This window comes from Helicoverpa zea, chromosome 16 (genome assembly GCF_022581195.2).
Source record: "Helicoverpa zea isolate HzStark_Cry1AcR chromosome 16, ilHelZeax1.1, whole genome shotgun sequence".
Lineage (NCBI taxonomy): Eukaryota > Metazoa > Arthropoda > Insecta > Lepidoptera > Noctuidae > Helicoverpa > Helicoverpa zea.
In genome coordinates, this window is record NC_061467.1 from 6,797,845 (window position 1) to 6,942,023 (window position 144,179).

At 36.7% G+C, this 144,179-nt stretch overlaps 6 protein-coding genes across 6 annotated transcripts in view; 5 read left to right on the top strand and 1 right to left on the bottom strand.

The window, feature by feature from the left end:
• Positions 1 to 41,912: 41,912 nt before the first annotated feature.
• Positions 41,913 to 95,225, bottom strand: LOC124637802 (protein singed wings 2). The gene is made up of 9 exons (XM_047174468.1): positions 94,645 to 95,225; positions 90,005 to 90,206; positions 81,377 to 81,536; positions 72,032 to 72,194; positions 66,802 to 66,959; positions 63,581 to 63,754; positions 57,739 to 57,897; positions 56,713 to 56,913; positions 41,913 to 42,160 (listed from the first exon to the last, which is right to left on the bottom strand). Exons 1-9 carry the CDS (start codon positions 94,649 to 94,651, stop codon positions 41,978 to 41,980), a joined length of 1,407 nt encoding a protein of 468 aa, XP_047030424.1. The 5' UTR covers positions 94,652 to 95,225; the 3' UTR covers positions 41,913 to 41,977.
• A 2,264-nt stretch (positions 95,226 to 97,489) lies between these two features.
• On the top strand, positions 97,490 to 104,772 carry LOC124637499 (putative uncharacterized protein DDB_G0282133). Its single transcript, XM_047174010.1, has 6 exons — positions 97,490 to 97,546; positions 97,726 to 97,777; positions 101,645 to 101,725; positions 102,156 to 103,681; positions 103,773 to 103,931; positions 104,644 to 104,772. Exons 1-6 carry the CDS (start codon positions 97,490 to 97,492, stop codon positions 104,701 to 104,703), a joined length of 1,935 nt encoding a protein of 644 aa, XP_047029966.1. The 3' UTR covers positions 104,704 to 104,772.
• Positions 104,773 to 106,633: 1,861 nt separating this feature from the next.
• On the top strand, positions 106,634 to 109,223 carry LOC124637570. The gene is made up of 2 exons (XM_047174134.1): positions 106,634 to 106,714; positions 107,727 to 109,223. The coding sequence occupies exon 2, from the start codon at positions 107,734 to 107,736 to the stop codon at positions 109,093 to 109,095; it is 1,362 nt and encodes a 453-aa protein (XP_047030090.1). The 5' UTR covers positions 106,634 to 106,714; positions 107,727 to 107,733; the 3' UTR covers positions 109,096 to 109,223.
• Positions 109,224 to 109,690: 467 nt separating this feature from the next.
• LOC124637868 (SREBP regulating gene protein) lies at positions 109,691 to 116,830 on the top strand. The gene is made up of 5 exons (XM_047174588.1): positions 109,691 to 110,097; positions 110,500 to 110,647; positions 112,208 to 112,359; positions 113,032 to 113,296; positions 115,965 to 116,830. The coding sequence occupies exons 1-4, from the start codon at positions 109,921 to 109,923 to the stop codon at positions 113,230 to 113,232; spliced, it is 678 nt and encodes a 225-aa protein (XP_047030544.1). The 5' UTR covers positions 109,691 to 109,920; the 3' UTR covers positions 113,233 to 113,296; positions 115,965 to 116,830.
• Positions 116,831 to 121,988: 5,158 nt separating this feature from the next.
• Positions 121,989 to 142,367, top strand: LOC124637866 (glutathione hydrolase 1 proenzyme-like). Its single transcript, XM_047174587.1, has 9 exons — positions 121,989 to 122,111; positions 129,326 to 129,496; positions 129,801 to 130,208; positions 130,712 to 130,912; positions 131,128 to 131,383; positions 133,139 to 133,329; positions 134,837 to 135,077; positions 135,501 to 135,614; positions 141,709 to 142,367. Exons 1-9 carry the CDS (start codon positions 122,107 to 122,109, stop codon positions 141,862 to 141,864), a joined length of 1,743 nt encoding a protein of 580 aa, XP_047030543.1. The 5' UTR covers positions 121,989 to 122,106; the 3' UTR covers positions 141,865 to 142,367.
• Positions 142,368 to 142,808: 441 nt separating this feature from the next.
• Positions 142,809 to 144,179, top strand: part of LOC124637710 (replication protein A 70 kDa DNA-binding subunit) — a 4,708-nt gene continuing 3,337 nt past the window's right edge. Inside the window, exons 1-2 of the mRNA XM_047174332.1 lie at positions 142,809 to 143,030; positions 143,786 to 144,033. Of these exons, the coding sequence (XP_047030288.1) occupies positions 142,998 to 143,030; positions 143,786 to 144,033 (281 nt within the window). The 5' untranslated portion in view covers positions 142,809 to 142,997. The remainder of the gene's footprint in view (positions 143,031 to 143,785; positions 144,034 to 144,179) is intronic.

The window sequence follows — 144,179 nt, forward strand, 5'->3', positions numbered from 1 at the left end:
CTCTTATGTACTCCTCTTATATACTCCTCTTATGTGCTCCTCCTATATACTCTCCTATGTACACTCTTATGTAATCTCTTATGTACTCTCTTATGTACTCTCTTATGTACTCTCTTATGTACTCTCTTATGTACTCTCTTATGTACTCTCTTACGTACTCTCTTATGTACTCTCTTATGTACTCTCTTATGTACTCTCCTTTGTACTCCTCTTATCTACTCTGATGTACTCTCTTATGTACTCCTCTTATCTACTCCTCTTTTGTACTCTCTTATGTGCTCCTCTTATATACTCTCCTATGTACACTCTTATGTAATCTCTTATGTACTCTTTTATGTACTCTCTTATGTACTCTCTTATGTGCTCCTCCTATATACTCTCTTATGTACTCTCTTATGTGCTCTCTTATGTGCTCCTCTTATATACTCTCTTATGTACTCTCTTATGTACTCTCTTATGTACTCTCTTATGTACTCTCTTATGTACTCTCTTATGTACTCTCCTATGTACTCTCTTATGTACTCCTCTTATATACTCCTCATATCTACTCCTCTTATATACTCCTCTTATGTATTCCACTTATGTACTCCTCTTATCTACTCCCCTTTTGCACTCTCTTATGTGCTCCTCTTATATACTCTCCTATGTACACTCTTATGTAATCTCTTATGTACTCTTTTATGTACTCTCTTATGTACTTTCTTATGTACTCTCTTATGTACTCTCTTATGTGCTCCTCCTATATACTCTCTTATGTACTCTCTTATGTGCTCCTCCTATATACTCTCTTATATGTATACTCTCTTATGTACTCTCTTATGTGCTCCTCTTATATACTCTCCTATGTACTCTCTTATGTACTCTCCTATGTACTCTCTTATGTACTCCTCTTATATACTCCTCTTATGTGCTCCTCTTATATACTCTCTTATGTTCTCTACTCTTATGTACTATCTTATGTACTCCTCTTATATACTCCTCATATGTATTCTCTTATGTACTCCTCTTATGTACTCCTCTTATGTACTCTCTTATGTACTCTCTTATGTACTCCTCTTATGTACTCCTCTTATGTACTCTCTTATGTACTCCTCTTATATACTCCTCTTATATACTCCTCTTATGTACTCTCTTATGTACTCTCTTATGTACTCTCTTATGTACTCTCTTATGTACTCTCTTATGTACTCTCTTATGTACTCTCTTATGTACTCTCTTATGTACTCTCTTATGTACTCTCTTATGTACTCTCTTATGTACTCTCTTATGTACTCTCCTTTGTGCTCCTCTTATGTACTCTCTTATGTACTTCTCTTATGTATTCCACTTATGTACTCCTCTTATCTACTCTGATGTACTCTCTTATGTACTCGTCTTATCTACTCCTCTTTTGTACTCTCTTATGTGCTCCGCTTATATACTCTCCTATGTACACTCTTATGTAATCTCTTCATCATCCTCCGAGCCTTTTTCCCAAACTATGTTGGGGTCGGCTTCCAGTCTAACCGGATGTAGCTGAGTACTAGTGCTTTACAAGGAGCGACTGCCCTGCCTGACTTCCTCAACCCAGTTACCCGGGCAATTATCTTATGTAATCTCTTATGTACTCTTTTATGTACTCTCTTATGTACTCTCTTATGTACTCTCTTATGTGCTCCTCCTATATACTCTCTTATGTACTCTCTTATGTGCTCCTCCTATATACTCTCTTATGTACTCTCTTATGTACTCTCTTATGTGCTCCTCTTCTATACTCTCTTATGTACTCTCTTATGTACTCTCTTATGTACTCTCTTATGTACTCTCTTATGTACTCCTCTTATATACTCCTCATATCTACTCCTCTTATATACTCCTCATATGTATTCTCTTATGTACTCCTCTTATGTACTCCTCTTATGTTCTCTCTTACGTGCTCTTTTATATACTCCTCTTATGTGCTCTCTTATGTAGTCTCTTATGAACTCTCATATGTACTCCTCTTATGTGCTCTCTTATGTGCTCCTCTTATATACTCTCTTATGTACTCTCTTATGTACTCTCTTATGTACTCTCTTATGTACTCTCTTATGTACTCTCTTATGTACTCTCTTATGTACTCTCTTATGTACTCTCCTATGTACTCTCTTATGTACTCCTCTTATATACTCCTCATATCTACTCCTCTTATATACTCCTCTTATGTATTCCACTTATGTACTCCTCTTATCTACTCCCCTTTTGCACTCTCTTATGTGCTCCTCTTATATACTCTCCTATGTACACTCTTATGTAATCTCTTATGTACTCTTTTATGTACTCTCTTATGTACTTTCTTATGTACTCTCTTATGTACTCTCTTATGTGCTCCTCCTATATACTCTCTTATGTACTCTCTTATGTGCTCTCTTATGTGCTCCTCTTATATACTCTCTTATGTACTCTCTTATGTACTCTCTTATGTGCTCCTCCTATATACTCTCTTATGTACTCTCTTATGTGCTCTCTTATGTGCTCCTCTTATATACTCTCTTATGTACTCTCTTATGTACTCTCTTATGTACTCTCTTATGTACTCTCTTATGTACTCTCTTATGTACTCTCCTATGTACTCTCTTATGTACTCCTCTTATATACTCCTCATATCTACTCCTCTTATATACTCCTCTTATGTATTCCACTTATGTACTCCTCTTATCTACTCCCCTTTTGCACTCTCTTATGTGCTCCTCTTATATACTCTCCTATGTACACTCTTATGTAATCTCTTATGTACTCTTTTATGTACTCTCTTATGTACTTTCTTATGTACTCTCTTATGTACTCTCTTATGTGCTCCTCCTATATACTCTCTTATGTACTCTCTTATGTGCTCCTCCTATATACTCTCTTATATACTCTCTTATGTACTCTCTTATGTGCTCCTCTTATATACTCTCCTATGTACTCTCTTATGTACTCTCCTATGTACTCTCTTATGTACTCCTCTTATATACTCCTCTTATGTGCTCCTCTTATATACTCTCTTATGTTCTCTACTCTTATGTACTATCTTATGTACTCCTCTTATATACTCCTCATATGTATTCTCTTATGTACTCCTCTTATGTACTCCTCTTATGTACTCTCTTATGTACTCTCTTATGTACTCCTCTTATGTACTCCTCTTATGTACTCTCTTATGTACTCCTCCTATATACTCCTCTTATATACTCCTCTTATGTACTCTCTTATGTACTCTCTTATGTACTCTCTTATGTACTCTCTTATGTACTCTCTTATGTACTCTCTTATGTACTCTCTTATGTACTCTCTTATGTACTCTCTTATGTACTCTCCTTTGTGCTCCTCTTATGTACTCTCTTATGTACTTCTCTTATGTATTCCACTTATGTACTCCTCTTATCTACTCTGATGTACTCTCTTATGTACTCGTCTTATCTACTCCTCTTTTGTACTCTCTTATGTGCTCCGCTTATATACTCTCCTATGTACACTCTTATGTAATCTCTTCATCATCCTCCGAGCCTTTTTCCCAAACTATGTTGGGGTCGGCTTCCAGTCTAACCGGATGTAGCTGAGTACTAGTGCTTTACAAGGAGCGACTGCCCTGCCTGACTTCCTCAACCCAGTTACCCGGGCAATTATCTTATGTAATCTCTTATGTACTCTTTTATGTACTCTCTTATGTACTCTTTTATGTACTCTCTTATGTGCTCCTCCTATATACTCTCTTATGTACTCTCTTATGTGCTCCTCCTATATACTCTCTTATGTACTCTCTTATGTACTCTCTTATGTGCTCCTCTTCTATACTCTCTTATGTACTCTCTTATGTACTCTCTTATGTACTCTCTTATGTACTCTCTTATGTACTCCTCTTATATACTCCTCATATCTACTCCTCTTATATACTCCTCATATGTATTCTCTTATGTACTCCTCTTATGTACTCCTCTTATGTTCTCTCTTACGTGCTCTTTTATATACTCCTCTTATGTGCTCTCTTATGTAGTCTCTTATGAACTCTCATATGTACTCCTCTTATGTGCTCTCTTATGTGCTCCTCTTATATACTCTCTTATGTACTCTCTTATGTACTCTCTTATGTACTCTCTTATGTACTCTCTTATGTACTCTCTTATGTACTCTCCTATGTACTCTCTTATGTACTCCTCTTATATACTCCTCATATCTACTCCTCTTATATACTCCTCTTATGTATTCCACTTATGTACTCCTCTTATCTACTCCCCTTTTGCACTCTCTTATGTGCTCCTCTTATATACTCTCCTATGTACACTCTTATGTAATCTCTTATGTACTCTTTTATGTACTCTCTTATGTACTTTCTTATGTACTCTCTTATGTACTCTCTTATGTGCTCCTCCTATATACTCTCTTATGTACTCTCTTATGTGCTCCTCCTATATACTCTCTTATATACTCTCTTATGTACTCTCTTATGTGCTCCTCTTATATACTCTCCTATGTACTCTCTTATGTACTCTCCTATGTACTCTCTTATGTACTCCTCTTATATACTCCTCTTATGTGCTCCTCTTATATACTCTCTTATGTTCTCTACTCTTATGTACTATCTTATGTACTCCTCTTATATACTCCTCATATGTATTCTCTTATGTACTCCTCTTATGTACTCCTCTTATGTACTCTCTTATGTACTCTCTTATGTACTCCTCTTATGTACTCCTCTTATGTACTCTCTTATGTACTCCTCTTATATACTCCTCTTATATACTCCTCTTATGTACTCTCTTATGTACTCTCTTATGTACTCTCTTATGTACTCTCTTATGTACTCTCTTATGTACTCTCTTATGTACTCTCTTATGTACTCTCTTATGTACTCTCTTATGTACTCTCTTATGTACTCTCTTATGTACTCTCCTTTGTGCTCCTCTTATGTACTCTCTTATGTACTTCTCTTATGTATTCCACTTATGTACTCCTCTTATCTACTCTGATGTACTCTCTTATGTACTCGTCTTATCTACTCCTCTTTTGTACTCTCTTATGTGCTCCGCTTATATACTCTCCTATGTACACTCTTATGTAATCTCTTCATCATCCTCCGAGCCTTTTTCCCAAACTATGTTGGGGTCGGCTTCCAGTCTAACCGGATGTAGCTGAGTACTAGTGCTTTACAAGGAGCGACTGCCCTGCCTGACCTCCTCAACCCAGTTACCCGGGCAATTATCTTATGTAATCTCTTATGTACTCTTTTATGTACTCTCTTATGTACTCTCTTATGTACTCTCTTATGTGCTCCTCCTATATACTCTCTTATGTACTCTCTTATGTGCTCCTCCTATATACTCTCTTATGTACTCTCTTATGTACTCTCTTATGTGCTCCTCTTCTATACTCTCTTAGGGTGCGTCCACATCTGGCGAATGCGCCGCGAATGCGCAGCACGCGAGCCGATCGCGAGCTGTCCGCGAGCTGCGCGCGTGCATTTTTGTTCGTGCGCCGCTTCTGCGCCGCCCGCGCGCAGCTCGCGCGCGACCTAAGCGCCGCACGCGAGCGGCGCGCTGGCGGCGCGCGACGTCTGACATCTTCGATAGTACTGAGCCAATATACGGAACTGTAAGGGCGAGAACTGATTGCGCGCAGATCGCGCGCCGCTCGCGCGCCGCTCGCGCGCTCTATACGAGCCTTGCGTGAGTTGCGCTAAAGAGGCGCACCGAACTATTGCAGTGACTGCACGCGCGCAGCTCGCGGACAGCTCGCGATCGGCTCGCGTGCTGCGCATTCGCGGCGCATTCGCCAGATGTGGACGCACCCTTATGTACTCTCTTATGTACTCTCTTATGTACTCTCTTATGTACTCTCTTATGTACTCCTCTTATATACTCCTCATATCTACTCCTCTTATATACTCCTCATATGTATTCTCTTATGTACTCCTCTTATGTACTCCTCTTATGTTCTCTCTTACGTGCTCTTTTATATACTCCTCTTATGTGCTCTCTTATGTAGTCTCTTATGAACTCTCATATGTACTCCTCTTATGTACTCCTCTTATATACTCTCTTATGTTCTCTACTCTTATGTACTCTCTTATATACTCTCTTATGTACTCTCTTATGTGCTCTCTTATGAACTCACTTATGTTCTCCTCTTATGTACTCTCTTATGTACTCTCGTATGTACTTTTTTATGTACTCTCTTATGTACTGTGAGTGAAAAATGAGTTTCTGTATGTAGTGTGTCGTAAGTTAGGAATAAAAAGCTTAAATACCAGATGCGGAACTCTAAGGAAAAAAATAAAAAAATATACAAGAAGTTCAACATTTTCTGTAAATAGACTCAGTGGGAAGTTTTTATTTTAATCTCTTTGCGTCTCGATGCGTACAGATGCGTACGATGTTTTACTTAAACAGAAAAATACAAGTAACTGGACAACTTTTTCAGAATGAAGATAAAATGATAATCGTCACTGGAGAGGCAAAAAAGGGCCAAAATAACTAAAATTAGTGTTTAAGTTAGTTTTTTTTTTTTTGAGGGTCCTTGTCACAAATTAGAAAAGTGTTAAACTGACTGTGTTTCGGATGGCACGTTAAACTGTAGGTCCCGGCTGTCATTGAACATCCTTGGCAGTCGTTACGGGTAGTCAGAAGCCAGTAAGTCTGACACCAGTCTAACCAAGGGGTATCGGGTTGCCCAGGTAACTGGGTTGAGGAGGTCAGATAGGCAGTCGCTTCTTGTAAAGCAATGGTACTCAGCTGAATCCGGTTAGACTGGAAGCCGACCCCAACAAAGTTTGGGAAAAAGGCTCGGAGGATGATGAGGATGAGAGGCAAAAAAGGGCCAAAATAACTAAAATTAGTTTTTAAGTTAGTTTTTTTTTTTTTTGAGGGTCCTTGTCACAAATTAGAAAAGTGAACATGTTTGCTAGTCAATTGCGATATGGGCTCCAGTCAATCCTCTTAAAATTATGTTCAAGATCTGTCTAAGTGTGTATCGACCCAATGCCAGTCTAATTACTCAAACTACATAGACCATACACCACAAGCAATACGCGTCTAGAGAGCTCCATAATAATATTTTCTTGGCAGAACAACGACATAACTATTTATTTAGAAACATACCCTTCTCAAAAATGTCAAACAAATCCACAATAAGAACGATTCTGTATCGAAATAGTTCGGTAAACAACCCATTTGGAGCACTTAAGAGTTATCGTATAACGCAGTCGTGTAGCTCGTACATGGAATATCTATTACGGGGCACGTAAGCCCTGCCCGTTGGGGGAGCTGATAGGGGCAGCCTGTCCGAACTGGTTTAGCTCTTAAGTACGTCTTACTGACGCTCTTAGCTGTAGATAACTGCCCCACAGTAATGTGGAACTGCATGGATCTTTCTAGAACGCTGGACTGGACTGCTTGCGAAATGAATGGCTTGTTAGGATTTTGGAAGATGTATGCTTTTGCACGGACTGTTTGTTTCGTTGAGTTACGGTCTTATTGTAATTTGTGTGACTTCCTGCCGCAAAATACTGGTTCCCGTTTGAACGTCCATATTCGGACTGAAAACATTTTTGTGGTGTTGTATAACGAACATACTATTTAAACGCAAAGAAGAATAGCATCGAAACTTTAATATGATTGAGTGGACTTTATTGTAGATTCATACCTAAGTAGGTTCAACTGTGTACTCCAATTACTGCAGTTAGATGCAACAGTGACATCATACACCAGAGTGCCTAGTGCGAGTTGAACAAAATTTTGCGAATGACTTCACTGTCGAGTTTAGCGAGTCAACTTCAAACGAACCGAATGCAATATTTAAGCGAGTGCGAGTTGCCATCTCGCAAATTACTCGCATCACGTTTCCTCACGGCGAATAGCGATGATCATTTTTGTTAGGTTGGTGTTCCGTTCGCTTGGTGGGATAAACCTACCAAATTTAGAAAGACGTCATTTTAGCATGTAATCGTATGGGACGACTGTCTTTCAAAATTTTTGGGGTTATTGTTTGGATGTTTTGTTTATGTTTGACGCGACGCCCGAAAAAAGTTTTTAGTTGTTTTAAATTAATTAATTTAAAATGAAGACAAGTTCTTGTCTAGCACCTAGAGTGCTAGGGAAGCTTATATATTTCTATGAGTCAGAACCTCAGTTACTTGTTCTAAATACACACTGCACATTTTTTGGGATACGTGCTTTGCTTCTCTAATTGGCCTTTGATAGGATCCAGTGGCAAAAAAGAATAAAGCGGTAAGCACCTGCAAATAGAAGAAGGAGAAAGTTTCTTCAATCATATACATACCTAGTTTTGTTTTGGAAATTGATATTGTAACTTACATGAATTGATAAATAGGTACCTTATGTTCCAAGGAAACACGTAGAGTGGATTTTAGATTTGTGCTTTGTCTCAGTTAACTGCACAAGAACTTAAAAATCTTCTTGGACAATCTATATCTATGTCTAAATTGCGTCTCCGTGAGGTGAACTAACGAATTAAAAAATGCGCAAGCCCTTGCCCCAATTCTGGCGCTTTTGTTGCGTTCATCTTGGGCCTTTGCGGCCGCAAACATCCTCCGAGCAAAGAAAAAGCGTCCTGCCATATTTTTGGTATTATTTTCACTAAATAAAAACTTAATTGTTGATATACGAATATCTCCTCACTTCACTGTCACCACAAAAATCTTCGTGAGAACTTTTTGGTTAAATTCGATCGCGTTTGTATTTATTTACTATTCGATCTGTCAAAATCTGAATCTCGCACTCGCATCACGGCAGAAATAAACCAATCCCGTGCCTGTCACGTTCACTTGAGAGTCCGAGCGATTCGATTTCGAAAATTTGTAAACTGGCACTCGCTACTTTAGGTTCCAATTTTTGACACTAGGCGGAGCTGTTTTTGTTCCATACAAATCTTAGTATACGCGCTCTCATGTGAGTCCGTAAATAAATTCACGAAAACTCGCACTAAGCACTCTGTAATCACACGAGCTCACTTTGATGAGATATCACGTGATACAGACGCAGTTAACCCGATACTTCTTCAGCCGACCGACAACGTGATATTATTTCAATTGAGTTGACCCCACTCAAACGTTGCAAGAGAATATATTGTAATGCACATACATAGATATTGATCTACGATTGAATTATTTCCTATTTAGAACCTATAAAGAAGCGCGGGCACTATAAAAAGTTGGTGAACTACTCAAAGTCTTTTACAATAAAAAAAAACTTAAAACCAATGACGTCGTGTTTTATAAACTAAATCAAAAACACTATTGCATGTATGTATATCTTATCAAAGAAAATCATGGGTATCTGTCCTCAGCCTGAACAATATTTTAAAGTATATATATTTTTCCGACTTTTGGCCATATAACAGAACATCCATACAAAAAATCATGACAGCAAAAGCCTATACAACTCAAAAGAATGTTACACACTAAAAATTTTACATCAGAATGCTTGTAAGGTATATATCTTCTAAGAACTTAATCATTCTCAAACCAGCTTCGTACTACAAGAACACAGACATTCATTTACCAGCACTCTGTAACATAATCGTCTTGTTACCGAGACTGCGACTGGAGACGCATTATCGTATGCAAGTCATATGCTGTATTAGCGAGCTGAGTGTGTGTAAAACATAAGTGGCCACTCTGTGGTAACTGCTAGCTGAGTTAGCTCAATGGTTTGCGATGTGTGGGTTAAATTCTTAGATTTAATCATGAGAATAAAGGGTAGCTAACGACTTTTCTTGCCGCGTGAACACAGTCGTGATGAATAAACGATAGCATGTACACTTGTAGGTACATCAAATTCAAAGTCAAAGTTGAATAATTTTATTTCATTTAGGCCTTCATAAGCACTCATGACCGTCAAAAATATAAATAAGTCTGATTCTAGTTACCCATTGCAAAAGTAGCTTCCTGTGGACAAGAACGGGAATGAAATTCCGTGGTTACTCTTCACCGCTATGAAAATTATATTTAATTACATAACAATTTATAAAACTCTGCGTGTAAGAAAACGTAGGTTGGATGCAATTTCAGAGTCAACATTACTGCCATGTTCATACCTTTACAGAAGAATAAGTCAGTGCAAACCCAGCAAAGCCAAATTACTTCAAAAATATCAGCTGCCTAAAATAATTAAAATCCTATTGAACATACAGTTGAAATACAAATATGTTGTCCAATCCATCCAACATCAATTAATACGAAACTAAAGTTTATGCAGCACGTGATGTTACTCCGATTAATGAAAACTGACGGGACAATAATTACTTTTATGTGAGAGCTATTGGACTGATCGATTGGTGCCTCAGACGGCTGTATGGATATTAGGCTTTATTTATTAGCATATGTAAAGAACCGCGCCTAATTGCCAATCAGACTTATTTGACCGACGGGATTTCTGTAAAGATTTTATAAATACAGGATACCAGTAAAGTCTTTTTTTTGGCCTTAAAGTAGGTACGTGGAAAGACTGTGCAAAAGTTTTGGTGACACATTATGCTGGTTTAAACGTCCCTTTCGGTCTATATAGAATATTTTGTTTTGCTTGACAACTTATGTTGAAAGAACCAGACATTGTTTGCCCACTGCCCACCAACCGCACCTTCCACACGACTGTAACAATGACACACAATAGGCTCTTATCACACAGACATGACATCCTTTAACAGATCTCTCACCAATATTTGTTGAAATATCGAAACCATTCGATACAAAGTTTATTTCACCGTCCGTAGGAAACTGATGTCGAGATAAACATGACTTTGCGTTATACATGGATACCTATTATGTCGCCCCGATACCGACATTTCGTTCCCCGTTCGACGGAGTCGATTTCGAAAAATGCTTCATCAATTTATCTGTTCCCGTTCAGTGCCTGTGATCGATGACAACGGGCTGATATTTGTCAATCGCACGACATATAAAATACGCTTAAAACTCTTCACTGTCTACATCGGGGATGATCATTGAATGTCTCGTTTCTCATTACTTGTTATGGCTTGTGTATTTCATTCCTCCACATGTTAGATGATTCAATTCTATTGGCTGAGTAACAGCCGTATGGACCTAACTATCATGAGGGTAAGAAACGCTCTGCGCAGTCGGTTCGTGGATGAGTGGCTACTTAGTATGTCATGATGCATGTAAGTATGTCATAAATATCTTTATAAATAAATACGCAAATATTTTAACACTAGCTGTTGCCCGCAACTTCGTCTGCGTGGGCAATATAGAATAGTCAAAATACTACTTATCCCGTAGGTGCATTCTTTCACGTGACAGTATAATTAGGATTAGCACTTAGCAGTCGCATAGATTCATTGATCAAGGTTGTGTTGTGGATGTGACCATTTATCTAAAAAAAGAAGTAAAGTTTGTGACGTTGTGAATATCTCTGGATCTAGTCAGCCAATTTGGAAAATTATTACGTATGGTGCGTAAGTAATTTTCACAGGAAACAGCTATAATCTATGTCTATATGCTTTGAGTCTGACAAAGCTGTCATTTGTACATTTTCTGCAGCTGCTGCGACTAATCAGAAGCCAGAAAGTCTGTCAGTCTTACCATGGATATCGTCTTGTGTAGTTGACTGGATTGAAGATAGGTAGATAGGTAGTCGCTCCAAGCAAAATATTGGTACTCAAACAGATTCGGTGACTGGAAGCCAACACCAACATAGTTGGGGAATAGCTGGATGGATGATAAAATGAGTCATCATCATCAGCAGGCGCATAGGGTAGGATAGTTTCACTTACTCACTATGGTAAGGCTGACCCCACAGTAGGCGTGCGTGATCCTCGGGCGTGTGAGTAGCGCGAGCGCGCTGCGTGAACGTCGCGTTTTGCTGCCCTGCGGCATGTGTGAAGAGTGCAAGCGACGCGCTCGCGGCGAGCACGCGGCGCTCGAGTTGCGTTCTTACCCCTTCGCCCGCTAAACGCCTTAGCAGTTAAACGTCAAGGAGAGCGGCGCGTGCGCGCCGCGAGCGCGCTGCAAATGGCGCAGGGCAGCAAAACGCGACGCTCACGCAACGCGCTCGCGACGCACGCGCGGCGCCCGCGCTACTCACACGCCCGAGGATCGCGCACGCCTAATGTGGTGGCCTAAGCCGGGACTCCACCGAAATGTTTGCATTAGTTCACGAATAGGCAAAATGTACGTATCTGTGCGAGTCCACTTCATGTGTTCGTACTTGAAACCTGCAGTTTTGCCAAGATTTTCAAAATGTACGCTCGCAATTTGCCATTTCTTGGTAGAGCCAGCAAATCAAAAGAAACATAAGTGTTGTATACTGTGCGTCACTACCGCACACCGGGAAAATTTCGCTCTTGCGGAGGACGTTTATATACCATATTTTGTGTCACACGTAAACAGGACGACAGTAAGTATCCACCGAAACACTTTCAAAGATCTGATGAATAAATAAATCAGACTTGGTCACCTGGGGCCAATCAGAGCTCTATGAAGCGATCATACGCTTTGGCTCCTACTGTTATTGTGGTTTCTGAAAATTTAATCACCTCATTCAACAATGAATGTAATTCTGATGGTACTATTAAGAACACTTGCTTAGCGCAGAAGCTGACGTTAGCAGGTCAAGTCTTTTGACTTCTCGAATAGGATACCATTGGTTTTTGTGCAATGCACACCTGCAATACATTCTAGATTAAGATAGGATATAGGTGGATAGGATTTGCAACAGAGAACAATTCTGTCTTTGTGATTAAATGACATCAAACGTAGTTTTATATAAAAGGTGTTTTTTTAGACTTGGCTCGGGTCTTACTGAGACTGTTCGTAATCGTGAACAGTGTATTTGCGATTAGAAGTTGAAAGTAAACATGTCTTTGGTATGCGGCGCGTAATTTGTACGTTTTCAGACGCATAAAGTATTTTACGTGTGTATGGTATTAAATCGAAAAAGCTCCCATTTCTTATCTGCACTTTGTATCTGGGCTTGTTTTTAAAGCTACAGAATCCTACATTACCTACCTCACGCTTAGCAGCGCTTGCGAGAGATAGATCCTCATTTCTTCTAGGATTAAGTTTACATATTTTGCATCAGAAAAAATAATTCAGGTCTACTTAATACAACCCCAGCGGGGCCCAGCAGGGCCAAGGCCTGCCGGGGCTGCGGGTTGTTCGAAAGAGATACCGCGGCCCTGGCACACAAAAGGCCTATGACGGAACACGACGGTTTTTAGTCAGTAAGGGTCGGTTCATATCTGACGGAAAATGCGTCGAGCGTATCGTAAATGTATGATTGACGTACTAATGCATCATCGGTTAGGTGTGAATGATTGAATGTTTTATCGTATATTTGTCTGTTTTGGCGTTACGCGACCGAAAATACGCGACGTATGTACCCTAAGAGTCTGACACTCCCTCACCGCTGCTAACCCACAGCGGGAGGGGTCATTTGATGATTTTTGACGTCGGAAAAAAAAAGGTCTACTTAATACTACTCACTCAAAGTAATTTGTTTTAAGGCCACCACATTAGTGGAAGATAAGCTAAACTATGTTTATGAAAAAATCCTGATATGAACTCCATCTGTAACTTTAAATGATAATTAATTGTTCCACTAAAGTCATCATTTTTGACATAATGTTCAAAAAATAATTTAGATGGCACCGTTTTAAATTTGGCTGAGAACTATTATTTTCCTTTCATCAAGGTAATAATTATAGTTGGATTTTGATGTGGCACGGCAAACTGACAAACACTATTGAAATGTCTATCGAAAAATTACAATTCATGTTAAAATATGGTGAATTACGGAAAATACACAACTCCATCTGTTGAAATAATAATCCTCTATAAAGAATGTATGGTTAATATTGTCATTTACCACCTCGCTCCTTTGACAAATTGATGGTGTATTTTATTTACCACAGATGGAGCTACTTTAACCCTGGCTAAACAAAATTTTCATATTTTTTTTTTCTTCCGAAGTTACTTATAAAGGTGTGATTTTCTGTGTAAAGATTAATATAATAGGCCGATCAACTAATATAAGTACAACATTCAAATGTACAGTTTTGACAAATAGATTGCGTGTCGCAATATTTTATATCTTGAATTCACAAAAATCGATTTCGATGAAACAAAAACTAAGTAATACCCCAAGTTACGTAGAATTTTTGTACATAAGCATTGTCTGCATTTAATTCGTAGATTTTACGTGAATCGCGAACAAACAAACAGATAAACAGACAAACAGACAAACAGACAAAAATGACAAAAATGATGGAAATGGGTTCTGTTAGTTATCCTTTAACATGCTGGCTATTTTTTTTTGTCAATTTCTTCAATGTACAAAAATTACTTTTCTACAGATTTATTATATGTATAGATAATAAGTACTGCACAAAATATCAAAACTAAGCTTTGTAAATATAGTGTCATTTATTAGGGGCGTGTTATAATTAAACTAATCTATTGGACGCGTGTGTACCAGGATCTACCAGTTTAGTCTGACCCCCGAGTCCCCGATCTTTTCGTAAGAAAGAACGTTCTTTGGTGGTTCAGTTGAGACGTGCCGGGTCTAGTTATACTGGACATGTGTTGTTGCTTGTCTGATCTCGTAGAAGCGCCTTCTTGTGCTGGCAGCCTCCTTTAATTAATGTCTCTGAAACTACACGGGTACCACGTATCCAATAGTTGGTATAAGATGTGGGAAATTCTAAGTTTGGTAGTTTGATCACATCTTTCAAATATTGCCTGTTTTACTGATAAGAAAATTATGTTGGAGTACCTAGATTTATCTATTTGATGTTTTATCTATTCAACACTTCGTGACTTGAATAAATTAGAAGGTATTTGTGAAGAATTCGGTAGGTCTGTAAGTGTGCCCTACGATACTTGCTAACTTCCTGGCAGCTGCAAAGGGGTTTTACTACAGCTTCTTCTGTAGTCCTCTGATATAGGTACATAACTAGTTAAAAGGCTGAGGTGATCAGCCAACCTTCAAGTCACACAAATTCCATTCTTCAAAGTCCACAACCAGACAAAGAGTACCGCATCCTACTAAAACTGATCACTAATAACGAAGCTATTTCGTCCCTTTTCCCAATAAAACGGATAGATCGCGTACTCCATTAATCTGCCAATGCCAAGGACAAATGTGATTGATGTGTGACTCGACATTACCTATGTCCTAGCAACGCTATCAATCAAAATGGAACCAGAAATATTGACCAACATCGCAGTTATGATATTATTTGCGACTATTATAGATCGGGTCGGTTTCATACGAATTGATGGTGCTAAATTGATTAACACGGTTAGGGAAAATATGATCTATTATAGAGTTTTTGCGGACGTCTATAATTATCTTTTAAAATTATACTAAACTCTTAAAGTTTGTAAATCTAGAATTACATATACCTGTGCATGTACTATGCCTATTATTTACCAAAATATTATTTCTTTCGGGAAACGCTATTGTTCTTGCTTTTAATAAATACTACAGCGAAGCATGCAGAACAAGGTTTATTTACAGGCGCAGTACTTTTAAAAGATCTTATTTAGATTTTAATATCGTCACGTAACCCAATCTTCACAACTCATCGTACATCTGATGGGCCATAAAACAAATAAGAGCGAAGGCACGCCACTGAAAACTTGTTCATATCTTGAAAGTTAACTGAAGCTCCAAAGTGCATTATAAGTTCCACCTGCAAGGGGAGGGCTTAATAGGACATGTCTGAAAGCTTTTGAATCTTTCCTGAGTTAACGAAATATTATGCAGAATAATGAATTAAATTAGCAACGTTAAGTATTTGCTATTGTACTTTAAGTTTTGCTGAGTTTCATTAAGTGAAGGGTTTTTGCAGCGTTTTGGTTTGTCAAGGTGATCGTTAATTTAGAAGAGTTGTTAAGTGATGACTTTGATACAAAAATAAGAGTGGCTCTTGTATATGAGATGGGATATGGAGGAACACGGCCCCTACTGTACCTACTGAAATGTAGACTTCTAAAGAGAACTTCTTAAGAGGTAGACAAGAGGGAGACAAACTTTAAGTTGCTTTAAAAAAGTAACTGTAGGTATAAAATTTTAATTTAGTACCTACTTACTCCTCTTATCTACTCTTATGTACTCTCTTATGTACTCCTCTTATCTACTCCTCTTATGTGCTCCTCCTATATACTCTCCTATGTACACTCTTATGTAATCTCTTATGTACTCTCTTATGTACTCTCTTATGTACTCTCTTACGTACTCTCTTATGTACTCTCTTATGTACTCTCTTATGTACTCTCCTTTGTGCTCCTCTTATGTACTCTCTTATGTACTCCTCTTATGTACTCTCTTATGTATTCCACTTATGTACTCCTCTTATCTACTCTGATGTACTCTCTTATGTACTCCTCTTATCTGCTCCTCTTTTGTACTCTCTTATGTGCTCCTCTTATATACTCTCCTATGTACACTCTTATGTAATCTCTTATATACTCTTTTATGTACTCTCTTATGTACTCTCTTATGTATTCCACTTATGTACTCCTCTTATCTACTCTGATGTACTCTCTTATGTACTCCTCTTATCTACTCCTCTTTTGTACTCTCTTATGTGCTCCTCTTATATACTCTCCTATGTACACTCTTATGTAATCTCTTATGTACTCTCTTATGTACTCTCTTATGTACTCTCTTATGTACTCTCTTATGTGCTCCTCCTATATACTCTCTTATGTACTCTCTTATGTGCTCCTCCTATATACTCTCTTATATACTCTCTTATGTACTCTCTTATGTGCTCCTCTTATATACTCTCTTATGTACTCTCTTATGTACTCTCCTATGTACTCTCTTATGTACTCCTCTTATATACTCCTCTTATGTGCTCCTCCTATATACTCTCCTATGTACACTCTTATGTAATCTCTTATGTACTCTCTTATGTACTCTCTTATGTACTCTCTTATGTACTCTCTTATGTACTCTCTTATGTACTCTCTTACGTACTCTCTTATGTACTCTCTTATGTACTCTCTTATGTACTCTCCTTTGTACTCCTCTTATCTACTCTGATGTACTCTCTTATGTACTCCTCTTATCTACTCCTCTTTTGTACTCTCTTATGTGCTCCTCTTATATACTCTCCTATGTACACTCTTATGTAATCTCTTATGTACTCTTTTATGTACTCTCTTATGTACTCTCTTATGTGCTCCTCCTATATACTCTCTTATGTACTCTCTTATGTGCTCTCTTATGTGCTCCTCTTATATACTCTCTTATGTACTCTCTTATGTATTCCACTTATGTACTCCTCTTATCTACTCTGATGTACTCTCTTATGTACTCCTCTTATCTACTCCTCTTTTGTACTCTCTTATGTGCTCCTCTTATATACTCTCCTATGTACACTCTTATGTAATCTCTTATGTACTCTCTTATGTACTCTCTTATGTACTCTCTTATGTGCTCCTCCTATATACTCTCTTATGTACTCTCTTATGTGCTCCTCCTATATACTCTCTTATATACTCTCTTATGTACTCTCTTATGTGCTCCTCTTATATACTCTCTTATGTACTCTCTTATGTACTCTCCTATGTACTCTCTTATGTACTCCTCTTATATACTCCTCTTATGTGCTCCTCCTATATACTCTCCTATGTACACTCTTATGTAATCTCTTATGTACTCTCTTATGTACTCTCTTATGTACTCTCTTATGTACTCTCTTATGTACTCTCTTATGTACTCTCTTACGTACTCTCTTATGTACTCTCTTATGTACTCTCTTATGTACTCTCCTTTGTACTCCTCTTATCTACTCTGATGTACTCTCTTATGTACTCCTCTTATCTACTCCTCTTTTGTACTCTCTTATGTGCTCCTCTTATATACTCTCCTATGTACACTCTTATGTAATCTCTTATGTACTCTTTTATGTACTCTCTTATGTACTCTCTTATGTGCTCCTCCTATATACTCTCTTATGTACTCTCTTATGTGCTCTCTTATGTGCTCCTCTTATATACTCTCTTATGTACTCTCTTATGTACTCTCTTATGTACTCTCTTATGTACTCTCTTATGTACTCTCTTATGTACTCTCCTATGTACTCTCTTATGTACTCCTCTTATATACTCCTCATATCTACTCCTCTTATATACTCCTCTTATGTATTCCACTTATGTACTCCTCTTATCTACTCCCCTTTTGCACTCTCTTATGTGCTCCTCTTATATACTCTCCTATGTACACTCTTATGTAATCTCTTATGTACTCTTTTATGTACTCTCTTATGTACTTTCTTATGTACTCTCTTATGTACTCCCTTATGTGCTCCTCCTATATACTCTCTTATGTACTCTCTTATGTGCTCCTCCTATATACTCTCTTATATACTCTCTTATGTACTCTCTTATGTGCTCCTCTTATATACTCTCCTATGTACTCTCTTATGTACTCTCCTATGTACTCTCTTATGTACTCCTCTTATATACTCCTCTTATGTGCTCCTCTTATATACTCTCTTATGTTCTCTACTCTTATGTACTATCTTATGTAATCCTCTTATATACTCCTCATATGTATTCTCTTATGTACTCCTCTTATGTACTCCTCTTATGTACTCTCTTATATACTCTCTTATGTACTCTCTTATGTGCCCTCTTATGAACTCATTTATGTTCTCCTCTTATGTACTCTCTTATGTACTCTCTTATGTACTCTCTTATGTACTCTCTTATGTACTCTCTTATGTACTCTCTTATGTACTCTCTTATGTACTCTCCTTTGTGCTCCTCTTATGTACTCTCTTATGTACTTCTCTTATGTATTCCACTTATGTACTCCTCTTATCTACTCTGATGTACTCTCTTATGTACTCGTCTTATCTACTCCTCTTTTGTACTCTCTTATGTGCTCCGCTTATATACTCTCCTATGTACACTCTTATGTAATCTCTTATGTACTCTCTTATGTACTCTCTTATGTACTCTCTTATGTACTCTCTTATGTGCTCCTCCTATATACTCTCTTATGTACTCTCTTATGTGCTCCTCCTATATACTCTCTTATATACTCTCTTATGTACTCTCTTATGTGCTCCTCTTATATACTCTCTTATGTACTCTCTTATGTACTCTCTTATGTACTCTCTTATGTACTCTCTTATGTACTCTCTTATGTACTCTCTTATGTACTCTCTTATGTACTCTCCTTTGTGCTCCTCTTATGTACTCTCTTATGTACTTCTCTTATGTATTCCACTTATGTACTCCTCTTATCTACTCTGATGTACTCTCTTATGTACTCTCTTATGTACTCGTCTTATCTACTCCTCTTTTGTACTCTCTTATGTGCTCCGCTTATATACTCTCCTATGTACACTCTTATGTAATCTCTTCATCATCCTCCGAGCCTTTTTCCCAAACTATGTTGGGGTCGGCTTCCAATCTAACCGGATGTAGCTGAGTACTAGTGCTTTACAAGGAGCGACTGCCCTGCCTGACCTCCTCAACCCAGTTACCCGGGCAATTATCTTATGTAATCTCTTATGTACTCTTTTATGTACTCTCTTATGTACTCTCTTATGTGCTCCTCCTATATACTCTCTTATGTACTCTCTTATGTGCTCCTCTTCTATACTCTCTTATGTACTCTCTTATGTACTCTCTTATGTACTCTCTTATGTACTCTCTTATGTACTCCTCTTATATACTCCTCTTATATACTCCTCATATGTATTCTCTTATGTACTCCTCTTATGTACTCCTCTTATGTTCTCTCTTACGTGCTCTTTTATATACTCCTCTTATGTGCTCTCTTATGTACTCTCTTATGAACTCTCATATGTACTCCTCTTATGTACTCCTCTTATATACTCTCTTATGTTCTCTACTCTTATGTACTCTCTTATATACTCTCTTATGTACTCTCTTATGTGCTCTCTTATGAACTCACTTATGTTCTCCTCTTATGTACTCTCTTATGTACTCTCGTATGTACTTTCTTATGTACTCTCTTATGTACTCCTGTTATGTGCTCTCTTATGTACTCTCTTATGTATTCCTCTTTTGTACTCTCTTATGTACTCCTCTTATATACTCCTCTTATATACTCCTCTTATGTACTCCCTTATGTACTCTCTTATGTACTCTCTTATGTACTCTCTTATGTACTCTCTTATGTACTCCTGTTATGTGCTCTCTTATACTTACTTATACGTAAAATAAGGCAACAAAGGTCAATCAACATCACCGCAAAATCCACGAGATTTAATTCCCTCCCTCTTTGTGAAGAACAATTAAAATAAATAGCCGAGCAGGTAACTAAACAGGCCCTCATATTTAAATGTCGTTCATAATGACATTTTCTCTCCTCCCCCTTGTTAAGAATTATGAAGGAGAAGTACATTTTTTACCTCATAACGTTCGCTGCCAATTAATATTTTAAAACAGCGTCATTAGAAATGGGAGTCCATATTTAGCGACGGCCAAATGGGATGAAAAATAATTATGAACAAAGTTCATACTTTTCCTAAATTCTTCACAGCCTGTTTTGACGAGCTCATTATGCATTATGACAATAAAGTAAACCTATCCCTTGCTATCAAACTATTTATCTTATTTTGTACTACTATTATGGGTACGTTAAAGATGTACCTACTTATACATGATCTTTATGAGTATCTTTATAAAGAGAAGGTACTTATCACCATGCGTGTCCAAAGTTGGTTGGTGATTTCAGGCTTTTAACAACGATGTTTTTTTTTTCACCCTTAGTCATTGATGTTTAAGACGCACTTAGAAAGTTGCAGGTGCCGACACAATACATATAGATAAATACATAATATACAAACACCCATTTATAATTTTCAAAAACTTTCTTATAAACAGTATCGCACTTTCAAGAGCTCACAAATTCGAAACACTCCTTAATGTAGCTTGTTCGTTATACCTATGTAGTGTAATGTGTAATATGTATATTGGTGTAATGTACATACAAGTACTCATGTTCTACGCTACATGTACGGATAATAACCATAATTAGTGCTGATTACTCAAAATGAGCTAACAGCTACGTAGTTGTACCGTAATACCGCTGTAACTTAGTTAAGGATCTTCGAAGGATAGGTAAGCAATGTTTGCGCAATAGGTATAAATCTTAGGTACTTAAAAATAAAGTTTTGAATAAACCTAAAACATCATCATGCAGTTACGAATATTTAAGTACTTGAACTGTTTAACAAAGCCCGTTGCTGCTGTATGTAGTATTTGTCAAACACCACTTCAGGACGTTTCCTTGGACATTTCAATCATAAATCTGTACCATTTATTTTGAAAAATATATTCACAGCACACATTCAACATTTTCCAATGAAATTATTTCAAAATCTATTAACAACTGAATTACCGCCACAAAATTTCCAGCAAAAACGTAGTCGAATAGACTGGATGTCAGTACCAAATGCCAACGGTCTATTTCCATTAGCCGGCAGACAGTCGGCACAATGGTAAGCAAGCTGTTAGGGTATAATGAAGGCATTGTACGTACGCCGTCCGCGAACGGATGACGTCATTATGTGCAACCTCTTGCCGACTCAGCTCGGCTGCCACCAACGTGATATATCGCGACCAAACTCGATTTATTAGTGTTTTGTACAATCGTACACACAGACTTATTATTCGATTGGTCAAAGCAGAAGCAGAAAATGGAACAAGAATACCGAAAGTACAATTGAAAAGAGGGCCTTCTCTTTTGTCTCGTTTGTCCATATCTTTTTTAAGCCAGTCAAAGCTTTATTAATAGTTTTCGGTAAATTATTTTACTGGAGCTTCGAAACTGCGAATTCTGTTAAAGTCGTTCCTTTGTTATCACCGCGAACACCGGAAAGTAAATTGACCGGCTCTTCATCCAATATTCATTCTCAATTGATTCATACTTTAAACAGCAATTAGGATAATGAAAAGAAAAAGAAAAATGAACTAGTTAAATTGTGAATAATTTCATAATACTTACATGGTTCCAGCATGGTTCAGGCTAAGTGGCAAAGTTTTTATTAATAAAGGCACCTTTGTAAGCTCTTTTGACACCTACTGTATCCGATTTTTATGCATAATATTCTATATAATTGCAATTTTAAATATCATATTCTATGATATATTACTTAAGAAAACTATGAAAGGAAACATCCAATTGCTTGTGTTATTTAATATTGGCCTGAAATTCTACCGGCAGTTAAGGGATCAAAACAGTTTTCAATTTCAAAACTAAGAAGATTGATCAGGGAAAACTACAATTTAACTTTGATAGAGTGTACTTGTGACTGATCTTTTGATGACCGCGATCTTCAAAAACCGATTCTTCTACTGGTGAGGTCAACATGCTTAGCAAGCTGCCTCAAGTACAACTTGATGCTGTTGTTCTTGAGGCAGCTTCCTCATTATGCTTCCAAATAGTTCCTGCATCTTGTCCAGTTGTTCTTTGAAATGCACGACCATAGATTCCACATCACCAATAAACTTCTCAGTAATAACATTCTCGCGTCTGTTTGCTTTCTTCACCTCCTTGGCTATATTCACAATTTTCTTCTGTTTATGGTCCTTTACTATATCGAACTCAGCACAAATAACTGAAATATCTTGCCTTAGAGCTTCGTTTGCTAATTCCATTTGTCTTTTCCTGTAGAGTTGTCTTTCTTCCCTTATCTTCTTCTCCAGCCGCAGTTGATCTAGGATGCTACTTTTCCTGTTGTCAAATACAACTTTTAGTATTTTACCATCGGATCCAATATTGTCGGAAAACATTGTGAAGAAAGTTGGGAGATTCACAAACGATTGTTCATTATTATATTTAGCTTCGAAGATTATTAGTGGTGATGTCGAAGCTAATTAATGAACAATCGCGTGAATTTGTGATAATAATATAAAATCTATGAAATAGTTTTGTATTCTTTCATGTGATCACCATGTGATAGAATAAACGGTAAATAAACGTCAACAAACGTCATTTTTTCTTTTCTCTGACGAGCTGCGTTCAAATAATAAAATAAAAAGTTCTACATAAGGAAATAATGTAATTCATTTTTTAATTCATTTATTACTCACTATATACTTACCTGTTTTACACGGTTTCATTATGCGCCGCGACGCGATGCGATTATTTGAGAAACTATATATTTTGTATGAGATACACTACTTTAGGCTTTTAAGCTCTTGCTTCTTATATCGAGTTCTATAAAGTATTAGGCGATTATCACACTGCCCCGCATGATGCAGCGTAGTGCGTGGATGCGTTTTTTTCCGTTGTATGGAAATATCTCCGTTTGTATGGAAAACACGCATAGTCCAACACACTGAAAATGCATCCACGCGCGTTCATGCGGATCACGCACATACATGCGGAGAAACACGCACCCCCGCGCGTAGGTGCGGGGCGAGACGCAAGGTATGGCACACTGAATCCCGCATTGCCGCGCGTGATTTTGAATGGGCGTGACATGTATATTTGAAAATGGAAGCCGCCGTGCGTGAATCTACTAAACGCACCTACGCGCGTGAGTGCGTGAAAAACCCGCACGATGATGCAGATCTGCACTCCCGCAGGAACGCGCGTAGGTGCGTCGACACGCAAGATGCAGCGTGATGCGGGGCAGTGTGAAGATCACCTTATTTTGAAGTTCAATAAAATATTGTGGGCATTTACCGAACTAAAATGATCAGTGCCTAAATAAACGACATCTTCACTGAAACCCATGAAGTAAATATGAACGTTGAACAGAGCTAAGGTACCCGAATACGCTCCAGTGGCAAACCGTCACTATACTGTAGAGATGTTCGCAACATAGCAACTCAGGAAAATTTCGAGAGATGGCGCTGTACTCAAATTGAATTTGAAATAAATGAACCACAAAATTGAACACAAATCATTACTTTAATGTGAATGTAGGTTTATTGGAATTCATGGAAAATGAATGAAACTAATACAGCTTGTTTTTGAGCTCAAGTTGTACGAGTGAGAATTTTACAGGATAATTAAATTTCAGTAGTAGGTAGTAATTTTCTCTCGGTGAAACATTGAAACAGTGAGACGAAAATTACGGGACAGACTTGGTAAGTGCGAAAAAGATCACATAAGTAAACTCATATTATCACACTGATATGAGTTTTCTTATGTGATTTTTTCTTCCTCACGGGGAAATAGCTTCACCAATTCCGATAAAATTTGGTGCGCAGGAAGTTAATATCCTGGATTGCTGTACAGGATACATATTTTCCGTATTTTTTTTGTTACCTAACCCTAATGTTACTTTAGAAAAAAATATAATATAATACACAACAACAAAATAAAGCTAACAATATTTACCATAAATGTCACCGGTGCCATTTGCAGACAGCAATCCAGCCCCTAACTCCCACAACAATAAAATGAATGTCAATTCCACAATAGAAAACCTTATTAATATAAAAAATGCAAAAGTTTTTACTCACACTGAACTGGATTTACCAATTGAAAAGAAATGTGCATGGAAAGTTATGAAACTCTGGAGAGAACCTTTTATCCGGGTTCGGGATGAAGTTCCCTTAGGACTCGGAAAAAATACCTTATGTTGGCTTTAGTGTGGGACGCGACCTGCATCGACACTTTTGCGCCATCCCACCTTCCTAGAACTGCGTGTTGTGCTGGCTTCGTAGCAGAGAACCTCAAACGACGCAAATATAATAGCCTTATCAGGCATTCTATGCTTGACCTGTTTGGGGTAGACTCTCGGGCCTTGAGGGTTACTAAGACATACCAAGTACATGTCCAAGCCACTGACACTTTCCGTGACATAAAGGCTGGCTTTTATTTCGCAAAAGGACTAGGCATTGCCATCGAACGTGGCAATGCTGTCAGCCTCTTGGATACATTGGCGATTGACAGCGATGAGGACCAATTTTTTGATGCTCTTTTAAGTTTTAAGCTTGCATGATGTAGTGTACATGTGTACCTATATAAATGTTAATACTTTTTCTTTAAGTAGTGGACATATGAATATTACTCAAATCATTCTACCTCTAATTAAGAAACTATACCTAATTTCGAATTTTGCATGCCTACCTATATTGGGAGAAAATTAACATCGTTAAAATATATGTAGATCAGATTAGAAGACCAAGAACGGGCTTTTAGGTTAAGTTTTCACTCAGTTGAGAAAATTATTTTAATAAAATCAAGCCTTTTGGATTAGGCATCTATATTTATGTAAAAGGTATTCAGCAAATACCGCGCAACGTTATTCAAAGCTTTTCAAATTATTTGCCTATCATGATTCCAATATAATTAAATAGTTTTATTGTGCCTCATTATAATGATTCTCATAATTTTGATTGTAAATACAACAAATTGATATTAAATATCGATTTACGGTTTTAATTACACTCCCACTAATGAAGGTTACTTATGGTATACCGCTAACGAACTTTTAATTAATTTATCATTATGAATCTATTAGAATATTTTGTTAGTTATTAGTTTACCAGTTATACAGAATTCAATAAAGCACTCGTTGTATCGAAACAAATGGATTAGGAATTATTTACATTACTGAGTGTGATGTGCAATCTTTACTCATATTGTAATTGTATCCTTACTAATATCTATTATAATTGTATAAGTAATGTCTCCACCAAAACTACTGAACCTATTTAGCCTAGCCGCGGGAAACAGTAAATAATGCATTATTTCTACTTTGTAGCCATAGTTTGTAGTGTCAGCAGGTCCAAGCATTCTGCTTATTACTTCACCTCTAATGTTTCACCTGATTCAACATTTTTAAACGTTGCGAAACGTGTGGAATTCATAAACAAAGTTAATATGTAGGCACGTACTTTTCAAACCTTCTCACGAAACTACAGGTTGTTGTTTAAAATTTGCTGACTCTGCATGTGTCACCATTTTTATCAGGGCTTATACCTCTAAATATTTTGTCGATTGTTTCTGTGGACTATTTTTGCTCAATATTAAGATCTAGACGTTACATACTTGTTACAACCTTTTTACCATCCCACTGCTAGGCACAGGCCTCCTCTCACACGGAGAAGGATTGAGCATTAATCACCACGCTTGCTCAATAACGACATACACAACCATTTATATATAAAAGATTGAGTTTAAACCGGGTTTTTCTCTTTTAGAGCAAGAATTAATACCTTAAAAGCAAGTCTCGATATAATTACCAACATTTTGCATTCTATTCACACCCATCTGCAACATGCATTTAAATTGTATGGCCTGAAAAATATTTGTTACACCCTTTTTTTACACTCACTATAATAATCATTTAGCTCTGTGTTCCACTTCGTGTGAAACAGAAAGGAGTGACAAACTTTTACATTTGAAGTATTTCTGTGGCTAACCACTGATTAAATTAAACGTAACCGGATCCTGATAAAGTAAAGGTCTGTGAAGGTCCAAAATAAATAAAGGACATTACTACGTACATGTATTTTCCGTTATTTTATAAATCCATATTAAGGATAGAAAGCTAAATATATTCCGTGGAGACCCTGAAGATGAATAGGCTATTATTTCAGGATTCTCGTATTGACCCAATAAGTTTGACGCCCTTTATTTTATAATAATGATCCTAATAATAATATGCTTAACACAAAAAAAAAAACTTTACTGAAATGATACAAAAATTTAGAGAAAATTATACATGAAGAAAAACGGCCTTTTCAGCTGTCCATTTTGGTCCAACGCTATTAACATATCAATAAAAATTAAATCTTTCTGCTCACTTTCATTTTTATTTAGACGATTTTCACAGTTCCCAACAATCCCAAATTACTTCAGCCCACCATTCGATCAGCCATGATTATAAAAGGCTTGAGTGTATTAGTACTATTACTGGCTTAATACGCAACTTTTCTTAACTTTTTGTCTGCTGATATTAACAATGATACTCTTGTTACCACCCTGTACTTAAAAAAATACTGACACAAACATTGTTACATGAGAACTCATATCCTATTCCTTATTCCATGAAAGGCTTTGTAATCATTTAAATTGCATAAACTTGATACCGAATAACTATAGCTAAGCATTAAGAAATGCAAATTCATAGTAAGCATAAACATGATATCTGTCGGCAGCAATATCCTTTAAGCGTCATCAGCAGAAACCGCTTAGAAGTTTTACTCAGCAGAAGTAACTGACCTACTTAGAAATAAATGTTGCAATACAATAAATATGCTTTGTGCATATATTTTATTGTAGACTAGCTTCCGCTCGCGGTTTCACCCGCGTCCCGAGGTAACTACTTTCCGTACCAGGATGGTGACAAAAACTATCCTAAAAGCTTCTCCCGGGTCTAAGCTACCTCCCCTCAAATTTTTTGTTCAATCGGTCCAGCCGTTTACGCGTGATGGCGTGATCTAGAGAATAAGGATTCATTTTTTTCTGAAAAGATATTTTTTTTTTGCTTTTCACTCAAAAATTTAATGAAAATCACGTGCAAGTACCTAATTCCGTGAAAGGACGAACATGAATTGTTTTCAAAGCGTAATCATTCCTTCCACGTTTTAGAATCGAGTTTTATTTACAGAAAAACTTGAGCACGAAATGTAACAAAAAATTAAACAGGATAGCTTCTTATAACCACTTCCTGGATTATTGTAAGCACGATTGATAGCAGTCAGCTTTCTCCGAACAACTGCTTACTATGATTTTTTGTGTTCAATTTTCAAAGTAATCAAATGTTGTCGGTGAACATGGGCATTAGACAGATTGCAAAAATTAGAATAAGAGGAAAATAGTAGGTACTGTTTATAATCGCAATTTCGAAAAAACTTATACAACATTTAATTTCAAAAACATAATAATATTGTCACAATCCGCGAGGCATAACGTGCTGTACAGTAACTACCTTTTCTTTGAGCAAAACGTAGCTAAGTAAATTGTTTTCAGAATAATTCGCGGAAACCTCTAGATAGTCTATTGTCCTATCCCGTCGTCTGAGTTCAAAGAATTTAATATTCATTAACCGTATTATTTTAGCAGTAACACTGCATTTTCTGGAGTCTTGTTCTCATCTGAGGGCACGTCAGTGCCCCAGCCAAGACTCGAGCAAAGCGGGCACGGCCGTACCATCTTTTCTCGAAGCGTTTCGCGGCTATTTTAGCCCCCTGTATCTTCCATGTGAACAAAGCTAGGAGTTTAGGTTTCCGATGACCAAGAGTAAGTATTAGAACAAGCTCAGTCTCAAAATTACAAGACATTTGAATAAATATTTTACGAGTTATGAGCGATCAAAGTTACGCCATTTTGTCACTGACTCACTCACTGACCGATCATCAAAAGTCTAAGGTACTTCTAGCAAACTTAGAACCTTCAAATTTGGCACCAAGATAGGTTATTAGCTACATATAAAGGGAAAATTATAAAAACCTTAAAACTTAATAAAAAAATAGGAAACAAAATTATATTTGCGGTTTTTCAAGAACATTGTGTATGAATTTTGACTGCATTGATAACTTTGTTATTTATTTATGTACAAAATGTTACTATTTGTTTTATTGTTACGTAGTGGTATATTGTTATTATGTATTAAGTATACAACATATGAATAAAAAAGCTAGGTTTAAATGAAATGAATAATGATAAAATCTTTCATATTAATGCAGTGCGATAAACACTGCATGCTCGCTCGATAGATGGCGTTGTCCTGGTCTAAATCGCGCTATGGTTTCGTTACATAGCTTAGTATAAGTAGTACTTTAAAAAAAATCAAATAATTAAAGTCCGGTTAAGCAGAACACGGCCTCCTAGGCTGAACTGCGAGATGCCGTACCAAAAAAAAAAAAATCAAATAATTTCATGTGATAGCGTCATCTACCTCTCAACCTACGTAGGTGGTCCCGGTCATATTAAACTAAAATAAAAACGTGGGGCCCCTGTGAAATCCTACCTATGACAAAGCATATCTTTATACTTTGGTAGATCATGAGCTCGGCGTTCGCCGGTGAAGCTGCTACGGCTGATTATTGATTGTCAAAATCTCCAGTTACGATTATAGTAAGTCGATGCAATCCACACCTATTATACCTCTAGAAGAAAGTACTACAGCAATAGTTAATGGGCCCCACGTTTTTATTTTAGTTTAATATGACCGGGACCACCTACGTAGGTTGACAGGTAAGTAACTATTTTTTTATTTTCTAGTTTTCAGTGCACATAAGATAAAACCGTTTAACTTAAAAGTTTTTTTACCGATTTTTTATTTTCTAGTTTTTAGTATTTAATGAAAATGCGTACCGAATATTCCTCATTCTATCTAATTCATTTAGTGTATCATTATTACACGGTCTCTTACCTGACAATTTATTACAATCTAATTCCTCAATACATAGCCCTTCCAGATACTTTTTTTTTTAACAACCCCAAAAATCATCACATGACCTCTCCTGCTGTGGGTCAGCAGCGGTGAGGGAGTGTCAGACTCTTGACTAGAAACCGTTTTGTTCCGTCGTAGGCCTTTTATGTACCAGGGCCGCGGTAACTCTTTCGAACAATCTCGCAGCCCAGGCAGGCCTTGGCCCTGTTGGGCCCCGCTGGAGTTACTGACAGTTTTCTACTTGTGAAGCCCTTTTATTTGATACCCGTATTGGTGGGATTGATAAAAAATTGTTATCAGCCATTTGGTAGCGGCGGCCATCTTAGATTTCAATTTTGCATAGTAAATTGTATTCTACTTGTTGAGACCTTTCATTTGATACCCATGTTGATGGGATTGATAAAACCTACGTTATCCGCCATTTTATAGCGGCCGCCATCTTGGATTTAATTTTTTATAGTATATTGTATTCTGTTTGTTGAGCCCTTTCATTTGATACCCATATTGATGGGATTGATAAAACCTACGTTATCCGCCATCTTAGATTTCAATTTTGCATAGTAAATTGTATTCTACTTGTTGAGACCTTTCATTTGATACCCATGTTGATGGGATTTATAAAACTTAAGTTATCCGCCATTTTGTAGAGGCCGCCATCTTGGATTTTAATTTTATATAGTACATTGTATTCTACTGGTTGAGAACTTTCATTTGATACCCATATTGATGGGATTGATAAAACCTACGTTATCCGCCATTTTGTAGCGGCCGCCATCTTGGATTTCATTTTTTATAGTAAATTGTATTCTACTTGTTGAGTCCTTTCATTTGATACCCATGTTGATGGGATTTATAAAACCTAAGTTATCCGCCATTTTGTAGAGGCCGCCATCTTGGATTTTAATTTTATATAGTACATTGTATTCTACTGGTTGAGAACTTTCATTTGATACCCATATTGATGGGATTGATAAAACCTACGTTATCCGCCATTTTGTAGCGGCCGCCATCTTGGATTTCAATTTTTTATAGTATATTGTATTCTGCTTGTTGAGCCCTTTCATTTGATACCCATATTGATGGGATTGATAAAATCTACGTTATCCGCCATTTTGTGCCGGCGGCCATATTGGATTTACAATGTTATTGATATTACTATATTGTATTGTCATCGGAATTAAAGGTGTATACAAAATTTCAGATTAATCGGTTGACAGGAAGAGGGTGAAATTTGAATTACTAAATTTGACCCAAGAATGAATAAATAAAACAAACGGGGTAAGCTAAATAAAACCGTTTAAAAATATTGTTTACGTGCTACTTTAGGTGTACATATTTAGTTTGTTATATATTTAGTTAGTTGCATGTAAGTTAATTTAATTTGTTATATACTTAGAGAAGAAAGAGACCTACAAAAAATAAATTAGATCCCACCAAAAACATTAAATGTAAAAAAAAGCCAATCCTCTACGCAATTCCTCCACCGTAAAAAGTTTTGAGATCGCATAGAAGCCAAGTCCTGTTCTACTTTATTTGTAATAATAAATCAATATTTTGTGACTATATCAATAGTTTTGTTCACATTACAATAATACTGTCTTGGCCATGAGCACAAGTTAAAAGTCGCTCCTTGTAATAATGTGTAAATACCATTGAATTGATAAATTCTATATGGACATGATTTTACGATTGGACTGATTATGGACTGATTGGAATTTAAGATCACCATGGACTAAACATGCGCCATAGTACATGTGCAGTTCATTGATGTTGGATGATACTGACTGTCGTTCATTTAGTAACAATTGAATAAACTAAAAGTATTTAATTCTGTGATATTAAACTCCATGTTTGACTTTCACCTCTCCAAGATATGCTGTATTATATTTGTAGTTTATTGTGCTCATGGCCAAGTCAATATTATTAATAATAATATAATAATAATTTATTTAATCAGATAACATAGATCCATAATGGTTATTGTAAAGTGAACGAAACTATTAATATAGTAACAAAATATTGATTTATTATTACAAATAAAGTAGAACAGGACTTGGCTTCTATGCGATCTCAAAACTTTTTACGGTGGAGGAATTGCGTAGAGGATTGGCTTTTTTTACATTTAATGTTTTTGGTGGGATTATACTTATTTAGATCTAGTACAGCTTTTCAAGATTTCGAACTTACGATACGCAGATGACACCACCTTATTTGCTAGTAGTGCGGAGCTCATGCAGGCATTACTTCATAAAATGGAGCAAGTAAGTCTAATGTTTGGCTTGAAAATCAACCGATCTAAGACCAAGATTATGATCGTAGACCGTATGAATGACAATTCGCCAGAAGTTACTCGGATTGCGAATTGCGATGTGGTCCAAACATACATATATCTTGGGGCTTTAATCTCAAACAATGGTGGTTGTATTGATGAAGTGAAGCGTCGTGTGGCTCTAACCAGAAACGCGGCCGAGAAGTTGAAGAAGGTGTGGAGGAATCGGAACATAACCAAAGCCACCAAAATCAGGCTCATGAGAACGCTCGTATTCCCCATCTTCCTTTACGCGGCAGAGACGTGGACAGTGCGTGAGTTGGAAAAGGGGAAGATAGATGCTCTGGAGATGTGGTGCTGGAGGAAGATGCTCGGCATATCGTGGACAGAGTTCCGCACCAATGTGTCCATACTTCAGGAGCTCGGCGTCACAAGGCGCCTATCGACCATAGTACAGACGCGCATACTACAATACTTTGGCCATGTCTCTAGACGCGATAACAACTCTATAGAGCGGCTAGTTGTACAGGGAAAAGTGGAGGGCACCAGATCGCGCGGCCGATCACCTATGCGCTGGACCGATCAGGTGAAATCCGCAGTGGGTAGCTGCGTGTCAGACTGCACCAGAGAGTCTGCTAACAGAGAGAGATGGCGGGAGATCGTGAAAAAAGCTGTGTCCGCCTCTAATGTGGACGGCTCAACGTGACCACGACCGCTCTGCCAAGAGCGAATCGACAGAGAAGAGAAGAAGAAGACAGCTTTTCATCTTAGAATACCCGCTCACTGGAAACTAAACAGTAGCCCGACAGTTTGCCCGATGGTTGAAAAAAAATAAAGAAAATCGTGAATCCAATCGAAATTTTTAGTTGTTCTAATACCGGCCAAATACCTGATCGTTCTTATGTGCGTAGGTACTAGGTACCATTAATTTCCACACTTATTTACGACCCCAAGCAAACTATCGGCCGTCTAAAAGTTTGCAGTCTGGTACCTACTCTTATTCCTTGTTCATAAGCAGTGCCACAAAATAAAACAGTTCCTCAGCTTATAAAGAAAGACAATTTTAATTTCAAGTTAGATAGAGCACAATCAAGGCGAGGTTTAATAAAGTCTATATTATGTTCTTGACATTATTGACCTCTATTCTGCGATAGAAAAGCAGTAGATGCAGGTAAAAGGCACCTCTCATTATACATACATACTCATCTATACATTTTGTTTGTTTGTTTGTACCCTGTGAAACTACTGATTCGATTTGAAAAAATATTTTTCTGTTGTGTAAATCCAGTATCCCCGAGTACCTAACATAAACCATATTTTTCTGCGAACGGGTAATATAATAATATAGTTCCCACGGGGTGCGAGAAAAAGATAAGAGGTGAAATAATGTATATATGATATAATGAAATAATGATGATATAAGTTATTATGTCACAAATATAATTCTATTTAAATAAGCCGAAGTACTTGCCATGCAAGGCTTCATTTATCGTAAAAGTCATTTCAATAACTATTTTGAAAGATAAGCCATGCAACAACTGTTTGTTGTATGTTATCTATCACTGTTGTAAGCTCAAGAGCAAGTGGGTTTTTAACCGACTTCTGTTATTCAATAAAGGGTTTCGATTTTTTTCTCCAAGTCTCTTTAAGAGATAAAATTGCAACACTGGTTTCCTGAAACATCCTGACACCTAAGTATTATTCAAGTGCATACTTATTTATATTCGCAATTGAAATAAATTAATCTAAAAGAAATTGCCAGAACCTAATAAAATTCACATCTCTGTAAGCTACAATAATATCTCTATAATAAAATTGCTATTAATATCGAGTCAACATTAAAAGTGTTTATCAACAGTTTTTCCTACAGTTTCGAACAATATTAGTAGCGTATTTATAATATCTAAATTATTTTCATTAATAATTATTTTCTGGGAAGTCAAATCTCAGAAATCTGTTTCATATTAACTTTAATTACACTGCCTCGTTGGTCTAGCTGTCGCAAGTGCGGCTGCTGAGCACGAGGTCTCGGGTTCGATTCCCGAGTCGGGCCGAAACCGCTTTGTGTGTTTTAGAAGACTTTCACAAAGCAGCCCGGAGCGTGGAAGCTGGTGATTGATACACCCGTGCATCGGAGAGCACGTAAATGTCGGTCCTGCGCCTGATCTCTCTCCGGTCGTGTCGGATTACCGTCCCATCGGGCTATGAGAGTTAAGGAATAGTGAGTGCACCTGTGTCTGCGCAAATGCTCGTGCACTATAATATGTCCTGCGTAGTTGGCTAATCTCCTTACATGAGAACAGCCGCCGTAGCCGATAATCGGCTAGGAGGACATCATCATCAATTACACTTATCATAAAGGAGGTTTGTATGTATGGTTGTACTTATGGATATTTGTTACTCTTGCACGCATTAACTACTGAATGTATTTTGTTGAAACATTGTCTCTCTCACTCACTTTGCACATTGTAGTTCATGACCAATCGTGAAGTGAACTTACCAACAAAAAATAGAAGAGTTCAACAATTATATAAAAGAGGGACATTCCCTGATGAACAATGCTCACCGTAGGTCCTAGCTATCAATGTTTTTTTTTATATCAATAATGCATGTAATATATAGGTACATAGATGCACTCCGCGTAGTGTGCATCGAATCGTAACATACAAACCGTAAAATACGTCATTATAAACTCAATGAGTATCTTATTTCTATACTATATAATATACAGGGTCGAAAAATAGTTTTCCGCTGCTAGATTCATTAAAATATTCCATTTCAGGTGCAGTTTCCTACCAAATTGGCCAAAACCTAACCTTGAGCCCCGCTTGCACAAATGACCCAGTTTTAAGCGGCGCAGCTGTAGTAATATATCATTATTATATGCTGCTGTTTTATACTTGTAAATATACATACATACACCAAATATCATCTGCCTAGCCTTTTTCCAACTATGCTGGGGTCGGCTTCCAGGATAACTGCAGCTGAGTACCAATGTTTTACAAGGAACGACTGCCCATCTGACCTCCTGAACCCAGTTTCTTGGACAATCCAATGTATATAATGTAGTATATAATTTACACCGAATGATGCACCACTAAATTACGACTACTTACTTAAATTCTTCTTTCGCAATAAGAAGTGAAGTGTCATTTTCATTCTCATAAATGTGTTTATAATAAAGTTTAAGCTGGGTGAGTTGAAAAATAGAGTATAAATAACCTTCAGTCCATTGTTACTGTGTTACAAGTGTGTTGAGAGCTTACCATGGCAACTTTTTTAATGGATGGACACGATCGACCTCCGATGACCCCACGATTTTACCCCTTTTTCCTCCAGTTAATCGAATGGCAAATTTAAACAGGAACAGCACATAAACCGCCGTCTCGACCCTCAAATATTGTTCAATTTGCAGTGCATACATTTCATAATACCTTGAGACCCGAAGCTTTAGAATGGCCACACTGCCGACTTTTTAGTCGGACGATAGCTTGATCGGGCGCTTGATAGACGGGACATGTTTGGGAGACGCACATCAACAATCAGGCATATGACAGATATTAGACAGAATCAAAACTTTCATTGAATTATTGACTGAAAATGAATGATTTAGATACCTACTGTTTGCGTAGTCGACACAGTGCGGGTAGGCTTAATATTAAATCTGAATGTAAAAAGCTTTTAATATTTGTCAAGGAGGCTAGGCAAAAAAGAGCTTTGATTATTTTAGTATTCTAGACATAATTGCTCTTTAAATAGTTAATTCTGAATAGTCAAAGGCTACCCACGCAAGTATTCGCCTTTTGACTTACTTCTAACCTTATAATAAAGATTCAAAACGATCTAAACTGAGAACTTACAAGTAACTAGGTATTCACAAACAAGAAAATTCAAATTGCTCCATATTATAATGCTATAGGTCAAAGGTAACGACAGTGGAACATCTGGCTTCAAATAAACTACCTACATTTATATCAGGATAGGATAATCTCTCTTAAGACAAATTAAATAATGTTATTACTTGTGTGATGGGCAGTACACCTACGTGCATAATGCCTTATTCCAGTTGATCCATACTTCGAATGATCTCTTGTATATCGTTTTGTAATACAGAGGATCCCTATTAAATACAAAAATATATATCATGCAGTTTCAAGAATGTCCAGAGCTTAAAAACTCATCTCCGGTAATCGACCACTATTGACTTGTATCTTTCCATCGAACCGTAGAAAAGTAGTTCTAAATATACCTATTCAACAAAGAATTTTCAATCACATATTTCGCTATTGTTCGTGTCCAAACGGAAATGAACAGTAATATCAGCGATCGCTAGCCATGACCGCAAAACTGGGTGAAAATGCAACAGTAAGGACAATTTGGATGAAGTTTCATATCGCAAAATGTTCCCTCGTCACAGTGTGATTAAATTACGCGTTCAACTGTTTTTGAACTGTTCATCAATATTATTTGAATAAATACCGTTTCATGAGCGTGTTTTTGTTTGTGTAATAACGTTTTTGTTTAATCGTCATGATGTATTGTGTTGTTATATCATTATTTGTTTATTAATCAACCTTTTTTGTATCTGCTGTTCATGTATTTTTTTAGTTAACTATCCTCGTTTTATGTGGAATCACACAGTTTTCATTTTAAACTATAACTTATTATTAAATAAATCGTAGACGTTACTTATGTACATATTTATTTCCAAACGATACCTCATTGTGATTGTGTTAGCCAATACTTAGCCAATAAGCCCGCTATTGTTTTTATGAGTTATATTTGGTAGACGAACTAATGAATAGAATTCTGTTGCTATTATTACAAAAGAGGTCTGCTATACTCTTGTCATAATAGCCTAGCTGCTACGCAAATTAAGCTACCTATTACGTACCGATCAACTATTATAGCGAACTTTACCACAGACTTGGGGGCAGTTAAAGTTCGGTACAGTTCGTTGATGGATCACCACAAAATTAAGTTTTGAACTTGAAGGGTTGGTTTTTGCTAAAGTCCAAGGAAGTACTTGTTTGTAGCAAAAAAAACCGGCATGACACTGACTCTTTTATAAGTATTTAACATAATAAACAATGCAAAACATTGCTAAGCACTACTGCAATTAAAAAAGCAAAAACTTTCGCAGGAGCAAAAGCCTCGAAGAAACATTTGAATAATCTTACAGAAATTACGTGGGTTACTCACCAATGACAATGCTACGTCACGGCCTCCACAGGTCCTTTATTTTAGATCCACGTATACTTCAAAGCTGTTTCTGACAATACATTGCGCATCACGTAACTATTAGTACGCCACCCTCGTCACTGGGTAATCCTAGCCCAAGTACGTAAGCTTTCCTTTGTCATTTGAGAGGAAGTTAGTATCAAGAAGACTTTCAATGGACGATTGGCGTACGTAACATTCACCTACGTAATATCAAAATGTAGGTACACGACTGTATTACTAAACAAGGTGGATATTATATAAATACTAACTTCATTTATTTTTGGATTGACCTGACAGAATGAAAGGTATGCGGGGAAAAGGCATCGCATAATATCGCGTTAGTACTATGGTATTTTTGCTCTGTATTTCGGTCTAGGCGTAGGTTGGACGAAATAAATATTTCGCAGTAAAGATCTTCCTATATACCTATGATATCGAATTTAATGGAAATGAAGATTCCTATTTATTTGAAGCTGGCTGTTTTCCGCGGTTTTGCCTGCGTCCCGTAGAAATTACGTCCTGTACTTACTCAGATAAAATATAGCCTTTGCTACCAGGGGATAGTACGTGATGTTGTCCATAACTGAATCTCCGGGATTGAATTTTTTCAACTATTCCAACTATTGATTCAAAATTTGAAAATTACAAAGCCTTACTTAATTACTAGTAACAGTTAAGCTAAATCAAACTCTAAACTCCTTGAACAATTACACCGATAAATCAAAATGAGGTTCGACACAACAAAGGTTTTGTTACCACAAAGTTCCTATGACATAACTTTGTCAAGTCTGTTCAGTTAGTGAGTCTGTAGACTTTGCCAACTAATATCAGCCTAATTGTCTATAACTAGTCGAACTCACGCTTGGCTTGTGACATACATTTGAATAGTTATAACTATGAAAGCTGTTATTAGAACATTGTTCATTAGTACATATTGTTTTAGGTTGAACGTTCAAGGATTTCGCGCAGCAATTCAGTTAAAAACCTTAAGGAAAATATATGGGAAGTTAAAGGATGCAGTTCGTGTTTTAATTACTTAAGTATGACATTCTTTTCTTTTGGTTGTTGTTAATCAGTCTAGAATTGAAATACGATGGTTTCACCTAATGACTGGAAGAGAGTGCATTGTGGTATTAATTCCATAATATACCCAACCAAACTATCTCGTCAAAGACACCGTTATTTACCTGCCTCTTTGGAAAACGAAGAATTCCCACTGACAATAATTCATATACTTAGAACTTCTTGGTAGAGAAACATCGAAGCCCACGCAACTTTAACGGTTCAAAGAGCAATTATATTATAATGGCAATATTTTAACAGATAATAGAGCAAAGAGAGAAGACTTAAAATAATAAATGAACGTCAAAATTGGTAATTATCAAGACAGATGAAAATTGAATTGATAAGCTTTATTATGGCGATTCGTTTATCAAATTAGACTTAGCGTATCGATGTTTTCTTAACCAAAATAGATTAATAAAGTACCTAATCTTTGAGAAGCCAGTACACAACATAATAGTTACCTGTTTATTCTTCATTCAATTCCTTGAGTTAACATGAATAGTATGCTAAGTACTGTTTTAATTGTTACTAAGCTAGAACCTTTTTGGATACTAACCCATTTGTTACGGTTTCAACTACTGCGCATACCGGGATAAAATATACTCTAATTTACATTTGTAGTGTGTAGCTTTCCAACAGTGAAAGAATTTTAAAAATCGGTCAGTAGTTTTAGGGCCTTTAGATTACAAACAAACCAAAAAATCGGCCAAGTGCGAGTCGGAATCGCGCACGAAGGGTTCCGTACCATTATTTGTAAAATGAGCAAAAAAATCACGTTTATTGTATGGGAGCCTCCCAAAATATTTATTCTATTCTAGATTTCAGTATTTGTTGTTATAGCGGCAACAGGAATACATCATCTGTGAAAATTTCAACTCTCTAACTATCATGGTTCATGAGATATAACCTGATGACAGACGGACGGACGGACGGACGGACGGACAGAGGAGCGAAAACAATAGGGTCCCGTTTTACCCTCTGGGTACGGAACCCTAAAATGATTCCTCTGTATTATATACTAGCTTCTGCCCGCGACTTCGTACGCGGATCCTGTCCCTTATGCCAGCGACTACGGGGTCAGCAAAATCAAAGATCTGAATCGTCTGATATTGAATTTTAAGGGCCCGTTGACTTGAAAACAACGGAATACGCATAGCCATTAGAAATGTTCCATATATTTAATTTTTGTACTTTAACGGCAAAATCACAGCAGACTAAACAAAACGCTGAGAACTGAACCGCAATAGACGTGACCATAGGGATAAAAGTAGTGATTCTAATTAGTCCGCATTTAAGTGGAGTGTGGCAAAAATATTACACGTATTATTACGTAAAAAAACATTAAATGTTACTGAGATGACAAAGTCGTGATGACTTAGTGAAAGTCGTGGTGGTTTAGTGGGTAGAGAACCAATCTCTCAAGTATGAGCGTGCGTCTTTGATTCCAGGTCTGGCAAGTACCTGCCAATGCAACTTTTCTAAGTTCGTATGTACTTTCTATGTATATTTTGGATATCAATGACCGTTATTTGGAGGGGATGTTAAACTGTAGGTTCCGGCTGTCATTGAACATTCTTGGCAGTCGTTATGGGTAGTCAGAAGCCAGTAAGTCTGACCAGTTTTACCGAGGGGTGTTGGGTTGAGCGGTTAACCGGGTTGTGGAGGTCAAATAGGCAGTCGCTCTTTGTAAAACACTGGTACTCAGTTGCATCGTGACTGGAAGTCGACCCTAACATAATTGGGACAAAGGCTCTTGAGATAATAACGACAATAATAATGAGATATAAGCACCGCAGGACATCTAAGGCTGATGACGGGGAGTAGCGACCCCGCGGGGCATATATACTGAGTTCTCCAGGGAGAGTATACTGTCCCCCATCTCCGGCCGATCGGAGTGAACCATGACGGGGGTAGGTCTCACGCCTCTGGCTTGGCTTGACCATCCAGAGTGAGCAGGGTTAGTAGCCCTGCTCGGAGGATAGGTGCCTCGTGGTAAGTGACCCACAGGGAGCGCGTAATCTGCGTTTAAAATCCGCCGAGGTATCCTCACACTTCAGCCGCTCATGTCCCTGTTGCCCTCTTGTTGCTATTCAGTGACTGATTCCCGGGGGCCCAGTAAGTGAGCTGGCGAGTCTCCACCTGCCATTTTTACATGTATCTAATACATTGTCATCGGCAGGTGCCATAGTTCCCGTAGTTTCCCCATTCCTAGTCCATTAGCATCCCATCACAATAGCCCAAGGAGTATTCATCCTCAGTTAGCAATGGTATAGCACAGATTGTCTTTTTTTTTAACGACGTCCACCGGGGATTGTCCTTGGGTTCATTTCTATAGTGTATAAAGGGATAATTGTCGGTTTTGTGTCACCATTTCATTAAAGTTGTCTCAAAAGGGCTTCAGCGCGGCCTCACGTTTGCCTCCCAAAAATTCGGAACTCTGTAGTCCCGAGGTCTGGAAGAGACATACAAAATAATAATGAGATATATATAACGCAACAAATTCGGAGAGTGGGGGCTCGTGACGCCACGTCTAGGTATGTAAAATTTGTACTAAGCAGTGACTTAACACAAAATTCAAGCGTGTTATATCTTCGTTATTATTTGTTTGTGAGAAGGAGAAAAGAAAAAAATACGTGTCCATTATTTTAGGGTTATCTAAAAGACGGACTAATTACTTTTTTTGATTCACCATACCTATTTCATAACATTCATTTCTATACATTTCAAGTGTAGTATTGCTCTTGAAGTTCCGCATCAGGTGTTCCAGATCTTCGATGTTTATACGTCAAAATAGAGAGTGCTTATCAGATTGAACCACTTTTGCTAAAACGTCATATCTTTATAAGCTATAGTCTAGCTGGGCTCCTGGGGTTCCACATCAGGTGTTTTACATCTACAATTTTTATAAGTCAACAGAGAGTGCTTATCAGATTGAACAACTTTTGCTAAAACGTCATACCTCTATATGCTGTAATCTAGCTGGGCCCCTGGAGTTCCACATCAGGTGTTTTAGATCTTCAATTTGTATAAGTCAATAGAAAGTGCTTATCAAATTGAACAACTTTTGCTAAAACGGCATATCTGTATATGGTACAGAGAAGCTGGGCTCTTGGGGTTTCACATCAGGTGTTCCAGATCTTCAAATTTATTATCTCAGCTGAAAATGCTCATCACATGAAACAATTTTTGCCATGGCACCATTTTTGTACCTCTTATAGTTTTGTTGGTCTGTTGGTGTTCTGCATCAGGTCTTCAAGTTTCGAAGATAAATAATAGCCTATATGTTGACCAGGCTTAATACTGATACAACAAAGAAAAAATCATTGAAATCCGTTCAGTAGTTCGGAAGATTAGCGTGTACAAACAAACAGACATACAGACAGATTTTTTTTTTTTGGATTTATGCTCCATTACTGTTTCTAAACCCCACCCAATTATTATTTTTTTAATATATTCAATGTACAGACACAGTTTTTTTACAGATTTATTATATGTATAGATCAGTATATATCAGGAAGCTTTAATGAAATGAGTAGACGAGAATATTAATTATGCCCAACAAGTAATCATGTAATTTTGCATAACATTTTACATCCTATAAATGAAAATTTGGGTTGAATGTTTTATTGTTCTGTTATCCAACATAATATTTTTGGTAGCGTGTATTTAAACAGTTCATTAAAATATTCCCGGAACATGCAGACCATTTCGCAATTTTTGGGCTCATTAGCAACATATATTATTTATTTATGTATAAATTAAAAATATGTCGGTATAGCTGTAAGTGTGTATGTAAAAAAGGCTGTAACAGATAGCTGTATATTATGTATGTGTGTACCTATACACCACACTACTTATGTATAAAGTTCAGGGTCAATGATTTGGGATTAAGTAAATAAGACGGTAATACGCAAACACAGCAGGTATAAGTATATTTGCAATGGTTCAGTGCAATGTGCAATGATTCAGTGATGATGTTAATGAATGAAATAGATCTCATGAAAGGATGTGAAAAGAAATACATATCCCATGTTCAACATCCTTTTATTTAAAATTCTAGATTTGTGATTATTTACTCTATTTATACTAAGTTCATGGTAATATTGAAGACAGCCACGGCAGCTCGCCAGTATTCTTGAAATTCTGCCAGTCGTATAGAAATCTTCCAACAACTATTAGTATTAACGCTAATAAAACTAAATTGACTATATTTATCGGACTTATAGGCATTACATCATCTTCTCCACAGATGTTTCCCAGTGGTATTGTGCTTATCTGAAATGGAGAAAAAAGTCATTTTATTATGATAAACAGAAAGGAAAGGACAAAGTTAGATAAATGTAATTTTTGGCTAACGCTGCGGTTAGTGTTGTTACTGTTACAGCCTTTTTATCGTCTCACTGCTGGGCTCAGGCCTCCTTTCACACAGAGAAGGATTGAGCATTAATCACCACGCTTGCTCAATGCATGGCGGTTAGTAGCGACTTCAAAAATTACCTCAGGAAACAGGTAGTGTATTGTACGCTCATTTTATTATGTTAATCGACTCGCCAACGCACCACCACACAGGTCGACAGTCTGACAACGACTGACTCCCCACCGCTCGATCCGGTATTTATAACCGAGTGACGTATGCGCACGAGGCGTCATAATAATGACATAACCTATACAATGATGCACATGTACCTGCATACACTACATCTCTCCCTTGTTGTTTTGATTTTAACCTTGTTTCAAAAAGTCCCACAATCAAACTCATTTCTTAAAGATCTATCAAACACCTGCAGCACAACAAAACCACGCTATCAGATCAGTCCACCGATCACACTGCCATCAAACTGATTTACTTTGTTCCGTTTCCATTTCATTTCCCTTTCCATTTAAGGAGACGACAGATATCGGTGATACTGCAGGACACTACATCCCTTCCCTTGTGAAATAAACATAAATAAAAATCCGTCCCTTTGCAGACGGTAACATACCAGCATCTGCTTCAGGCTCAACAAGACAAATTCGTAGCAGTGATATCAGGCCGGCAAGTTTAACTTCAGGTTTTGTAGCCGCTGTTCCGGCCCTGTATTATATCTACACTAGAGATGATCCGTCCATTTGGCAGACATCCCGCCAATCAGTCCATGTGAAATCAAGCAAGTCTCAAATATTGCTGTACCTTCAGATAATGAGCACTCATCTTGCTTGGTTCGACTTCACTTAAAACTGATACAGAATGCATTGTTCCAAGGTAAAAGATCGGCATTAGGGTACCTCATCAATGCTTTTCACTCATTCAAAACCGTACGAGCCGTACGAGGAAAGTAATCACATAAGATCGTCCCAATTGAATGGTGACCTAGATGGACTGTTTCCAATTTGATGATGACCATATACTTTGTCACCCATTTAATGGTGACCACATACTTTGTCTCCAATTTAATGGTGACTCCATACTTTGTCACCCATTTAATGGTGACCACATACTTTGTCTCCAATTTAATGGTGACTCCATACTTTGTCACCCATTTAATGGTGACCACATACTTTGTCTCCAATAGGCATGATGACAGTAATCAAAAATCATTAAAATAATATATTTATTAAATTAAACTTGAAGCTTGGAATATAAAACGCGCATTGTTTTCTTTATTAATAATGTGATTAATATGTATTTTGATAAAATAAAATTACGAAATAAGGCAATCCGCCATGATATCTTGAACACCAATCAGAGCTCGTGACGTCATCTCTGAAAACAACTCGCGCGAAAGCGCGCGAACGTCACATTTCGTTATTGTGAACTTCCACTGCGATCTTTGTTTTTTAATTAATTGTTTATAACACGAGTTATGGAGCCCGGATTTATCAAGGCAAACAGCGCTAATTTGCCTAGAATTGATATCATAATGCTGGGAAAGTTTTTGGCATCAAATAAAGATTTTTGTTCAGCTGAATTTAGAAATGTTAAAACTTCCATGTAAGTATACTAGTTTAATTAAAAAACAATGAGAGATGAAACCTAACCTCGAAATAGTTATTTACATTATAAACTATGCTAGAATCTAGAGAACTATGTAATAACTTACATCAAGGTGATCTTCACAAAAATAAAGTTGTACCCTGGGCAATATTGCTTTTGAATCTCGCCTTGCAAGTTTAAGCCACTTGTTTCGTATTTTTTTATTGTGAGGAACGTACACAAATAACTTATCCGGAGTTGTTTTGGATGTGTTCTTACACTGGGGGACCCCACAACACCTATGCCCTTTCGAATTCATATTTAATAACACAAAAAACTTAATTATTGCACGAGCGTTGTTTACTTGCGTCTTGTAATTTCAGTCGTGACGTCACAAGTGACGACATGACACTGACAAGCGTTTTCGCGCCGGATTCAAAGTGGACAGAGAAAAATGCAATTATTTGATAAAAAAACTTCGCATTTTCTTAAAATTAATAATTTTTCATATAAAATAGACGTATACCTACATCATACAAAGGAATTTAAAAATTTGTCATCATGCCTATTTAATGGCGACCACATATTTTGTCACCAATTTAATGGTTTAAATTGTAGTTCTATGTACGAGTTAAGTACTTTGTGTGCCTTGTAAGCAAGAGAATGCTAACTCAACTAATTTTGGTAATATGTAGTTTTTAATTTGAGAGTGGAATATCAAAGCCTATCATTATCTCAGCAATGTAACAAACAATCTGGTCTTCAACCCTATTGATCAGCGCTGGTACTTTGCACGTTTCTGCTAGTACACTCGCTGAAATTCTGATATAGGCTTTAAATACCCTACATCAATGTATGTCCAATATCTAGTCAAGAAACTGTAAGCTTCTTAGCATTCAACACCCAACATATGAATACCTTACTGCATATAATAGTGCGATAGGGATACTTATATTTCGGTTAGGCATCCAAGAACACTATTATCACCGGACATTGCGTTCTGTAATGTTTGTTTGCTTTTCCTAATGTGGTTTTCAAAAATTTAAGTAGTCAAAGAATTATTATGCTTTGATGGTAAGCTTTTTAGTGTCATGGTTACATATTGATTATAACGAAGGTGTAAAGTAACATTACGAATCAGATTTTAACTAATTAGAACCATATTATGCAACGAACGCACTTTAACAGGTGTCACTAACTTTGCACTATATATTTTGAAGCTGTGACATTCTGCATCACCATAAAATAGAAGAGTCCCTGACCCTCAACTCATGCTCTTCTTCCTTTCAACAAGGTGACAGCAGCTCATAAACAGTTTTCTAGTCGATGCAATTTTCCTTTTGCAAAACAACCGCTAACCTTTCTAAAACATCTGTCTACACATAGATAAATGTGGGATTCTAATTCTATATCTCAATTTCATGAGCAGCTATGCTGCTCTCATGTCACACTTGACCTCATCAATTTGATGATCAGCTTTGTGCTGCTTCCATTTTTAATATTTTACGCTTTTCCAATTTCATGACCACGTATAGGTAACGTAATATTTTTTTTTTTTTTTTATGTAAGTATAGTTGGCTGCATAAGTATGTTTATTGTTTCGTTCAAAAGCGCTTACCCTTTATTGCAGCTGACTTTATCTACGTTGTTTTAGTTAGACAACCAGAATATAAAAATATTATTATCTTTTATAGGGACAGCACCCCAGTAAATTTTTAAACGATTTGGTGACTAAGGGCAATTTTACTTCCTATACTTTAAGGAACACTTACTCAGATTATATTTTGCAGTAGGACTTAGGAACTTAATAATATTTTAGTTATTATTAACCAAATGTCGACGCAACTGTGTAGTTTAATTAGCACAAAAGAGTAATAAATGTCGATAAATGTAAATAGTGATAAAGTTCTTTACCTCTCGTGCGATTCCAATTGTCTTACGGTAACCTATATAAGATTGGTGTTCTAAGATCAATTATTAAATTCTTGACCGTTATTTGAAGCTTACTAGTTTGAGATAGGCACCTACGTGTTTTCCGCTTTTATCTCTATCCTTTTCTACCCCATATCTTGCATCTCTCTCGCACACCGACCAGTTTCACTCCCCACCAGGCAGGAGGCGACGAGTGTTCTCGGCGGCCACAGTTCGTCATTGGCGTCTTGTTTTCCGCCCGAGAAGGTTGGTCTAACCAACCGCTGTAGTATTTCGTTGAAAAATAAACTCAGTGCTCTCGCAGAACACAGGTGAGTTTATAATATTTTATACAATTTGTTAACGGTTTTACCGTTCGATATTCGATTTTGCGAAATCAAGTGTTAATATTTTGTACATCTACCCCTTTTTTGTCACGAGTTTCTTCCGTGTACTTTTTTTTTTTCAGTAATTTGTTTTCAGAATGAGTGACTTATAAAGCAAATACGGATGCGGTAAATAATAAAGCTACCACAGCCCGTGCACGTGACTATGGAAAAGAAAGCAAGCCCGAAGTTCCTAAGGCACCTGTGGCCCTAGTTCAATCCTGCAAGGCGTTCAACTTTTTGACAAAAAAGAATGGTGTGAGGTGCGGTCCAACCAGCATCTCCTTAGTTTGGACTGGTCACTACCGCACTTGAAGAGGGCTGGTGGTGTCAAGAAAGCTTTTCGGCCTTGAAAGACTTGGTACGCTCCCCTCGGACTGCCAGTAAGTCTGTTAGCCACCCCCCATGGGGGTCGGCTCATTATCACGGCGTGTGATGGTTTTCGGCCTTGAAAGACTTGGTACGCTCCCCTCGGACTGCCAGTAAGTCTGTTAGCCACCCCCCATGGGGGTCGGCTCATTATCACGGCGTGTGATGGTTTTCGGCCTTGAAAGACTTGGTACGCTCCCCTCGGACTGCCAGTAAGTCTGTTAGCCACCCCCCGTAGGGGTCGGCTCATTATCACGGCGTGTGATGGTTTTCGGCCTTGAAAGACTTGGTACGCTCCGCCTAGGACTGCCAGTAAGTATACTAGCCACCCCCCGCAGGGGTCGGTTCATTATCACGGACCCGCGCAGGGTACCAATCTTGCATTTTGCGAGTCGCAGCATCATTACAAAGCAGGGACCAGTAAGTATACTAGCCACCCCCCGCAGGGGTCGGTTCATTATCACGGACCCGCGCAGGGTACCAATCTTGCATGTTGCGAGTAGCAGCATCATTACAAAGCAGGGACCAGTAAGTATACTAGCCATCCCCCGCAGGGGTCGGCTCATTATCACGGACCCTCGCAGGGTACCAATCATGCATGTTGCGGGTCGTACCATCATTGCAATCTACCCTCGCAGGGTGGCTTTTTGGATCGACTTTCGAAGAGTCGCCATTATAACCTTCCCTCGAAGGGAAATGGTAATCACACTCACGCTGAATGGCGTGTGACGCAAAACTCTAAAAGCTCCCTTGGGATATCACGAGTAAATTACAATAGGAACCATGTCCAACAGAGGAAACAGAAAGCGTCCAGGACCGCAGGCGGACTTTGATGCGTCCAACAAGGCACGTAAGTTATGACTTTCCAGGCGGGTTACCTAACATTATATCAAGACCAATGGAAAGAAATGGGAGCTCCGCCTTTCTTGTTAAAAATAATAACTGGGTATCGCATACCATTGGCCAAAAGCCACCTTTGATAGATAATGCCAGATTTGACCAGAGAGTCCAAAGAGATGGATGTCGTCATATCCCAAATGATAAAACAAAAAGTTCTATTGATAGCTGCAAATTCTGCCAGCTTTCTTTCCAATATGTTTCTTGTGCCCAAAAGGCGACGGAAAGAACCGTCCAATACTCAATCTCAAGGTTCTCAACAACTTCATAATTACGGAACCCTTCAGTTTAATAAATGTTTTTCGGGTGCTAGAGTTTCTTCAGAAAGACGAATGGCTGTGCAAGTGGATCTCGCCCAGGCTTACTTCTACCTTCCGGTAGCCGAAGGTCACAGATATGTTCTTCGACTAGTATACAGAAGAAGACTGCTTCAGATTACGTGCCTACCATTTGGCTTAAGCACGACACCCAAGACCTTCGCCACAGTGACCAATTTGGGTGGCTCAAACTTTGAAAACTCAAGGGTTACTCATAATTGTGTATCTCGATTTTCTGGTGGCTCACCAAGATATATTTGCCTACTTTGGGATCATTTGCACCATGTTTTGGATGGCAAGTGAATAAATCGCAAGCATTATCAACAAGATAATGACAAAACGCACTACGTGACAAACAGCACGACAAACTTAGAAGACCTGCATAGCTTGATAGGACTTTTAAACTTCGCAAGTTTTCGTTGTTCCATACGGCAGACTGCATTACCGGGCTCTCCTCACTTTCCTCAATGCAGTGTTGAACAGCAATCTATACCTACCCTATTCATGGAACCGTGAGCCAAACGGTGAACAAACCATAAAAAGGGTTCTTATAAGTCACGATTGAAGTAATGATCATATTTTATAAAAATAACTACGAAAGTAATATACTGACAACATTAGAAATGATATTTTAGAACGATGTCTGTGGAACTTATGCAATCTTTTCAAACTTAATTGAAATCAAATATGTATAATAAATGCCGTAAATTATTTTCTTAATTTTAATGAAATATGTAGTAAATCGTTTACATGTAAAATGAACCTAGAAGTCTTGACTGTCATACATAGAACCCTACTTAATTGAAGACCACAGATACTAAGAACATTTTACATAAAAATGTGACGTTTTTGTCATCGGTCGGGTTATACCCACCATTTTGAAAAAGTATCATTCTTTGGTTACATTGTGGGCTCACGGCTCGGTGAATGGAGTATAGCAATGTTGAACCTACCAGCAGATACCTTAGCAGATCTAAAGTGGTGGCTGGTCAGCTGCCACCAAACCTTGGATATTCATTCGCCACTTCCCTGTCACCTTATAACCACGGACGCCTCCGATGTAGGATGGGGGCACAACTGAACGGAACTCCTGTAATGGGTTCATGGAACGAGAGAGAAAAAGTCTTTCACTGCGATCTGAAAGAGATGCTTGCAGTATTAACTGGAAAATCACGGCAAGTTGCTAAAGAGATCAACAGCCATTTTTCAATGCAGAAATGGGACTGTGGTGTCATATCTAAGAAATCAAGGTGGCACCCGATCAAGGAGCCTACCGAACTTGACGTACAGAGTATTCAGTTATCTTGAGCTGTATCAAATCTATCACGTCGTGAATCATATACCAGCCCTATTCAACAGTCAGGCAGACCATCTCTTCCGACACAAACCTCCACCGGAGTGGCATCTTGTATCAGCAGTGGACCTATTTGCCTCGAAGCGAGCCCAGGGACACATAGTTGTGTACTACGTGCCCCTAGATCTGAAGGACCCGAAAGCGGGGTTCCACGATGCATTTTTCTCAAGTTTTGACTTACCCGCTAGCATGGGTATTACCGCCACCTTACCTTATACCGTAGGTCCTCAGTCATCTCAATTCAGGAACGGGAGTTAATCTCATAGTAGTTCCTTCGGTGGCACCAGGTATTTTGGCGAGCAGATTTGAAGTCCCGATCATTAGCAGTACCCTACACACTGATGAACCTCGAGCAGAAACCGATAGACACAGCAACGGGGATACCCCCTGCCAAGGTCAAGGAAATGGGGGGGGGGGAGGGACAAGGAGTCTCTCCGACTGAAGTCTTCTTCAATCCACACGCAACACTTATCAATCAGCTTGGAGTCGATGGTTAAATTGGGGCGAAAAGTATGAAATTGGATCCTATGAATCCTTGAATCCCTATTTGGACCTATACTTACCCAATTTTTAGCGGACTTACACATAGTAAATAAACTAGCATACAATACTATTTTATTACACAAGTCAGTTATAGCTACACTATGCAATGCAGAAACCACTCTAGAGCTAGGTTCACACGTTCTAATCGGACACATTTTAAAATCAATAGCGCTGAGCAAACCTGTTCCCCGGGAAGCCGTCCATCTGGAATATTGACCAATTGGTAACCTACTTAAGTGCAGTAAACGTAGACGAGAATAATCCATTTGCAACTTCCAGGCACACTGCTGCTCTTTCTTTTGCTAGCTTGTTTCGGAAAGGCGAGTCCATGATCTTTCCTTGCTTGCGATAGACCCAGAACATTTCAAAAACAACAAAGATAATTTAATCTTATGGCCAGTCTTTGGCTCTAAGACCGACAGTTCTAGTCATAGGCAGTCGGGTTGTTGTTTGATGGATAATCAGGAAAATATAAATCTAAGTCCAGTGTATTGGGTCAGAAAGACTAAAGCCTTGTTAGAAGATAGACGGACATCGGCTAATTCCTTAAATTTATTTATATCCGTTAGAGGCCAACCAAAGGCAGGCACCCGAACGATGATACGGGTGGATTAAGACATTGTTAAAAGGGGCAGGAATAACTACAACCCCAGGAAGCTTCCACTCGGCGGTAGCGTCAAAATCTGTGTTGACAATATACCTTTGGACGATATATTAGCAAAGGGTAATTGGCGATCAGGCAATACATTTGCCCATTTTTACAGAAGGGAAAGATACCCACTAAATAGAAGTAGCAAGTTATCTCGATTATTTAATTAATCCAGCTGATTAATGTCTATATTTTTGTTACTATTGTTATTAAGAAGTATCGCAATGTTTTTGTTAAGTACTATTAGAAAATGAAATCAATTTTTGCTTTTGTTCTTGCATCTCTCTTTTAATTTTTATTACTCATCCTTCGAGCCCCTTTCCCAACCATGTTGGGGTCGGCTTCCAGTCTAACAAGATGTAGCTGAGTACCAGTACCAGTTAACTTTGATTACATTAGTATTCCAGGACGCAATACACATACTTACATGTGATTACTCGTGTACCTAAGTACCTATTTACATACACAATTTCATTGTGCTTTTGCTCACATTGGCGTCCACTTCCACCAGGCGATAACAAACACGTCTCAAACTAGTAAGCTTCAAATAACGGTCAAGAATTTAATAGCAGCGTTTTACCTGAAATAAAACGCATATTAAATACTTACCTTATTTGAAGCTTACATTTTAATTTCTGCCTGGTGTTTTCGACTCAATGACGAACTGTGGCCGCCGAGAACACTCGTCGCCTCCTGCCTGGTGGGGAGTGAAACTGGTCGGTGTGCGAGAGAGATGCAAGATATGGGGTAGAAAAGGATAGAGATAAAAGCGGAAAACACGTAGGTGCCTATCTCAAACTAGTAAGCTTCAAATAAGGTAAGTATTTAATATGCGTTTTATTTCAGGTAAAACGCTGCTATTATTAACCCTAACGCTATGGACACAGGACATTATTTTGTTAATAGATATCCATCCCACCACCCATATGGATCTTATCTTATGGGATGGGTTGAGGAAATTACACAACTTTATATTACAAGTAGGTGTGCACTTCAAGAATATATTAATGTGATGATTTATTAACTTGAGATCAATAAATGGATTCTATTTCATATATGTTCATATATGGTTATGTTATTCGCCCCTATGGAAGCATATTCTTCCACAACTCTCAATGTACTTATACTGCTTATTGGTACTGCAATACTGTAAAACATAATTTGCAAATAACAATATTATAATGAGGGCCACTTTGTTAAACTATTTGTAAACACCAATGTAAATCAATAAAAAAGAGGCTAAGATACCAATTAAAATTCATTCAAGCCTGAATCTTGAAGGTTTTAAAAGCACACGCAATCATCAACTTTTGAGAACTTGATTGCAACAATCATCCATGAGCTAATCATCATTAGACAGTTCCCAGAGTAAGTATCTACATTGGAACTCCTTCCAGGTATCATCCTTAAAAGATTTTTTGTCACAGATGAGACGGCCCAGTTGGGTAAATGATGATGATGTCCTCCTAGCCGATTATCGGCTACGGGCGGCGGCTGTACTCACGTAAGGGGATTAGCCAACTGCACAGGACATATTATAGTGCACAAGCATTTGCGCAGACACAGGTGCACTCACTGTTCCTTCACTCTCATAACCCGATGGGACGGCAATCCGACACGACCGGAAAGAGATCAGGCGCAGGACCGACATTTACGTGCTTTCCGATGCACGGGTGTATCAATCACCAACTTCCAGGCCCGACCCGGGAATCGAACCCGAGACCTCGTGCTCAGCAGCCGCGCTTGCGACAGCTAGACCAACGAGGCAGTTGGGTAGATAAAGTAGCATTGTCAAATAAATCACAGATTGCTCCAATGCTTAGTTCCATATTCTTTTGATCTAAGAGTTTTATATCAACCTAAAGTACTGAAATTACAATTGTGAGCTAGCATGTTTACCAAAGATTCTATCTATTGAATACCAAAATTTTGATCCATATTTTCCAGCTAGTATTGCTGCTTGTATGCTGTTCTACTGTTCTGTATCTTCTGGAATATCTCTGTTGTATAACAACCTCTTTAATACAGCAAAATAAAGTAAAAGTATTGAAATTATACCTGGGGTGACTGAGCAACTGTTATAATTAACACTATTATGGGTAGGCAACCCACTAGAGGTGTTGATGGACTTGGATGTTGTGCATAGGTGAATACATACCAGTATAGCTGGGCGAGTTCTTCAACATACATGGCCAACCTACTACGGTCCCTCAATGTGCTGTTTGTTTAACTAGATACCTAGCACATGTTTGTCATTTGTAGAACCGTTGAGTATATAACCCACCAGTTTGTTCTTGTAATATCCTCTATATTGCAAGCACTTGAATTAAGTTAGTTAAGTACCAGAACAATATAGCAGGTATAAGTTGTTGACTAGACTCTGAGAAGTTAAGTTTGGAAGCTTTTTATGATCCAAATCACCGGGCACAGAAAATATAAAAATTATCAAGATTTACTATTTAGTTGTTGCAGTAGTTGACAACTATCGCCAGATAATTTATGCGTGTACAGTCAATTGAATGACCAGTAGATATAGACTACTGCCAACTGTCAAGCTGTCAATTTAATGACCAGTAGATATAGACTACTGCCAACTGCCAAGCTGTCAATTTAATGACCAGTAGATATACACTACTGCCAACCATCAAGCTGTCAATTCAATGACCAGTAAATATAGACTACTGCCAACAATCAGGCTGTCAATTTAATGACCAGTAGATATACACTACTGCCAACCATCAAGCTGTCAATTCAATGACCAGTAGATATAGACTACTGCCAACAATCAGGTTGTCAATTTAATGACCAGTAGATACACACTACTGCCAACCATCAAGCTGTCAATTCAATGACCAGTAGATATAGACTACTGCCAACAATCAGGCTGTCAATTTTATGACCAGTAGATACACACTACTGCCAACCATCAAGTTGTCAATTCAATGACCAGTAGATATAGACTACTGCCAACAATCAGGTTGTCAATTTAATGACCAGTAGATACACACTACTGCCAACCATCAAGCTGTCAATTCAATGACCAGTAGATATAGACTACTGCCAACAATCAGGCTGTCAATTTAATGACCAGTAGATACACACTACTGCCAACTGCCAAGCTGTCAATCTAATGACCAGTAGATATACACTACTGCTAACCGTCAAGCTGTCAATTTAATGACCAGCAGATTTTTGGAATAGAATAGGTCTTTATTTGCTTAGAATGCAGGCACTTACAAAATAGGATTGTAAACAACATAATAAGATCCGTGTACATTCCGCCTTGTTGGCATGCAAGCACAACAATTATTAAACACAATTGATTATAAGGCAAATAGGTTATTGTATTATATCCTCTAGGAAATCCCACCACTGCTAAAGTCGTCTTGACGACAATTCAACAACCAGCAACTTTATATTGCTTCCAATAAATGCCTATTATTGAATAAATTTTGATGCAGGTTTAAGAATGAGTAAACTGATCACCAAGTAATGATTTCGTATTATAAATTACTCATTTGATAAATATTAACACCTGCAATAAATATTGCTACTTCCATTAGAATTGTAACAAGGTAAACTTAAACAAAGAATTACGTAAAAAGGTTAAAATTTGTTTGCAATTCGGGTGATACATACATGAACATAAAAGTTATGTATACTTTGTCATTCTACTCTCTTCCCTTCCTTCTTTCCTTTTGCTCTTTTTAATATGATTGAATATTAACATCGGTCAGAGGTTACTTGTTGTCAAAGCTTATTTAGCATACATTAATTTGGTATAGGCATGAATAGGACAAATTATTAAGTATAATCTTGTATATCAAATATTTTTCTGGATCACAGAACTAATAGGTAGTTCAAAATTATAAAAATTAGATAATAGGTAACTGTTGGTCCAAACACTCACGGTTTTATCCTCGTCGCCAATGTATTGTACGCTCATTTTATTATGTTAATCGACTCGCCAACGCACCACCACACAGGTCGACAGTCTGACAACGACTGACTCCCCACCGCTCGATCCGGTATTTATAACCGAGTGACGTATGCGCACGAGGCGTCATAATAATGACATAACCTATACAATGATGCACATGTACCTGCATACACTACAGGTAGTAATTAATTTAACCTACTTGGAACTTTATAGTTAAATACAAACATAGAGCACTCTTGAAACAAATCGACCGATATAATAAAATTAAATTAAATCACTTACTTCGGTACCTTTGAATCTACAAATGGGATCAAAAGATACCCTAAATACGAGTTCTTTACTACGCTTTCAATTATTAGAATAAACCATCTCCTTACTACAAAAACTTTAAACCCTGTTTTACACTTGTCTAATAAAATTTTGGCTGCAAAATTAACCATATGTCAACGTCATAATTTGACATTTTTTTAGACAAGGCATAAACTGACGTATAAAAGTTTTTGTGGTAAGACGGCAAAGGTTTAAGATCCCCAAGGATCTTTTACATACAACATTTTATTAAAATCACGTTAACAAAATAAGTGCTATCAATTTTCGACGCTATTTGAGTTCTATTAATTGTCCGTGGTTTATTTAACTAATATTATAAAACCATACTTATTATTTCATAATAATAATATACAAAACATTATTTATCCTGTATTTCAGGTAAAGTAGGCCTGTCCATCTTAATTTCAATACCAGACCTCTTAATTGGTTCCATAAAGTGACATAACCTTTGTTATCAATTTAGAAAATATTTATTATTTGAAAACAATGTTTACGCCTCAGATTATAATTACTTTAATTAAAAGAGCGAGACGAAGATATCGCTTGAAGACAAACGACTTAAATATTCATCCCTTTCTTTCAGACTAGGTTTTAACTTGAAAGACAGAGAGAGAAAAAAGAGACTAAATGCTTGTTGGCTGTGGTCTGGGAGTTATAATCTTATGTATTTATCTATAACATAAATTAATGCTACTTTTAGTCGTAATTTTATAACTCAGGAACAGGTTCACCTATCCAAACCAAAGGTTTAAGCTAGTAGATGGTTTATGTGAAGTTTGCAGTCGATCAGTCAAACGGTTTTTCGAAACATTTATTAATTTTTTTGTAACAAACTTACAATCTTTATCGTCACCTACGTTAAAAACTGAAGTTAATATCCGTTTATGAAAGTCGGAATAATTTAAAGTAAACATTAAATTCAATTAAAAACCTTTTATAATGTACATTTACGTTATTTTATTTAACTGTTGCTACATAAAATATTCAAAGGGAAACTATTTAGCCTCAAGAAAGTAGGAAGACGAAATACAATTGCAATACAATACAAAGTTCTGCGAATTAAATTGTCACTTAAACTATAAACTATACAAGCAAAATGCAGAGATGTGAGCTAGACTAACGAGGGGACATTAAAAATATGAAAATAATGAAGTAAAACATTTTTAAACGAGAAAATTGCACGCCTTTTTGTTCGTTTCGAAACTCATTATTTACATTAATGTTCTAAATCTAAATGAAACTGTATCCTATCTGTGATGCGGAACTTTTGTGAAGAAACGGCTGAACAATGTTGAAATAAAGATAGATCATAAACGAAGAAATGTGTTAACGCTCGGATGCAAACATTATAATCTACCTAATTCTCTTACCAGTATCTAATGTCTATTGATTATTGTTCCTGCTACACGTTCATATCAAAGTACGTTTCATTTTTTTTTTTTTTTTTGGTGTCTTTAAATCAATATATTTTATTCAAATTAATCGTCCAAAATTGTTGACTCAACGTTCACTGTTTTGTATTATTCCTGAGTTTAATTCCTTCCGTAATAAGTTTATCTTTATTTTCTACTGCAACTGACAGGTATACGAACACAGTACCTGGCAACTAGTGGATCCACGCCTACACGCAACAAGCTTTGTTAAGATGAAATGCCCGCTGTGCGGAAATGTAGTGAGACGCGAAACCACTGCAATATTGCACAGTCATTTATACATACTGTTTGTTGAATGGACAATATACATATGTATATAATCATGGAGAACAAAATGACTAGCGGATAACATAACGCAGAGTCTCCTACGAATGTAGCGGCGCCAAAATGCGGGTATGAAGAACGTTACTAGCTTTACCCTCATACACTTTCTTTGGAACCCGAAAACTCGTTAGTTCCTATGACTGATCGTTTTGATACGTAATATTGGCCTACAAGAACGCGCCTGGCTTACCTGCCTTATGGCATCTGCGCCCATTTTTCCTTCCTCCATGTATATAATGCTTGCAGCTTTTCTTACGAACAGGGTTTCGAATAAAGAACTGATTTGATTTATCAATTCCATATGACAGCATCCTAAATGTCAAAGTATGTGACCCCTAATCGATTTAGATAAAACAATTTCCCGTGAAATATCAACATATCTTTCTTGAAAGGTGAAATGAGAGTAGGTAAATCAACTTACCTGTACGAGTGATGTCTTTTTATCGCTTGATTTGGAGCATCTTATGTCGGGTAGGTCCCGGATAACTCTCTTATATTTGAGCAGTAGGCTTTGGAAGCGGGGTATGTAATGACAGTCACACCGCCAGGGGTTGTCACCCAGGTACACATGCATTATATTGTTATTATACTGAAACGCTTTGTCAAAAGCGTATACTGGAATCTGAGGAAAAAAAAGTAAGATTAGACACGACACAATATTATAGCAATTAATTTTATGTTAAATTTTTAAATGATCACTTCTTTAACCTTCGAATAGGAAATCATCAAAGTACTTCTCCCGCTGTGAGTGTCAGACTTTACTGACTAAAACCCGCTGTATATGTACTACATAAAGATAGAACATGACCACGATAACTCTTTCAAACCATTCCGCAGCCTTATATTATGTTTAATTTTAGAAACCAAACGCTCCTATATTTACTGTTTTGATTAAGACCTCGGAATTTAATTCGAAGCACTGACAAGACACATTTAGAAAATTTAAAATAAATATCTCTTGAATCACAGCTTTGCGATTTAATAGGACAACCGAGTCGTGAAGATATTGCGTCTAATGCGATTCCTATGCAATTTCTTCAGGAAGGAAATGTCGCAAGCACGATCTAAGTACGAACATATTATTTGCTATTCAATATAATTTCAAACTGACTTCCAAGAAACTGACACGTGATTTTTAACAAAGCAAACGTGACTACCTGCCATATTGTCAACGCACATCATTTGTTGCGTTAACAGGCTCAAATGCTGAGGTCATTGTATTCCAAATATATAATTTAAAATTATAGCTTATTCAGCTCAGCCGCATCAGCACAAGAAACCACTAGCCAAGCGAATACAAACGTTCATGTACCAAAAGCAATGTGTAAACAAGTTCAGTGTTAATTGATAAGCACTGACTACCGTTACAAGCAAACCTACAGATAAATAGAATATGGGAAAGGCTGTTAATCAACAAATACCTACTCCAAAACCAGCAGGCACCAACCTGTTTCAACAAATTCCCGCGAAGGCTCAACACCCTAAAAGTGGAGAACCACTCCGTGCCTTCTAACTCCTTGACAGCCGATATGCTATTGTTATCCAAGTACAAGTCCGCCAGTTTTCTATACTGCGGGTTATGCACTATGGCTCGAATTGTACTCAACTGAAAAAAAACATACTTTTATATCACAAAATTCGTAAAGAATATGGAAGAAATACAAAATATTTACACTTAAGTTAATAATAGTGCTGACCTAGATTTGTTATTGATGTATTAAGTAAATGTATAATAAAGCGTAATTTTATTTTAGTGATCTCTTTTATTTTGAAGACCATATTAAACCAAATCACTGTTAGTTCACCCTTGACCTTACAAGAGCAAGTACATAGGTACCTTATAACTCAATATTGTAACTTAGAATATTACCAAATAATTCGAACTGTGATTTTAGTTACATATACCCACAAAACAATTATCTAGGAACTCGTGGAAATAGATTTACAAATTCGATAATACTTGACTTCCACATCTGGGTCAATTAAACCTAAATTAAGTTGGGTCGGCTCGGCTTGAAGCCGCAAATTTGATCTGCCAGAGACATCTAGATAAATCTCAAGATGAAAATTACAATCAATTAACTAACATTGTTATGAAATAAAGGTCTGTTTCTAAATCATTAATTTAAAACTACCATTTTATCAGGACACAATATACAGGATATCGAGGTAGAAAAGAGGTAGAATATCACAAAGCCATTCAGCGGAGACCAAACTTAAAATACTTGAATTCTGTCTAAAACTAATTGACATGAAAACAACAATAGCAAGTCCCAATATAGTTTTTACTACGCAATAATGTGTATGAACTGCTAGGTTCTTCAAATAGCCTCAAAAATCTACGGAATACAATAATATTCTTTTGACTTCGTTATAGGAAATTCGTGTGCAATGAAATAAAAGTTTTTACTCTATATGGCTGGATATTGTAGCTGGTTTCGTAATAGTCTTCTATATGGGAAAAATACTAGCTAAAACATATAGGTTAGACTAGGCCAGAACTCTTATGACATAATAATATGTAATGCAATATCCATTATTGTGAAAGGCAAGCCCCAGACAACTAAGAATGTCTGGTATTCATAAATACGCAGACCTAGGACCACTGCCTGAAGGCTATTCAAATATTGGTTCGGTTGGGAATCATAATTATGAACAAAAGGGGTTTATTAATATAATTTGAGCATCGAACTTAATAACTAATATTATATCCATATTCTCGTTACATAGCAAGGGAGTTAAGTTATTAACACTGCACATTATATTAGGGGAACAGAAGGGATTTTGGGAGTAACTGTGTCAAATTAACATGTAGTAGAATGGTGGCATCCTACTCAGTACCTCCAACTACCTATATATAAGCTTATTATAAAGGCCGACTTTAGAGGTAGCCCATTAGACAAGCAAAAAACTCTTAATTTCTAAGTATGTGAAGTCGCTAACAGTCAACTTAAGAGCTTTGTGACGCTTTTTTTTATTTATTTCTCAATGTTTTACCATAATTTACATACTTGTTCGGTTCTCAACCCACTTACACTTGACGCAGGTTCGAGCTAAGAACAATAATATGTCAGGTAATCGAGCAAAAGTCACGTTCACGCAATCTGAGGCCTATTTTTATGGAAGTGCGTGCCTAATGATCACAAAGAAATGGTATACTCGCTTTTTCTTTGTTGTCGTACACCTGACCAGATATATGTATAGGTAGGCACAAGTTCCTGCTAGTCTAGCCTAATAGCCTAAACTGTTGGCCGACTGTTGACCTGATGATTTTTAAATCGTGAATTCAATCAAAGTTTTTAGTCGAAAAAGTACCTGCTCGTTGTTACGTGTTTACTTCTATTTTTCATACTGATTTATGAGCCTACAAAACTATCGATCGACTAAAAGTTTATAGTGTGTGCGTACCTTTAAATTAACAGTTCTTGCTAGAAAACATCAACGATATTCAATCGTTTTCATTGAAAGATTTTAAATTACGTAGTCAACTGCTCATAGATTTTTAACTGCATACAATGCTTACCTACTAATATTATAAATGCGTAAGTTTGTATGTCTGTCCGACATTGACGCTTAAACTACTGAGTTGTTTTAAATGAACAATGGTACCTACACAGATAGTCTAGAGCTTGAGAAAGGACACAAGGTAACTTTTTGTCCAGATGCTGGAAGTCGGCCCGAGTTGGGGGTGGAATCGCTGGAAACAGATAGTATTCAACTAAATTAAATCACAACTAGTGTTTAAAGAACTCTCAACATTCCGTTTTAATCAACATTACTAACAATTTACTTTGTTTTCTGTTGATTTAACTTTAGGTGATCTTCACACTGCCCCGCATCACGCTGCATCTTGCGTGTCGACGCACCTACGCGCGTTCCTGCGGGAGTGCAGATCTGCATCATCGTGCGGGTTTTTTGCGCACTCACGCGCGTAGGTGCGTTTTGTAAATTCACGCACAGCGGCTCTCATCGAGTTCCATTTTCAAATATACACGTCACGCCCATTCAAAATCACGCGCGGCACTGCGGGATTCAGTGTGCCATACCTTGCGTCTCGCCCCGCACCTACGCGCGGGGCTGCGTGTTTCTCCGCGTGTATGCGCGTGATCCGCATGAACGCGCGTGGATGCATTTTCAGTGTGTTGGACTATGCGTGTTTTCCATACAAACGGAGATATTTACAAGCAACAGAAAAAAACGCATCCACGCACTACGCTGCATCATGCGGGGCAGTGTGATAATCGCCTTACAGGGCTTCCTTTAGAAATTACTTAGCTTTCAGCAAATTTTATAAACTTTGAAATATTTGTAAAAGTTTCATGTAAGAAATTATTATGAAACCCGAAACTAATTAGCTTGGACCATTAAGCTTTTGGGCACGCCAAATTAATGGTGTTTACGGAAAACAGTACACTCTTGATGTCGTTAATTACTTAGTCTATTAATGGCTTTACCTACATAAAAATTAGGACTAAGGCGCAAGTTCACCCACAACATAAACGTGTGTTTACTGTGAATTTTGATATTGAATTTTCTAAGTATTTTTTTTTTAATAAAAAGGACGAAACGTACGATGTAACGAGGTCCAAATCCAAGTCGGTGAACTTGAACCTCTGTTATGTGATAGTGGCAAAAACGACTTTAAAAATAAAATATTATTTTATTTAAGATTTGATTACAAGTTTTACAATAGAATGTAGGAATAGAACTCCCTTACTTTAACTTAAGGGCACGTATTTATATGAAGAAATGAATGGAAAAGTAAATAACAACTTAAATAATCACTATTGGCTAATTACTTAATAACATCCTTTGAGAACAGTAAATAGTTGTAACCTAAATGAGGTACATTAGATATTAATAACACATTATACAAATCGTTAGTGAAATAGAGTTCAAAGATTGAAAGATAAATGAAGTAAACAATATTGACAATGTAAAAATAAAGTACAAGTAGGTATATGAGAAGAAAAGGTAAATAAGCACATAGGAAGGAATGTTATATTATATAACACCTCAACTAAAATAATAACAAAAAAAATAGTTTTAAAAACTACTAAACACGCTAGTCATGTATTGTCATCAGAACTCAGAGCATCAAACTTTCATCCTAAGTAGATCAAATTAAGACCGGGAAGTAGATCAAATAAGATTCCAAGATTTTCTTACATACATAGTTAGGTGAAGCTAATATACCTAAGCGTGTTAAAAAATAGCACTTAAAAGCAAAGTATTCATTATAGTAAATTAATGTTGTAGTTTTCCAATACAGTGGGGTCGATTTCCAATCTCATTTGTTTACTTGATAGTTTGTATATTGATATTAACTTCAAGTACTACTTGACGTGCCATATTTTGTGCTTAATTGGTTTCTAGTAGAATTTAATTAGTTTTATATTACGCTGTATTATGAGAGTGCGCAGAATTAAAACGGAAAAAATTGTTTCATTTTATAAAAGTAAAGTAATAAAATTAACACATAGGTACGTTATATTTTAATTTTAATATATTTTATTTGTTCATTTTCTAACGACTTTGAGAACATTATTTTAGTTAATTACTACAATTGTTTAGTTGTTTTCAGTGTATTTAAAGTAACGTTATTAATGGCTATTTTACACCACCCACGAGTGTTTCGTGAGCTTCCTGTAAGGCAGGTGAAAACAAAACAATCAATATTCATTAAGAACCAAATAGTACATAACGATAAGGCTAACCTACAGTATAATGTGGCAGCTTATTCCAAGTTGAATCATATTATTGTGTCAGTTTAATAACTGCTGTATATAATGCAGATATAAGCCTTATGATAATGCAGATAATTTCAAAATCCGTCTAGCATTTAGTACATTAATGTATTCTCTTTTTAAATATTTTGTTACCAATTTGCTCCCTCACTTATTTCCCATAGGAAATAATTACAAAAAACTAAATTAATTCATCGAACGCGCTGTGAAATATTTTTCTTTTTAAAACTTATCACATCTTGACTCGAACCTTTTAATTAGTTTCAGTTGTTTACCAGCGCGAACGCTTTAATTTGTTCCTAATAGTTTCTCATTTCATCATAGTGAATCAGTAACAGTTTATTTGCAACGAGCTTTTAAATTATTTCTTTAATAATTATTAACTCGCAGCGGCATCAAAAGTTGCCTTGTGACATCAAACTGTGTGAAAATTTCCGACCAAAATAAAAATAAGTTTTTGTTCAACCATAATCGATGAACTGAATATTGCACACAATACCTACACGGTTTAGCCTACAAGCTATCCCGATTACAATAATTTTCAATAATCAATAATTTAATTTACAATAATGATGAGTCTCATTAAATGGCAATGAACAATGTACAAATCGCATAGATATTATAAGCGAGGACTTCTAATTGGCTCTCTGTCGACTAAGACTTTCTTCGATTGTTTAGTTTTTGTTTAGCTGTACGTCCTCCATAGTGTACTAAATAAATAGATAAAAATAAGTCTTTGTACTCCTTCAAATAAAAATGGGGACAATGAAAACACTCAGCGTGCACCCTTATTACATTTTTGAGGATCCAATTGACATATCTTTGCCAAATTAACTCTCATTTGATTGATATGACTTCTGATATCAATGGGGAGAAGGTATTGCAATAGGTACCTACGTAGGTAAGAACATTGTACATTACATGTACAGTCAACTTCAGGTCAGTCATAACAGTTTTATAGGAAAATCGTACTTATTACTATTGAGTTAAAGTGCATGACAGTTAACACTGATGTGCGGTCTACCGTACCTATTAAAGGTAGAATTATACGTAAATGATCATATTAATTTATGAGGTTGTGCAATTTAACATTTGCAATTTCAGGTTTGGGGTAAAGATAACAGTCATTTATTCAAAGTAGGCTGAAAATCAGAATTTTTTAAAGGTCAAGTTTACAAAAGACAGCACCCAAAGCGCCCGCCCGTCACCACTTCCTACGTGTTTTTGGTGGGAAGATGAAATGGGCATACTTTACAGCAACACAATTCTGTCTGTATGGTATGGTGTAAACAAAATAATAGTGAGAACTATACGAATTTTCGATTGAAACATCGATCGGTAATTGTTTAAAAATCATTTTACGCTGACCACGCCGCCGCAACGCAGCGCTCAGAATCTTTCCATTCCTCGTCAAAAAGCATCTATTTTCGTTAGAGATTTTGTTCTTTACCTGTCAGATTATTTCACAGGTAAAATTAAAGTGCGATTGAAGTGAAAATGTTATGTTACATGAAACATCAAAAAATCTTCGTACCATTTTACCTTGTTGCCCTCAAGCCGAAGCGTGGTGGTGTCGGGAGGTAAGGCTGGTGGTGGATTCTCCAGGTCCTTGTTGGAACAGTTGACGGTTATAAGAGGAATGATGGCCCCAGCTGCATTAGACACCACGTGTGTCATCGTACACTCGCATGGATCTGGACATGTCTCGCGGATCGTCTGTTGAATATTTCGTATTATTATTTTCATATAGGTAATGTAAAACAATAAGTTTAGTTAGTAAAATAATAATGTGTGCCTAAGTACCTACATCATACAACAAATCCTGCTAAATAATTATGCTAATAGGTACATAATTAATGTTACTCGAGCTACATTATTGGCCGTTATTATAGACCAACTAGGTCAGAAGTTTTTAGCCATTAGGAGTCAACCTTACGTCACAATATAGAAGCCGGGTACCTAAATAAGCTAGCTACAATTAAAACCCTTTCTAGGAAACCTTGTGTACCCAAATATACGTATAGTAAATATTTAGTTATCTATGGAAGGCATAATGCCCATATGTATACCTACTTATGTAAGTTTTCTTAAAACAACTGTTTAATATAAATTTTCACGTTCAAACTTCAAAGTAAACTATAGTTCTAAGAAAAACGGACTTACGTATGTTATCGTTGAACTTGGGTCTAACTAAGTAAAGCAAGCAATCGTAAAAGTTACAAACAAAACCTTGAGTATAATCAGTAATTTACGTAATCGACTTTAGCTGCTAAGCATTGCAAACATTGGTCGTGAATTAATTAACGTATGTTGAACTTCGCCAAAAAGTTGAGGCGAAAACAATGGCAATTCGAATGAAATTTTTTATTTATTTTCTCAATTAAGTAGCTGTTTATATAAAACTTGATTTGTGAATGCCAAAGTTTAAGTCGCATGGCTTCTTGTTTGGCGAAAACAATTACATTACTGCCGTTGTAAATACGAATTTAATCTATAGGTAGAGTTTCTTGAAAAACTTCTTTCCATGCAGAGAAAAATCTATATTGTTTAATATTATTTTGATTACGTTCAATAATCGAAAAGTGCCTATTTAAAAAAAAATGCACTGCTACCGTCGGAAAACTTTAGCGGGAAAAATAAGAAACTAATTACGAAGTTTTCAGCAGCAGTTTTAAAACACTCCACTTTAAAGTTATAGTTTGGTAAACTAAGTTACTTTAAGTGCATACTAGCTCTGCGATCAGTTAATTGAAAGGTTCAACTACAAATTAAGTGAACCATATGAGCATTACTAAAGATTTATTTAAGGAAATAAAAACAGCGTCCTTATCTCTTGAAAAATGAACGCATTTACTTGAAAAAAAAAATTACGTGTTTTCTGTAAGTACCATAAAATAAACTGTGAGCTTTGTATTCTAAATGTCTTATTTTTCTTCGTCAACAAACGTAACAATATTTTTAATTCCTAAAGAGACGCAATATGATGCACAGTAAACTCGTGTCTAGTCTAATTTACTCATCATAAATACCACATGACATGTTCACAATTTACTATTTCAAGATCAGCTACTAAATCTTTCTTTGCAATATGACACATTTGCAGACAAAAACAAGATAACATCGAATTTATCGGATTAAGAACGCTGATATTCACACGTATGGAATTCACAAATCTCATACATATATCCATTAAAGAAAGATTGATAGACGGATAAACATAGTTTCTGAGTATTGATCTGCATAAACATCTGATGTCTGAATCTTATTTAGTATCTTATCTAATTCTGAGTAGTAAATGTATTGAATACCTGTCGCACGTTCATGATATGTCTTGATAGCTTTGATTCAAAACCAACAGATGTGGTAAAGAATCCTCAAAATTGAATATGTACTGACATACATAGAATACGCTTATCAACAGCAACATAAAATGCGACTGTAGTCAACACATACATATCGCTTTTGCTGACCTTAGTACCAAAGATTATCAAAATATGTACATACAATAGGACAAACACAAATAAGAACTGAAATTGCATGACAAGTTACTCAAATGGTTTACATAGCAACAAGCAAACTTCCGACGACACAATAGCAATGCTTAAAATAGCAAAATTGTTCTAGACAATACTTTAAAGTCAACAAAGTATATACGGCAGTATTCATACGTCTTGGATAACACTATTATACAGTCATAAAGATTCCAAAAGTCTAAATGCGAACTCTTTATCACAAACTGCTTAAAGATTAAGAAACATTATTAACAGATTAGGAAGCAAACAGCGAGAACAAAGCGAGCGACTATTGTCTTAATGAGGTAATGCCCGAAAACGTGAACATTTGTTTTATCGGAAGATATAAAAAGGCCTTGGCCAAGGCCTGCCAGGGCAAGATTGTTCGAAAGAGTTGCCGCGGCCATATTATATAAAGGGCTTAAGAACGAATATGATGGGTTTTAGTCAATAAGAGTCTGAAGTCATTTGACGATTTCCCACAAATAGGTATAAACGTATAAGGTATAAGGGAAATGTCACGTTAGTAGATTTGGAGAGAATTGTTCAACATAATGTATACCTCTCGTACTCATACAATTTGTTATCTATGCACGGTCTTGTCAAACGGATTATTAGTTTCTAGGTAGTACATTTTGTTTTTAAAATCAGGGATTCATCACAATGTTACGTAGTGTCTTATCGAAACAGAAGTCAAGGCCATACTTATCGTGTTACGCAGCATAATTATTACTCAAATCATAACTTTCTTTATGTTATAAAACAAAACTTTTAATTGAACACAATTGCCTATATTTTGTGACATCGTTAAAACTTAGACTGATAATAATTAATCACTTCAAATCTCGAAGTTTTTTTTTCTAATGTAGGTACCTTGTACGATATTTTGAAATTCACAGGGTTGAACTTGAAGAAAACTTCGTGCTTACCACAAATTCAGTGCCCATTTTGTAAACAAAATCGTTGAAAACAATGTAAATCGATGACCTATGAGAATCCAGTTCGGATAATTATGTTAATGATATGATAATCCAATTGGATTCCTCGTAAGTGTAATTAACCATAGACTTCAAAAGTGTTAATTTTAGTAGCAAACAACGTCTACTAAATGTCGAACGCGTCAATAAAATGTAACTTTCTTGGTTCTTCTCCATGAGACCAACTCATTGGAACCGAGCAATAGTTTGACGTTTCGAAAGAGCTTTTATGCCAATTTGAAATAAAAAAATTGAGTTTGAGTTTGAAACTTACTTTTATAATATCCATGACTTTATTCAGTGGCTTCCCTCGGTACAGTTGTTGGTGACAAACAAGTTCATCATAATCTACGATTTTTCTTCTAATTGTTCCGTTTTCTGGCTCCATCGCCAACCAGTCAAGACCTCCGTCGCTGCAGTCCCAACTGTTACCTGCCAATCATTAAATCACTTAGTAAAGAGTTATGTTGTTTAACGAGGTTCGTACAGGTTCAACCAGACCACGGGACTATAGAGTCTCGGATTTTTGGAAAGCGAAGGTGGGGCAGAAGCCAAAACGCTGAAGCCCTTTTGAGACAACTTTAATGAAATGGTGACACAAAACCGACGATCATCCCTCATACAGGTTTATTATTGATACATCAAAAATGTTGACAATATTATTTCAACCCAAAAACAAAATATACATACTTTACAAAAGCTAAATTATGAGTGGTTTATGTTTTTGACAAGCTTGTTGCTGTTGAAGTGGTCATAAAGTATTAGGTACAAAATATATGACAGGTTCCCATAAAGTGTGGTACTTTAATACACTGATTACAAAACAATGGTGCTTTCTATTGAATGAATAAGTAACACATGTTTGAGCCCTCGTGAAGTCATTAAAAAAAGTAATGTAAAAAGGCACGTTCTAAATTTGTACAAATAACGCTTCATTGAACTTTGAATCTTACGCTCGTACAGTTTCAATTCATTTATTAGTTTCCAAGAATCTCTCGTATTTCGTCGGCTCTACTTGGAAAAGGAACACCGTTGACACCGAAGTGCATCGTGTCAACTGATATTATTATCAAAGACTTTTAACTTGAGAACTTGAAAATCAAGAACTGAAATATCGAACCAAAAGTTTATATTAAAAAACTTCTTTGCTTTTACTTTTCTAGTATCGTTAAAAGTTTTAGCAGTTTCTTTTGTAGTCAGTATCCTTACTCAAAGAAAATGGATGCCTAGCTACCATATTCCGTCACCGAATTTTTTTTATTCTTTCTTCAAAATTATACGCTTAGCATTAAGCTCTAAATTTATCTATCTCTAACTAAAATGTTCTTCATTTAAATTAACCAGGAAATCGCTATAGCAACTACCAAGTAGAAAATCCAAGTTATTAATTTTCGACACCCACTAACTTTGATTTCAATTTATTCGTGCTGAAATTCAAGATTTATAAGTGAGTAAATACTTAGGCATGATGGTTTGTGAATAAGGAAATAGCTTAAAGTATGAAATAAAAATGCAATTTTTTTAAAATAAATATCCTAGGTAATCTCAGAAACAGGCAACTAGCGCGAGGTAAAGCGAGAATCTCTGACATTCCTGAAACCTTTGAAAAAAATAACTTTTGTTCCTTTTTTTGAAAAGGAACGCCACAACTCTCAAACAGTTGACAAACGGAATATTTTAAAACCGTTGCCATCATTTAATTGTATAAAAACTTGTTTATAGTACTTTATGCACCTAGAAAAGACTGGTGTACCTATTATTGTCAACGCTTTTTACTTTGAATAATTATTATTTTCAACTTAAATATAGATTAACATACAACAAATCCTTTTTTGGCATTCGAGTGAGCTCTACTTCTATACTAATATATAAAACCATTGTATGTTTGTTTGTTTAAATCGAATACACTCCGGAAATACTTAACCATCATCATCCTCCGAGCCTTTTCCCAATCATGTTGGGGTCGGCTTCCAGTCTAACCGGATTCAGCTGAGTACCAGTGCTTTACAAGAAGCGACTGCCTATCTGACCTCCTCAACCCAGTTACCCGGGCAACCCGATACCCCTTGGTTAGACTGGTGTCAGACTTACTGGCTTCTGACTACCCGTAACGACTGCCAAGGATGTTCAATGACAGCCGGGACCTACAGTTTAACGTGCCATCCGAAACACAGCCAATGGAGTCTAAGATATACTTAGAAAGTACATACAAACTTAGAAAAGTTGCATTGGTACTTGCCTGACCTGGGATCGAACCCGCGCCCTCATACTTGAGAGGATGGTTCTTTACCCGCTAGGCCACCACGACTTTTTAATACCGGAAATACTTAACCAATTTGAATAATTTTGTAACTGTTACGAAGCTACACTATCATGGTGGCCTAGCGGGTAAAGGACCAACCTCTCAAGTATGAGGGCGCGGGTTCGATCCCAGGTCAGGCAAGTACCAATGCAACTTTTCTAAGTTTGTATGTACTTTCTAAGTATATCCTGCAATAACACCAATGACTGTGTTTCGAATGGCACGTTAAACTGTAGGTCCCGGCTGTCATTGAACAACCTTGGCAGTCGTTACGGATAGTCAGAAGCCAGTACGTCTGACACCAGTCTAACCAAGGGGTATCGGGTTGCCCGGTTAACTGGGTTGAGGAGGTCAGATAGGCAGTCGCTCCTTGTAAAGCACTGGTACTCAGCTGAATCCGGTTAGACTGGAAGCCGACCCCAACATAGTTTGGGAAAAAGGCTCGGAGGATGTTACGAAGCTACACTATCTGGGGCCTTTAGCCGTAACATATATACTCCTATCAAATAATGCGAAGTCTTAAACAATGCGAACCGCTCTACACAATCATATTAAATTCTCTTCATGTGGATAAACGGGATACCTGTCTGTATCCTTTAAAAATGTGTAGGTACTTATATAATTCTTTCCAAGAACCAAGCTTGTGGCCGACTCTTTCATTTTATTTACTCAGCACAAAATATGTTTTTCTTTGCATTACTTAAAGTATTTAAAGGAATACGAGAAATATTTACTTAAACCTTTGAAGTTACATCGGCAAAGGTCGCAAGAAATACTGAGAAGAGGAAATAGCTTAGCTTATACATTGCTTAGTTTTTGAGGATAACTAACCCCACTTCAGGTTAGGTAATTAATGTTCATGTAAAAATACAAGCAAACTGTCCTTATCGCCTTTATTTTATTTAAAGAAAGTAGATCAGCTGATGTCATTGAAACAATCCCTATAAGTAAATCAAAGCCAGCCAACGATTTGTTGTGATTTCTAACAGCTGTTATTGTGTAACTTTGATTTTATTTACATACTAGCTTCTGCCAGCGGTTTCACCCGCATCCCGTGGGAACCTCTGCACGAACCCGGATAAAAAGTAGCCTATAGCCTTCCTCGATAAATGGGCTATCTAACACGAAAAGGATTGTTCAAATCGGACCAGTAGTTCCTGAGATTAGCGCGTTCAAACAAACTCTTCAGCTTTATAATATTAGTATAGATTTGAACGAGCTCATCACATAAATTAGATGGAAGTATATGTATTTACTACGGGACGCTGACGGGAACTAACGACTCGTAACGTATAGCTTTTTCAACTTTGATCGTGAGTGACATTCTTTTGTCACCGAAATAATTTCCCCTTGGGCAATACGGTCTTTAAGAAGGCTAAGAAAAAGCACAATACTTAGCAAATTGAAAAGAGTATAGTCTAAAAACTAATCACGAGACAACAAAGTTACTGGAGTACTGGTTTACCAAATAAACTAATACAGATTTCAATAAACGTATTTCAATCTGACAGTCTTTTCATCGTTGTGGCATATACATATGTACGAATGAGGCTCTATGCCTAAACAAACAAAGTATTAGTTCCAGCGAACAGATTCATATTCAGCTACTAATATTAAAACCATGTTCCCATGAATCTCGCATTAAATGATCCAATAATATACTAAAGATGAAGATGTGTTTCCTCATGCGTGAATATCATATCATGGAACAATTCCATTGGGAAAGAGCACCTGGTAATAATCTCTGCCGCAATAAATGAATAAAGTTACGTACAGTCATGTGAACATATAAAATTGTTAGGATTAAATGACAACCGTTAAGTCATTATAAGAAAAAAAAATAATAATTATCAACAAAAATGAGCCTTTTCTCACCTATGTTGGGGTCGGCTTCCAGTCTAACCGGATTCAACTGAGTACCAGTGCTTTACAAGGAGCGACTGCCTATCTGACCTCCCTAACCCAGTTACCCGGGCAACCCAATACCCCTTGGTTAGACTGGTGTCAGACTTACTGGCTTCTGACGACCCGTAACGACTGCCAAGGATGTTCAATGACAGCCGGGACCTACAGTTTAACGTTTTGATGTGTTCACCTACTTATGAAGCTACCTACGTAGAAGTTGAATAAGTGATTCTTTGCAAGTACATGCAGAATAAAATGTTTATATCATCGGTTTATTTATTAGCACATTCCTCATGTTTTGCCAAGGTGTCATGAAACCACGTCATTAGAAATTGAAGTAAATTCAATTGATGGCTCATAAATCAACCAAGTTTTAAATAAAATGTCAGAAGATAAATTGGCATTGAAAAGGTCAAACTGGCATAACTTTTTTCTAAAGAACCGATGATAATATCCCCGTCGAGATAAGAGTTCCATCACTTTCAGTACTAAGACTTGATATCTCGAGTGATGTCTGGAATCCATGTAAGCATTCTTATAACTTGTTCCACTTACCTACTAATCAAAACAACAAAAATAGAAAAACAAATGAAAAATAGCAGACAAAAATAAATGAAACAAAATATAGGTAAGTTAAATAATGTTTATACGAAGTTGTTTTGATATAATCGAGGGTATTAACCCAATAGGTCACATGAGGCCAATGCGAATGAAGTAATCTGTATTTTTGTGCAATAATCTTTGTTTTGCACGGATGTTATGCCCTTTACTGACTGATTCTTTATATTATCGAATCGTCAACTAATTTCATTTTGTACGTTTTGCTTACCTATACACATTTATAATAAAATAAACAGTTATTTTTCATTCGCTATCGATGCTTTTTAGCTGACAGTTGGCCGCATTTACAATAGCAGGAAAACTTTCGGAAAACATATCTTCCATTTATCTTGACGCCCAACTTACCAATAAATACTCGTAATACATAGTTGATTTAAGCTGCAACTATTACGATACTTAATACACCTATATTGATAATTTTGAGGGATTTAACGAGTTCAAGCTACATCACTGCGGTCTTACGTTCACCTTGCCCATGAGTCATAATATGATACACACCGATTGCTTAACCATAAGGCCCGCAGTACACGGACCGCTTGAAGCAGTTAGGGGTCCATTGAACTGTGCAGTCGACAGCTTGAAGCTGTCGACCCTGACTGCTTCAAGCGTGTATTGAAGGCCTAAGTCATTTTCAAAAAGCAAATCATTAATCTGCAATTAAAAAGTTATTTCTCACCTGCTAACCGAAGGGTCTGTAATTTCCTAGGCCCCGTCAACAGAGAGGACTTGATATGTCTGAGCATGTTCCACCGAAGGTCCATCTCTTGGAGTTCAGGCATATCCATCACGATCTCAGGAGGCAGCTCCCACAGTGACATCAGACCATGGACTGCGAGCTTCTGTTAGGAAGAAAAATACATTGTTATTGTTATTAACAACGTTCAATTGGTTTAAAAAAAAAAGTCGTGGTGGCCTAGTGGGCAAAGAACCAACCTCTCGAGTATGAGGGCGCGAGTTCGATTCCAGGTCAGGCAAGTACGAATGCATCTTTTCTAAGTTTGTATGTACTTTCTAAGTATATCTTAGACACCAATGACTGTGTTTCGGATGGCACGTTAAACTGTAGGTTCCGGCTGTCATTGAACATCCTTGGCAGTCGTTACGGGTAGTCAGAAGTCAGTAAGTCTGACACCAGTCTAACCAAGGGATATTGGGTTGCCCGGGTAACTGGGTTGAGGAGGTCAGATAGGCAGTCGCTTCTTGTAAAGCACTGGTACTCAGCTGAATCCGGTTAGACTGGAAGCCGACCCCAACTATGTTGGGGTCGGAAAAGGCTCGGAGGATGATGAACGTTCAATTGGTTTACATGAGATAAATTGTTTTCTGAGGCCAAAGCCCTATGTGTCTCTGTATGTCTTAATTGATGTAACTGTTTAAGTTTGAGACTGCGACAAGCAGAGCACATAATATTATGGGAAAACACATTATCAATTAATAAAACTTCATTAGAGATAAAGATTCAATGAGTCTAATTTAAAGTCTTGATGTGTAATTTACCTTCATTTCTTCTCTGTATGAGAAGAGACCTGTGCCCTCCTTACACATCAAGTATATTTTTATCATATTTATGTAAGAAACTTATTACCAGCAAATACAAGACTATCATCTCCAGGGAGATGAATGTTCATTTCCCTCAGAAAAATATTCTGAAGAAAAGCTATTTTGTATAGGTTATGGCAATGTAGATATGTCTACTTATAGAGGTATCGAAACAAGTATGTATCTACAAATATACATACATATATGTAAATTCTAAGGACCTTATTGTGTTTTTTTTTCTGAATCAGTAGTCTGGTAAGTTTTAGTGTTCGTTCAAACAGACCGGCTCGGAGAGCATCGGCGCGCATTTTTCTTCACACACATACCGGAGCCGATCGGCTGCGCGAGCATTAAAGACCAAGCAATCGGAGTCAAATGTCGAGAAAAAGTACGCGATCGAAGCCGGTCAGCTCTTCTTGTTATTTCACACCAAGCGCCTTCGAGCATTCTCACACAAGCAGTGCACATACAAAAATAAACCTCACTGCAAATACTAAGGACCCTTAATCGGTAAAGTAACTCGTTGAAATAAAAACAAAAGATAAGCAACATATGAATATACTGCATTCTGCTTCTCACGTACTTCATAATTTTGGCTACAATCAAAATTGGACCATGTACACAGTTAATTGTAGTTCATTTCGCAATGAAGATGTACGGTATGTGAGTCACATCGTCATGGCTAAACAGTCGTATGCGAGCTGTTTATTCTGTCCAATTTTGAGTTCCAGTGGATCCACATACCCCCTTGTTGGGCAGATGCGCATATCATTAGACCCAAATGAATGGGAAAACACTAAGGCCCAAGCACACCAACAACATAAATGAAACTTTTACATCTGCTACTATGTACTAGCTTCTGCCCGTGGCTTCGCCCGCGTCGAGTTCGGTTATATCGCGTTTCCAACAGAATTCTTCAAAGGTCCAGGATAAAAACTATCCTATGTTCTTTCTCAAGGTCAACTCTATCTCTGTACCAAAATTTATTAAAATCAGTTTAGTGGTTTAGACGTGAAAGCGTAACAGACAGACAGAGAGAGAGACAGACATTTATAATATTAATATTAGTAGGGATTCTCAAAGTAAACACTAAGCAAAAAATTGTTTTAAGGTAAACGGGAAAAAATCGTCGGTCTACCTAACCACTTTCTAAATGCATATCGATGATATCAACGTTGTACAGTTTCCAAGGTTCATTGGTCAAGCGAGAATAAATAAAAAAAGTTTTTGCTGTAAACAATGACACGTATTCAATAAAACTAGTATTCTGTCTGATTATACAAACAGATACATCAATTTTATTTAAATCGTTTGTGTATTTACTTGCGTACCTATCAAATATTGAAACTTGATTAAATGTAGCACAATGTTTTGGACAGAGTTGTAGGTTCCTTAACTCTCATCATGCCCTCATCCCGTCACACAAGTTGGTGCTGCATGAGTTCATAATTGCATATTATAATCATCGGCAAGGATAATGAGCCCTGACCTTCACCTGCGCAGAAGTGATTTATTGGTTTATTGCCATAACTGTACAGTGCGCAATGCGATCCCCACTCTTCCGCCGAGAGTTATCCGAGCCGATAACTATATCTTTGTAAGCGTAAACTCAGCAGCGCTCAGTAGTAGCCAGTACGTAAGGGCCAAGTCATTCAGTCATACAAAGGCAATGTGTGTGGGTATTTACACACACCAGTTGAAATAAAACATCCAGATACACTGTTTTAAAATGGTACTACCAGCCTACTGTGTAACTATTTACTTACGTATTATATATTATAAGCATAAAGAGCGAATACGTACCAAAAAGACCAAAATACGAATTAAGATTATTATTCTGCACTGACCGGCAGTTCGTTGCACATTCTTTATCGGCCATTGCCCCTCATGCGTCATGCATTTACGCATCATTTACGGCGCGGCTTGTTCCCATATACTTCTACCACTACCACCATATTCTTAGACCTTGCGATTGCAATGAAATACAAAGGCTGCTACTTTCTTTAAATAATACAAAAGCTGTTGGTTATGATGAAATTTCAACACAGATTCTAAAGTTGTGTTCATTAGAATTAGCACCAGTGTTATCGCAGTTGGTAAATTTATCATTTGTAGAAGGACGTTTTCCTACTCGCTTAAAAACTGCAATTGTTAAGCCTGTCTTTAAAAAAGGTGATAGTTCTAAAATTGATAACTACAGGCCAATCAGTCTTATACCTATAATCTCGAAACTTTTTGAAAAGGTTATGCACAAGCGAATATCTACATTTTTGGAAAAACATAATGTCCTTAAGAAAGAGCAGTATGGATTTCAAAAAAATAAATCAACTACTCTGGCTTGTTTTAATTTAATAAAAACTATAGTTAATGAGATTGATGTCAGGAAAAGAGTATCTGTAATCTTCTTAGATATGTCAAAAGCGTTCGATTTTGTTTCGCATAAACTATTGCTATCCAAACTTGAACGTTATGGCATCCGAGGTCAAGCACTAAAATGGTTGGAATCATATTTGGTAGATAGAAAACAGTGAGTTGAAATTTCTAAAATTAATAATAAAAAAGAGCTGAAGTATTTCAAATCTCACTATAAATGCAATAATTTTGGTGTACCTCAGGGAAGCATTTTAGGTCCATTATTATTTCTACTTTATATTAATGATCTTCCTGAGGCTATAAGCTGTCCATGTACACTGTTTGCCGACGATATATCAATAATTTTGACATCTTCAACTAAATCTGACATAAATGAATATATTAATGACATTATACTTCGGCCGTTCAGAGAATGCGTTCCTGACACCTATCAGTTAGTCACGACTAGTGATGGGCACAACATAACACTGAGTTCGTTACCGTTCCTTCAAAATGAACCGCCGCATTATTTTAAGATTATTTTCGTTTTAAATTGGCGGAATCATTTGTTTTATATTTTAGTTATTTAAGTGGAAACCAAAAAAAGGTAATATTCATATAATAAAATTGTTTTATTTATTCTTTGTTACAAGTACATTGAATTGAATGTGCGAACAGAATATTAATCAGACTCCGATTTGCTTGAGGAGGTGGTGTCTTCATCATCATCTTCGCCTACATGTATAATTATATTATTATCAATAACAGAATCAATCCTGATATCTCGGTCTAACAAAAGCCGGGTAATCAAATAAAAACAGATCGAAAACACTTGAAAAACGTGGTCTATGCGCACGAAACGACAACGGACGACTGTTTTAGCGTCACAAAATGGCGGCCCATAACGCCATTTGGGGTTACCATTTTTAATCTAAGTATAAAAATGCGGTTTGGTCATAGTTTTATTTTTATATTTCATAAAAGTTATAATTAAGTCTTATAGTCCATTATTTTCCAATTCTTAAAAAGAAAATCAAAACGTATTATTTTATATTATAACTGTATAAGAACAGATTACGATACTTGCCTGTTATTTTTAGCACAGCACTACAAAATATAAACCGCTGACATAACCTTGTAATAGCGCAGTATAGATTTAGAAAAATATTGTTTACCAAGTTATTTGACACTCAGTTTGGCACAAAATTATAACATTCATTGATTATTGATATAATAATGTTGTTTTAATGCTCCTCAATTGTTAAAACGGTAAACAACCAGCAAAAATATTTTTATCGTAACTGCAACGCCATTGCAAAGTTACGTCGTCAGTTCAATCGCGACGTGTCAGGAACGCATTCTCTGAATGGCCGAACTATAATACTTCAATTAGTGATATAATAAACTGGCTAAAACATAATAATTTAAAAGCAAATATCAATAAAACTAAAATAATTCAATTTGGGACATACAACACAAATTTTCTAAAACTAAATATTAATTATAATGAGGACTCCTTTTCACAAGCAGATGAGACAGCATTTTTAGGAATTGTACTAGATAAACACATTTCTTGGAAAGCCCACGTAGAAAAGGTTTGCAACAAATTAAATAAATTCGTATTTGTTCTCTACAACCTACGAAAAACTTCTTCACAAAGTACAGTTTTGTCTGCTTATCATGGCTACGTCGCTTCGTCGCTTTTGTATGGAATTGTTTTGTGGGGTAATTCAGCAGACGTGAATAGAGCATTCCGGGCACAGAAAAAATGTGTGATGGCGATCGTCGGTATCGGTCGGGAATCGTGTAAACCCCTATTCAAAAAATTAAAGCTTCTAAGTTTGCCTAGTATGTATATTTTTGAATGTGCCAAATTTGTTCGTCAGAATCCTAGCCTATTTCATAAAGCAAGAGATGTTTTTCCACGTAACACTAGAAATCCAGATAGAATAATGTCATCTAGAATTTTAAGAACAACCTTATATAAAAAAAATTGTTATTACATGTGTGGCCAAATATATAACAAAGTACCCAATGACATAAAAAAAATACCAAATCGTTTATTTAACAGTCAATTTAAAAAATGGCTTATTAACCAATCTTTCTACTCTGTTAGTGAATATATCAATCGTAAATAAGTAACTAATTTTATTCCATTTTATAATTATTTGACATTTTAAAATTTCACATCGATTAATGAATTTTGTCTCCAGTTAATCAAATTCAACTGTATACCTATATCATTTATAATCTATAATGACTACCTACCAGATATTTGCATGTCTATTTTTTTTGACTAAGTGTTTGAAACATGACTAGTTACCTATAAGATCTCCTTTTGTACAACACTTAAGGCAAATAAATTATTATTTTATATTTTATTTTATTATTTTTACTCTAAACCGATTGTTTTCTGTTAGCAAAATTTTCATATATTCCTTCCATGTGGCTCCAAAAGATTTTGTGTATCGTAAGCAAAATATTTTCTTACATTTTGGAGCTCGGGGGAAGGTTTTTATTAATTTTAAGTATTGTTTTGGACCCGTTTTGGGAAGGAATTTGTAGAGCAAGTGGGAACAAGCCTACGGCGGGCTTAGTGCGTATTAATTTGATTGCAAAAAAAAAGATATAAAGCCAATGAATTAAGTTCCACGAATCAATAAATATTTATGAATGGTTAAATACAGGGTACATACAAGGTTCTTACAACCTGTATTTGTTTTCCAGTTAAAACCAGATATATCTTAACCAGTATTGTAAATTGAATTCATTGGCGCTTTCTCTGCAAAACGAATAAACGGATTAAGAAAAGCATTTGAAAGGGTAGAGAAGGGCTCTATCTCTTAATTAAACCATCGTTGCTGGTATATTATTGGAAACGAACATAGATAGTTATTAAGTCGATTGAAATTGCATTTTTCATCGAACTAGTTGGAAACTTTGTACATAATGCCTTTGCAAAAAATCCTTAACGCGATTATACTGAAGGTAATTACAAGTGGGCCACCCTTCTTTTAAGTGCCTAATAAATAATAAACACGTTAACTCCACAAATACCTATATTTTAGATTAATTTAAAACTAAATAAGGCCATTATTTGCCTTGTATATAACCTTGAAATTAATCTTTTTTCGAAAGCTTTATCCCAAAATCTCATAGCATCTATTAACCTACCTATCAATGACTAAACTCTTCGTTGCTATTAATATACGTTTTGTTAAAATATAACTTATAATTTTATCGTTCGCGATATAAGATACAATTTCTAAAAATAGCTAATGAAACATAGACGTACCTACGCAGACAGACAGACAAACAGTTACACATAGAAACACACTTTATAGTACAGAAGTAGGTAGGTACGGAATAACTCTTTGAATTCTTATTTTTACCCGACTGCCAAAGAAGGAGGGTAATGTTTTTCGAGTGTATGTAAGTATGTATGTATGTCTGTTCCTTTGTGACCTCCTGTAGCCTAAACGGCTTGATGGATTTTGATGTATGAGGTATCGTTAGATTTGTCTTGATTACGGGAGTGTCATAGGATACATTTTATCCTAAAAGTCCCACGGGATATTTTTTCTAAATTTCCCTTTAAAAAAATATGTATGCGGTATCATTAGATTCATTTCAATCACGGGAGTAATAATTAATATAGGATACGTTTTTTCTCAAAATTCCCACGGGAACATGTTAATTCTGCGTCAACGCAAAGCAACTCATGCGTTAGCAAGCAAAAAGATAGGGCGTGGCCTGGCATGCGGCGCGCGGCGCGGTGCGGAGGGGGATATGCTCGAGTATACAGCCCGAATGCGGGCACACGCATAAGGGCACACGTCGTTGACGGTCTTCAGCAGTAATGACTCACCTAATTCTTTTTCTTCTTCACTACCAACAGTCCAGATTGGCGGTAAATTTATGTTGCGGAGTAACATCACTCGTAATCTAAAGCCAAATGTCGTCGAAATAATTTAAAATGGTACTTACATATATATAGTCTTCTACATCTACAACATTTTCGTTAAATAAAAACAGCTAAAAAGTTATAAATAAAAGAATTATTATTAAAAAAACAAAATACCCGACTGCACACTAAAAAAAGAGTAAAACAAGCCCCACAATAATATTTAATTTATAAATATTGATGGAAAGCATCGCAGGCGGGGACCACCTTGACTGCCACCAACGAAAATTCTGCTAAATGGTGCACAACCGAAATGACTATAAATAAGCCTCTGTTGGTCCCCGCCTGCGATGCTTTCCATCAATATTTATAAATTAAATATTATTGTGGGGCTTGTTTTACTCTTTTTTTAGTGTGCAGTCGGGTATTTTGTTTTTTTAATAATAATTCTTTCTTTATCCCCTAAGCTCTAGCTTAGGGGTACAATTTGTGGTAAACATTTTGCTCTCGTCTCTAACATTTTTTATTTTATTACCAACGTTGAACCTATAAGCCAATACAAAATTACGCCATGTTATAAAGACAACCAAACGAAAATTTCCCTTAGAAACTCAAAATTACACTGTTGATGTGATCCTGAATGTATTTTCAGATCTGTCGGACTCCCCCTTGATACAAAAGTGTAGATTATTATTATCCAAATACACCGATTAACTATTGAACCTATATGGGGTTATCTAAAAAACCCGAATCTGTAAAATTTTACCAATCGAAAATTAGCCTTCCTCTAATGGGATAAGGTTGCAAATCGGTTGAAGAAAGACAATAATGTAGGTTGATCTGTTGTCTGTACTTAAACGAATTGTATTCACCATGTATTTTTACACTATTGGTGCAGTTCAGAAGCTTAAACATATCAGTAACAGTAAGTAATCATAATCTCGCTGATAAGAGAAACACTTTTTATATTAAACTTGTAATAGGCTTGTTCTATATTTTGTTGTTATCACATAACGTACTTATGTATTATCAAGCTGCGATAAAAGTTGAAGGATAGGACTTTAAATAAATGTTAGTAAGCCTATTCAGGTTAAGTATTTTTATACATATAAAGCTTTCTTAAATGCATGTTTCAATTTCATAAACCTACAGTAGTGCCTACTCGACTGCCAAGGATGTTCAATAACAGCCGGGATCTACAGTTTAACGTGTCATCCGAAACACAGTCATTGGTGTCTAAGATTTACTTAGAAAGTAAATACAAACTTAGAAAAGTTGCATTGGTACTTGCCTGACCTGAATCGAAGCCGCGCGCTCATTCTTGAGAGGTTGGTTCTTTACCCACTCGCCCGCCACTCAATCTTTACAAAAACTTGTTTTGTACTAGTTATTACTTAAGGCTTAGGGCAGCCTAACTTAACTACATGTAACTCGAGCGTTAATACAACATAGATAGATAGATAACTATTTCATATCAAACTTAGTATTTATAGAAGAAAATTATAATCTGAATCTGAAGGCTGTCACCAACTGTCAGTTTGTATTTATTCTTAACGTAACTCTCGTACATAAAAACGGCTGAACGGATTTCGGTGAAGCTTGATAATAAGAATAAAATATAGGCTACTTTTTTATCTTTGCGAGGACAGTAGTTTCCTCAGGAAACTAGATAAGTGAATTGGTAGAAAAAAAAATCTAAACATGTACTTAATTCGTCAAAATCGAAAAACCTTTTGATCTGCCTACTCTTTTCTAGGGTTTATATTGTCCTCTAAAAATTCCCTTCCGTGAATAGGCATGGAGCCTTAGGAAAACTCCATAACTTATATCCCAGTTCGAGGTTTTTAATGTGGAGTAAATATATCGTTAACCGTCATCACGAATCACATACGTTTCGACAAATATCTGCCAAACAATCACAAAGCGTACATTAGTACACATACATGTACTTATGTATATAGAGGTACATATATTTTATTAACACATGTGATCTTCAAGCGTATTACGTGATTCGATATCTGACAAGTTATATTATTATCACGATTTGTCGCTTTTAGTCTATTTTCCTTCTTCAATACAAATAATGATGAAACGGTATTATTAAATATGGAGAACTTATATTGTAACATCTATGTACTCACAACCCGTGTTTGAAAAGAAATAAATGATTTGATTTGAGTATTCTAAAGCTACTTATTGTCAAAATCCGCAATAACAGATACTTGCCTCAATTTTGTTCACGGCACTGAAGTGTCCTTTAAAGGTCTTCAAAGTGGTAGAATTGATGAATTCTAAGAAGACCAGTTCAGGGTAGTGGTACTGAAGGCGGGCGACGTTTAAGCACTCTCCAGGCCAATTCACCAGCTGCAGAGATGTGATGTCGCGTCTGTAACAATCATAAAGTTTAGTCTTTGGTAACAGGATATCACAACATGCTTAGAGTGTTTAACACTAAAACTTGTACAAGTAATTTTGGCATAAAATTAGATTTTTGTTGGGTAATCAGTTTTATGGGAAATTCAGGTTCTACCAGCATCTTGTGAGAATTACTCCACGCACTCGGCCTGGATAAATAGCACGAGCCATTTAGATATATCTAACACTAGTCCAGAAGTTCCTGAGATTAGCCTATTCAAACAAACCAACAAACAAACTCTTTAGCTTCATAATATCCTGCCACTGAAGAATTTAAAAAAGGTAAACATTGTGCCTTTGTGTGTAGTTCCTTAATATTTATTTGGGAAATAAAATTGTAAACCTTTTCGAGTATCACTCATATTTACATAAAATAGTTATATTTTGGCACGGACTGATATACCTATGATATTGTTTACAGATTTAGCTGACCCACCCTGTAGAATACAACCCTTGTTAGTGGTTACCCTCCACGTACATAATGACCTATGTACGTTTTTTTTACAAATTTTGCAATATATAAACCGGTTCATGTATAGTAAATATAATTTTTTATACATTTTTATACACATAGAAAAAGGAAGCTATAATTAAGTTAAAAATAAAGATAAAACTACTTAGAATCGTCCTTGTGTACGTACGTACTTGATTTTTCATGAAATTCTCAGGAGAATTCGACATAAATATTAAAGCGCTACTGCAGGAAATGAGGATATTTCTATGTTCAGGTCAGACAGTAAAAAACAAATCGTGTTAGGGTTTACATTTTTGTACCAACAGTCTATTTGTTACTCGGATACCATTAGAATGTAGTTCAAAATGGTTCAAAAATAATATCTACATATTCCCCAAAGTAATTAAAAAAATTAATACAGAAAGCAGTTAAATCTTGTATTTCGGGAATGATATCTATATTATTTCATGTCATACGATTTTAAACACCAGCTTAAGTACGATACCTTACAAACGTAGGTATTGCACGATTATATCTACCATGTTCCAGGGATTACCTTAAAAAACTGGAACTTGACATAAATCACGCATTTGTTATATAATTTTATATAAATATATGAAAATGTATAAAAAATATCTGTGTTCTATCTTATTCTCGACAAACTCAAAAATATTTGCTCCAAGTTTTGCACGCAATGCAATTTCCAACTTGAAACCAAGTTATAGTAAGTTAAGGTTTACCAAGAAAATTATGAAGCATGAGATATTTCTAAGGGCTTAAAAACCTTTACAATATTGTGTTTTTTTTAGGTCGTTTTAAATATATTTCTCACATCTAGATCTAAAGTTTAAAAAGCCTAACGCCTATGACATTCATATTCTCAACCGTCGCGCTTGCTTTCTATGTGCTTTCTTTGCTTTCTGCCTGTCTTAGTCTTTCTGTATTTCTCCTTCTGACTTTCTTCTGTGTGTGTGTACAAACTGTTACGTGTGTCATGTTCAATAAACTTTCCATGTGTTATTATTGTGTACCCTGAACTTTCATTATTCCTCATTATACGTCACCTATAAGATCTAGAATACAAGACGATCATGCAATATTAGGCCGGCAGCACACATCCGGTTTCCGGATACGGTTTCCTGATCAGGAATTAAGATTCGGGATTCCGTGTCACTAGCGCACACATTCGGTTTTTTTCATTCGGAATTTACATGGCCAGTACGTAAAGAGGAACCATATTGAAGGCACGACAGCATGGACTATGACGAATTGATTGCTGTTGCACTTTTACTGGCGCTAAACAAGAAAAAGAGGAAACGACGTTACTGGGTACAACCGTAGAATGCTCAAAGATTATCCGAAAGTCAATTCTATGTTAAAACAGCTAAATTACGAGCATACCCAGAAGAATTATTTATTAATTATTATAGAAAGTCCATTAAATCCTTTGATGAACTTCATAAATGTCTTTACTAACAATAATGGATTGTATTATCTCAATAAAAATTGATTATTATTATTATAAAGGCAAACATATGAGAGAAATCAAAAAAAAACTCATTATTTTTGGGTGTTTATTTATGTAAATATGTGTACGTTTGTGAATTGTTCAATAAACAGGATTTTTTTAATATAATATTTAATACAAAAATAAAAACATATATAAAAAGCCAGTCACAGGCGGGCTCTGAATGCTCTGATACACGTCCATTCGGAACAGGGCTACCTTGATTCAGAATGAAAATTTCCGTATGTGTGCGGCGGTCAAACCAAATTGTTCGCGAGCGCTGCGTTCGGAATGACGACATCAGGTTTTATTCCGTTCTGGGTCCCCGAACGCACGGAGAAAATTTTAAACCGAATGTCAGGTTTTTTTCCGTCCGGAAAAAGTAAGAACGTGTGCGCTCTTGTGAACATTTTGTATGAAAAAAGAGCATTCCGGTTTCCGAATCAGGATTCCTGATCAGGAAACCGGATCAGGAAACCGGATGTGTGCTGCCGGCCTTAAATAAGGCTCAGAATTACGTTTAGTTTTTACTAACAACTACATAGGTATGCACCACTATTATACAAGCTGTTGATTTGCATCCGTGCCATAGTCAAGGACGTAATTATACTAATGATTCTCAAACCAAATCAACAAAAAAATTGGTACGAAAATTTTTGATTTTATTTTTTTTTCGGAATTCCGTCAATATCCTCTAGCCGTATTTAAACTTGGTGCGTGTGTTACTGGCCTTAAAACCGTGCTGCGCCCTCACACAAGTGCAAAAACAAAGCATACGCAACGATTATTCATAAATTTCATTCATAAAATTGGATTACTTCTGAAATACTACGACATTACAATGACAAAAAAAGCAGTACATATTAGCTATTTCCCGTCTACTGTAATTCCAATCGATTATTTACGTATTTTATGTCCTCCTCCTGAAGTATGGCACAAATGCAAATCAACACCTTGTATAGCTAAATTGACTTAGAATTTATTATGCACCAACCTGAATGTCTGGAAACCGACTGCGTAAAATTGGATCATCCTTTTTTTTGCGTTTGTAATTTCAGGACAAGGTTTTAAAAAATTGAAACATTGTGCGCAAATTTTTGCTGTACTATTTTAAGGTGCTGGCGCGAGCAGCTACAGTTTTTAATAAAATTTTACTGTGCCTAGGGAAAAATACGTTTTTAAACGCATTTTATCCCACAGATTAAATATAATTAATGTAATAAACCACCGAAAGCTACAATAGCAATTTATATGCGAATATATTTTCGTAAATACATAGAACAAACCGCAGATTAACTTGTGTAAATATAAACCACATTAAAATCCGCGGTCAATCCATCGTTAACATCATTTTCATGGAACCACTGAACTAATCTTTAAAATATATCGGCTTTGACTCATCAGTGGTCAACGATTCGGCTTGATTGACTTATGTTTAGTATGATTCATCTTATACCAATTAGAATCGAGTTATTCAATATGTACAAAGAAATCTATAATAATAAAATAAAAAGAAAACAAGGCTCTGAAACTACTGAATCGATTAAAAAAAATCTTTCACTGTTGGAAAGCTAGACTATCCCCAAGTAACATCAATAGGCTATATTTTATCCAGGTACGGGCAGCAGTTCGTAAGCGGGACAAAACATGACACCGCAGTAAAACAGCAAGTAAGATACACTTCTATAGACAAACCACAGTACACAAGTACGGAGGCCATGACGTCACAAAGGTACTAGACGAATATCTTTATGTAGATTTCCTTACGTCGTCAAAGAATACAAACGGATTCTCTATGATGTGTCTTCCAACGCTATGGAATACTCCACGGAGGAAATTCGACATAAAATAAACCGCAAGGTAAAACAGGGTTAATTAAACATTAATGAAACAAACGCAAAATTCACAATTTTATTTTGGAAGCTGGTAGAAACAGAAACAGCCGCTTAAATACTCCGCTTGCAAAACCACAGTTGCCACTTCTCTAATTAACGTTTACTCTAACAATTATAAAAACGATTTTAAACGCAAAATTCTAACGAAAGTTCTAATTTTTGAACAACATTACATTTCTTCATTCATCATCATCATTCATCATCAGCCTATCGCAGTCCACTGCTGGACATAGGCCTCTCCAAGTGCACGCCACTGAGATCGATTTTCGACTTCTCACATTACATTTCCTACTAAAATCAAATTACGAGTACCAAAAAAGCATTAGGGCTGTAATTTAATGACGTCTATTTCAATGTTTAATTAGCTTCAGGATATGACACGATATGATCAGGGTAATAAATTTCATCATCATCATCATCATCATCTTAGCCATAGGACGTCCACTGCTGAATATAGACCTCCCTCTTTGATCTCCACAGATACCTGTAATAAATTTAATAGTGAGCAATTGGCAACAGATTTTCATTTTTTTTTTCGACTTAAAAAAGGAGGAAGTTCTCAATTCGCCGGGATCTTTTTTTTTAATCTCTCGAAAAGTGCAAGGGTGAGGCACCTACCAATACACAAACTTGGCAAGTATAACCCAATGCAAATACAGACATCCATTTTACTATATGTCGGAGGCGTCATCAGGATGGCACTATCGTCCGACATCAGTTAGGGTAATCAATCAAAGAGATAACTCAAAGAAACTCAAAAAGAACTCAAAAGTCAAACAAACTAAAAACTCAAACGTTTATTCAAATTAGTCAGAACAAAAGACAGCCCCCAAAACGCCCGCCCTTCGCCACTTCCTATGTGTTTTGGCTGGGGAGAAGAAGTGGCGGAACAAACTCCCCAGCAACACAAGTCTGTCTGTTAGGTTAGAAGAACCATTACAATTCAAAAATCACAAGACTTTACAATAACACTAGATACACTACACGTAACGAAATGCAGTAACGCGACGACTCCTCGAAGACTCGACGAAGCCTCAATGAAGACTGAACTAAGACTTAACCGAGAGTGCGCTAAGACTGAGCTCCGCGGACGCCACGCTGACCGCCTCGACTCTGCCAAGCGCGCCAAATTGTTGTTTCACCAGAAACGCCACCAGAGGGCGCGCTTGCGTCTCGTTCAGTGACCGTACTATTGACTATCTCCGACATATATATATTTAGATTATTTTGAGAAGAACGTGGAATACTGTATTATATTATACTAGCGCTTTACCCCCGATTTCGTCTGAATGTTTATCTTTTTCAACCCTTAAAGGTCTACTGTGAAAGATTTGTTGGACGGTTCAATAACTCCGAATCACCGCCTACATACAACTAACTCCAAAGTAAGTTTTCCTCTTCACAGTAATATGAATATTAGTACGTTTTCGCAGATTAATAAATAATACTGCCATTCGATGAATTCCACTTGATTTCATATTGGAGTTATTTCAGACTATTTCAAACTTTAACAGTCATTATATAAACATCCATTGAAAATGTTAATTTTAAAAACAAAATTAATAAAAACAATTATTTAAGACCACAATGAGATTTTTCGCGATAGAAAATTCGTTTATTATATTTTTGACTAGCTTCTGCCCGCGACTTCGTACGCGGATAAAGTCCCTTATGCCAGCGACTACGGGGTGAGCAAAATCAAAGATCTGAACCGTCTGATATTGTATTTTAAGGGCCCGTTGACTTGAAAACAACGGAATACGCATAGCCATTAGAAACGTTCCATATATTTAATTTTTGTACTTCAACGGCAAAAGCACAGCAGACTAAACAAAACGCTGAGAACTGAACCGCAAAAGACGTGACCATAGGGATAAAAGTAGTGATTCTAATTAGTCCGCATTTAAGTTGTGTGTGGCAAAAATATTACACGTATTAATACGTTAAAAAAACATTAAATGTTACTGAGATGACAAAGTCGTGATGACTTAGTGGAAGTCGTGGTGGTTTAGTGGGTAGAGAACCAATCTCTCAAGTATGAGCGTATGTCTTTGATTCCTGGTCTGGCAAGTACCTGCCAATGCAACTTTTCTAAGTTCGTATGTACTTTCTACGTATATTTTGGATACCAATGATCGTTATTTGGAGGGGATGTTAAACTGTAGGTTCCGGCTGTCATTGAACATTCTTGGCAGTCGTTATGGGTAGTCAGATGCCAGTAAGTCTGACCAGTTTTACCAAGGGGTATTGGGTTGAGCGGGTAACTGGGTTGTGGAGCTCAGATATGCAGTTGATCCTTGTAAAACACTGGTACTCAGTTACATCGTGACTGGAAGTCGACTCTAACATAATTGGGACAAAGGCTCTTGAGATAATAACGACAATAATAATGAGATATAAGCACCGCAGGACATCTGAGGCTGATGACGGGGAGTAGCGACCCCGGTGGGCTATATATACTGAGTTCTCCAGGGTATACTGTCCCCCATCTCCGGCCGGTCGGAGTGAACCATGACGGGGGTAGGTCTCACGCCTCTGGTTTGGCTTGGCCGTCCAGAGTGGAGTCGCTAGAGCAGGGTTAGTAGCCCTGCTCGGAGGATAGGTGCCTCGTGGTAAGTGACCCACAGGGAGCGCGTAATCTGCGTTTAAAATCCGCCGAGGTATCCTCACCATTATTTTAGGATTATGTAAAAGACGGACTAATTACTTTTTTTGATTCAACATACTACCTATTTCATAACATTCATTTCTATACATTTCAAGTGTAGTATTGCTCTTGAAGTTCCACATCAGGTGTTCCAGATCTTCGATGTATATACGTCAATAGAGAGTGCTTATCAGGTTGAACCACTTTTGCTAAAACGTCATATCTTTATATGCTATAGTCTAGCTGGGCTCCTGGCGTTCCGCATCAGGTGTTCTACATCTTCAATTTTTATAAGTCAACAGAGAGTGCTTATCAGATTGAACAACTTTTGCTAAAACGTCACACCTCTATATGCTATAGTCTAGCTGGGCCCCTGGAGTTCCACATCAGGTGTTTTAGATCTTCAATTTGTATAAGTCAATAGAAAGTGCTTATCAAATTGAACAACTTTTGCTAAAACGTCATACCTGTATATGGTACAGAGAAGCTGGGCTCTTGGGATTCCACATCAGGTGTTCCAGATCTTAAAATTTATTATCTCAGCTGAAAATGCTCATCATATGAAACAATTTTTGCCATGGCACCATATTTGTATCTCTTATAGTTTTGTTGGTCTGTTGGTGTTCTGCATCAGGTCTTCAAGTTTCGAAGATAAATTATAGCCTATATGTTGACCAGGCTTAATACTGATACAACAAAGAAAAAATCATTGAAATCCGTCCAGTAGTTCCGAAGATTAGCGTGTACAAACAAACAGACATACAGACATACAGACATACAGACAAACAGACAGAATTTTTTTTTTGGATTTGTGCTCCATTACTGTTTCTAAACCCCACCCAATTATTATTTTTTTAATATATTCAATGTACAGACACAGTTTTTTTACAGATTTATTATATGTATAGATAGCGATTTCAATTCTAAAAAGTGACCCAGTAATACTTAATATTTTTATTACAGCTTATATTCCTAGATTGTTACAAGTACCTTTGGTAAGTACCTTTAAGGTATGTAAACTTTTGATGGATTAAGGGGTTACTTCTATTGTCATAGAATATCGATTGACCTCCTTTTACTGAAACCATAAATTGACACAATTTACTTCGATACATTTTTATCACAAAAGTTCTTGTATCCATAAATATGATACCTGAAAGTTAAAATTAAAGCTGGGCAGTTTTAATTACAGTTTATACAGCGTTAATTGCGTGGGTTGAACTTTAATTCAACATGAAACTGATATTAAATGCGAAGTTGTCCCATCCACACATTTTACAATTTTGGATAAGACAAATTCTGAACGAGAGTTCATATTTGTGATCGCTAATGCAACGTAATATATTCTAGTAACTATATCAAAATACTAATGGTGTTACATCTAAAGTTATCACGACTTGACAAGTAAGATAATCCCTGTCGGTAAAAGCTGTGGACGTGTGACGCCTAAACACAGCATGATAGATAAAATACTCGAAAATTAATAATAAAACGATAAACAACTCTATGTTAATTCTATGTCTGAAACCTAAATCGAAATACTGAAAACATTTTCTTGGTACAGGACTCAGCCAAAGTTACTACTAAAGCTGCCATCGCAATTTATGAGCAACAATGAACATCAATTTAATTGTGTATAATATTTCACAGAAAGTAGGCGTGCGCCTACTTTCCCTTAAAGTTTTGGGCTAATGAAGCAAGTCATAGCACACCCATGTTACGACATTTATTAGTATTTTAAAACTCATCTAGTCATCACTCAAGTTTCTGTTCAAAATAAGAAGTTACAAGAAATAATTGGCAACTACGAAGTCAACCATTTAATACCTGGCGCAATTGTATTTCTCAGTTGTGCAGTCACTAATAACTAGCTTTAAACCGCCAAAGTCCTTTGACAAGAACTGTAAATTTAAATTAAGTGTTTCTGCTTACTTACTTTATCCCACGTATCCAGTAGCTGGCGATGCCATCTTTGCATATCAAGCTGTATTGAGACTGCACGCACTGCGCTCTCGTTGCGTACTCCCCGAGAGAGCAAGGCTTACTCATAGAAGCATCTGATACGTTCCTGCTGCGGAACTGAAACCCTGGCGTCACTATCGTCACCACGCTCAGAAGGGTTAAAGCTTCTGGGATACCTGGGAACAAATAAAAATTAGATTATTGCAAAGGCCGGGAAATAGGCAGTTGTTGGCTATGTTTGAAGAATGCATGTCCTCATGGCTGATTGCAATTACAATATGTAAATGAGCAATGAGCAAAAAAGAAGAGGAATCCATCCGTTCATTCATACTTAACACGCACTTAGTACCTACTATTTTTTCACTTTTGGATAATTCAATATTATTTTCATTTGAACGTCTTTGAAAAGATTTGCTTTTTATTTCTAATATTACAAATACCCAGCATAAAACAATGTAAAACTTATTACTGCCTACATTATATTGTAGACAGCGAGATTTTGACCTATTTATGTCACCAGCCGACCGCGCTTTTCAATTGTAAAGAAAGAGAAAAATATACAATGATATAAAATACTAAATTATAAAACTATTGTTTTAAGAATTATTTTGTATTTAATTCAATTAAATAAAAATAATTCTCTCGGATCTAAGAATTAGTAAGATCGGTTTTAGTCCCGTGTTTATTGAGTTACTGAATTCTCGACATTTGAAATAATAGGCAGGTATACCTATGCAACTATGTCAAAGCTCAATTTTGGGGAACAATTTGTGTGTAATTTCATTTCCATGAACGAATACAATGATTGGTAATCTATTTACCGGTATCGTGGACAATGTATGGCCACTTATTACTAGGTCAGCTCATGCAGTACAGAGCAGATATCTCGTTCCGCTTTCAATGCGATACTCCAATACAATTTGCAATAATGCAATAACAACTCTTTGACTATAGACACAGAGCATATTGTCATCAACAAGGAATTCATATTTCTATTTGGGGTGCTACGGTGAGAAGCATTAGAGCATGTGATGATGATCCATTTGGTTCCAATGCATTCCATCAGGTGGTAAATATAAAGAGTATAGATAGAATAATAAGAGTATGAGGGCGTGGGTTCGATTCCAGGTCAGGCAAGTACCAATGCAACTTTTCTAAGTTTGTATGTACTTTCTAAGTAGGTATGTCTTGGACACCAATGACTGTGTTTTGGATGGCACGTTAAACTGTAGGATGATTAGATAGAATAATACCCGCAGTTTTGATAACCACTTCATGCGGAAAAGTTTTTAAATGGTTACATAACTAGAATCCATTGATAAGTATCACTGCATCAATAAAATAGTCCTTTATTGTTCCCAAATTATGTGACTAACTGTTCAAATTTCCATTCCACTACGCTGTAATTGCACTCGATCGTTTAAATGGAAGTCGGCGCACCTTTTCTTTGCGTTTCAAAAAATCGTTTCTCTTTAATTCCCATAATGCTTCGAAGAGCACTCAAAGGAATTAAGAGTTGGAATATCTTTCATCTACATTACCTTCACATTGATTTGTAGCACTGTAATGTTCTAACCCGGATACGTCATCAGGTTATTGCGTTCCATAGAATTAATACGGTGTACACAGCTTTGAGCTTAATTGAATCCCTGTAAGTGCCTAATTGGTTTGACGAAGGTCACAAAATCTTATGCAAACTCATGTTTTACTCTCAGTAATATGCTCTAAAATATTATGTTTACATTTCAATTTTCTTATAATTGGTCTTAGTTTGCTTTACGAACTGAAATTCAAATTTTCTTACAACCTCTTCCTTCCGCTACGTCGGCTGCGAAGAAATTTAATACACGTCATGTTGTTGTACTTAACAAACTTCAGAAGCAACTTCAAATATCGATACAAAATAAAATAACACAGCTTTTATCTGCATAATTCCTTATAGTCTTTGGGAATACGTTATAGACATACATTCAATATTTTGACTTAATATTGTTGATGTTCTGATTATATCCTCATTCATTTATAACAGAATCTGGATCCTAACCCATCTCCTTCTATCCATACTCCTCCATAGAAAATCTACTCCTTCCATAGTTAGAAAAGATCTTCAAGAACCATGTACATATTGATATTCAAAGAAAATATTTTATGTATAGTACATAGGTACAAATTAGTGGCTTGACTTCTTGCACATGAACTCGCTATATACTTATCCTCCTTTGGGTTGCTATTTAAGGTATTTTATTAACACATGCCGAGATGTCAATGTTTTATCTAAACATTTTGTTCGTGACAGACCAATTTACAGGAATCATACTTGCCGACCTTCATAACAATCATGAACTTATCCGTAATTAACACTATACTGAAAATAGCCTAACATAAACATAATAGGTACAATACAATAGTTTTGAAATACCAAGATATGTGTGTATAGTAACGATTCGTAGTCATTATGTTGTAAATTAAGTATGTTTTATTGTGAAGCCAATTGTTGTTTCTAAAATCAAAATATTGAATGCGATAATACTCCTTTGCCTTGGGGCGGCCATATTGGCTGACTGATAGTACCCATACAAGCAGTACCAATCACGGAGGACAGAATGATGTACGAATATAAATAATTGAATATGTTTCCATTCCAGCCAATCAAAGTACACCAAAAAGATAAGACTCAGTGCAAACAAGATATCATGTTAAAGACTTGTAATTAATTTACTTGTTACTTAGTATTCAAATGTGCTTTGATCCCGATACCTACGCCATATAACGAGAAAATCGCACTTCATTTATTATTCCTGGTATGTTGGTTTAGTTAATCAAAGGTTTGATGTCGTTGCTTTTGCACGACGACATACTGATTGGGATTACCAGACACATCAACACCAGGAACACAGCAGTAGATATAGATTAAAAATAGCCACAACGTTTTTTTGAGTCAAGTATAATAGGGTCGCTGGTGAAGGTAAGCGGGTTTAACTGTTCCAAGTTGTTTGAATATACTTCTAAGTGCAAACTTGCATTTACTCAAAAAGCCATTAAGTTGCTATTTTCATCCGAATATCGAGGAAACATGCGATAAACTTAGAACCTTTGGATACAAACGTGCTGATTGTACGATAAGGTAGAAAGAAGGCTAATGTATTAAGTTTGGTGACAAATATTGGCCCAGTGTCGACAGCATCGAGTGGAAACTTTTTGGTACAATGGAAACTAAAAGCAAGTGACTTTCAGCATGACACATCTCTATCAAATGCCGGCCATATGATAAGTAAGTTACATATTTATCTAGGTTTTTTACAAGTGAGGGCCGATTGTTCAATCACCTGATTACTTTTTATGTAAATAATATGTTTAACGTTTAACGTTTAACGTCATAACATCAATTTTATCGAAGAAAAAAAGGCTTCCAAGACAGGGGGAAAATGGTTTATCTACTTCTTTTGTTTAGAAGTCTGAAACTTAATTTATCTATAACGTAGTTTTCCCGTCATCGGCATCGCGAAATCCATACCAATTCATCATAAAAAAATGTCTAAAAATCTGAATAAAAATGTTTCGTACCAAAATACGAATTCATTTAATTTCAGTAAAAACGTTTTAAAAAATTTAATAATAATAAATTTTACGAACCTTTCGTAGAAAAGTCCAAGTTTATTGGAGATAAGATTAAACGAGCAAAATTGGATTATCATTCGAGAGTAGGTAACCAGGGACTTTTTTCTGTGATCTTAAAAGCATCCACTTGTTAAAGTGTTTTGTAGCTTTATTACCAAATATGTTTTAAATTATGCTTATATTAAAAGCATTTAAAGTCTTGTACACATAGGTATATGAATTTAACTTTTTCTGCCAAAGAAGTCTGTACGCCTTTTAAGAAAGACGAATATGATATTTGATATATAATATGATATATAATATCATAGTCTTTAGTATTAAACAAAGTCGCTTTTTCAGTCTCTGTGTACGCTTAAATCTTCAAAACTACTTTTTTTAAATAGATAGATTGAAGAGGAAGGTATATATGTATAATAACATCCATTAAATGCAACGCGACGCCGGGGCGGGATGCTAGCATTTTTTAAATGCCAGTTCCGCGAAAAGAAATGACCCCAAGTCAATATGCACTTGTTTCAATATTAAGCAAACAAATAATATAGACTGTCCATAATTATTACTATCAATTAATTTAAAAGTGTTTTCCTCCCAAGGCTAATTAGTGCAGCTGGTTTCAAGGCTCAGTGACTTGAGAATTTCTTTATAAGTATTGTTTTAAGACATGCTATGTACCTTCTTACTTCTTGCGGTTGCACCCGCATCCCGCAAAGCTTCCCGTACCCAGTCATAACAGCGCGTGTCCACCGGCGGTTTCACCCGCGTCCCGAGGGACCTAATTTCCGCAGTGACAACAACTGACATATAATATATGTTACATTGTGAAGTAAGATATATTACAGCGAAGTTTCATCAACACCCACGTAGCAATTTTACACATACATCCACTTATGTTCCAAACTTTTAAGCTTATTATATCAGTAGGAAAGTAGGAATACGTAAACAGAAGCCTCCTTTTTGATTAATCAACATAAACAGTGTTTTGTTTCTATTACTTACCTTTCATTTTTGTTCTCTTCCTGTTCCCTTTGATATATTATTTATTTTGACTAGAGAAGCATTTCCTCTCATAACATCACATCCTCGTTCCACATAATGTGAAAGTTTTTCAAAGACTCACTTTTTTATTTGGCTTTATTTTAATGCATACTATCACTTTTCAGTATTATATTTATTGATTGCTTCTTTAATATTTTTGTAATAGAAGTGGTAGTTATCGCATAGAAGTTCTTGCTATCAGAAAAATAGCAAGTTTACAGGACATCTACATGTATAGTATCAATTTTGAAGTAGTCGAATACATATAATTTGAAACAGTTAAATCTATCATTACTGAAAAATATGCATTTTCCTCAAAATAAAAAGTTAAACAAAATAGTGAGTAACTAAATACACATTTGACTCCAAAATTACAGATTTCTATCTAAACCCCAATGCGTTGCATAAATTCAACCAATTATAATTGGTTTTCCATCTAAAGTTCACTTATCACAGAATACTTCAAACTTTTTGATAACGTTCCGCGGGGAAAGTCGCGCGCTTTTCCACAATTCCTGAAAACCGTGAAGCGCGCCCGACGACCGGACCACGACTGAAAGCCTGAAAACGATAAACATCACACCTTTATATCTCGATCTTATTAGCGAGATCACTCTAACAGGTATTTGTGTACCTTTACTATTTCGGTACAGATAATAATCTTGATATTGAGGAAATATTTTGCTTGCTCGTTAAACTTGGTAATACTTTTCTACATACATTACACATGTGTTATTTATTGGTTGGCACGCAAATAGTATCATATCATCAGACTAAAAAAGGTGTAGGTTTACATAATCTCCATTTGCTATCTGTACTTTTATTACTTTACTTATATTTCTTTTTTTTAATAACTTAGGGGTGAAGGACGTTTTAGTGTCTGTCTCAAAAAGGGCTGATTTGTCAGCCTAATTTGAACAAACATTTTTGAGTTTGACTGTGCGGGTCTGTCTAATAAGGATATGCCAACCTTCACACCTTATAAAAGGATTAAATTTATACTTTGTTTGACTGAAGGCGATAAAAAAGACGAACAGAGACTGGCTGACAACAGAAGTAGGAGAAGCGATTACTTTTATTATACTAAAATGTTCAATAGCATTGTTTTTTTGCTTCTTTTGTTATAGTACAAGAAGGCTACCAATTTCTGGGTACCGAAAGAGGGGATACAAAAGGATTTGGTAAGCAGGTATCTGCAGCTGCACTTATTTTAGGATTCGTCCCCATATTATTATTACTAATCCAGGGGTCTATTGTTATTGTGGTTTGTACCTAGAATTCGCATTGTTTCCCATTGTTTTGCGTATTTGTACATCCTATTAACTAAAATTAGGTCGACCTGTGGGTATCTATGTAATGGATTATAAGGTAACTAATTTAACCATCTTCCAAGAATCGTAACGTCATGAAAATTGGCAGCTGTATGTCGTTCTGATGACAATACGGTCCAGGCGAACAGATCTGACGATGAAGCCGGAAGATATGAACAGGGGCCCGATTCTCCTAAGTTAATAATATCAAAATTGAATAAAAATCGAATCGCAATATGATCGCAATAGCAGTTTTAACCGTATCGGGCATTCTGCTACTAATATAAGACCAATCGTATTCCAACGACATTCGATTGGTTTGCGATTGGTCTGCTATTTTGGTGATTTTGGTCTATATGGTAGTTTGCTCTACAATCATATTGCAATCGTAAATCATTTGCAGACAAGATTCATTATTGAATGACAGAAAAGGATAAAAACGTTTATTTCAAAGAAAAAATAGCGGAATGCCACATACGCTTCAATCGTAATGGAGTCTGGATTGGATCGCAGTCGAATGTGAATCGTATGTTGCTTAAGTGAAATTAGGAGAATCGGGCCCCCGGAATCTCATGATGGAAAATCGTATCATATTTGTGTTTGGACCTGTTAGAAAATTCTTCTAATGATTTTGCGTGCATTTATAATAACTTGTTCTAGTTTTTACTATTCATTTATTTTTAACATTCTTGTAGAGAAATTACACTTCTCATTTTAATGAAAACATGACTATACACTTTGTTGTATTTTACAATTTTAAAATAATTCATTTCCAAGTTTGCGAAAAAACTCAATCTTTGCCATAGCCTAAGAAGGCAGACGAATCTTTGTTTATTAACTTAAGAACTCGTCCCGCCCCTTATTCTACTTACACGAATATAGAAGTTTAGGTGACACTGACAGCGGTAGATTAGACGAAAAGAGACCGAAGCGTCGACGGGGTGGTGAGAAAAGTGATTCTTTACATAGGTACCTACGTAATGCGAAGAGATTCGTTCGTTCGGTACAAAGGGATTTTGTCTGCAGACACCTTCAACTGCACACATTCTATTTAGAAAGAAAAAAAAATAAAAATAAGCAAAAGTAACAGTTAACTGTAAAGGTATTGTTATAGTCATTTAGGTATGATATTTGAAACTTAAATCGAAGATAAATAAAAAAAAACACACTTTCGTACATTAAATATGTATAAATCTAATGTATTGTAATTTATACGCATGTCGCTTGAAATGCATCATAATGTAAACTACAACACTGTGCTTAGCTCAGAAGGAAGCTAATATTTTTCGAAATCATCTGAAATTGATTTTTAACTAGTGGTGCTACCACTCAGTCCGGCGGACAGACATGGTCATGTAGTGATATTTATGTGTCTGCCGAGATCATTGATGCTGACAACCACGAGGAACATTGAAGGTACACACACAAAGGTCATCAGCACGTGTTTGAGTGTTTTGCGTAGTAGCAAGTGTCTCGCGGAGCGCCCCACTCCAGACATGCATTTGAAAGTCCTGAGTCGGCACTCCCAGACGACCATAGTGCCAGATGTACCGGTACCGCCATTGGTTGCCAGACACCCGCCAGTTTCACATCGCGCTCGGACTGCGCTCACGTTCCTTTACTCAATAAACACAGTGTTATGCAATTCTATAATTAAAAAGTGTGAATCAATGCGATAAACATTATGGTGTTGTGCAAAATAATTCACTTGCGAGATAGTGACTTTGTGTAGTGCAATCGGCATTGGATTTTGGTCGAACTTCGTATACTTATACACATAGAAGGTATTGAACACAAACATCATTTTTCTTTATTGTTGAAAGGATTATTATCTGTTAGTTATATCTGTATAATTTAAATATTCTAATTAATACTTGCAGGTGCATTATACTTAAAATGTTTTATCCCACTGTCTGTGCACTGCAAATAAATGTAACTCTTTAACGAACTAGCCGATTATCGCGATTTAAGCACTTGTTTTTCAAGAGAACTTATTTCCGTACCCGTATAAGTATAGTCTACATAACATACATTGAAAATTGTAGAAGAATTTTCAAAATCGCCTCAGTAGATACAGAAATCACCCAACAACACAAACTTAACGACACAAACTAAATACCTAGGTAGCTTTTTTAAATAAATGTACCTACTATGATTAAACCTAGGTACACATTGAAAGGAAACTTTGAGTTACGATAAATACTTGTTCGTATTTTATGCACGCAGGGTCTGTGTGTGTCGTTCTGTGTCCGAAACGCAGGTTTTTGCACCGATAAAAAGAAATATCCAATTCTAAATCAAGACTTTTTCAAAAAATCAAAGGCCATTTAATTACCCGGAAAAAATATAGCCCATGTCATTCGGGAATAGTTTATCTTGAAACAGTGAAACATTTATGTCAAATCGATTCAATAGTTACGGAAAAAAAATGTGTGTAGGTAATCCAAACCATTTTTTTTCTTTTCCTTCTGTTGACTAGGAAGTGGTGAAAGGAGACGTTTTGGGAGTGCTGTCCTTTTTGACTTCGACTTTAATAGTCATAAAGTGATATCAATATTTGTCTTTACTAAACGCGTCGGCGACAGTTTGCTCTTATCTTAGGGGAATCCGAAACGTAATAAAAAGTAATTAAATAGGTATGGACTTTAAAATAAATAAAAACTTAGCAATCTAAAGTTATGTGTTTATAAAAGCAAATCGTGTTAGTTACACTTCTTATAACAAGAATGGTCCAACCGTTTAAGGCGTTGACACTTGACAGCACCCAAATGCACTTGTCTCAAACAATTTTTTGGCCAAATCTATACAGTTTTTTGACGGCGAAAAAAATATATGTTAATCTTGAACATACTTCTAAGAACCCTGTTAATTTCAAAACACATTCTCGAAAAGTTTTCTCGATACAAAAAAAATAACCTTACCTCTTAAAATGATCTTCCAACAAAAGTATCTGTATTACTTATCAACGCACATTGTTATTTGTAACATTAACAAGTCCATACGTAAATACAGAATATAGTTGATTTTTATTTTTGTCTACTCAACTCATTTTAAAGTTTAATTTATATTATGTTACGAACGTTACGAACTGCCCGTCATGAGGCTTCTCTTTCATACGTATTTTGTTTTGGGTGCTGTCAGTCTCTTAAGATTAGGGCTGCCATCCGTCCGGGTTTCCCCGGATTTGTCCTCGTTTGGAGGCCGTCCGGGGGCCGTCCGGGCTGGGTTTCGAGAAGTGTCCGGGGAAAACCCGGACACTTTTCATGTAAGGAAGCGCTTCATCTATACTTCTATGCTAATATTATAAAGAGGAAAACTTTGTTTGTTTGTTTGGTTGTAATGAATAGGCTCAAAAACTACTGGACCGTTTCTAAAAATTCTTTCACCATTCGAAAGCTACATTATCCACGAGTAACATAGGCTATATTTTATCCCGGTATGGGCAGTACCACGTAGGTCCCGTTACCATGGGACGCGGGTGAAACCGCGGGAAAACGGCTAGTTGAATTTAAAGCTAATAGTAAATGGATTACAAAGAAGGTATTATTTTGTTTAAAAAAAATCGTAATTTACGCCAAATGTCCGGATTTTTCTAATTTTTGTCTGGGTTTGGCGAAATTCGAGATGGCAGCCCTACTTAAGATGACCATAAGAATGTAGGCAGCTGAGACCCAAGGGAAAGACAAGATAAGATTTTTGTCACCATTCGGCTACGGGAAACAGTTATCTGTGGAGCGGGTAAAACAGCGGGCGGAAACCAGTATTAGATATCATTACATAGTATAAAACAAAGTCGTTTTCTCTGTGCCTATGTATGCTTAAATCTCTAAAACCAAGGAACGGATTTTGATGCGGTTTTTTTAAATAGATAGTGATTGACGAGGAAAGTTTATATATACATATAAATAACATGCATTAAATCGTGGAGAAATACTGTTACCCATACGAAATAGGGTCGGGTCGCTAATTATTTATAATTTCAATCTCAAATCCATGGTAATAGTGCAGCCAAATACGTTTTTGCAAAATAGCACTTTTCAGCTACAGAGCCAACTGGCTACTTAATGCAAAGACTATTAAAAAATAGGTCTGTACTGCTATATAATTTACTAGCCGCTTTCCCGCGGTTTCACGTGGGAGCTACTGCCCGCACCATCGTAGGGCTGCCATCCGTCCGGGTTTCCCCGGATTTGTCCTCGTTTGGAGGCCATCCGGGCGGGGTTTCAAGAAGTGTCCGGGGAAAACCTGGACACTTTTTATGTAAGCAAGCACCTCATTGAATTTAAGTTGGTTAATGGTAATAGTAAATGGATTACAAATTAGGTATTATTTTGTTTTAAAAAAATCGTACTTGTTCAGGAAATGCGATTTACGCCAAATGTCCGGGTTTTTTTAATGTTTGTCCGGGTTTGGCGAAATTCGAGATGGCAGCCCTACTCGCAGATAATATAGCTTTCTAATGGTGAAAGAATATTTAAAATCGGTCCAGTGGTTTTTGAGTTTATCCATTACAACCAAACAAACAAACAAACAAAGTTTTCCTCTTTATAATAATATATTAGTATAGATGAGTTGACACGTGATGTCGAAGCGAGGCCACGAGCTACATCACAATCACAGACTTATTTTGACAAAAATGTAGGTAGATCATCATCGTCCTGTCCTTATCCCAATTTTATTTGGGATCGTAGCAGCATGTTTACCCCTTCCATCCTCTTCTTATGCCGTCGTCACAAGTAACATTCTTTCCTACCATATCGACTTTCACACAATCCATCGTTTCTTTGGTCGTCCTCTTCCGCTATATCAATAGGCCACGTTCGTACTCATTATCTTCCTCACAACATGACTTTCATTCCTCCGCATCACATGCCCATACCATAACAGCCGTTTTCTGTATATAGATGAATAAATAAAATGTAAACTACCATGTTTTTAAAGTATTTGCATCGTCTGCTCGGTATAACGACGTTTGTGCATGTGAAATATGCAAATGTATATTTAGTTTTCAAGGTTGCCGTTCTTTAAATACAATGTCAGTGAAGGACAATGACCTACTGCGCCATTTAAATATGACGTTATCTTCCCACTAGTACCACTACTAGTGAACCTATACGAATGTATATGAATGAAAAAACGAATAACTCGATTGTTAACTTTATAACGAGGATCAAAATTCTTTAATTAAGGTTTTTTAAACACTCTGCGACCCAAAACATCAGTTTTCCTAAAACAACTGTTTACTAGCAGCCAGTTTCCTCATCAAAAGTAAAAGCCAAAGTAATGTCATAAAGTAAAAGTAACGGTCAAATTCGTTTCTTCAAGGCTGAAGTAACAGCCAAACTAATAGATAAAACGAATTTGACCGTTACTTTTACTTTATGACATTACTTTGGCTTTTACTTTTGATGAAGAAACCGGCTGTAAGAGGCACACTATCGGCGATAAAAGCGTCCATGAAGCACTTTGCTTTGCCATATTTTCATACGGTCATTGGTATCCACCCACCAGCAAAGAGGACGGAGTCGGTCCCTTGTCCACTCACTGCAACCACCTTCCAATGCGTCACCAAGTCCATCTTGAGAACGTTCTCCCTAACGTTATGAGTATATATTAATAACAAAAGTTCATTATAGTTTTTTTATTCACAGGCACCCAAGGCAGAAACTTGGAACTACTTACATATTTTGTTTTTGAAGAAAGAATCACCTGTAAAAGAATAATGGACAGTGGTGAGTAAATTCCTCAGCATTCAAAATTATTTAAGTGCCTCAAATGAGACAATCCTGGGTAGATACAGATTGAACATTTGAATGAAAAAAATATTGGCTTACTCGTTATCCCGTAATGAAAATAGGTAGTTAGAATACATTATTTTAATTCTCTGACATATCACAATATCTTTCAACGAAATTTTTCGATTACCCTTTTTAATCTCAAAAACTACATATGTGCAGCTAACTAATTAATAATATGAATTAGTTAACATTACAGCAATCATTTTGACGATTCCTATTTTTGCCAAAAAAGTTGGGTTAGCATGTTGTAGGGCTCTAAATTATAAAAAATGTAGAGAATGTTATGTAATACGAGATTCTCTTTTTTATGTTTATTTACATAGCTATCTACGATACATATAAAAACATTCTCTTTTTGTTTTAGCAAACGTGTTGTGTCAGATGGCTCAGTATGACTTCAATTGTCCAATCGACGTTACAATGATATTTGAGGACAGTGATGATGACTCTCAAACGAGGACATCTGAGGACCCACAGAAAGAGGAAAATGAGAAGGACAATACAAATGTATCAAGCCCACATACAAATTTATCAGGACGAAGTAATGAATCAGAATGCTGTAAAGAAAATGAAAATACTGAATGTAAATCAGAATGCAGGACTTTAGAACAATTAATTATTAATAAAATAACAGATTTCGTTCAGAAAGAGAAACCAGTGGAGGGTAAATTAAATGGAGAAAATGCCGATAAACAGAGTAATGATAACAATTTAGGAACAAACGGAATAAACCAAAACAAAGATAGTCCTATCGATAGATTAAATATTCCCGATGAGAATGGGCATACTTTTAATGTAGGCAGTAATGCAAATATCGAGCAGAGTGGTAACAAAGAACCTGTACTTAGCAAAAGTCAAACGAAAAATAAAAAACCAGATATTACGTTTTTAGAAGATTTACTAAACAAGGTTTCTGAACACTTGGTACTTATAATGCGTACTTTTTGCCACTACGGCGCAAAAAGAGCAAATCAGGGTAGTGACAGTGAGAATCGACAAAGAATATTCCATTTCGTAAGAAATCACTTTTTCGAATTGTCATTTCGTACAGTGGAAACTATCATTTTGCCGCAGGAACATAATACTACTTTTATGAATCAGTTTTTAGAAAAAACTGTTGAAATTGCCAACCAAAAATCTCAACCCTGGGTGTGTCACCGCGGACATGTGCGACCATTTCTCATGGATTTAATTCGATGGACAAAACAGAGGATAGAGTATAATACAAAAAATGAACAGCGACCAAAGAGGAATGAAAATGCAATTTTGAAGCAACATTTGGCCACATCTCCCCAGATATTTAACCTTCCACAAACACAAAGTATAAACCCACAGAACTGTAACGCATCTCCAACGATACAAAATAACCTGTGTATATTTTCATCGGGAGTCCCTGGGGGTGAAATAAGCATAAATGTAAATTCAAATCTATTAAGAAATGTCACGGAACCACATTACACAAGCAAAGAATATGAAAATAACAACTATAATAGTTATTCGCCAAACGGAGTAGTGACTCAAGGAAGCACTTCTGCACCACCATTACACGAAAATCAGTACAGTTATATGCAAAATAATAATACTACATACAATCGTCCTCCACCTCCTTACACACAGAAAAATTTAAAAAACTTTACTCAAATGCTACGACAGAGTAATAAGAAAAACAAAAATATGCGTCAGCATCATCATCAGCAGCAGCATTACAAGGAACAAATATCTCCAACAGAAAACAGACCAAACCAACAAGCAACTAGTTATCAAAACTATCAGAGCATGGCACAACCAATGCAAAACTACCAAAATCAAGTGCACTACATCAACAGCAGCCAATCCCCGACTGACAATTCTTTAAACTCCAGATTACACTATAACATAAACGCTTCAACGGTAAGTACAAAACAGCAACAAACATCTTTATTTATAATTTTTAGTACCTAGTACTTTTTAATAATTTATTATTTTAAATTCTTGATTGCAGCAGGAAAATCCAATGAATTCCGGTCCAGTAATATCTAATGTTATATCCTATGGTCAAAAGTCGGGAACTCCAAGCGACCGCTGCACCATGTGTGGCAAGATTACATCAGCCCCATACATCCCTCCCAATAGACCGGTATACTGCAGTTACCTTTGTCAGGTAATACATTATCTATAAATTCTATCATTATAAAGGTGAAGAATTTGCTTATTTGCCTGAACTCGCTAACCTCAGGAACTAGCCCTAGTGGAAATTATGTATAATGAAAATCTTTGTAACTTTTTATCTGGACCATGGAGAACAATATGATAGCGGTGATGCCATAACGGAAGATCTCCTAAGAAAGTGTCGCGCCAAAATGTGGTTGTTCGGAGGACGAGGAACGTTAGGCCGCGGCCCCATGTCCATTCAGTCAGCGCGTGAGAGCGCATCAACAGCGAAATATCGACTGAATGGGTAATGGATGCCGCACCGTTGGCGGCACCGTGCTGCGGCGCGGCGCCGTGCCGTGGCCAAGCGACGGCGCCACAACGTCACACGGCCGGCGCCGCGCCGTGGACATGGGGCCGCGGCCTTACAGTTTTTGCCCTTATGCGCCTTCTTTGAAACCCGCCCATTTTTTGTAATACTAAAAATCGGTGACAGATGTCCTAAAGAATCCGAACCGATCCGAAATCCGTTTCTAGGTATGTAGTAAAAATAGGCGCCTGACCTATTTCCCTTATGGCATTTTCGCTCATCTTTCCTTACCCCTTGATGAAGCAAGTCTCAGAACATTCTATACATTCGGAAACTTTTGTCAAAACACACGCTACCCTATGACTACAGATATTTTTGTCTTGTGTGCATTTGACTATCTTTGTTGTTTCAGGAATTGGACAAACAATTTTACACCGCCCAAAAGCAGCCTGCGTGGGCCTGTAATTCTTAAAACCCAGAAGATTGTACATACCTATATTTTTTTATTTGAATTCAATATAATAAGTTTTATATCAACTGATTTGAGTGATTTTATTTTCTGTCCTTTTTTAGGATTTTGTACCCAAATGTAGGTAATAAGTTTTACTAGGTATATGACATAATGAGTCATGTCACTAGAATAAATCAAATCAAATCAAATCACTATGATAAATTAATTAGAATAAAGAAAGCTGAAACGGAATCTCATTACTACAAGATTTTCTTTTCCGTCTGTACCCTGTCTGTCACCAGGACCTCATGAACTGTGCTGGACGGTTGAAATCCGTCCGTCCGCGACCTCGCACACGACGCAGACAGTCTTCTGCGACACGGTCGGACGAATCGGGTGACCGTTCAGTGTGTTGTCGAAGATCTCGTTTGTTTCTGTGTCTGAGGCAGGATGACCAAGAGAGATTTTTGAAGTTCGAGAAATACCAAGTTTTACTACCTATTTGGTACCAGACATCAAATAATTCGTACCTACCTCGCTATAGAGGGAAAACTATTACGAGGAAAGTGGCCAGCCATTCGGACATCGTGGTCGTGGTGGCCTAGTGGGTAAAGAACCAACCTCTCGAGTATGAGGGTGTGGGTTCGATTCCAAATCAGGCAAGTACCAATGCAAACTTTTCTAAGTTTGTATGTACTTTCTGGGTATAACTTAGACACTAATGGCTGATTAAAAGGTGAAGGAAAACATCTCGAGGAAACCTGGACTATAAAGTCTGAAATCACCAACCCGCATTGAGCAAGCGTGGTGATTAATGTTCAATCCTTCTCCCTGTGAGAGGAGGCCTGTGCCCAGCAGTGGGACGATAAAAAGGCTGTAACAGTACCAGTAACAGGCGCCTTCGCCCAGGCCAGATAAATACGGTGGGCATGAACAGTTATGAGTGAACTTACGAGGCATTCTATGACTTAATGTTACCGCGGCCCTGGTACATAAAATACCTACGAATTTATATAATAATCACGATAACTTTTTTGTAAGTAAAAGTCTGACACTCCCTCACTGCTGTTAACCACAGAGTACATTACAAGCTCTTAACCCACAGCGGGAGGAGTCATTTGATGATTTTTGCCATCGTTAAAATAAAAAAAGATGGGTATCAGTCAACGATTTTGAGTATTATAAAAAATGGGTGGGTTGCAAAGAAGGCGTATAAAGGCGACAGTTATCAAATCTTACTTCTTACTTATATTATAAATGTGAAAGTTTGTGAGAATGTATGGATTTATGTTTGTTATTCAATCACACAAAAACGGCTGGACCGATTTCATTGAAATTCGGAACGTAGATAGGTGATAACCTGGATTAACACATAGGCTACTTTTTATCAACACACCACGCGGGCGAAGCCGCTGGCGGAAGCTAGTATACTATAATCATCGGCAGGGATATTGAGCCCTGACCTTCACCTGCGCAGAAGCGATCTGTTGGTTTATTGCCTTATGTGTACAGTGCGCAAAGCGATACCCACTCTTCCGCCGAGAACTCAATATCCGTACCGGTAACTATACAAGCCAATATTTATATACAACTCGTGCCGATAAAGAATGGGATTAGAAATCGCGACAGCTGTATTCAACTCTCGCTCATGTGCTATAGTGTATGAGCGAGAGGTAAATACAGCTGTCGCGATTTCTAATCCCATTCTTTATCGGCACGGTAGTACATTTCTAAGTATTTAAATGCTTTGGTTATAGGTGTACCTTATAGTTATAAGTCAATGGTGTACCTCCAGTCTCCAGTCGGCAAGGTTATTGAGCCCTGACCTTCACCTGCGCAGAAGTGATTTATTAGGTCCCTTTGGTGGTATGAAGTGAGCGCGGGGGCGGCGGTAAAGCGGTGATTGGCCCGCAACGCATCGCCTCATAGCCGTCTGCCGTCACTCGGGATTGCTTGTTTGCGGCGGTTGACGTACGTCACGACGAGTATACACTTCGGACCAATTTTTAAACTACGTCGTTTTAATTATCTGGTAAGTTACAAATCAAATATTTTATGTGAATTTATTATTCATAAATATTTCATAGTTTGTATAATCATCGGCAACGATATTGAGCCCTGACCTTCACCTGCGCAGAAGTGATTTATTGGTTTATTGAGCGTACAGTGCGCAAAGCGATCCCCACTCTACCGTCGAGAGCTCATTATCCGTGCCGATAACTATAATCATGGTAAAATCTTTTTTCATTCAATTATTTTATTTCTTTGAAAGTGTATTGGAGAACGTTTATTGATACACTTGGACATTTGTTATTACTGTTTTTGTTTACTTGTTATCAAACTCGCCGCTCGTATGAGTATCTCGCCTCGGATGCAATAACAAACTTTCCCTACTTCTTTTTCTCTTCTTTATCGAAATGTGCTATACTTTAATATAGTTTTTAGGGTTCCGTAGCCAAAATGGCAAAAACGGAACCCTTATAGTTTCGTCATGTCCGTCTGTCCGTCTGTCCGTCTGTCCGTCTGTCACAGCCGATTTACTCGGAAACTATAAGTACTACAGTGATGAAATTTGATGGGAATATGTGTTGTATGAACCGCTACAAAAATATGACACTAAATAGTAAAAAAAAGAATTGGGGGTGGGGCCCCCCATACATGTAACTGAGGGATGAAATTTTTTTTTTCGATGTACATACCCGTGTGGGGTATCAATGGAAAGGTCTTTTAAAATGATATAAAGTTTTCTAAAAAACATTTTTCTTAAAGTGAACGGTTTTTGAGATATCAGCTCTCAAAGTCGTAAAAAGTATGTCCCCCCCCCTCTATTTTTATAACTACGGGGTATAAAATTCTAAAAAAAATAGAGGTGATGCATGCTAATTAACTCTTTCAACGATTTTTGGTTTGATCAAAGTATCTCTTATAGTTTTTGAGATAGGTTGATTTAACTGTAATTTACGGAACCCTTCGTGCACGAGTCCGACTCGCACTTGGCCGGTTTTTTTAATTGTACAATTCATGTTTATTTAAATTCTTTTTAGGTATAACATGCCAAGAAAAAACACTATTTTAAATAGTCAAGCCAAAAAACTGGTTTACCATGTAAACTGTTTTATGAAAAAGGAGGCTGAAGAAGGACCCAGAAATTTAAAACAAGTTCAAAAAAGAACAGCGGAGGCTACGAACACATCTGTTGCAACTGTGAAGCGAATTCTGAAAGAAGGTGGTAGTAATGAGTTTCTTTCTGCATTTAGAACACCAGGAAAAAAACGACCAAGAGCAAAACCTATCACAGGTGTAAATAATTTTGACCAGGGAGTAATTAAAAGGTGTATACACAATTTTCATATCACAGAAAAAGAATTGCCCAATATAGCAAAATTGCGAAGCAAAATGCAGCAAGATATAAATTTTCAAGGCTCTGAACGAAGTTTGAGAAGAATTATACAAAGTTTAGGGTTCAAGTGGAAGAACACAGAAAATAAAAGGCGGGTGCTGATAGAGACCTCAAGTATTCGATTAAAAAGAATTGAATATTTAAAAAGAATGAGCCAGTATAGACATGAAGGAAGGCCTATAGTGTATACGGATGAATCATATGTAGATTCTTCTCATTCGACTCCCAAAGCCTGGTCAGATGAGTCAACTAAAGGTATTAAAAAACCTATTTCAAAGGGACAGCGGGTAGTCATTGTTCATGCCGGGTCCGAGACAGGTTTTATTCCAAATGCATTACTCACAATTAAAACAGTTATAAAGACAGGCGACTACCGCGACAATTTGAATTTTGATATCTATGAGAAATGGCTGCGAACTCAATTAATACCTAATCTGCCAAGTAATTCCGTAGTAGTAATTGACAACGCTTCCTACCATAATGAACAATATGACCCGGCACCAACATCAGATGCGAAAAAATCGGAACTTCAGGCCTGGTTAACGGAAAAAGGCATTGAATTTAGTGAGGATATGTTGAAACTTGAGTTATACAACCTTGTAAAATCTAACAAGGACAAGTACAAGAAATTCAGAATAGACAGAATTCTGGCAGAATATAACCATGACGTCATTCGTCTACCTCTGTATCATCCAGATCTCAATCCGATTGAGATGGCATGGGCTGCGATTAAAGAGTACGTATCCAGGAAGAACGTTACTGGTCCCATCAAAGAAGTGACTGAATTAATTAAAGAAAAGGTAGAATTAATGGGTGCAAGCGAGTGGAGTAAGATGTGCGAAAAAGTAAAAAATATTGAAGAGGAGTACAAACGAAGTGATCGTGTGATTGATAGTTTAACAGAGGAATTTATTATTCGAGTTAATTCCGACTCCGATAGTGATAGTGACTTTACTGATAGTGATGACGAGGAAGAAGATGATGATGGGAATCCAACTGGCAGTACCTACTAGATTAATTGTGGAAAGCGATTTAATGGAAGGTGTCACACCCATATCACTGTAATGTTTCGTCACTAACCGACTACGGAGCGTATAATTTTTAATATCTCATAAAATACATTTTTCTTTTTATAAAAAAATGTTTTTCATTTCATAAATAAATAAATTAAATTCGAGTTCAAAAATGTTAATAAAAAAGGTACCAAGGTACGTAGTAGTTTTTTGACAAACTAGAAGATTTAGGCTATATTTTAAATTGGAAACACTTTTGATTACCTAATTCCATCCCAATTTCCATTTCTCAATTAAATAAATCGTTATAAAATCTTTTTTTAAACCATAGAGCCAGTATGAAATTACGTAGGAAACTTAGTAAAAAGTAAATAATAAAAGGGTGTGTGTTTTTTCTTGTCCTAAGTGTACGATGCGCAAAGCAATCCCCACTCTTCTGCCGAGCGCTCAAGATCCGTGCCTGTATCTGTACGTCATACCTTTTCAATGACTCTATTTTTCTTATAATCCTATCTCAATGATTTTTCTCTGTGCACGGAACGTCACTGTCACATTTTAAAGTTGTCAAGAATGTCAGATGTCAGAAACTCAGAATATGAAGTGTTTTCCTGGATTAGATAGAGTTTCAGTCAGTATTATTTTTATCGCAATGTATCAGCAAAATGTCCTGTTTAAACCCTACATAAAAGTTTTTGTTAATTAAAAGACTAAACAGAAATTACTTAACATCTATGAACTGTTAATTTGTCGAAGTTTCAGCTACTCAGTATTTAAGATGTCTTCAGAGAAAGTGTTGAATTCTACACTGCACTCTTACGCCTAAAAATGTTATTATTCTTCGATTTATTTCCGTATTATTGTAATCGGTTTCGTAATTTGAGTGTTAATTACAAGTATAAAATGTGGTATGCCGCTTTGGTGCGATTTATACGAAGACGACTTGTGTTGGGCATAATATTTGCGTCTTCACTAACTTATTGTATTGTCAGTTTCCTCAGAGAGGTTAGTAGGACAAGTATTTACAAAAAATACTTTGTGGCATTAGTTATATAAGTCAGCTTCTAGTCCTGCCCCTCATGTTCACGCATAATCGGATTATCAGCACTAAACTATTGTAAACACTGTTGAAAACGGCTGAAATACACAACTCAATTGTTGTTGGAAAAGAAGAATTATTATATTTAAAGAAAAAGCATGGCAAAGAGCAAACCACTTTATTCTCCGTGTACTAATAATATCGGGACACCTTAAACCCTTTGTATACACCAATTTATTTTGAAGGCAATCCTCTTTGTATTATTCATTCCATACCTATATATCCTTGTATAATGCAACCTACTTATACAAGTGGCTTTTGTATCAACATTGTTAAGTCTGACTAATATGACTGTCGAACATTTTCAGGGCAGCAGTAGGGGCATGATTTACCAAGATATTTCATTTGAAAGAAAGCCTTTTGTTTGGAGAACACTTCAAGAACACAATGATACCATAGATCATATAATATGTAGAAATTCTGTGCAAGGAAAACAATTACTCGTAGATGATAGAGGTAAGACTTAAGAGTAATCAATAAAAAATAATTGACTATTATTTATCTTGAAACCTTAACTTGAAAAATATTTTTTCATCATCTCGTAAGCCTTTTTCCCTGCTTTGTTGCGGTTGTCTATCAGTCTAACCGGGTGGAGCTGAGTATCAATGTTTTGCAATGAGCGACTACCAATCTGTATTTTAACCCAGTTGCCTGGGCATCCCAAAACCCCTTGCTTAGACTGATTGTCAGACTTACTGGCTTCTGACTACCAACAACTGTTAATAATGTTCAATGACAGCTGGGCCTAACAGTTTGACATGCCCTCTGAAACACAGTCATTGTTAATTTTGATATGCTAATATCATCCTGCGAGCCTTTTTCCCAACTATGTTGGGATTGGCTTCCAGTCTAACCGGATCTAGCTAAGTACCAGAGCTTTTACAAGGAGCGACTGCCCTATCTGACCCCTTCAACCCAGTTACCCGGGCAACCCAATACCCCTTGGGGAAACTGGTATCAGACTTACTGGCTTCTGACTACCCATAACCCGTTTGATATGGTAATAAAATGAGAATTATTATAACTATACTTCGGCCGTTCAGAGAATGCGTTCCTGACACCTATCAGTTAGTCACGACTAGTGATGGGCACAACATAACACTGAGTTCGTTACCGTTCCTTCAAAATGAACCGCCGCATTATTTTAAGATTATTTTCGTTTTAAATTGGCGGAATCATTTGTTTTATATTTTAGTTATTTAAGTGGAAACCAAAAAAAGGTAATATTCATATAATAAAATTGTTTTATTTATTCTTTGTTACAAGTACATTGAATAGAATGTGCGAACAGAATATTAATCAGACTCCGATTTGCTTGAGGAGGTGGTGTCTTCATCATAATCTTCGCCTACATGTATAATTATATTATTATCAATAACAGAATCAATCCTGATATCTCGGTCTAACAAAAGCCGGGTAATCAAATAAAAACAGATCGAAAACACTTGAAAAACGTGGTCTATGCGCACGAAACGACAACGGACGACTGTTTTAGCGTCACAAAATGGCGGCCCATAACGCCATTTGGGGTTACCATTTTTAATCTAAGTATAAAAATGCGGTTTGGTCATAGTTTTATTTTTATTTTTCATAAAAGTTATAATTAAGTCTTATAGTCCATTATTTTCCAATTCTTAAAAAGAAAATCAAAACGTATTATTTTATATTATAACTGTATAAGAACAGATTACGATACATGCCTGTTATTTTTAGCACAGCACTACAAAATATAAACCGCTGACATAACCTTGTAATAGCGCAGTATAGATTTAGAAAAATATTGTTTACCAAGTTATTTGACACTCAGTTTGGCACAAAATTATAACATTCATTGATTATTGATATAATAATGTTGTTTTAATGCTCCTCAATTGTTAAAACGGTAAACAACCAGCAAAAATATTTTTATCGTAACTGCAACGCCATTGCAAAGTTACGTCGTCAGTTCAATCGCGACGTGTCAGGAACGCATTCTCTGAATGGCCGAACTATAGAGAACTGCACTTCACATTTCAGGATATGTTTGTTCAAGAATGGACGTGACTAAGAATGGCTGTTGTGATACAGATGCTGAGTCAACTGAGAGATACAGTTGTGAAACATGTTCTAAAAACAATTGCTGTGTTATATATGAACATTGTGTTTCATGTTGTTTGGATCCCAGTAAGGTATAAGCTTTGTTCCCCCTCGTACTAGCCAAAGGATAATGGGCAAAAATGTATGTAAAATTGCCTGAGAATGTATAACAACATAGTCGTATTACTTAATGGTTTTTAAGTCTGACTTTGTTATCCTATTTCTTTCTCACACAACAATTTGGGAATTCTCGCCTTAATTAAATTTTAAATAATATATGTAAAAATTCTTTGTAATGGTTTATCACACTACGTTATCTGTATGTTCCTAGGCAAATTTGGCCATTCTCCTTCGCCACACTAGGTTTGGTCTTTAAATGTATAAAAGATCTGTTACTTGTACATGCTTGCTTATATTCAGCATTCTCTGTGAAACAAGTAGCGATTGTAGTCAGTTGTTTAATCTGCCAGAGGATAACCCTCATATCAAATCACTAAGAGTTCTTAGGCTCATTTTCAAAGTAATTATAGTATTTCAATAATAAATGAAAGTAATCAGCTGGATGTAGGTAATAGAAGATGGGTTTTTTTTTGTTTTTGTTTTGTTGATCCATAAATTTGATTTTGACTAAAAATTACTTTTAAAAGTATAAAGAATACCATTCTCTATCATTCCATTCGTAGAAAACTCAGCCATAATTTGTAATACTATGGTGGCCTATTTTGTCTAGTTTCCTAATATGCTTTATATTAATTTGTTTACAGAGGGACATGCTTGAAGTAGTGCTATCCAAACTCTCAACAGAGAAGAATGTGCTCTTCCGATCACTCAGTGACGATTATGAACTGTGTCTAACGAAATGTCGAACCAGTTCACACAGTGTTCTCCATGAGAACTCCTATAAGGATCCCATTAACAAACATTGTTTTGGCGACGAATTGCCGCGATCGAGAACGCCGGATTAGCGAAAACTATTTATAGCTTAAGTTAGTATTTTTTTACATTTATATTCCTTTCAGATGTAGCTTATACAGGGTGTTTGGCGCATGGACCGACAAAAATTTTTGGGGGATTCGTGAGGCCATGTACTAGTTTTCACTCATAGACCCAATGTCCTATATGTCACTGTATTCGAGATACGATTTTTTTTGTTTGTTTTTAAAAATTACCGGAACTATCACCTTTAAAACGCTATAACTTTTCAGTCTGTTGTCGAATTTACACCAAATCACTTTCATTGCGTTCTCTGATGTATTATTATTCCAAATAAAACATAAATTCATAGCACTAGATGGAAAAAAAATACTTGTTGAGCTTCCAAACTCTTAAAAATGAAAAAACGTATGAAAAATGTCAAATTCAAAATTAATTATAAAAAAAAGTAAAAGCTTTTATGAACTTCGTTTAATAAAAAAAAATTGCCTACTTAATACCCTTTCCAACGATATGCCACATGGGTGTGAAATCATTAATAATGTCGTCAAAATCAGAGCAGGAACGAACACGCACTCTAACGTCTCTAACAACGAACCCGTTTGATAGAACAATGGTAAGCAGGTAATTGGCAGGTAAACTGCCTGTCTCTTTCTTACGCATGAAAAATATCTCTTGTCTTTGTCTATCATTGGGTTGGAGTTTGTTATGTGATCCTTGTTTAGTCGAGATTTGACTATCTCTGCTATCGGAAGTGTCCGTGTATTTCACGTTTTCCTATTTCGTTGTTTTTTGTTAAAGTTTGTTTTTGTTAAGTTTTGTTTGTTGAACTTTTCTGTTAAACTGTTGGTGTATTCACCGTGCTTGTTACAATGCCTAACTTCAGCAACGAAGAGTATGCTGACATGTTGTTGGCATATGGCAGCGCTAATTGTAACGCTCGTGAAGCGCGTAGAATTTACCAGCAGCGTTATCCTAACCGGCGTATACCACACCACGAGACGTTTGCTACAACCTATCGACGTCTGAGGGAGACTGGAAACATAAATTTCCAAGAGCCTCGCGTTAATGTGAGGCAACATAATGTTGTAATTGATGAAAGCATTTTGCAAGCTTTTGATGAGGATCCAACGACAAGTATTCGAGTTGTAGCTGAAAGACTTCACTTGTCGGTTTGGAAAGTTTGGTCAGTTCTTCGGGAAAATGGAAAGCATGCGTATCACTACACTTCTGTTCAAGGTACGTTAAGTACTTTATTTATTTTATCAGGCGAAATCGTAAAACTAAATTTTGAACCAGTTATCTTCGACCTTATTGTGCTGAAATTTTGCACCCAAAAAACTTGTATTTTAAAATGGTTTTAACCATACACTTATTTTAAACGTTTACAAATATCCTTGTAGCTTTACTGGTTCGTTTTTCAAATAAATACCTAGTAACTTTTATTTTTTCTAATTTTATCTTTTAAATTTATGTTAGTTTTTGCCATTCAAAAAGTGAATTTTTACCAGTCTTTAATGGATTGTTCTAGGTCTCATAGATGATGATCACAGGAGACGGCTCGATTTTTGCCGATTTATGATGCATACGGACGTAGATGATACAAATTTTTTAAAAAGAATTTTGTGGACTGATGAATCCAATTTTAATCACGAGGGAATTGTGAATCTCCACAACCTTCACCATTGGGCGCAAAAAAGACAAAATCCCCGCAAGAAAAGACAAAGTTCCTTTCAAACTAAGTTTAGTGTAAACGTTTGGGCGGGGGTTATTGGAAGACACCTGATCGGTCCACATTTCTTACCAGAGCGCCTGACCGGAGAAAATTATTTGAATTTTTTACTCGAAGATTTACCTGAATTGGTATTACCAGTATTAGATGGAGAACCAATTATTTTCCAAAATGATGGCTGTCCAGCACATTACCAGCGAGACGTGCGAGAACATTTGGACAACTGTTTTCCAAATTCATGGATCGGAAGAGGCGGCCCAATTCCTTGGCCTGCACGTTCACCAGACCTGACGCCCTTGGATTTTTATGTCTGGGGCCGTGCAAAAGAAATTGTGTATGCGACTGAAGTACCCACAAGAGAAATTTTAATCGAAAGAATAAATTGCGCCTTTGAAATTATGAAAGCAGAAATGCGACTGAGGACGACGACTGTAGAAATTAGAAAAAGATGCCGTGCATGCATTCGCAACAGAGGCAGTCATTTTGAACATAATTTATAACTTAAATTTAATTAAAACATTTTAAAACATTTTTGTGTTTTCATTACCCTGGCACTGGTTAATGTGTACCTTTAGGTTTGTGACGACATTATTAATGATTTCACACCCATGTGGCATATCGTTGGAAAGGGTATTAAGTAGGCATTTTTTTTTTATTAAATGAAGTTCATAAAAGCTTTTACTTTTTTTTATAATTAATTTTGAATTTGACATTTTTCATACGTTTTTTCATTTTTAAGACTTTGGAAGCTCAACAAGTATTTTTTTTCCATCTAGTGCTATGAATTTATGTTTTATTTGGAATAATAATACATCAGAGAACGCAATGAAAGTGATTTGGTGTAAATTCGACAACAGACTGAAAAGTTATAGCGTTTTAAAGGTGATAGTTCCGGTAATTTTTAAAAACAAACAAAAAAAATCGTATCTCGAATACAGTGACATATAGGACATTGGGTCTATGAGTGAAAACTAGTACATGGCCTCACGAATCCCCCAAAAAATTGTGTCGGTCCATGCGCCAAACACCCTGTATAGCGATAATAATTATAAGTTAGTCTAAATGAAATTTTGAACACATTCAGTTTACAAAATTGATTTAAATATGGGCTGATTTTTCAATGGTCACAACATTTACTTGAAGAATAAATACACACGGTAGTTTCACTCATTTTTGTACAAAATCTATCATACAGCTTACATACTTTACTTTAAAAAGTTGCTGACTATTGAAAAATCCACCCACAGATTTATGTGGTGCCATTCTAAACTGCAAAGTTGAAGATCACTTCTAATGTCTGTGCAAAGCAGGAGTATAATATATCTCAGTTGATGCTTAAGTGATATCTTTTTCTTATTTAATCATATAAGTTAATACATACTGTAATATTTATTTTATTCTACTTTTCAGTATTTGTTGTTATAGCAGCAACAGATGCATCATCTGTAAAAATGTAAACTCTAGCTATCACGATTCGTGAGATAGAATCTGGTGACAGATGGACAGGGAAGACTTAATAATATGTTCCCTTTTCGGTAGAGAACCCTAAAAAGAAGAAAAATCCTAATTCATATTTTGTAAGAAATGCATGAATTACAATTGGCTGACTTCAGTTTTGCAAATTAGAATGGCGCCAACTTTAATGTCAGATTAATTAGTAAAGTGATAATTTTAATGGCATCAAAATTTTGATTAAGAATGGCTTACTCAAGTATGTCCAATTAATGAAAATTAAATCGAGGGGATGGTTATGTATTCTCCATTTTTTAAAGACTGTGTATTGACTGTATGAAACGAAAGAAATATTAGCCTTTTTTAATAATTATTTTTAACGTAATGCCAGTGAACAAGGAACAATGACACCAATTATATAATAAAATATTTAATACTTTATTAAATATGTATTTTGATTATAAGGTACAGTTACAAGGAAACAGATTTTGGCACTGATTGCGATTACGAAGAGGGCCTCTACATTAATTCAGTGTAAAACCGACTTCCTTTCTATTATTTGCCAAACGTAAAAGACTTATAAAATTATAAAGTGCTTGAAGAAAAATATTTGTTTAAAACATAACTGCATTGCAGGTACAGTTAACAATATACCAGTTAGTTATTATTTTGTTATATAGTCGTGAAAGTTACTTTTGGGGGATGTTAGCATTCAGGTATTTGATTGCGTTATTTTATTGCTGACGGTACATTCAATTAATCAAATTATTTTGAAAGAAAGATTGCAGATGAGCAGTAACACCAGTGAACGTTAGAATTCCGACAGCCAAGTTCACACCTTCATTCATTTCTAAATTAATTTCGTTGTTTAAAATTGACTCACTTAAGGTCATGGCACACATCAACGGCATTCAACCCAGCTATTAACATATCATTTGAATAGGCTTGTTTCCAATTTTCGTCTCAAATTACTTTTTATGTTTTTTTTTAACTCTCTATCGCTCTTAAACTGAAGTAAACAGCGCATTAATTATACCTGTCAGTGTCAAATACTTGTCATTGTCATGTGAAGTGACGTCATCTCAATCTAGTTGGCGCTATTCGCCGTTTTAAACAGCGTGACTTAATAGGCGTTAAATTTAAATTTCATAAACTATTTATTATTGTCGTGTCTCTAGTTTTGTGAACTTTTGGTGCAATGAATACTAGGAAACAACCCTATTTGATCATAATCGAAATCTTATCTCATATATAAAACATAAAGTATAAAAAGTTATCGGCGCGGGCGCGGCGGGGCGACAGTGAGCTCGCAGCTAGCTCGCAACAGCTGCATCGCAGTACCGTTCATGTGAGCCATTACCTTTATTCTGGCGTATCATCACTGTGTCGACTTCTAAATCATTTGAGCGTTAACAATGGGAATAAACATTGAATAGGTAAATTGATATGAAATTATTTAAGTACCTAGTTTGTGCACACTGATAGATCTCTTTCGAAATTATCTCATTAGCATCAAATTCGATCATACAATAGGGTAAAATAAATTCCCAGATAAAGTTATCGGCACGGATATTAAGCCCTGACCTTCACCTGCGCAGAAGCGATTTACTGCCTTATTGCCTTATGCGTACGGTGCACAAAGCGATCCCCACTCTTCCGCCGAGAGCTCAATATCCGTGCCGTTAACTATACCTAGTTGAAAACTGATTCGAAAGTTAAGGACACCTTTATAGTAAAACTGTGAATAGTATCAAAGTTAATCACATCAAAATAGTTCTTTTTTTTTTAACAAGAATTGTCGTTCTAGGTAAAAAAATAAGTGTAATTTGCGTATTTTCTTTAACTTCGTGTCCTTGAGTTGGTTGGGAAAATACCATTATGATGTAAAGGCCTATTTGCAATGTGTACTCTGACCGGGCTTCATAGGTACTTAACTCAATTTCTCTTCATGGTTAATTTGTGGATGATTGTTGTTCAAATTGATTGATTACGATTACTATAACACTATAGTACGATTTTTAATTCGAGTCAGTAAAATGACGAGTGCAACTGTTACTGACATAAAAGTGGGTGACCCACTACAATAGTGATGTCAGCAATCGATCGACTTAGGAAGTTTAGTCATGGTTAATTTTATTTGGTATCAAAGCTTTTTTTTATTGTAAATATTTAATAATATCGTATCGTACCTATTGTAATACGATTTTAGAAATATGGACCTAACCAGCATATTAAAATTTCTCTCTGAAAGTCAGGAAAATAACAAGTCATTTTATAAGTTTTTAATCATTACGGTTGCTATTGATTCGGTTTATTCAGAATCTGTATATTACATATTTTTATTTACATAAAGGCTTTTAGATATTTAATTTAAAAAAATGTAATCTCGACTCACTTTTAATTCTCGACTTTAAAATCTCAATTATTCACATCACTATTTATTTGGAACAAAAACCCTGGAACACTGGAACACTGCAATACTGGAAATGTCATTTTACTGAGTCGAATTAAAAATCGGACTGTAAATAGAATTATGTGGTCATATCACCCATATCGCTTATATTGTGCATTTAGACTTGCATTTCGCTTAAAGATTTGCAAATATTAAGAATGAATGCTAAGCAGCGATATAAATGTCGCACTAAAAGTTTTTCAATGCGATTAAGAGAGGGTAAAATGGGAGGTGCACATTTTTACAATTTACTTTTGAATATGGTGATGCAAGCAAACGAGAACGTATCTTTAAGCTATCCAGAAATCCGAAAGTGATGACCTGTTTTATATAATTCGTTTGCGCTTTAACTGCTTGTATGCCGCTAATTATAAAACAATAGAAAATCAATTCTTTCTCTTGTATATCTGCGCTCCGGTATATAATAGAAACAAACCTCTTTCACTGTGAACTCAAATATCCCTAAATTATTAACTTGACCATTAATATTGCCTTTCTCAGATGTACCAAAATAGTTTTAAAATCCATTTACTAACTTGAATTAAAAATTCTAAACCACTTTTATTAATTCGAGTTAGTAAATTGACTTGTCATGTGTTGCTAGGTACCTAATTTCAAATTTATTGAAAGTGATAATGTGCCTCTACGCTTTCAAACGGTTAAATTTCAAATTCAAATCCTAATAAAACTTTTTTGCAAGACTGCAGTAGGAAAACCAGTACGAGCTTAAGGACAGATACACTTACGGCCAGTTTCTTCATCAAAAGTTAAAGTTAAAGTAATGTCTAAAGTAAAAGTAACGGTCAAATACGTTTTTTCAAGGCTAAAGTGACAGCAAAACTAATAGAAAAATTGAATTTGACCGTTACTTTTACTTTAGACATTACTTTGACTTTAACTTTGGCTTTAACTTTTGATGAAGAAACTGGCTGTTAATAGATTGTTAATTTAAAAATACATGAATGGCATGAATATAGAATATGTTGGGCTACGCAGTAAAATTAATAGACCGAAATTGTTTAGTGACTAGAAAGCTTTTGAAAAATGATTAACATTTAGTTTAGTCGGTGCATTGTTTAAATGAGTGTTATGTTTATTATAATAGGCAAATCCAATTGATTGACATTTATTGATAGATAACGTTCCAAATAATGTGAAAATAAAAATATAGGAAAAATATCGTGGGACCGAATTAATGGGTCTCCATTTATGATGTTATGTTACCAGATTAAATGTTTTGTATGTACGGAGGCTATCCCGAATAACTGATATATTTTTACAAGTCATGTGTTTCATTTCGAATCTATCAAAACAAGCTATTGCCCTTAGTTCACATACAGCACCATCATCAGGTATCGAGTAAAGCAGGATAATTATGCTTTACCTACTGCAATACTAATTAGGTATTGCGATGCGAAAACGACCACAAAATGATTTATGGTAAAAGGAGAGAAAATCTGTTACCTCTTTCCTCGCCTATACTTCGGCCGTTCAGAGAATGCGTTCCTGACACCTATCAGTTAGTCACGACTAGTGATGGGCACAACATAACACTGAGTTCGTTACCGTTCCTTCAAAATGAACCGCCGCATTATTTTAAGATTATTTTCGTTTTAAATTGGCGGAATCATTTGTTTTATATTTTAGTTATTTAAGTGGAAACCAAAAAAAGGTAATATTCATATAATAAAATTGTTTTATTTATTCTTTGTTACAAGTACATTGAATTGAATGTGCGAACAGAATATTAATCAGACTCCGATTTGCTTGAGGAGGTGGTGTCTTCATCATCATCTTCGCCTACATGTATAATTATATTATTATCAATAACAGAATCAATCCTGATATCTCGGTCTAACAAAAGCCGGGTAATCAAATAAAAACAGATCGAAAACACTTGGAAAACGTGGTCTATGCGCACGAAACGACAACGGACGACTGTTTTAGCGTCACAAAATGGCGGCCCATAACGCCATTTGGGGTTACCATTTTTAATCTAAGTATAAAAATGCGGTTTGGTCATAGTTTTATTTTTATATTTCATAAACGTTATAATTAAGTCTTATAGTCCATTATTTTCCAATTCTTAAAAAGAAAATCAAAACGTATTATTTTATATTATAACTGTATAAGAACAGATTACGATACTTGCCTGTTATTTTTAGCACAGCACTACAAAATATAAACCGCTGACATAACCTTGTAATAGCGCAGTATAGATTTAGAAAAATATTGTTTACCAAGTTATTTGACACTCAGTTTGGCACAAAATTATAACATTCATTGATTATTGATATAATAATGTTGTTTTAATGCTCCTCAATTGTTAAAACGGTAAACAACCAGCAAAAATATTTTTATCGTAACTGCAACGCCATTGCAAAGTTACGTCGTCAGTTCAATCGCGACGTGTCAGGAACGCATTCTCTGAATGGCCGAACTATAATTCATTCCGTTTCGCTTACTCTACGAGTCGATTTACAAGACAGTCTGTACGTGAGACTATCGCCACAGATTACTAAGATCCAAGTTCACCAAAAACATCATAGATACATTTATGGTTTCAGCCGAAAGATGTCCACTGCTGGACAGAGGTTCGCCACTTTACTCGAGCTTAGGGCTCCCGCACAAAACTGAGATGCGATACGATTATGTGCGGCTTTGAAAGTCGGACTCCACATTAAATATTGTGTCAAACTGATGTACCTACCTACTATTCGATTTCAGTTCCGTTATTAAAACTACCTGTTATATGCTTCCCATCTACTTTTATTTGTACAGTTTCGACAATAGTTATCAAGTAGGTATGCCAAATAGGTCTTAATTCCGCAACCCAAGGTTTACAACCTTAGTCGTAGATACTCAAATCGCCTTGGCCCGTAAGGAATAGGTATTTAAATAGGTCACCTATTGGCACTATTTGCGAAACTATTATACCTAATTTATGAGTATTATGATACGCTGGTCACAATATAACAATTGCATAATTATTTTGCCAAAAATATACAAAAGAGGGATAACAGCTTGATTCATGATTGATATGACACTAATCGAACCTGGAATCTCTGACATCTACTAAATGTTCTTCTACTATCGACAAATTATCTACCGTAAGCTGAGATAGCTACATCAAGGTGTAAGATCGTCAATTCATTGTCATACGCAATAGGAAAGCAAACGTACGACCTTAAAACCATTCAAACAATTCTGCGCTCGCGCAGTACGTAAGTGACTACGATCACGGATTGTCGTCAGTAGTCGGCATCGATCATGTGGTGAGATACATCGATGTTTATTCAACTAATACTTTCACTATAAAGCTACATAATTATACTTTTACTCTGTTAACTCGTTGAAATAAGTTCTAACTAAAGTGTTTTTTTAGGAATTCTGTGTCCAATGGTAGGCAGGTAATGACTTAGAAGGAAATTTATTTATGCTATTTATAATCTATCCGATTTCGTAATAGGAATACCAGTTTGAAAGGATTTTTTTAGTTAGGCTCTACACACTTGCGTTCGTGTTCATACGATTTTTTTATAGTTTATCATAAAACATTAATTACTGTGTGTTCATTTGCAAACACGTACCTACTTAAGTACGGCGAACTCGTGATTTTTTACCAGAAAAAGTGAAAACAAAACCTTTTACAGGATTTTTTAATGCTTCTAGAAATTAAAATATCAAAAAGTTTGTACCGTTCATATCTACAGGTCCATCAATTCTATGGTATGTTTGTTAATTATTCACGCTAAAACTACATGCTGAATGAATTTTGATAAAAAATATTCAGTAATAATGGCCAACTAAACATTACATCAGAATCACATATAATTACCCACGTAGGCTATGTTTCATCCATCTGCGGGAAATATTTCCCTCAGGATCCTACATTTAAGACTGAGTGGAAGCTACTGCTGCATAGATTCCTAATGTGCGCTTAATAATGTGATGTTACCTCTTTGCAAACTGTTTATGAGTTTAAAGGAATTTGTATCGTAATCTCAAACGTCTCTAAATTACGTGCGTACTTTATTTTATCAAATAAGCCGTGCCATTCGGTCTCTTTATTACCATATCAATTAAGATCTTAACGATATTTTGATGACAATTTTATTTATAAGTATTGTTATAATTCATAATAAGTAAGTTCCTATCACTTTCTGGTGAGCCGGTGTTCGGGTTTCCCCTGTAGGTACCGATATCCGTTTACAATGGTGCCACGAAATAATCTTTGTTTATAGACATTTTATTAAGTATAGGTACTTAAGGTACTTACTAATTAAGTTCTAAACTGCTTCTAATAGCGAAAATCGTTAATGAACGAAAATAATAGTTGCGAGGCACTAAGGCTAAACATCAATTTTCTCACATCTTTTTACCTACCATGAATGTTCACGTTCTATTTTCAATCTTCACTCCATAGAAGAGAATAGGTACCTATATCTAAACTATGATGCAAGTAACGCTATAGGCGCTTTGAATGTTGATTTTGGATAGGCATAGATATCCATGTGATAGGTTGGCTTAATTAGCATTCAGTATAGATCTATTTATTTATTTTATTTATTTATTTATTCTTAGAGAAGGCTTACGGACTAATCACAATATTATAAGTAACATATTATAAAACTAAATTGCCAACAACAAGCCTCCACAAATAATTTCAACCTATCGATATTTACAACTTTAACATAGTGTATACAGAACAGAACATTTTTTAACATAATGTTACTGTCTTTATACCCTAGATACCCTCAGTTTGAGTACAATTGCTAGCCAGTTACATTATTTACAATTTTAGTTAAAATGATTCGCAAAAGAACAGTTTTGCCAAACGTCGCCTTACTACGTTAGACTTTATCTACTTTCAAGTTATTCTCGTTTATCTAGTTTTGGATGATAGACTTTGTATTTAATAGGCTGTTACTACAAGTTTTGTTTTGACATCTTTAGCTCATATTTAAAAATAAAAATACCTGTTAGCGTAAAGCCCATTTTAAATTAGGTATGTAGGTAAGCCTTACGTGAGAATAACGATCATGTAAAATTCGCTTGAAAAACCAGCCAAGTAAAAATTATTGGAAGCCCATGTCCAAGAGGGAAAAAGAAAACATGTACGATACCCACGTAAGCCAAAGACCATCATATCTGTTTTTCTCCTTCGTTAAGATAAAGCAGCCAAATCAACCCGGACTCACATAACAAGCTTCATTCAACGTTATATGACCAATATGACCATTTGAAATAACTGCCCCATCGCGATTTGCCAAAGTTTACACATGGCTAATTTCAGCAATGTTTGTAAACAAAGCGGTTGCTTCTACGCTATGAAAAATTATGGTTAGTGTTTAAGGTGAATGCAGGTACTTACACAAATACGAAGGCACGTGTAATTTTGCTATCTTCTTCTTGGCGAGTCGATCTTAAATTTCAGAGGACCTGTATTTCGCCTTCTACTTTTGCTATACAAATCATAAATAGTTGAAGGGCGATAATATGTCATCATCATCCTCCGAGCCTTTTTCCCAACTATGTTGGGGTGGACTTCCAGTCTAACCGGATGTAGCTGAGTATCAGTGTTTTACAAGAAGCGACTGCCCTGCCTGACCTCCTCAAACCAGTTGCCCGGGCAACCCAATACCCCTTGGTTAGACTTAATGGCTTCTGACTACCCGTAACGACTGCCAAGGATGTTTAACTTGCCATCCGAAACACAGGGCGATAATATGTAGGTAGCCCTGTAAAATCAATTTAAGTAACATCTAGTGAAAACCCACCCATCCTTACTAAACATAGGTATCCTCCAGTGACCTGTACCTATATTACATTCACAGACATAATTAGGTAAATACATCAATACTAAGCAAATAAGAAAGAGGAAACAACAAAGGAAAGTTAGGAACCAGTCGTTTATTGTACTTAATTGAAAAACTGAGGTTTTCCCCTGAAATCTCCATGCACTATTAGGGGATTCCCTGTGTTTGATGACATCCTACAATACTGCTTACCTTTTTTATTACCTAGCTTTCCCAATTCCGATCTTTAATTTACTAAAGAAATCAAAAGTATAATGAAGGTGCCAAGCATAAACAGTAAGGTGGATTTTCGAGTCGCACGTGTTTTCCCACATTTCCATATCTGAGTCTATCTAAATTAATTTACATCTACGTTTGTTTAGATAAATTAAATATGCGTGCAATATATGAAGGTACAAGTTTATCTTGGACTTAAATTACAAAACTGATTAGTCATTATGGTAATGATGATCGAAATTCTGCTAAGCGATTTAAATTTCTTTTGCTGAGTAGTTAGGAGGCTTATAAAAACACTAGCCGTTTTCCCGCGGTTTCACCCGCGTCCCGTGGGAGCTACTGCCCGCACCGGGATAAAATATAGCCTATGTTACTCGCAGATAATATAGCTTTCTAATAGTGAAAGAATATTTAAAATCGGTCCAGTAGTTTTGAGTTTATCCGTTACAACCAAACAAACACAGTTTTCCTCCTTATAATAGTAGTATAGATAAAGCTTATTATCTATTATCTTCCTTGTATCAATGGTATCGTCATTTGTGTCAGCACTATCATCAACACCACAGTCATTATGTAGGTAGGCGCTATATTAAATTAAATCCTGTGCGTATTTGAATATGGTTTATTCTTGATAAGCAACATAGTGCGAATGTTTAGATAAATTACATAATGATGTGCAACCAGACATGATATGTAGGTTGTAATAATTTTGATCAAAATTTTTTTTAAATCGTTATTGTTTCCCACCGTTCAACTGAGGCACATCAGTGATCTATTTAGTTTTCATATTTATATTGGACTATGCTACCTAGCTATTACCTAAATATTCAAATTGTAGGTATTTACCCACGTAATTTAAAAAATACCCAAGTATTTATGTACCCAAAAAAAGACTTCGGCATGAAATTTTTAGCACCACAATTTTGTTGAAAAAGAATCTGATTGCGTTTTATGCGCCTCGGTGCAATGGTTAACCATAAACATAACTATATAAATAGGTACCTACGTGTAACGAAACGTAACAATGGCAACAACATAATGTCTAACTGCTTAGTTATTTTATTCTTCTTAAAAGCCATTCCAAAATCAAAAATGCAGAACACACAAAACAATGGATGCTTAATACCCTAATAACAATGACCTATTGTGCCTGATGAACTAATTATGCGACAAAACTTCGGTTTACTACTAGTTCACGAACGTTGACCTTGCACTAAATATTTGGACACGTGCATACGTAATTGAATTAAGACCACCAAGGACACATGCCAAGGAATTACTTACCTACTATTCCAATGTGCTATACGATGTTCCTGTAAACATATTTCCTAAATAGCTAATCCTAGCAGTTCCACCCGCGTTGCATGGAACTTCCTGAAACAGAGTTACATTCGCATTTATAATTTATTATTCATATAATTAGTAAGGATTATTTTAATTAGGTTCCGTTCCAAGATTTAATGATCAAGATACAAAAGTAAATCGATTAATTAGGTTGATTGATACCAAAAGCAACAAGTAGGTACCTACACATATTTGATACAAAGAAGGAATGTGATAAATGAAAACCCACTCATTTGACCAGATTTCAGATCTATCTTACATTCTTATTTTGACGAAAAAATATATACAGGTAGGTATAAAAAGTGCTTAGAGACTTTCAGTACCTAAATTAATCGCTCGACGACGCTCGTTTTATATTATAGCCATTGAAGTCACGATGAAAATGAAAAGGTGACGCATGCCAGATTTACATTATCATCTGAAACGAACATGATTGTACAAAGATTGTGCTCGCACAAATTAAGTTTCAGTCTGTCTAACATACAAAAATTTATTAGTCGCAAAATAAACCCTACTTTCTATGCACGCTTCAGACAGTCCAATTAATAATTATGCTATTAATTACAAAGTAGGCTCCGTTCATTAACTTATCAAATAAGTAGGTAATACGGATATAAGTTGTATAATCTCTTAATTCCACTTACTCGCAAAGTATGAGTGGTTCTACAATTGTGCAGACTCAGACAGAATTGATTAGTCACGACCGTCAATCGGTTATAGACATAGCTACTTAATTGATAAGCGAATGCGGGAAAAAGTTAAAATCCTAATGGTTTTGGCGCTGTTTGTGATATGGAACCTAGACAGTTATGATATTAGGCTTTAATATTGGACTTAGTAGTGGCTATCTATCAGGCCCAGCGCCTTCCTTGGGCTTGACTCTTTATGAAAAAAGTTTTAACGCCCGCCCTATGAGTTGCAGGGCTACGCGCTTCCTTCTTGCTAAAATCGGCACTAATCGTGTAAAAACACTGCCATGTTCATAATTAGTTACCTCGTCTTCAGCCGTCGTCCCACTGCTGGGCATAGGCCTCCTTTCACACAGAGAAGAATTGAACGTTAATCACCACGCTAGCTCAACGCGGGTAGGTACCTACCTATATTTTCATGTTACTCTGTGGTAGGACCCTACCTATTACAGTTCTAATTAACTTGCTACTTAACATACATATTATATTGTATTTTGCTTACCTGCATATGTATGTTATGCCCACCTGATAAACATTGGTTATTTTCATTGTATATTAAGTATGTAAGTTGGCGCTAGTATACTCCTAATTTACATTTATTCAAGATTTTCTTTTAATTTTTGAATATAAATTGCCAAATTAGTGTAATATAATGCTGACAATCATGATACTTATTTAGACTTTAAAAAAGCGGAATCATTTATAATTACGTATAATTTATTAAATAGATAATCCTTGTATCGGAAAATTAAGAAATACTTATACCTACAACAAAATACCTATTTCAAAAATTAAAAAAGATCTGTATAGAAATTATTAAACGGTAAGGATATAGTATGATATCGCTCTTCGGTTACGTGAAATAAGCCTGGTTGATTAAATATAAGTATTTATAGCACGTGTAGGTAGGTATTTACAGCAGGGCAATAAATCAATCTTGATCGATCAACCAGTCGGAGAAGTGAAAGTCAAACTCAAGCGGCGCCTATAATTAGTAAATAGATATCATAAAACGATAAGGTAATGTCGACTTGTATGTTTACATTTCCCCTCTGTAGGAATTTTTACCTATCACACATTTTTTCCAACTTTTCAAAAAATCTCTGTTTTTTCAAGATCTTTGGCAGACGTTACGGGTAGTCAGAAAGTCAAGCTTCCCTAAGGGCTGCCCTTGCCTAGATAACTGATAAGTTCAGACTGAACGCCCATTGCTTGTCGGAGGACAGACAGGCAATCGCTAAATGCATGTAAAACACTGGCACCCAATTGCATCTGATGAGACTGGCCGCCTGGCGCCTAGTTTTGTCGACCGAAATAAAGTTAAGAAAAGGCTTCGCAGATGATAAATTCATATTATTATATTCATACTATCATCTGAATAATTAACATTGTCATCATTGCTTAGGAAGGAAAAAAATATTTCCCCGTTTTACTTCTTACGGCCTTCTACAGTGATTACACAGCTATTCACTTTTATGATTCTGCGTATCAAACAAATCCTCCCTAAGTACCTATATTTATTTAAATATAACATGTGATTGTGAGTAGGTAGGCTAATCGTACATACACGGAGCAAATATTTTGTAAACACTACGTGTGTAACTAAACATGAACTAAAATACATTGATTAGTTTTCCTATGTAGGTTTGAGTCTCATGGAACTCGAAACAAAACGGTTCTCTCTAGGCCAGATAGCTTAGCTTACATTGTTTCAAAACAACAAAATTAATTAAATTAAAACCTGCATTAAAACTCTTTGGTATGTGGCTATATGTCTACATTAAAAAAATAAAAAAATGACAGACAACTGACATTCTGTGGAAGTCTTCCCAGTTGTTCGATTAGCCAAAAAAAGTTTTCCAAAATTTTATCAATACTCACATGCAAAATAATATTCGAAATCCAAAATTATTTGTGTAACGATGCGTATTTCCAAATGTTGGTTAATTTCGAACGTTTAATATAACCGGTATAATTTAAGGTAATGCATGATTGTTTACCACCCAGACCTCAGTTCAGTGCTGCCTATCCTCACCTATTACTTATTACCTGACCTGCAATTATTTATTCAACCTCCCTCGGACTCAATTTTACGGAAGAAACTTGAACACACTGACACTTTCGGTGAGGGATTTTCCAGTATCTAGGGACCTTTATTTTGAAATAAAGAAAGAGTTATAACTATAAATCAAGTTAGTTAATTGCATTGCTAAATGTTTAAATTCCAGGACCTTACTACAATAAGACAGTAACATTCCCAGTATACGTAGGGTCTAAATAATGACAGAAAAAAAAATCTTTTAACTTTACCATTACGATTTTTAAAACAGAAGTTAACTTAAGAAACCTATTTCAGCAATTTGGCCCATTTATTATTTTGATTACAAACACATGTCCCTATGTATTGTTATGTCGATGCAGGAAGACTTGCAAGTCGCGGCGGTGGTGTTTGGTGGGCAGCGTGTTGGCGGCGCTGGTCGCGGGCGCGCTGGTGGCCGTGCTGGTGCTGCAGCCGTGGGCCGGCCCCAACCACCTGCGCTTCCCGCGCGCTACCGTCGCCGCCAATGGCTACGAATGTGCTTCAGTTGGCCGGTATAATTAATCATATTTTTTATTCAACTGTATAAAAGTACTGCCGAATTCTCATAATAAGTATCCCGTTTTTAGCCTCAAAGAAATGTTTGTAAATAACAGTGAATTTTAGGTTTAGTTACTTTGATAAGCAAATCTTTCCAATGTTATATTTGATAAAACGAAACACTTATCTTCTGTAAATGTAATCTCATTTATAAGGAAGTTATTCTATGTACCTAAATATACTTAATTAGATTGCATCAGTGGTGCAATATTTGGCTGCGATACTGCTAGTCATTGCATCATTATTGTGTTATTCTAGTAAAATCCTGGAACGAAATGGTACTGCCGTGGATGCAGCGATAGCCACACTATTCTGTGAGGGGATCGCGTGCGCGCAATGCATGGGACTCGGCGGGGGCTTCCTGGCCACGGTGTACGATGCGTCGAGCAGAACGGTGCGCGTGCTCAATGCCCGCGAGAGGGCTCCAGCCGCCGCACACGAGAACATGTACGCCAACGCATCCTCCACCGTCGGCGGGCTCGCTATCGCCGTGCCAGGCGAGCTCGTCGGCTATGGCGCTCTCCATCAGGAATATGGACGCCTCCCGTGGCGCGAGCTGGTGGAACCCACGGCCGAGTTGTGCCGCCGCGGCCATCGCGTCAACGCCTACATGGCGCGCGTCCTCAGAACATACAGCGACAGAATCAAGGCCGAGCCTTCTATGCGGTAAGAACATCATTATTTCTATATGATAAATCAAAAGTTTGTTTTATTTTGCAATTGGCGTAGTCGCATAGTGCGACAGGTATGAATGGGGCCTCGGGTTTGATTCCCGGGCAGAGCAGAAATCGCTTCGCGTCAAGAAACTTTCACAAAACAGCCCGGAATCTAGAAGTTGGTGATTGATACACTGGTGCATCGGAGTGCACGTATATGTCGGTCCTGCGATTGATCTGAGTGGGGGAACAGAAAATGTACCTACCTGTATCTCCCCAAATGCTTGTGCTCTTAAATATAGCCAGCGCAATTAACTGATATCTTTAGAGAGAACAGCCGAAGTGACAGACAGTCACGTATATAGTCAATACACACGGCTAAGATAATAAACTCAGCTTATGATTACCAGATTGCCTTGTTACGGCGTGCTTCTAATATTAATATATGGACTACTAACAGTGAGTTCATATATGGCTTACCTGTATAAACTAGATACCCATTTGTTCTTAAAGGGAGGTGTACGTGAACGGGGTGACTGGGGAGGTTTGGAACGAGGGCGATCTTATCTTCGAACCAACGTTGGCCAAAACTCTGGACATCATCGCCGAGGAGGGCCCACAGGCGATACACAACGGTTCCCTAACTGCGCGGCTCGTACGCGATATTCGGAGCTTCGGTGGCATCATTACAGAAGAAGACCTCAGGAATTACAGGTGAGACCATCGACTTGTGATAGTGATAGCTTTCCCAAAGTCATGATAATTGTCCCAAATGAAAACAAAACATAAGGTCATAACCACATTTCGTCTTCACTAAGAAGGCCCACCTCGGAGAGTTGATAAACCGTGTTCTCTTCACGACTTGTCTTCTGTCTCAACACATAGGTAGCTGAAGAAAACTACTTGAAACTATTAATATGCTTTTTTAGGGTGGAATGGCAAGAGCCCATCGCCGTGCCGCTAACAGAGGAGTACACGCTCTACTCGGTTCCCCTACCAGGGTCAGGCTCAGTTCTGGCGTTCATGTTGAATATGTTACGCGACTGGGTCGGCGACGGTACCCCTGCTCCTCCCGGCTCCAACCTGTACTGGCATCGCGTCGTCGAAACCTTCAAATACGCGTACGCAAAGCGAACCGGCCTCGGAGACCCTTCACGCTCTAACCTACCTTATGATATTCGTGATGTAAGTATTCTTACGTTATATATGTTTAAAAAAAGTTGTGGTGGCCTTAGGTGAAGGACAACATCTCGAGGAAACCTGGACTATATAGTCAGAAATCACCAACCCGCATTGAACAAGCGTGGTGATTAACGCTCATCCTTCTCCGTGTGAGAGGAGGCCTGTGCCCAGCAGTGGGACGATAAAAAAGGCCGTAACTAAGTATTCTTATACAAACCTTCTCATTTTGCATAATTAACAAAACTGTTACGTAAAGGTATTGTTTCCCTTCCGGAATCATTCGTTACGCTTATCGACTTACGTTCGTTCCCAATATTCTATTCCCATATTGATTTGCTTACTCGAGATGGAATTTTTACATCAGCCCCACTTAAGTAATGTCAAATTCCAATTTCTAATACGCAAAACAACATACATAAAGAGAGAGTATTGGGAAAGGTCGTTATGTACGGTCGATGGATGGAGATTATTTTTGTACTTTTAACATGCTTAATTGCCAGTTTGCATACTTGGAGTTTGCGTTAGGTTAGTCACAGTAACGAATTTGGATATTACATAGGTACATATGTCTTTCCAAGGTTTACTTGTTTAACTGTATTGATAAGTATTATAATCATTTACAAAATATGATTAGGGACCTTGTTCTTAATATGGAGATATCAATAGAAATTATGAAAGATTTTTTGTACCTACAGCGATTTTTGTGTTTGGAATCGAATTGCATTTGACTTTTTACCTTTTTCCATACAATAACAAAACTTTATTATGTAGAATCTGTGTAAATCATTATCTAACACGAACATTTCGTGACGTTAGCTAGGTATCATAATATTATGACCATCAGTGTATAATATTGACACATAGCGACTGGCGACTGGCTTCCATGCTTATTGCATAGCTGCGCTCAGGTAGTTTAAGGCAGTTAATTGGACACAATTCCACTTTGAAGTATGCTTGGCTGTCATGTTATGTCACTACCACATTATTAACTAAACCTGTCATGATGGTTGTCTAATTTTGTAACTAAGTACCAATCATGCCTTTTCGTTTTTTAAAGATTTCCTAAAATTAAAATTTTAAATCCACTAGTTACGTAACTGCTATCTGCCAAGAAACGGATCAGCTCAAATGTACATCGTCTATTAAATATAATTGATCTCTATTCGTCATTTATTTCGAATGGCTACTCAGTACCTACACGAGACATAAGGAAACCCTGTAATTGCCAGTAATTTGCATAGGAAGTAGTTATCAGAAAAAATACTGTTTTGCATCTTCAGAACATAGTAATAAACGTTTTATGATGTAGAGTCACACGTCAGTAAAGAGGTATTATAGAATTTGAATTTGAAGACGGTTTTGTGTTCAGTCAAGAAATAAGCATTTAAGTACGTATGAAACCTTAAGTCCAATACTTACGGGACAATGGTTATAGCCGGTAACCTTAGTACACCGTACTACATGAACTCATCAGAAATTATTACAGTATAAAATACTACTAAATAAATGTGAATATTGAAGAGTTTGGCTTTGAGGGTTGAATGAAGTAAGGCATTTGGCACATATAGACCTTACTTAACGTACTTTTATCCGTGTGATAGCAGTAATTAGCAGCCGGTTAGTAGTAATAGTAGTTAGTAGCCGAGATACGTGCTAAGTCGAGGGCGAAAGCTAATGCATGAATAGTTTTCAGTTCATAATAATACATTTGTTAGGTACTACATTGATACACCACTTATATTGATGATTTAATTTCAGTTGGAACGCAATCTCTCAAACCCCGCATGGGCGAGAACATTCCGGGAACTAGTCAACGATTCGAGGACGTATTCTGATTGGCAACACTACGGGGCTCTGTTCGAAGGAGCGGATGACCACGGCACTGCTCACATCGTCGTGGTCGCTCCAGACGGCAGCGTCGTGTCCGCCACCAGCACCATAAATTATATGTACCTAAGCTATGATATTATGTTCCATCATCATCCCAAGCCCTTATCCCAATTTTATTTGGGGTCGACGCAGCATGTTTTCTCCTTCCATACTCTTCTAACTGCCGGCATCTCATAAGTAACATTCTTTCTTACCATATCGACTTTCACACAATCGATCCATCATTTCTTTGGTCGACCCCTTCCGGTATATCCGTCCATGCTCATACTCATCACCTTCCTCACAGCATGACACTCATTCCTCCACGTCACATGCCCATACCATAAAAGCCGGTTTCCACATAGGTTGTCCATTTTCACATACCTAGCTATAATATTATGTCTAATATTTAAAAATTGCTCATACCAATTGACGCTGTTGAAGGGGCATCGAGAGCGGGCTTACATATTTTTGACATAAGAATGACAGATTCCTCTAAGCCAGCTGAATGATCAAGTCAGCCAGTTGTTACAAGTCTGTTTAGAAAGCCAACTACTAATATCAGTGTGAAAACGCCCTCTGAATACAAAGTTTGGTTATTTTGAGAACAAAGATGAGCCAAACCGTTGCCGGCTATACATTTGGTCATAGCAATGACAAGACAATTGATTCTGAATCGGAACAAATGTGTAAACAATATTAACAAAAGGCCTCTCGGTTTTCGATTGATACGGTCTGAAAGTTGTCTGTTTTATTTATAAGCCAAAGGAGATGGCCAAATTTTCATAGAAAAAAAACCCAGAATCGACAGCAATGAAATGGTTACCAATAGGTTCTTTATGATAAACCTTTGATGGTGCCAAAAATTCCAGACTGAAATCCATGGGGTATAGGAGCTATTTCATATTATCGCAAAAATAGGTTATGTTGAATATATGTTGATTTTAAAGATTATTAACATCAAAGGACATAAAAAAGCAAAGTAAACTAACATACAAGCCACTAGTAATAACCCCATAGTTTCAGAGTTGGCATGGGTGATTAAAAGGTCTTGTATTTAACCATTCCAGATGCAATTAAGCACCGACCTTACCTACTTGGAGAGGTTTCGCAGTTACATGCAACCTTCACAACTGGCTATGATATGTTTTTGGAGAAATTGTCTTTGAAAATCGCGCCATGTGACATTGTCAAATATAACAAATGACTTAGCAATGCAAAAAGGTCCAATCACGAGTCTGCATTCAACTTCTAACGAACATCAAACAGTAAAAGTAAACTTTTTTGTGAACTAAAATCTTGATCGAAAAAACGTTATAAAAAGAGAACCCCATGGTTTTTAGATGATTTGAAATACTTTTTAAAATCCACAAATTATACTGAATCCAATCATACATATGAAGTTCCTGTCGACTCTGGGTGTTTTTTTGGCCATCTCCTTTTATATTTTAAAACGCTGAATCGTTCGATAATCTTATTCATCATCTCCATTGAATTAAGGCTACCGTCGTGTCCTGAAGTCATATCTTTATTTTCTAGCTTTGGTACAGCCCAATTCACAAAATGATCGACTTTTAACATTTACAGTTGGGGCAGTCAGCGACGCTCACGGAGCTTAGGCATCATGTTGAATAACGAGATGGATGACTTCGCGATTCCCAACACGGAGTCAGCATACGGTCTACCGCCTTCTCCTGCCAATATGTTGACTCCTGGTCTACAGCCTTTGAGCTCTATGGTCCCGAGTATTGTCATGTCAAGGAGTGGAAGCGTCGACTTGGTCCTTGGAGCCGCCGGCGGTACTAAGATCACAACGCAAGTTGCATTGGTGGGTCTTTTTTCGTTTTGTTTGTTTAATGTTTTGCTTTACACACTTACAGCCAGTTTCTTCATCAAAAGTTAAAGCCAAAGTAAAAGTCAAAGTAATGTCTAAATTAAAAGTAACGGTCAAATTCAATTTTTCTATTAGTTTTGCTGTCACTTTAGCCTTGAAAAACCGAATTTGACCGTTACTTTTACTTTAGACATTACTTTGACTTTAACTTTTGATGAAGAAACTGGCCGTTAGTCTTATTTAGCTGTCTGATACGATAAATGTTAAATATGAGGCTCCAACTTTCCAAGTTTGGTATCTAGGATGTAGACAGCAATTTGCTAATAGGTTGCCTGCCTTACCCCAGACACGAGACAGAATTTATTCTAGAAAATGTCTATACCTACATCATGAGTTCGAATTGGTTTGGTGTTCCAGATGGCTCGGCATACAATATTAGAAGGCAGCGACCTTCCAGACGCTGTGCAGAGACCGCGCCTTCATCATCAGCTCTTGCCTATGGAAGTGCAGCACGAGGCCGACTTCAACCCGGTAAGACACTTGAGTAAAAAGGTTGTACTAATTACCAATCATACTTTTTTGGGTGAAATTGTTCCCATATTATGTTTATCGGTTTTGACACTCAGTAGCTATATGGGTACATTCTGCAGAAATTTCCTACAAGACAGTCCGACTGCTCGGGAACCTCAAATATAATTCTCTCCGGAGCCTTTTTCCAGGCTTCCAGTCTAACCGGATTCAGCTGATTACCAGTGTTTTACAAGGAGCGGTCGGGAACCTCAAAGATGAATTTTTATATCTGTTTTGGATGCATTTCGAGCTCATTACGTCTGCAGTAAATTATGCAGCAAAGGCCCATTATTAACATTTTATATAACGATGTCAGAGAATGCAAGCAATCGCCCTACAGAGATATTGTTATGTCAACCTAAACGACCTTGACCATAATAGTTGTGGTAATGGTAATGAGTACTTATAGTTAATAAAATACTGTTATATGCGTCCATAAAATTATACATAAGCATAAGCAGGTAATAGGTACCTTCGTATTAGTAAATTGGGATGTATTACGAGATCTTAGGTATTAAAGCAATTTCAAGCTTGTGCATACAAAAATTACATATTAATTAATTAGGTATGTGAATATTTATTTACGATCTTTTTAATACCAAATAAGTGCCTAGGTAAATCCCTAGGCAGTACTCGGGTTTTTACCTCATTTCCATCAATTTCATTTCAAGCATACCTACCTAGTTCCAATTCTGAATCGTGTTAGTTCCGGCTACTTATAATAATCGTATGTATCATAGTGGGTGGTTTTGCATCGCAATGTAATGCTGTGTCACTTTTTCCATTTCAATAGATTTTCTATTATTGTCCGCGAATAGGCCGTACATTTAGGTACCAACTGCCATCCGCTCTGACCACCTATCCGTCACGGTGGATAGCTTTTACAATGTAAGCATATTTAGCAGGACGATAAACATAATCCAAACTAATATTATAAATGCGAAAGTAACTCTGTCTGTCTGTCTGTCTGTCTTTCTGTCTGTCTGTCTGTCTTTTCTTCACGCCTAAACTACTGAACCGATTTGTGTGAAATTTGGTACAGACATAGTTTGAAACTTGAGAAAGGACATAGGATAGTTTTTATTACAAAAAATAAAAATAAAAAATAAAATTTATTACGGACATACAGTGCCATCTATTGGTCAAATGTCGAGCTGTTCCTATGCTCCGTAGATAGATGGCGTTAATCGCGCAATGGTGTCATTACACGTGTTCGGTTCATGTTATTGTTTTAATTCATCCTGCGGGAGCGGGAACTTCTCAAAAATCCTGCGAGATCGGGAACTATGTGGGTAAACCCAAAAATCTGCCGGAAGTCACTATTCCACGCGAACGAAGTCGCGGGCAAAAGCTAGTACCTATATACATTTAGATGTGTACCTACCTACCTATCTGAATCAATTACGTGACTTACTCAGAGACATTTAATGGTTTCTTAAGCCATTCCTTAGTGAAGGATTTGTATGACATTCCGTCACTAAGGAGTGACTTAAGTAATCATTAAATGTTTCTGAGTGGGGAGGTAAGTAAGTAGGGTAAAGCACTATAACCTCTTAAGTATGATTGTGGGTTCGATTCCAGGTCAGGCATGTACCAATGCAACTTTTCTAAGTTTGTATATTGTTTATATTTTTCTAAGTATTTCTTAGACACCAAAAAACCGATTGTAGGTGAAAGAAAACTCGAGGGAACCTGGACTATTAAGTCTGAAATCACCAACCCGCATTGAGCCACGTGATTAACGCTCAATCCTAGTGTGAAAGGAAGCCTGTACCCAGGAGTGGGACGATAAAAATGCTGATGATTATTATGAGACTGCATGTATATGATTTTTTTCATACAGCTCTGTAGTCGTCAGCTGAGCTTTGCTGGTGAGCTAAGCAGCGGTTATTTAGTTATCTGTGACGTTACATTGTTAATACCAATAATCAAAGAGAATACAAGGTATGTAAGATAAAACGCTAATAATTGGTATGTAACACGTGGATAATTTAGTGCTACAAAATTCCTGCGTGTGCTTAGATATAAAGAGAAATAGTTTTAATATGATTGTATTCTATTTGTGGTCAGATAATTTTCACCTATCTGTCTGATCTTAAGATAATAATAATAAATCATTTATTTCGGATTCATCCTAAAATTACATCCATATTTGTTAGTAAAATTACAAGCTTATAAACTAGTGTTAGTAACTACTAATACCTAAAACATTTAAATCACAATAAATAATGAACTGGCAGGTTCGGTTGGACAGCTAGACGATTGCATGCAACCGTATCCAGCGTGCCAGTATCGGAGAGTCCCACCGATCCACCAGCGCGCGCAGAATGCTGTTGGGACTGTCGCGCGTGCGGCGCATGATAGAAGCGCACCGCTTGCGCATAATGGCAGCAAAGCCGTCTGTGCCAGCCGCCGCAAACATCGCGGAGGCGCTGCAGTGGCGCGGCAGCCCCATCAGCACCCGGAACGCGTTATTGTATTGAACGCGCAGATCGCTGTACGTCCGCTGCGTATAGTTAACCCACAGGGTACAGGTGTAAAAGGACTGACAGTATGCTTTAAAAAGCGCAACTTTGACAGTCCCTGTGCACCGTGAAAACCTGCGGGCCAACATGTTACAACGGACGGACAGCGCTCTGCGCTCCCTTTCAATATCCTCACTGTCCTTAAGATCCTCGGTGACCCAGTGGCCCAAATACTTAAATTTTTCAACTTTATTTAGAGCTGTTCCACTTAGAGTGAACTTCGGAACGAATGTGTATCGCTTGTTGTCCGGTCTGAAAATCATTATTTCACTCTTTTTTGCGTTATATTTGAGCCCATGAGCCACCGCATAGGACTCACAAATTTTTAGGAGCTTTCGTAAGGCACCAATCGATGGACTCAGCAGCACCATATCGTCTGCGTAGCTGATGTTATTCACGCATACTCCATCTATATGACACCCTATGCCGGTGCTGCTGAGCTCATCGATCAGCCCATTGACGTACAGGCTGAACAACGTGGGAGAGGTCAGCCCCCCCTGCCTCACCCCGCAATCCAGCCTATATTCCTCCGAAAGAGAGCCTGCCCATCTTACACAATTCTTTTGCTTATTATACCAATACATAAATAATAGCACAAATTCCCTAGGTAAACAAGTTTCGTCCTTTAATTTATCCCATAGAATATCGTACGATACTAGATCGAATGCTTTCGATAAATCTAGGTAGCATGCATAGACTGGGGTCTTTCTACTCGTGTAGTATTGTACAGTCTGCTTGAGGCACAGGATAGCACTCTCGGTGGAAAGCCCAGGCCTGAATCCAAACTGCGCGTCATTTAGCGAGACGTGTTTATCCAGGTGCTGACCAAGCAGACTGTCCAACACTTTGGCTATCACTGTGGCTAGTGAGATCGGTCTATAGTTGTTTACATCCGATGTATCACCAGTTTTATTTTTAATGACAGGTACAACTATAGTGCGCATTAGATTATCAGGCAGATGAGCGTGGCCTAAACACAGAGTAAAAAACATAGCAAGCACTCTGGGTAAGTGTACACCTGCGTGCTGCAGGTGCTCGATGCTGAGGCTGTCGTGACCCGGGGATTTACCCCTCACCATGCCTTTGATCACCGAACGCACTTCCTTCGCAGTAAAATAAACACTACGTTCACCACCTTCCTCAGCATCGGGCTCCTGCCGCGCTGGCCCCAGAGGCGAGACCACTCTGAAATGGTGGGAGAACATAGTGGCGATCTCACTAGGCTCGTGCATTCCCGCCACGCTGACGGGGAGGCCCGGCTTATGATTCATTTTATTGGTATTTTTCCAGAACTGACCGAATTTTTTATTTGAGTGAAGTTCGGCAATAATATCCATTTTTATCTGTTCTTGGTTCTTTTGACACCACTTTAATTTTGATTTAAAAGCGCGCCTTGTTGCACACATATCATCATAAAGACGTCCCGCCTCAGGCTTACCCCCATACAGCCAAGCCAGAAAACATATCCGAGCCCTCTCATGAGCGCCTCGGACATGCCTATTCCACCCAGTAATGTGTTTACCTCTACGCTTTTCAGTAACATTATAACTACTTAAAGCGGCCTCCGACATTATACAAATAATCTCGTCATACATGTTATCTAACAGGATTTTATGACTTTTGTTACAACACATATTATCTGAGCAACTTCTTAATTCTGAGGGAAAATCAATTTCACGAAGTCTAGAGTGACATACACTATTATATTTCGCTATTTGAGTCGAGTCACGTTCGCCCCAGACTATTCTATTTATACAAACAGTGGGTATACAAATCTTAGGCTTAATCAAATTAAAATTACAACGTATAGATATGGGGTAATGATCAGACCAATAAGTATTATATAACACGCAGGCTGCGGACACGGACTGCCGCGCATCACCTGTCACAAGACAGTGATCGAGCCAGCGCCGACAACCGTGCGCATCACTGACAAACGTATGACTGTCCGACGGCATAAGTTCTAGGTCTACACAGTACCACGATTGTTCTGCACAAAAAGATAAAAGTTCGGTAGCAAATGACTCACCGGGGTGCGCATTGTAGTCCCCTAACATGAACACTGACTGTACATTGTGACTGTCAATTATAGCTGTCATTTCACTAAGACACTCTGTGAATTCCACTAAGTTATCATTGGATTCGGTAGGCATATACACAGAAAATATTAAGATGGAACGATCACTGAGCTCGATTTTTATCGCGGCGAGACGCACACTATCGCACTTTACTACGGTTACCGTCGGAAACGCAACCTTTCTCCACAGTAGGGCAACTCCGCCATAGGGCCTGCCGCGTAACACTCCTGCCGCTGTATCCACTGCAGAGGTACCCGTGCAGGCGAAGTCGTTGTCTATCGTGGCCAGGTATCCAAGGTCGTGCGGCATAAGCCACGTCTCCTGCAGCGCCACAACATCTGCCGAGCGACAAAGCTGCCGCACGCATTCCACTGACCTCGTCACATTTTTGCAGTTAAAACTTATCAAGTTGATATTATTCATAAATTATTCGATTTGCCTATATTCTCGCTAGTCACACGGACATTTTCCTTATCACGTTTGATAATGTTAACAAATCGACGATAGGCTACCAATATAATGCGTTGGTGTTTATGACTTCAGAGATTAATAAGATAGTGGATATCGGAACTATTAGGTACCTACCACATGACTTAGGATGAGTTGCACTATTTAACGATAACCAAACCATAATCAGCCGTGACATTGCTTCCCATTGTCAAATTGGCGATTTGACAATTTAAATTGGTTCGGTTATTGTTATAGTGTGATGCGACTCACTGTAAGATATAAACGAATAATCCCCATCTTATGTGGATGCTTAATATTATGTGTCTGTGTAAATAGGTAGGAAGGTACCTCTATCTACCTAATTGCTAACACGTTTAACGCTAATTTGAGACAGCGGTTTAAGAACCGTTATTAGGAACTTATGTATTACAGATTACAGGTACGAGGAATACTTACTGTACTTAGGTACCTACTACAGAGTCGTTTTATGTACCTACTTACTACATACGTAGCCCAATTCACAAATGAATTGAGCCCAGTAAAGCCGCCCATTTTTAAGACATTTAAAAGCATTGGGTAAAATTGTAGGCAGTCTACAGCCTATTTTAAAACGTATATGAATGTAACAATAAAAAATGGCAATGAAACTGGTTACTACAAAAATACGATTAACAGAAACTTGTCTTTTGATAAAACAAAACGTGTTTTTTTGTATCTTTATTTGAAATGTGTTTGATGCCTCAACGTTTTCCTTGATAGCACGCGGCTACACCTCAGTAGACATTAGCCTTGCTACTCAATGTCAGTCATCATTACTCATCATAGTATCGAAACTTAGCTAAAATTTTGGTATGCGGTGCGAATCATGTTACTCAACACTCTATTCTATAACTTCGATATATTTCTTGTCTTCAAGTTATAAATATGTCACGATAAAATGTGATATCTTTTAAGGATGAATGACAAATGTACAAGTATTAAAATATTATATTCTTTCATCAGGCAATCATCGCATCTCTACAAGCTAAAGGGCATGCGACCACGGAACTTGGACCAACGGCTGGATTCGCTGCAATGGTGGCAGCAGCCAGAGATTCCTACGGCTACTTGATACCACAGACTGATCACAGACGACCCGGTAGCATCGATGGATTCTAAATTTAAAATAGGCTTAGTCATTGACTGATAAAATAGTATCTACTCTTGCAAACAGATCTTGTAAACATACTCTTTTATTTATTTAAACGGAGAAGTAATGAACTGGAACCTTCATCACATTGGATCACAATAGTTTTCATCCTTCACTGCAAATAACGCAAATATGTTAGTGTACGTAGGTATCTACTATTTATTGGCTTCAATACCATTAAACAACATGATTTTTAAAACGTCTAAGTAGATAAGCTCTCCTGTTAAATACATAAAAAAAAATCAAATAACTTATAACTTAGGTACCTACCTTACGATCTTCTTTTCCAATAGTTTCATTTTCTGTAAATTCATTGGATAATTATAATCCAAGTGAAATCGATTGTGATATTATTATTTTATAAAGGTGGATATTTCTGGTTGTAAGTATTATATCGTTATAGAATTTAATTAAGTTGCTGTGATGTTTAATATATTGTTATTCGTGAAATAAATGGTTTTGATGGTAGGTACAATGTATTTTTATTTCCCTTTTGCAAAAAAAAACAGCGTAGGAGAAAAATAAATCACAGTGGTAGCAAAAGTGCAACGAGCACGTCCTCCAAAAAAAAATGGTCACAGATATGGCTGAGCCATATGCTGCACTGCAATAGGCTGATGATCTGCCGAACAATGTCGGCCATGATATGGCCCTACCGAAAATATTTGGCAAATATTACCGGTACATTAACACATTATTAAGCACATAATATAGCTACCTAGACTAGAGGTAGCTATATTGCCGGCCACCCACTGTTTTGCAGCTACATATTGCAAAACACAAATATGTAGGCCTTCTAGACGCGCCCTAACGAATACGAAACTGTTATTTGGCATAGAGTATTTATTGCTAATCTGTGGGGAAGCCAAAAATTTCGTGTCCAGCTAATGTCAATGTCAGTCTGTCAACTGTCACGTTAGTATTGTCAAATTTTCGCGCCTCCCGGCAAAAAGAAATCGGCAGCCCCGTTCGTTACATTATTGCGTCTAAACAATTTCAATATATTAAATATTGATTATCAGTTGTTATCTGGTTATGCTTGGATTGTTGTTATAATAATATCTAGATCGTGGTTGGAAAGGCATCAGACTATCAAAACAAAATGAGCCACCAACTATCTGAGGGGTCTCTTGAGGTAAGTTTCTACAAATTATAGTAACGGCACATTGAAATAGATTTTAATTTTAAAAAGATTTAAGAATAATCATCGAAATTCTTGCTAACATAATTGCCTCACAATACTTTATTGGAAATGTTAACGTACTTGAATGTCGTGCAATTGTGAAGACAAACAGGTTACAACTTGTCGTTGAAATCTCTCGCAAAGTTATTATTCGCTTATTAGATGTATGATGCGATTTTACTTTTGCAATATGAAAGGCACTCCAAATCTACAATCTTTCATACTATAAATCTTTAGAAGCATTGCTTTTTAATAAGTACTTAATTATATGAACATGTTTTGTACTGAATCATGTCATAATATGAATTGTTAGAAAAATATAGAATCAACATAATAACTATTGTTAAATATTATACAAGACATTGTATTGCAGTAATGGTTGTATTTTTCAGTTATTTGTAACTGAGGGTAGAATAAAACATCATTGTACTTAAATTAGGATACATACATAAACCTATTTAATCATTATTTGTACACCTACTACCAGTAATCTATCTATTTAAAATCGACTCCATCCAAACGTTGTCTGTAAGAGATTGCTTTTGAGCGATAAGACTGCCTGTTGTACTCACACATATTTGTTTGTAATGTCCTTGTCTATGTTTGTTTTGGTGTACAATAAATAATATTCTATCTATCTATCTCAAAACCAAAGAGGGTGACAAGTTTACTTATAGCGGGATAAAACATATTCCTTAAACTTGCAGGTGATAATGAATGGAGGAGTGTATGATAAGCCCATAATGCAAGTGTTGGGCAGTAAGAAGATTCAGGGAAGTGGTGCCAACGAGAGGTTCCGGCTCCTCGTATCTGATGGCAAGCATTCACACAGCTTTGCCATGCTGGCCACACAACTGAATGACAAGCTGATATCTGGGGAACTGTCTGATTACTCTGTTGTACAGATTGATCGATTTGTTACATCACTGCTGAAAAATACTGGCAAAGGCGAAAAGTATGTGTAACTCTTAGACCATATACAGAAAGAAAGCCGATAAGCACTTAAAAGTTTCAGCTTCTTCCAGCTTTCTTTCTGTATACAGCCTTATACTTTGCATTCATTGTAATTATTAATTGTAATCTCTAAATAAATTAACAAAT

What these genes read in the sequence shown, in the direction of transcription:
- LOC124637802 (XM_047174468.1), bottom strand. An exon ending in TTCGGCTTGAGGGCAACAAG is followed by an intron (nt 57,898 to 63,580) that starts GTAAAATGGTAC and finishes GTTTTTTTTCAG; the next exon opens with TTGAGTACAATTCGAGCCAT. An exon ending in AAAAGACATCACTCGTACAG is followed by an intron (nt 42,161 to 56,712) that starts GTAAGTTGATTT and finishes TCTCCATTTCAG; the next exon opens with ATAAGCACAATACCACTGGG.
- LOC124637499 (XM_047174010.1), top strand. Translation starts at nt 97,490, where the DNA reads ATGCATTTGAAAGTCCTGAGTCGGCACTCCCAGACGACCATAGTGCCA. An exon ending in CCATAGTGCCAGATGTACCG is followed by an intron (nt 97,547 to 97,725) that starts GTACCGCCATTG and finishes GACTTTGTGTAG; the next exon opens with TGCAATCGGCATTGGATTTT. An exon ending in ACTGCAGTTACCTTTGTCAG is followed by an intron (nt 103,932 to 104,643) that starts GTAATACATTAT and finishes TTGTTGTTTCAG; the next exon opens with GAATTGGACAAACAATTTTA.
- LOC124637570 (XM_047174134.1), top strand. Translation starts at nt 107,734, where the DNA reads ATGCCAAGAAAAAACACTATTTTAAATAGTCAAGCCAAAAAACTGGTT.
- LOC124637868 (XM_047174588.1), top strand. Translation starts at nt 109,921, where the DNA reads ATGTTATTATTCTTCGATTTATTTCCGTATTATTGTAATCGGTTTCGT. An exon ending in TTGTCAGTTTCCTCAGAGAG is followed by an intron (nt 110,098 to 110,499) that starts GTTAGTAGGACA and finishes GAACATTTTCAG; the next exon opens with GGCAGCAGTAGGGGCATGAT. An exon ending in GTTGTTTGGATCCCAGTAAG is followed by an intron (nt 112,360 to 113,031) that starts GTATAAGCTTTG and finishes ATTTGTTTACAG; the next exon opens with AGGGACATGCTTGAAGTAGT.
- LOC124637866 (XM_047174587.1), top strand. An exon ending in ACCAGCACCATAAATTATAT is followed by an intron (nt 133,330 to 134,836) that starts GTACCTAAGCTA and finishes TAACATTTACAG; the next exon opens with TTGGGGCAGTCAGCGACGCT. An exon ending in ACGAGGCCGACTTCAACCCG is followed by an intron (nt 135,615 to 141,708) that starts GTAAGACACTTG and finishes TTCTTTCATCAG; the next exon opens with GCAATCATCGCATCTCTACA.